The 109,562-nt window shown below is 40.1% G+C and overlaps 3 protein-coding genes across 3 annotated transcripts; all 3 read right to left on the reverse strand.

Annotated features, from left to right (window-relative positions):
- Window positions 1–22,337: 22,337 nt before the first annotated feature.
- On the reverse strand, window positions 22,338–79,572 carry egf (epidermal growth factor). Its single transcript, XM_007896994.2, has 24 exons — window positions 79,545–79,572; window positions 72,804–72,899; window positions 63,881–64,012; window positions 60,600–60,799; window positions 57,204–57,385; window positions 55,703–55,933; window positions 54,984–55,186; window positions 51,411–51,533; window positions 50,215–50,337; window positions 46,620–46,739; window positions 43,696–43,821; window positions 41,354–41,490; window positions 38,694–38,842; window positions 37,043–37,147; window positions 34,837–35,060; window positions 34,547–34,714; window positions 33,403–33,549; window positions 33,126–33,296; window positions 32,601–32,717; window positions 31,874–31,999; window positions 29,546–29,668; window positions 27,474–27,666; window positions 25,392–25,556; window positions 22,338–23,329 (listed from the first exon to the last, which is right to left on the reverse strand). The coding sequence occupies exons 1-24, from the start codon at window positions 79,570–79,572 to the stop codon at window positions 23,182–23,184; spliced, it is 3,537 nt and encodes a 1,178-aa protein (XP_007895185.2). The 3' UTR covers window positions 22,338–23,181.
- A 2,759-nt stretch (window positions 79,573–82,331) lies between these two features.
- lrit3b (leucine-rich repeat, immunoglobulin-like and transmembrane domains 3b) lies at window positions 82,332–95,092 on the reverse strand. The gene is given in 5 exon segments (XM_007897021.2): window positions 82,332–83,359; window positions 83,362–83,376; window positions 83,836–84,141; window positions 91,913–92,364; window positions 94,977–95,092. Coding segments are annotated over 5 exon segments (1,917 nt in total).
- Window positions 95,093–99,007: 3,915 nt separating this feature from the next.
- Window positions 99,008–106,557, reverse strand: rrh (retinal pigment epithelium-derived rhodopsin homolog). Its single transcript, XM_007897020.2, has 7 exons — window positions 106,229–106,557; window positions 105,252–105,442; window positions 102,451–102,550; window positions 101,392–101,545; window positions 100,276–100,444; window positions 99,293–99,471; window positions 99,008–99,207 (listed from the first exon to the last, which is right to left on the reverse strand). The coding sequence occupies exons 1-7, from the start codon at window positions 106,359–106,361 to the stop codon at window positions 99,102–99,104; spliced, it is 1,032 nt and encodes a 343-aa protein (XP_007895211.1). The 5' UTR covers window positions 106,362–106,557; the 3' UTR covers window positions 99,008–99,101.
- Between the last annotated feature and the right edge of the window lie 3,005 nt (window positions 106,558–109,562).

A 109,562-nucleotide genomic window follows, 5' to 3' on the forward strand; every position in this document is an offset into this window, starting at 1 on the left:
AGCGTGTTCAGCTCCCACAAGATCGCTCACTGGAACAAGTGTACATTTTGCGTGGCAACAGCTATTTTTAAATAAATTCATGTACAAAACTTTAACAAATATCGTTGTTGGTGTTTATTTTAACTCATAACTCAATATTGTTGCAGATCACCCATGACATTAAAAACAAAAGCCAGTCGAATGAATGATGCAGTAAAGCCAACACAAATAATTGGGTAATCATCTCTGCTTAATCTTTTCTCTGAACACTGCAAATAAATGTATTTTTGATTATGTTTCTCACTTGTTTGCAAGTGAGAGACCTGAGTTCAATTCCAGGCAGGGCGAAACCTTGGGCAAGTTTCCTTACTCCACACGCCTAATAATAATCCCTCCAAAAAAAAACCCAAAACAATAATTAAATTGGTCATTTTCAATCTACGACTGTTTGTGGGACATTGCTGTGCGCAATTGGCTGCCGCGTTCGCCCACAAATATACAGTCAATTCACTTTACAGTGTGTTCTGTGAAGCGCTTTGGGACGTCCTCCTGACGTGAAAAGCGCTATATCAAATGCAAGGATTATTATTATTATTATTATTATTGTTGGGGATGCACCATATTTTGATTCAAACTCATTTATTCAGCCTACTGAAAGCCAATCGTGGTCCCATTTGTACTCTGCATCATGTTCACTTTGAAAAAGGCCATTTCGCAAGTGCTCTTGTGACTGCAGCAAAAATATTTTAACAATATCTGCACAACCCAGTGAATTCCTACCCAGACCTGCCTATTTCTATTGCCCTTGTCATTGCAGTTATATAATTTTATAACCATTTTTGTGTCAAAAAGGCATTTGCACTTTATCAATATGCTAGGTTAGGAGTTATTACAAATAGTACTCTTTGTAAATACATTTCCTTCCCAAATAAATTGCAAAACATAAATAAAGATCAAATCCCCAGGAGGGTCTGCAGTAAATAACTATCAGCTGGATCTGGTTAGAAAAATAATCATGGCTTGATAGTATTTCTTCCAGGGAAAAGGGGACTTGCAAGTCATTTGTTAGAAAAATAAAAAAGCTGAACACTGCATAAAGGAACTAATATTATTTTGTATTCCGTCTCTTCAGTGTGACAGCATTGGAAAGTTTCCTGTTTCAATTTCAAGTTTTCTTTACTCAGAGGGTCATTTATGAATGAAACAGATTTCTAGGATGGGTGGTTCAGGCCAGGATTGCACTCATTTAAGAAGCAGCTTGATGCAGTGACGAGTGGACTGTAGGGTGGGTGTTCTGGATCAATCCAAGCCAATCTTGTGATCTATTGACATGGATCTGATGTTCCTTATAATGAATTTTAGTTCAAGTACGTTCAGTATGGTATGTTTCTAATGTATGTCCCCCTTTTTAAAGTTCTGTAATACTTATAAGCTCAAGCTTTGCAGAAATGCTTTAGAACCTGAGAAACATGGAAAATGAAAAAAGTCATTCAGTTCTTAAAGTCCAACATTTCCAGAGAACACATACAATCTACTCATCATATTATGAAGTGCCTAAGGACTATCTCCTGACATGAAAAGTGCTATTTCATGGAATCATAGAACTATACTGCACAGAGTGGAGTCCTGTAGCTCAGTGTTTCGAGCACTCGCCTTGCAAGCGAGAGACCTGGGTTCAATTCCCAGCAGGGTGAAACCTTGGACAAGTTTCCTTACTCCACACGCCTGATAATAATCCCTCAAGAAAAAAACAATAATAAAATTGGTCACTTTAATCCACAACTGTTTGTGGGACGCTGCTGTGCGCAATTGGCTGCCACGTTTCGCCCACAAATATACAATCAATTCACTTTACAGTATATTCTGTGAAGCGCTTTGAGACGTCTAGAAGACGTGAAAAGCGCTATATCAAATGCAAGGATTATTATTCGGCCCATCATGTCTGTGCTGGGTCTTTGAAAAGAGCTATCCAAATCAATCCCACTCCTCCGCTCTCTCCCTATAGCCTTCTAAGATTAATCTGGTTTATTTATTTTTCCTTCCTAATCCAAATTTACCGCTAAAATGTTCAAATGAGTTGGCTGCTCATTGTTGTATATGGGGCATTGTTGGTACAGATCAGCTATCCCATTGCCCATAGAGCAGCATTCACTTAAATTGTAATGTGTTATATTTTGTAAATTGCTTCAAGGTGTTTAATTTTGAATGAAAGGCGCTGTATAAATGCAAGTTATTTTTGATGCCCTCCACCATTGAGTGGCCAACAGACACAACCAAAGCTCACACAAGCACAATGGTCCACTTGAACAGGATGCCAGAGAGTAACCAACACCAGGGGAACCATCCCTAGCAAGAGGAGATCAGACTACGATCAGAAAGGTCTATGCCAGTGGGGAGAAGTAAGCGCAAAAGACACCCTATTTTATTTAAATCACTGCAGAATTGAGGAAAATTCTTCAATTCAGTTCTAATTTGAAAGCACTTTATTTAATAACAGCAGAAAAACTACATCCAAACTAAGACTGAATTTAGAATTTTGCATATAAATTGCTCTGGGAGTCTGCCCTGCCTGCGGGGCGCTATATAAATGCAAGTTGTTGTTACTTGCTGCTCAATCTTAAATTTTAAGACAAAATGGTATTCCAGCCTAAGTCTAGAATGTCAAACCAGTTATTATGTAGGCAAATGTAACTTTTCATGAGTAGAACATTATTTGCCTGTGACATTTATCTTTTTTTGTCCTACCGTTAAGGGAATAATAAAGGTTGTGTTTCAGAGGTTAACTGCAATCATTTTATTGTTCAACTCTTAGTCTGACAAGTTGAGATTTCCATTGATGGTGTTTTACAACAAAAGTTTGTTTCAAAGGTTGGAATGGATTTACTTTGGATTATATGCAAGTAGACAGGTGCATGAAAGAAAAAGGCTTGAAGGGGTATAAGGATAGGGTGGGAAAGTGAGATTGAATGAACAGCTTGCTATGAGAGCCAGAGCAGAAACGATGGGCTGAATGTTCTCTATATGCACTGTAAACTTCTAAGATTCTATGATACTGGTGTCTATTCTATGTCCTCCCGACGTGAAAAGCGCTATATCAAATGCAAGGATTATTATTATTATTATTATTATTATTATACTGAGCAGTGAGTTGCTGTGATTGCCAGTTTACCAAGCTGAGTAAAGCATTAAGCCAGTTGGTATTCATTGCACGCCATTTATAAAGGCACAGCCATGGCAGGTATTTTAGGCATTTATTTTAATTTCGCCTCTACACAAAAGTCCCAAGAAGGGACATTCATTTCTAGAATTCCTTTCTTTGCCTTATAGCAGACAGCGCCCATGTTTCAAATTTTGCAATGCTGCAGATTGAGTGTCTATAATGTACCCTGAGGGCTGTGGGTGATCATATAGCAAATTTTTTTTTGAAATCTTTGAATTCTTGAGGGTTAATTAAAGTAAAATAATAATAATAATTCTTGCATCTCATATAACGCCTTTCACATCGTGAGGATGACTCAAAGCGCTTCACGGGATTCACTGTGAAGTGTAGAGTCTGTATATTTGCAATCAGTAAATACTGTACTGTATGCTGCTTTATGTATCAGAATGAAAACTGAATACTGCACACATCAAATAGAATAGGACTGTATCAGATCCATTGTGAAACAGCAAACGGGCTGATGAATATGAAATTATATAGCATGAAGATAGTGCTGGGCAATATTTTTCTGCTTATTAAATTCTTACTGCTGCAAGTTGTGATGCATATATGGCACAGAATTATGGATCCGAACTGTCTCACATTTACAATAGGTAGAAACCACAGCAAAATACATTAATGGCAGCTGATAAGTAAACACACAGAGACCTTAATGCGCTTGTAGTAAGATTATAGGAAAACAGGAAAAGAAGGAGGTCAATATAGCCCATTAAGCCATCGCCTGCAACTTGTCACTTCTTATGACTGATTTTTTTTGCTTCAATATGGTATAAATCTAGATTTAGCCAAACAACATGCAATTAGTTCCCACTTGTCCCTGTAAGAATAATTATTGTGTGTCTATTTGTCAATAGATATGTTCAATTCACATTCATTTTAGACCTGTTTTGGTATCATTTTTTTTCTATATTGTCGCAGCCTTACTCTGTTTTTTTTATAAACATTTTAAAAATGTTGTGTGAATTCTGTGTTCCTGAAGGAGAGAAGTGTCATTAGTGTCGGGAATTAAACTCTTTCATTTCTCAGGCAACCTCCCATCCTCCATTCTCATCTCACCCACCTACCTCAACCCCCGTCTCCCCCACTCGTGTCCACTTCAACTCCACCAGGACAAAGTGCCCTCTGTTCTGCCCCAACCGTGTGTCTGAGCCCCAAGCCTCAGGAGAGGGAGTGCCTGGTACTGCAGAAATGTGACATTTTTTTTTATTTCTCACACCAGCCACCTTGTGGCCTCTGAACAGAATAGTGAAGTTAGGAACAGTTTTGTGCAATGGGATCCTGCTAGGAATGGTGGGATTGAGAACACCCTGACTCATTTCACCGACACTTACAAGTCAGCACTTGAGCTGATGGTAAAGACCATTGTACAATACATTCTTCTTTTCCCCCCTCCCATATATAGTTTGCCTAACCAGAGTTTCCTGCTACTCAGGATAAAGGAGCAACATTCTGGATCCCCAACCTTAGTGGTTCTCAAGCAGTGTGACCCATATGGTTACTTTCAACATTTTTCTCACGTTTAGGCATTTTAAACTTAGTACTTTTGACTAGAAAGATAGCCTTCACCCCCTCCCCCTTTTTAAAAGAAATCTAAACTGGACTCCTTCAAGCTCTTCATTTATTGCTTCATATCCAACCTATTCTTCTTCTCTAAAGTGGTGGAGTGTATCATTGCCTCTCAGCTTCGCTCCTTCCTCTCCCACCCCTCCCTCTGTTAGGCCTTGCAATCCACCACACGCCTGCCCTAATCCCGCTCTCTCTCCCCCTATAACCCCCCGCTCTCTCCCCTTCCTCTTTCCCGCTCTCCCCACTCTGTCTCCCCTTCCCCCACCCCAATCAATCTCTCTCTCCCGCATTCTGCAAGCACCTTAAAGCAACTTAGACTAATAGTAATAAATGTAGCTTCCCATTCTGATTTGCTGCACTGCTTGGAATGAAGCTGCTCATCAATGTAAAATAGAACAAAGATTCCCCCCCACCCCACCCCTTCCCCCTCCACAAACCACTGCACTCACATTGTATTTTGCACTAGATTTAACTGAAATAGATTAGAAAGGAAGTTTTGTGAGCAAATGCTACCATTTCCTGGAAGGAGTATTGTCTCCCAGGATTTGAGAGGAAATTTTGCAATGGATCCTAATACAGAATTCAGACCAAGCAGATGGCAGGACATATGTAGTGGTTTGCAATGAATTATCAATGCTCTGTTACACCTTATGGCTTGTAAAATGGAAAATGTCAAATAGATACTATTGACTGTGATTGATTGATTGATTAATCAATCAATTGATTGATCAACAGATCGATTGATTGAATATGACAATCCTCCTGGATGGACGCGAGTAAGGTGGGGTGGGGGTGTCTCCTTAGAGCTGATGTCACTCCAAGGTGACATACTTGGCAATGGAAATGTCAATCCACTGTGGCAGTCTTAGTCTGGTTCCTGAGCCAGGCTGGTCACACACCAGTGAGCTAATCAGGATTCACTCTATCTAAAACCATGGGGAATCGTGTACCATTAAGCATTTTATTTCATTTTTCCATACAATTATCTTTATGTACCCACAAAATACAGTGACTCCACTTAAAGTACTATATATCCTGTGAAGTGCTTTTGAGATTTCAATTTGTGGTGTGAAACAACTTGGTCATTGTCTTTGAGACAATATTCATGGCATATCTTAATCTTATATCCACAAATACTTTGGAAAGCAATACTCTTCGAGATATATCAATATCCTTTGCTGTTGCAGGTTGGGATTTGTTTTAACACACAATGGCCTGTCCATATTTTGATTTTAAAACACTATCACAGTGAGGTATTATAATAATAATCCTTGCATTTGATTATAAAATGCAAAGATTATTAAGGTAAACAGAAGTCTTCATGAAAATCCATGGCCTATGATTTGGATCCTGTTGATATTTTCTAAACACACATAAATTATCAGCTCAGCTCACTCCTGTGATATAAATCAATGCTGTTATCTACCCAACATTAATGCATTCTTTAAGAAAGAAACATCTCAGTTGTATCGCCTCTGGTGCAACACCTAAATATTTGTGTCAGCCTGGCTAGGTTGTTAAAAATTGCCTCTGAGTAAGAAGTTTGTGAATTTCGTCTCACAATGGGTCTTTGAACTCACAGTCCAGGCTGACACTCCAATGCAGTGATGGAAAGCATTGCATACTTGGAAGTGCTGCCCTGTGGATGAAACATTAAACTGAGGTCTGTCTGTTCAGGTGGATGTTAAAGGTCCCATGGCACTATTCAAAAAGAGAAAAAGAAAAGGGAGTTTCTCCCAATATCCAGATTAACAATCCCTCCCCTCCTCACCCTCAGATAAAACTGATATTTTACTTCATGGATATTGTTGAACAATTGGCTGCCACATTCTCAGGCAAAACATTTCATATCTTCATAACTGTTTTGTGAATAAATGCTTCTTGACCTTAGATCACATTCACTTACAAAATACAGTCACTACACTTCACAATAAATTCTGTGATGTATTTTGTGGAGTCCTGTAGCTCAGTGGTTAGAGCACTTGCTTTGCAAGCGAGAGACCTGAGTTCAATTCCAGGCAGGGTGAAACCTTGGGCAAGTTTCCTTACTCCACACGTCTAATAATAATCCCTCCAAAAACAAAAACAATAATAAATTGGTCATTTTCAATCTACGACTGTTTGTGGGACATTGCTGTGCGCAATTGGCTGCCGCATTCGCCCACAAATATACAGTCAATTCACTTTACAGTGTGTTCTGTGAAGCGCTTTGGGACATCCTCCCGACGTGAAAAGCGCTATATCAAATGCAAGATTATTTTTATTATTATATCTCAACATCATATCAAATGCAAGGATTATTAATTATTATCATATCTTCATAAAGAGGGTTATTGTGCAGACGTGGAAAGCTTTGACCCAGGCCACTGTAGAGGTAGAATCAATAGGAATATTTAAAAGAGAGAGAGAGACAGATGCAAAGATCTGGCAAGATCTAATAAACTGATGGCACAAGCTCAATGGCTGAATGGCCTTCATCTGTTCCTGTTTCCTATGTTCCTAAATTCCAAAACATTTTGGAGACTTGTCTTCCAGTGCATTTAGTCAATCTTCATAGTTCATTTCTCTTAACACTAGGGAGCAGCCTCATTGCTCTCCTCTGTACTGTTTCTAGCGCCTCATCAGCTTCTTTATATTGCAACCGGAACGGTGCCTAGTCCACCGGGTGTTGGCTGACCATAGCACAATAGCTACACCTAATGGCAGAAGCCTGATATTACAATGTCTGCGTTCCCTTGCCTCTGCCTTGTACTTTATTTAATAGAGGGGGAAGGTTAATCCACAGCCAAACTGGGTCAGAGCCAAACATTTGATACCAGCTTGACTTGTGGCTCGTACAGTTTTCAAGAAAGAAAATTTAGTCATTTGAAGCACCATTTACTTAAATAAAATTCATTCCTTTAGTGTTTAGCATGCTGACCTGCCCTTTGATGTTTTCAGTCATGTTTGCTCTATTTTCTTGTGGATCCAAGTAGAATAACATTTAAATTTGAATTTATATATTTGGGGAGTGTTTATTTCATTATTTAATGCACAGTGAACACCAGTCTGATTGACTTGACCTGAAGATGATCCATTTAATCTCTGTTTGACCAGCCATGACTTCTCTTTAACTCCCAACAGGCTTGCGTCCCAGGGCATCCTGCACATTCGAGCACCCAAACCACAGCAGTCATTTGCCCNTTTTTTAATATATTATTTTCCTAATCGTATAGCCAAGCAGCACAGAGAAGAGGTCAGCTGTGTGATTGCTAACTTAACCTTGCTGCAGAAGAGGAATTCAAGAAAAAGCAGAAACCTGTCTAGGTCATGAACTGCACAATATTATTTTAAACTTCTGTCATTGCTCACCATTGCTTTCTTTCTCAAAGATTGGAAAACGTAAATTTAGAAAAAAGCAATTCCAGCACCATATTGAAAACATTTTACTGGCCACTGTTATTTTTTATATGATATTTGTCTCACGTTATTTTTTTTCAGAAGTGGAACCTCCCACAGAAAACATTTTTTGCAATTGGTACATCTATTTAATTGCTTTTTCAGATTTTTTTTAGTGGGCGACGAATTATACTTTAAATATTCCACCACATTTCTGGCCAGTTAGTAGCACTCTCATCTCTAATTCAGAAGGTTGTGAGTTTAAGCCCCATGTTCAGGACTTTGAACTGACAGAGTTTAGGCTGAAAATCCAATCCATTGCTAGAAATGTGCTGCATTGCCGGAGATGCTGTCCTTCGGATGATTAAGCAGCCACCTACACAGTCACTGCATTTTGCAATAAACTCTGTGAAGCGCTTTGAGGCACTTCAATGTAATAAGGCTCTATCGGAATATAGGTTTGTTACTGTGTTGTAGGAACCATGTTGTACTTCTACACAGAAACGTCAAACCATCAAGTTTCATGCTCACTTCTTCACTTTGTCACCACATTGTAACGCTGGTTGTGATAGTGACTATTGGCAGTACAGAATTGCTCATTCCTAAGCTTCTCGTTCTAATTCTAATTCTCATTCCTGGTTTAGCTTGTGGTTAGAAAAGCAGGGCCAGGTACTGTTCACTGACAATGGAGTGACCACTCTTACCACACAGCACCTTTTTCTTCCTGCTCTAATGTGCGTTTGTGCAGACTTGGCACCATCATATATTACATGCGATTACAACATAGCATCCACACATACACACACATTCTCTCCTTCATCTTGCACAGTGCTTGCACGGAGCTTGAAGTGAAGTATTGACAGCAGAGTCCCAAAACTGCACCTAATTGTAAGGTGCCTTTAGTCTGGTGTTCTTTAGCCTCCACCATCTTTAATTTCACCAGCTTTGGGCCTGGTTCAGTCGAAGGATTCAGAAAAGATCACGTACATATGATTTCATTACGGCTTCCAGGCGATAATTTCTCTGCCATCAAGGAAGACATGTTATAATGTCAGAGCCATGAGTGTATGTGGAAGAGAATCTCATAGGGAACCAAAATCTCCACGAAGGAAATGGAGCAGGATCAAGAAGAGCATTTTTTGGGTGTTTGTCTACAAAATACACCAACACTACGCTTTACACTAAATCTGTGATGCACTTTGAGACATTCTCCCAAATTAAAAGGCGCTCGATCAACTGCAAGGTTTATTTATTATTTGCCTACAATCAGCATTTCTACTTGGGTGTTTCTCTTCTTACCATTGACTGCATGACAAGTGAGGTCTGATAGTCCTAAAGGCACGTATCAAAAGTGAGATGAGATCTGGAAATCTCAAACTAGTTCATAGTGAAGGGAGCTTGGAGAGAGCAGCAATCCTTACTCTGACATTAAGTTTGCAGTTGGCGTTATAAATTGTGAGTGTATATGAACTAAGTGCTGCAGTCTAATGGACATAAAGACAAGGGGACATATTATTCTAAGAGTGGTGCTTAAAAGATTTATTATGACAATGAAAAATGACGAAAGATTAATATTTTGACTGAACTATGCAATATTTCTGGAAGTGTTAAGCAGCAGCATCTGACATGTAATGCATTAATGGAATCCCTTAACTTAAAAAATGACGCAAACTGTTCTGTTATAAATGCTATTTTAAATGCTTATTTTAATGTGGTCCAGTGCCAGAAGATGGAGCAGGCAGCCACAGCCGTATGTGGAAAAACCTTTAGGACACGTTTGCTGTCATCGATGCTATCCGAATATGGTACCTCTAACAGAACGATCTCAAAGGTTGGTGCCAAGAAGTTCAGATCGTGACCTCAAGGATCAAAGCAAAGCCTTTGAGTGGCCAGTTAATGGCCTATTTAGTATATCATCTGAGGGGAGAAAAAGGAAATCGTCACTTAGACCAACTGCTGCTGTTTGAGAAATCAGTAATCATGGGAGCTTTTACAGCAAACCTAGCTATACTGTGGCCTATTCTCTTTAGGTGGATTAACCTTTATCCCTTAATTTAAGTCCAAACAGCTGAAGCAAAGCCAAGATGAAACCGCACCTACAAGTAAAAGCCTTGTAATGATCTACATTTGCTATTCAAGAGGCCATAAAGAGGAGGTGAATTTGAATTAATGTATCTAAGTTACTACAAGCAAACAGCTCATTCTGAAGACTGGATAAGCTAAAGTAACACTTTCCTAGATGCTCTACTGAGATTAGCAATCTTTTCCCTTTTCTCACAAGTGGTAATTTGTTTTTCAATTTGTTCTACGTTATTTATATGAAGGATTATTTTGTTGTTTATTTTATAGTTGATCAGGAGTTAAGGAATTTAATATGGAATAAATTCACTTTTGTTTAATTGACTGAAATGTTAATTTGTTTAAATTTAATTTTAACAGTAATTTTCGAGTTGGTTTGGAAGCAAGATCTCTATTTAAATTAAAGGACTTGTGAAAGGAAAATATTTACTAACAGTAATACTTATATATTATATAGTGGCTATGACATCAAGAATGACTCAAAACATTTCACAATATTTCTGTTAAATGTAGTGATTATGTACGTGTGAGTCTGTCACTGTGTGTCACTGTGGATGTCCATGTACACAAATCACTAAAAACAAGCTCAACGGTACAAAACGTTATCAAAAAGGCTAATAGGATATTTGCCTTTATCTCAAGGGGGCTGGAATATAAGGGTGAGGAATAGTAATAATAATAATAATCCTTACATTTGATATAGCATTTTTCACGTCTTCTAGACATTTCAAAGCGCTTCACAGAATATACTGTAACGTGAATTGACTGTATATTTGTGAGCGAAATGCCGCAGCCAATTGCGCACAGCAGTGTCCCACAAACAGTCATGGATTGAAAATGACCAATTTATTATTGTTTTGTTTTGGAGGGATTATTATTAAGCGTGTGGAGTAAGGAAACTTGCCCAAGGTTTCGCCCGGCCTGGAATTGAACCCAGGTGTCTCGCTTGCAAGGAAATTATGCATCATTATTATTATTGTTATCAACTATACAGAGCCTCACCCTAATCCCATCTGGAGTATTGCATTCAGTTTTGGGTACCGCACCTCGGGAAGGATATATTAGCTCTGGAGGGAGTGAAACGCAGATTCACCAGACTGATACAAGGGCTAAAAGGGTTCAATTATGAGGATAGGTTGCATAAACTTGGTCTCTATTCCTTTGAGTTTAGAAGGTTGAATGCTGATCTGATTGAAGTTTTTAAAATAATAAAGGGATTCGATAGGGTAGATACTGAGAAACAACTTCCTCTGGTGGGGAAATCCAGAACAAGGGGCATAAGCTAGGCCATTTAGGAGTTAAATTAGGAGACAGTTTTTCACCCAAAGGGAAATCTGGAACTCTCTCCCCCCAAAAGGCTATAGATGCTGGATCCAATTACATCTTCAAGATGGAGGTAGATAGATATTTGTTAGGTTAGCGTATTAAGGAATATGGGGCAAGGCAGATCAGCCATGATATTATAGAATGGCAGAACAGGCTCGAGTGGCTGAATAGTCTACTCCTGTTTCTATGAGTGGGTGAACATGGCAGTCATTTGAATAAACTCATGTCCTGCAAACATACAGGAATTGTTGGCTAGAACACCCAGAGGAACTCCCTTCTCTTTTACAAATAGTGCCTTGCGATCTTTGACCTCCATCTGAACAAGCATCGGTATAATTACTCATCCAACAATGCAGGACTTCCCCAGCACTGCATTGGAGTGTCAGACAAGGCTAAATTATAAGCTACATGGTTTCAACCTGACTTACTTAGTAGCATTCTCGTCTCTGAGTTAGAAAGTTGTGGGTTCAAGCCCCAAGTCAGGACTTTAAACTCTAGGCTAATGCTCCAAATACAATGCTGAAGGATACTGCGTTGTTACAGGTGCCATCTTTCATTTTGAGATGTTAAACCGAGGTTCCATTTGTCCATTCAGGTGGACATTAAAGATCCTGTAGCACTATCCAGGCAGAGGGCGAAACCTTGGGCAAGTTTCCTTACTCCACACGCCTACTAATAATCTCTCCAATAAAACAAAACAATAATAAATTGGTCATTTTCAATCCATGACTGTTTGTGGGACTTTGCTGTGCACAATTGGCTGCTGTTTTCGCCCACAAATATACAGTCAATTCACTTTACACTATATTCTGTGAAGCGCTTTGGGACGTCCAGAAGATGTGAAAAGTGCTATATCAAAAGCAAGGATTATTATTATTCAAAGAGAGAAGGGTGTCCATCAATCTCTCAAAAAATAGGTTATTCACTTCACTTATGGGACACTGTTATGCAAATTGACTGCTACGTTTGCTTAGAAAATACCTGGTAAATTATGTGAAGTTCTTTGAGATGGCCTCCTGTTGTGAAAGGCATGATGTCAAAATGCAAGATTTATTATTATTATTATTACTACTATTATATTTTAAATTCTAAGCTGTTCATATAAAGATTAACAAGATGGTTATGGTTAACAAAACATTATTATCACCGATACTCTGAAACTCAGATTGCACTCACTTTTATTCATTTCAGTCTAAAAAATTCCTTGTTATAAAATCATCGAATGCTTCACCACAGAAACAGTTCATGCAGCTCACCATCGAATCTGTGCTTGTTTGTTGCTGAACATGAGACACCTAATCTAATCCCCTCTCCTGCTTGCCCTCCAAGCTCTTTAATATTCCTCCTATTTAACCGTTTGTCTAATTCCCTTTTAAAATAATGTATTAGCTTTGCTTCAATCCTTTTTTAGCAGAGAACTCCACACTCCAATCACCCTCAGCCAAAAAATGAACAAAGAGAGATCGCATAGTCTGTGGTTGTGAAACCATTTTGTCTTATAATTTAAGATAACACAGAATTGCACAAATTTCTGAAATTTAGCCAGAATTTGATCTCTCTGCAATTGTTAAAAAATCCTGACTTCCAAATTGAGACCAAATTTAAGATTTTTTCACAATTCTCTGCAACCTTAAATTTAAGACAAAATGGTCATACTGGCGAACACATATTCTATTTACATGGCTTTTCAGAGAGCCCAGAATTTGGCAAGTTATTGACTTCAGTCATAGCTTCGAAGTTTGNTTTTTGTACCCCTTAAAAGAAATTTGCCACATTCTCGATGTTCTGAAATGCTACATAAATAGAGTAAATCCACACCCAGTGGGAATATCTCACAAATCAGGTACTTTTCGTCATTCCTGAAAATGTCTGTAAAAATAACAAGGTCAAAATTGCAATGGTTTACAGTTGACATAACAAGAGATGCTGGAGAAACCTTGAATTGTTTCATTGCTTCAGGCAATGCAGAGGCATGTTATGACCCAATTATTGCCATGAGTTTGCATGTTTGTAATTCTAAAAAAAAACATTTACCAGGCAAATTTTGTATAACCAGTGTTCCTTTCAATAGACTGTGTTGAACCCCTGCACCAAATGTGCTGGAGTGATTCAGGATATTGCTGTAGTTCTCAAGTAATTTAGAAAGTGTACAGCAAAACAGACATTCAGCTCATTGTGTCCATGTTGGTATCAGCTCTCCCTCTGGAGCTATCTACTGAAATCTCGTTTCCTTCCATTTTCCCCTTAACATTTAATATTATTCAAGCATTTAAATTATCCAACTAGTGTTATGAACCCGACTTTTGATAGGCATCGTGGTAAGGGATTCCATATTCTAATAGCCCTCTGTACAAAAAATAACCTTCCCCTATTTTTTCTTGTGATCACCCTATGTTTATGCTCTCTTGTGACTTACTCACTGATCAAGGAAAATAGTCTCTTTATTTACTCTGTCAAAATAATTCATAGTCTTGCAAAACCAAATGAGAGAACTTAGAGAAGGGTGAAAGGATGCTCTCCCTAGTTGAGTGAAACTGTCTTTTTTTGAAAAATCAGGACCTGGCAAAATGCAAGGGATGCACATAACCTTCAGTGTCCTTTGGTCATGTGGTGTTATCAACCAGGACTGCATGGCCCAGCATTGATTTATTGCTGAGCAGAGCAGACCACACATGTGGAACAGTAAGTGGTAATTCAGACCTTTTAAAAGTGAACCTATATTTAAGAATGAGTTGACATGTTAGGGGTTAAGAACAACTGAGGATGTTTTTTGTTGTTTGCTTCTAACATTAAACAAGATACTTCAATTGTTTGTGTTTCTTGGCAATATTAGTACAATAAGGCCATCCAGTGACTCAGTCTTGTATTTATAAAATCCCAGGTCCTTCCTGTATATAAAGATATATTTGCACAAGACAGGAAAGTGTCAAAGTTTCCATATTGGAATTGCGAGAAAGGAAGAAAGTAACATTTCAGCATGAAGCTCCACAGAGATCATTTGTTTTATCTGTGTTTTATGAAGCGACTGTTTGTGGCCCAAATATGAGAAATTCTGTGGGTTATTGTAGATTTGAGCCTCTCTCATTTGGTAGCGCTCTTTCCTCTGAATCAGAAAATTGTAAATCAAATTATTTAATTAGATTACCGATTCTAAATAACGAAAATAAAAGAACAAAATAATAAGAAAAGTGTTTGTAGGTTTCAGCCTTTCTCATTTGGTAGCACTCTTTTCTCTGAGTCAGACCATGTCCACTTTGTCTCTACAAACAGCTTCTCCTCGAGCCTCCGCACCGTCTTGTGTGGCATTCCTCAGGGCTCTGTCATTCGTCCCCCCCTCTTCAATATCTATATGCTCCCTCTTGGTGACATCATCCACAGAAATGAGCTCAACTTCCACATGTATGCGGATGACACCCAACTGTACCTCTCTGCCTTCCCCCTTGACTCCAGGACCACTGCTGTCCTGTCAGAATGTCTGTCAGACATCAAGTCCGGGATGAGAGCGAACTTTCTTCAGTTGAACGTCAACAAGATCGAGGCCCTCCTGATTGACTCCCGTCAGCGCCTCCTCACCTTAGGCGCTGACAGCATCACCATCCATGGTTGCACACTCCACCTTGCTAAGCCAGTCCAGAACCTTGGTGTCTTGTTTCGCCCTCAACTGTCCTTTCTAACCTATATTCGTGCCATGACCCATTCTGCCTTCCCCCACCTCTGCAGCATCGCCCGACTCCACCAGTGCCTCACCGCTCAGGCTGCCGAAACCCTCATCCACGTTCATCATATCCAGGCTCGACTTCACCGCCTCCCCAACTCTTCCCTCCACAAGCTGCAGATCATCTAGAACTCTGCAGATTGTGTCCTCTCCTGCCCAGGCTCTGTGAGCGCATCAACCCCACCCTCACCCGGCTCCACTGGGTCCCCATTCCCCAGAGAATAGAGTTCAAAATCCTCGTCATTGTCTTCAAAACCCTCTATGACCTTGTTCCATCCTACATCTGTGACCTGTTAACCCCATATCAACCTGTCCACGCTCTCTGCTCAGCAGACTCCAGGCCTGCTCCACATCCCCCGCCCAGCCCGCCCCATCATCGGTGGTTAGGCTTTCAACCTCTCTGCCCCCACCCTTTGGAACTCCATCCCACAATCCCTTTGCCTTGCTCTCTCCATTGCCTCCTTCAAGGCACATCTCAAGACCCTCCTCTTCGACCGCACTTTCGGCCACCTTCCCACCCCTACCCTCCCTACCCTCCACCCGTCCTGATCCCAACCCTCTGCTTGGGCCCCTGACAATCTAGCACCTTGGACCGTCCTCCCGATGTGAAAGGCGCTATACAAATGTAATTTGTTGTCGTTGTAAAAAATGCTAATCCTAATATTTATGCAGAATATCAAATACAGAAATAACGTCACATTTAGAGTTCCGTGACAGTGTACTGTATCTTATTTGACTTTTTTATTTGTTCAATTTTAAGTTGTAAATATTTGTAACTTACAATTTGCAATTGGGTTTTCAGAGAATGAGTTGTTACAATAAGAAAATGTGAGTAAAATGTTGCATTTCTCCTTCAATTAGCTGACTGGCTAAGTGTAAACACAGCTGGACAATTCAATAATAATAGTCCTTCCATTTGGTATCGCGCCTTTCACGTCAGGAGTGCATCCCTAAGTGCTTCATAAAATATATTATAAAGTGCAGTGACTATGTGTTTTGTGCGCAAATGCAGCAGCCAATTTGGGAGAAGGAATGTTTTACAAAGAAGTCATGAAATGAATGATCAATTTAATTTAGGGGTTTGTCGGCCAGACTGAGAGAAACATCCTTTTTTTGAATAGTGCCATGGAGGGGCCTCAATTTAACCTCTCATTCGAAGGCCAGCACACCCAAGCACTGCACTGAAGTGTCACCTTAATAATAATAATACTCCTTGCATTTGATATAGCGCCTTATCACTTCTTCGGGACATCTCAAAGCGCTTTACAGAATATACTGTCAAGTGATTAGACTTTATGAGTTCCAAGCCCCAACATGGGACTTGAACCCACAACCTTCTGACTCAGAAGCAAGAATGCAACCTCTGAGCCAGCCTGACACATGAGACGGAAGGATGTTCGGCTATTGTTAAAATAAAAATCATGTTTTTTAAAGCTTAAAGGATAGCTCTGAGACAACTTGTGGCATCTTGTGACATAAACTTTTTCGGAAAATAATTACAGGTATATCACAAGATCACAAGATTAATTTGGATGAAGAAGGCTCTTTCACACAAAATGTAAGTGAACGGAAAGGAGTTATAACAAAATCTTGAACACTGCCAATCCTTATCTTGGCAACAGTAACAGTTTTTAATTAACAACATGAATTTCCATTTATAGAGTACCTTTCACATGGATAGGGTCTGACTGCTTAGCAACAATTAGCAGCTTTTGAAGAGATGTAATGAAAAAAATCTGATAAGTCGTTCAATTCCTGTGATTTTAAAATAATTTATTTGTTTAAAACCGTTTTCTTTGAAATTGATTGGTAAAGGCCAATTTAAGTTCAATTCCCTCCCCAAATCCCTTTTATTTTGCACATTCTCCCTTTGCCTTCAAAAGTCTCTGCATACCTACATCAGTCACCTTTCCCCTACCCCCTCCTTCTTATCTTGCTCAGTGTTCCACATCACTCATATAAAGCCATTTGAGACATTCACCTCACAGCATTGTATAAGTACAAGTTGTGGCTGTTATATTACTTCATAAAAAAGACCAATTAGTAAGGTAGGGACAATGCATATATGATGATATTTATTGGACAAATTCCTGAATGATAAGGTTAGGCAATGTGCAATATTGTCTTTGTGAAGCATATTGTGCAATCATTGGAGTGCAGAACTAGTTCAATAACAGCTCCCCTTGAATGCTTCACATTATCCATTCAGTGCTTCTGTTCTCTGTGCTCACATTAAATTCTCCTGTTGGATTATTCCTTGGACCAATTCATTGGATCACGTTACGTGAATTGTCTTAGAGGTAGAAATCTTCATGATTTGTTTTAGAAACTGGGATTAGTCAGTTTCATCCAAATGTTCTGCTTTACTGGCAGTCTGTTATGTTCTCTATTGATATTATTCCACAGACATTGTCTGTTCCCAGAATAGCAGTTTGAGTTAAAGCAAGAGGAAAGTTCACTTAGGGTACATTATGTTGCTGGCAACCTGTCAGTATCAATAGACTTTAGCTAAAAGGTAAAAACAGAGAGAAAATTATTTCAGCACCAGACCCACAGTATGAAAGAAATAAAAGTGTTCAGCAGAATGAGTGGAGTAATAACAATAATAATCCTTGCATTTAATATAGCATCTTATCACGTCTTCTAGACAACTCAAAGCGCTCACAGAATGTACTGTGAAGTGAATTGACTATGTTTTTTGGGCGAAACATACAACAACAACATGATCAACAAAATTACATTTGTGAAGCGCATTTCATGTCAGGAGGACATCCCAAGGCGCTAGACAAACAGAGTTAAGGAACCGAGGACATGAGCTGCAGAGTTCTGGCTAATCTGCAGCCTATGGAAGGGGGAGTTGGGGAGGCCGACAAGCAAGGAGTTTACATAGTCGAGCCTCGATTTAATGAAAGCATATATGAGGGTTTTGGCGACCTGCAGTGTGAGACAATGGCGGAGCCGGGTGATGTTGCGGAGGTGGGGGAAGGCAGATCAGGTCATGGCGCAGATGTGGGGTAGAAAGGATAGTTGTGGGTCAAACAACATGCCAAGGTTCCAGACTGGCTTAGCAAGGTGGAGTGTGCAACCATGGATGGTGATGCTAGAGATGGGAGGTAGTTTGGGAGTAGAGAAGGGTTGAGGGAGGGTTTTTTAAGGATAGGAGTGATGATGGCGGTTTTTAGTGGGGTGGGAACTGTACCAGAGGACAGGGAGAGGTTTATGACGTCATAAACATAAGTGTAGTAAGTGCTTGTTGTAAGGATTGTTTAACATAACTGAATGCATTTCACAAGATTATCTATTGTCTCCCTGAAGACCCAATGGCATTATTGTTTAATCTTTACTCAAGTGAAAGCAACTGGTTTATTCTGCTGGAGAAAGAACACTGAGCATGATGATAATGTGGACACTCGTGTCAATACGGGCGAAGAGGAGGGTCTTGAGGTGGCTCTTGAAGAAGGCAAAGGAGGGGGCGAGATACAGGGAATGTGGGATGGAGTTCCAGAGGGTAGGGGCAGAGTGGCAGAAGGCCCGCCTGTCAATAGTGGGGCTTGTGAGGTGGGGGGACATGAAGCAGGCCGGAGCCCACTGAGCGGAGGGAGTGGGCAGGATGGTAGCGGATTAGGAAGTCACAGAGGTTGGCCAAGAAGATTGAAACAACAGTTTTCTGAATGGCAGCCTTATGTGAAAGAAATGTTTTAAGAATGGATAAAATTAAGAAAATAGTTGATATTGATCTGAATATGAATTAAGTCCTGCAGCTTGCAGTGTGTCGCTGGCCTTTCAGGTAAAACTGTTGCATATCTCTGAGTGGCCCATCTCCAGCCAGACATGTTTGGTGGTTGAAGAGGCATATGGTGTATTGGGGTTATGAAAGGCGCATGCAATGCACGATTGATTAAAATGAAATTAAAACAGCAAGAAAAAAAATTATATTATTTATTGAACGGAGATATTGATGGAGAATACTTCGCTTAAAATTTAAAGCATGTTTATAATGGTTTCCGGAAGTAAATGTGATTGTTCCACCTAACACAACAGATCTATTGATCCTGGCTGGCATTAATGGGTGCTGTAACAGTCAAGGAAGACTGAAGTACAAACCATTAGGGATCTGCAGCTAATTCAAAAAGCTCTTTTTGGTACGTTATAGGACACTAGCAGAGGGAAGATGGAAAAAAAAATTTGCTCAGATTATGTTAGCTGTGTGTCCATCTGGCCATGTATTTAAAAACTAATCATCCCTTGTCCCAAGGAGTCACAATACTCAGTTAGCTGCATGCAAATCTGCTAATCCGATCATGAATCAATTTCAGTGCTGGCTAATATTTGAGGCTGTGAAGGAGGAACCTAGTCTGAAGTATTTCTATAAACCAGTGGATCTTATTACAATGCCTGGGGAAATAATCGGTGCTCCAGAAATTTGCTTCAAATGGAAATTCACTATTAATAGGACTGTATTGTACTGTATTACATTGTATGTCATACCACATTACTTCATTGTGTGACTGAATGCCTGAAGCTCAAATGTTTCTGCTCTTTTACTGGATTCCAGCAGTAGAAATACTGTCTTGGATTATAAAAATTATATTTTGTAAATTAAAAGAGATGGGGAAATACAGGAGACAGAGATATTGACAGAATGCCCTCTGTGACATGAAAAAGTTGTCATCCCCCTGTAGCTATGACATTTCATGTTAAGAAATGCACCATATCAGCAAACCCCCCCCTCATTGCAGATTCATGAGGTTCAGGTTCAGGAGCTCTGATGGGGAAAGCGTAAATATCGGCTGGAGGTTGGAGCTTATAATGGAGCTTCAGCGGGTACCAGAAACAAAAGATTGTTTTAATCAGTGGTTTGTAATAGCAGGGTTTGTTTCATGAAGCATTGGCTGTAAAAGAAATCAGTAATTATAGGACTCTGGCAAACAAAAAAAAACTGAGGCTGAAGGTTAGATATTTAGCAGAATAAGTAAGGTTCATTGAAACAAATAAGGTTCCATTTGAAAACGCTGTTAGTTGAAAATATGACAACTATGTTCTTTTGCAAAGTCAAGCCATTCCTTTTGTCGTGTGGTTGATACCTTAAGAGTAGATGTATTTCACACCAATAAACTAGCCCTAAATGTTAAACTCTTACTTTTGGATATTAATCACACAGCATAAACTGGGACATGCAACCTGTGGTGATCATTGCTTTCAGGGTACAGTGCCGAGATGAGAAGTGGAGATCACTCCAGCAGCTGAAATTAAAGGCTATCGCGTTATGACTAAATGTGTTTTCTTTGCTTGCTCAATAGAACCCTGGTGTTTTCTTCAACAAGCCTCATCTGGTTCAGATTAAGATTTTCAGCAAACATATATGTCACATTTTCATTTAATAAATTAAAGGCTGAAAGTGCACAAAAATGTTTATTTTGTAACTAAAACAATTACTTTTGTAGATCCGGACCCAAGCAACCAGATCAAACATTTGTACTGGGTTGCACCACACCCATAATGGTTGACCTGGGAATAAAATAATTACTTGGTTTAAAATTGTATAATGTCAAGGTTTAAAAGCTGTCAGTCAGTCGTACGAACCATCAATTACACAGACCTAACATGACCCACGTTTTCCAATTCATGAAGGAAGTGAGCGGATGTATCAAGACAGCAATTACAATGAGGAACTAGGATATGATTATAAGACCAGGAAGCCACAAAATATTTCATGAAATAACATCTTCATAACTGGAGCGAGGAATGTAGAGTTGACTGTCACTGGTGCCTTGGATGATAAACTCAGTAACGCATTGATGTCTATTCTCATAGTTTTCCCAATTCAACAGGAAGCAATGATATAGCATAAGTCCTGGGCTATCTGAGTGGACTGCATAGTCTCATTTCTACCTTGACTTTCCAATTTTCTATTAAATGGCTGAACTGAACACTCGGCAGCCAGTTTGCACACAGCAATGTCCCACAAATAGTCACAAGCAGATGTCTTTCACATGAGAAAATCCATCTACATCCTTAAAAGGATCCAAACTAGGCAGAGTCCACATGTTTATGCCACCTACAGATGGGAATTTCCCCATCTCTGGAATGGAACTTGCACTCTCTGTCTGAATGGATGCACTCTGCTTACTTATTCTGGAGAGTATTAGGCGCAGGTTGGCAAGAGTCAAGACTCGGGGCCCAGATTGTGCATTGGGATAGTACTGGAGTTTAACTAACTGAAATCCATAGCTTGCCTCCTGCTCCTTCTCCTTATCCAGTTTTGACCACCATATACATTAGAGCTTTGGTTTGGAGGATTAACTGGTGCCGGGTGAGAAGAATCCCTGCTTTCAGGGACTAGTCTGCCCCTCCTGTTAATACCTGATCTGTCACTAGAGGTGCCCTGGAGTACTGCGGACCTGTCTGACTCAGGAACCAGACCACTGAGGCATCCACATCAGATTGACTTTCCATTGTCAAGCGTGCTACCCCTACTCTTCCCAAGGAATCAGCAGTTTTTATGGGAGCTCCACTGATTTCAAGGGCAAAAGCCTTATTACTAGAGTTGTCACTGTGTCAAGGGGAAGTTTTGTTTCCCTAGTCAAGTAATTAGACTTACCACTGAGACTTATAAAAGTAAAACATTGATGTCTGGAAGTGCTGCATACCAGCAGAGCTGTGATTGAATTACACAAACCTTGGTGAACCCCACAAGTTGATGATTCAGGTTATTATTGATGAAAAATGCAACAGTTAATTTGCAAAATTTCCCACCTGTGGGAAGCTTGACCCAGATGTTGTTTGCATCAAATTGTGGATCCCCCTGGTCAGCCTGAAATATTTCCACTTACAAGGAGTTCCCATTTGCACAACTCAGATTCCTTATCCAGGAATCCTGTCAAGAAATGCCAACATATTAGTCCCAATTGTTACAAAAAAACAGAATAAAAAAAACTTACATTTGTTAACATACTAAACAGTTCATCTTCCTTGCATATGGAGTAGATAATAACAACCACAGAATAATTGGTACATCTTTTTAATCGTTGCAAAAAAAGATATATATGACTGGAACAAAGTTACGTTAAATAATTCTTTAATTACAAAGAATCATCACAGTTTCTTGGACTTGGTCCTCTGTTATGGTACATGTATTCTCCTGATATTGGGGTTTAAAAAGCATCTATTTTTCTCATGGGATTTCTTAATAAGGCATTTGAGTTACAAATGAGGGCTTCTTCCATTTACTATCAATACATAAAGGGACCTGAGGCACCGTGCTCTGACGTGATTTATTCCAAGCGCAGGGCTCGGGAGTAAAAATCCCAATTAGAAATGAATGCATTTTAAACCCCCATCGTCAACTGGTTAAAACAATTTATGACATTTCCTAAAATAAAGTCACGTTTTTTCCTCTGTTGATCTATTTTATCACTCAAATACAAATTATTCTTTCAACACCAATATGCTCCTGGCATGGCTGAACTTTTCAGTTCTGTGTTTTCTAAATGCTTCTTTTTCCTAATATTTATAATTCTGAATGAGAAACTGTTACAGTTTAATACTGAAAATTGTGCAGACAAATGACAGCATGATACACAACTTATATCCTGTAGAACTAGAATGAAAGCATTCAGTTATGGTAATGGCATTATGTTTGGATCCCGAATAGCTGTACCGTTATAACTGCTGCAGGCTCCTTCACCCGTAAAATGTAACATTTTGTATACCACCAAACTCCAACATAGACATTTCATCCAAAGTGGGCTTTTGGTAATCCTTGGAATCCTGTCTTCCAATACTGTGAAGAGCAAGGAAATGGCGACAGTCTGGAATATTTCATCCAGAAGTCTGAGTCATAAAGAAGTGAGCTTGATGAGACAAATGGTCTTTCTGCACTGTTAAAATGTCTTGTTCCTTTTCCGTATTGCTTAACTCATCTTGTTTTACTCTGGTCTTCGTGTGGCAGTGAAATGACCTGCTGCTCACTGTTTGCACATGTTTCAGGCACAGTGTTGACACTACTGGTGCTGGTTTCACTCATTTCTTCTGAATACGGCTTGCTCTGTAAATATTTCTGTTGCCTGAAAATCAGAATTTGGGCGATAAAACCCATGTAGCGACACTTGATTAGTGTAGAAGAACAGAACAGTGTTTTTTTATACAATGCTAACTGTCCCCATGAAACACATATGATACTGATCCATGTATACCATTATTTAACCCTTAGAGTGCCATAGATCTTATCCACTCATCCGAGCGGTGCCAGATTTATGCCAAACAGAGGTCAGCCAACTCCCATGGAGAAGGACGGTAAGGGCATCACCTAGAGCTGCCCTTATATTCAATAGATCGGCCTTCCAGCTCACTCTCTCAATTAGAAATAATCTATTTTCTTTGGTGGCCTACATACGTGTAACTCTCAGTCTGGTTTAGATTCCCTTGAGCGTGGTGATGGGTCACTGCTTCTGGCAGTCACCCGGCTGACCAAAACATAACATTTTGAGTGATACTTGCTGCTGGTGCTGGTTTCAGTAAAATAATGAATTATGTGCATCTGATATCGCGTCTTGTGATGAGCATCTCAAAATGCTTCACACAAAGCAACTTTCATGCCAGAGGTCTTCTCAAAGCACTTCACAGGATATAGAGCAACGTGGAGTGGCTGTGTATTTTGTTGGTATGTTTCTTGCGGACGAGAATTTGGGATGAGAGAGGAATGTTGGACCGAGTAGACCCTGGGAGAACAACCCGCTGCCTTTAAAATAGGGCTGTAGAATTCGTAACATTCAGCTGAACCACAGAACAGACAGGGAGGACCTTAGTTAAAGTCTCCTCTAAAAGGGATGTCTAACAATTGGCTGCACTGTGGTCGCGGTCAGTCTAGATCATGAGATCAAGTCCTGGTGTGGATTCTGACCACACAACCTTCTGTCCCAGAGGCCAGCAAACTGGTCCAAACTCACACAAATGTTACATTTGCTCAACATTCTCGTTCTTGACAAGCATGAAACTGAATTGTAACAGTTTCCCAAACAACACTTCTTTAAGCTTTTAGGATTCGTTTTATGTATTTGAAGTTCACTTCAAGCATATTTTGTTTACTAACACCATAAGTGTGACAGAAACTGTTAAAAGAACCAGTCAATTCCTATCAAATACAATTTTGTAGTTGTACGTCTGATATACAAATACAATGTGAACAGCCATGTATGTCAAGGTTCATTGAACCCTGTCTCACTAGTAATGTGAGCGTTTCTCTACATGAACAGTTTATGTCTCTTAATGTGACATGTTGAAGGGGGACTGGGAAATATTTGTAGTTTAGAAATATACTTAAGCTATATATGTATAAAAAAATCTTTAAAATGTTTCTAGTTAAAGGGAAAGTGCCTGCTGCACTACAGTAAAACGGCTATTTTAGGGCCATTATGAATGAATTAAAAGCATGTGACAAAACAATTTTGAAAATCGCAGCAAACAGGCCACAGTTAACTAAAATTATAGACCAGCAACTTTATCTTTGGAGCTAAACTTAACTCCTTATTTTAGAAATAACTGTAGGACATGCTCACTCAAGTATCTCTTTGAAAGGAACTAAAGAAGCCTTTTTGATCATATTTCTTTTAAGTGAAAGATCATATCCAAGAAGCGTTTTGGAAACCAAGAAATAGCCTTGGATAATTCTCTATGCAAAAATGCATTGCCACTTTGTTATTTGGGGGAAAAAAATGACACATATTAGAAGCAAACTCTTAACACTTCCCAGGTTTTAGCTTCAGTTGTCCTTGGTATTATCCAGGCTCAGTTAATAGCACTCTTACCTTGAATCATAAGGTTGTTGGATGAAGCCTAAATTCAGGACTTTGAGCTCATAGTGTAGGCTGACATTCCAACACAGTGCTGGAGGAGCATTGCATTGTTAAAGTTGCCGTCCTTTGGATGAGATGTTAATTTGAGGTCCTGGTAGTCTATTCAGGTGCATGTTAAAGATCCCATGGCACTATTTGTTTCATAAGAGATTGGATAGTATATTCATAATTTCCATTCTGGTATGAAGCTCACATTATTTGGCGCAATAAATGGCCAGTAATGATTTTTGTTCTGAATTATATTTCTTGTTTTAGAGGAAATAAACTATATTACCTATAGCAGTATGTAGCACAGGCTCCCACAGAGACAAGGCAGATGAGAACCATCATGCATGCAGCAATGGCCACATTGCGTTTCTTCTCTTCCTCAACATGGTGTAGCTCCCACCACTCCAACTCACTGTACTCACACCGCTCTCCCAGGAAACCTGCCAGACAACTAGCAAAAGGACAGAAATGTTGAAACATATAAACAACTTGTAATAAATAGCACCCTGTAGGATAACCTCTTGGAGCACTGCACAATAGCCGGTTGGCTGCAGAGCTAGGAGGATGGAGAAGGGGGGCAGGCAAATGGAATTTATCTCAAGGAGCCTGGAATACAAAAGGGGAAGAATCGATGCTTCCGCTGTATAGAGGATTAGTCAGACCCCATCTGGAGTACTGCGTTCAGCTTTGTGCACCACACCTCAGGAAATATGTATTGGCCCTGGAGGGAGTGCGACACAAGTTCACCAGAATGTTACCAGGCCTAAAAGGGTTAAGTTACGAGGAAAGGCTGCATAAACTTGGACAGTATTCCCTTGAGTTTAGAAGGTTGAGGAGTGATTTGATTGAGGTATTTAAGATGATGAAGGGATTTGATAGGGTAGATACAGAGAAGCTATTTCCTCTGGTGGGGGAATCTGAAACAAGGGGGCATAGTCTTAAAATTAGAACCAAACCATTAAAGAGTGAAATCAGGAAAACAAAATTCACTCAAAGGTTGGAAAAAATCTGGAATTCTTTCCCCGAAAAGGCCGTGGATGTTGGATCCATCCACACCTTCAAGAGAGAGGTTGATCAATTTTTGGTAGGTCAGGGTATTACAGGATATGGGGAGAAAGCAGAAAATTAGAATTGAAAGGATTAGTTGAGGTACAGATCAGCCATGATCTAATTAAATGACAGAACAGGCTCGAAGGGCTGATCGGACTCTGTTTCTATGCTCCTATGACCAGAAGCACATTCAAGCAAGTAGATTTTAATGTGGCATTTGAAGATAGGAGGCGAGACAGAGGGATAGAGGCAGAAAATTCCAGAGGTTGGAAGCATAGTAACTGAAGGCTCGACCACCTTCATGATGCCTGTCTTAGTTGATCTTAGGGATAGGCAGAAGAGTGGGTTCATCGGAGAAAACGCTGTTGAAATAATACTGCCTCCAACTTATATTATCCCACTTCACTTCTTAAGACTGAGACCTTGGTGGTCAGCATAGGTTTCCGCAGTGAGAATGGATTGCTTCAGTGTAATGTAATGCTCATGACTTCAAAGATCCTCTGTGAAGCTGCACCTGTTCGATCATATACTATTGATGGATGTTCGTCACACATGGCCATCAATTATTTGGCAGATCAAATATCCAGGTTGCTGCAGTTTACTGTATTTAAACATTATGATATGTGCATTAGTCCTTCAAAAAGTGATTTATTAATCTTATATTTATTTCACTACCACATCATATGTTGTGATTCTGCACTCTAATATGATGAATAAATTATATTGTCTCTACAAAAACAACACCCCAGAATGTTTACCTATTCCCAAATCTCCATTATTTAGCTTTATCTGTCTTCTTTCCATTGATAACAACCACTAAAGGAGTACATATATCATTGTGCCCAAACAATATTTGTTCTTAAGGCTTCAATTATTCCTTAAATCCTCAATACTGTTTCACAAACTCTTTAGAAATGTCAGCTTCAAACCTGAGTCGAATCACTCCAATCATGCTATTTTTATAATGTACCCAGCAGTTACAGAAAGACATTTAATGAGGCAACACTGTCCTCTAGTGGATTTTTTTAAAAAAAACATCTATGTGACTGTCCATTTGGTGATAAAATGCATTATATGTAAGCTGAGTTTATTGAATTTATTGTGTTAATTGCAACTTCATTTTTTTGACACAAGAGAACAAATAACTATCAAGACTCTAAAGTTGGCAAAGAAGGAAAAAAAGGCTCTGCTCACCAGTTTTTTGTTAGACTTCTCTAGTCTTTTTCATAGACAAATCTGAACATATTTAATGAGGAACATTATGGTACACTGTATTTTCCTCTCCTGCATTTAATATCTAAATATGATTTCCACTTACTTGCATGCAAGGGCTCTTATTTCAGGTACATGGAAGCAAACACCGCCGTTCAGACAAAAGTCCTGGTGTGAAGATGGACAGTCCACTATTTGATCATTGGACCCATCAGTGCTGGCTTCAAATGTGGTGCTTGTGATACTTGTCCCCATCAAACCATTGGGTGCAGAGGTAGGAGAGGTGGAGACGGTCACACCTAAATTAGTTATAAGCATTTTGAGCTTCATGCAGTCTAGTATTGAGCTACGTATTACTGACAGACATACAAGACACAACTTTAGCTTTGGATTTTATGCTACAGGATTTTAAGGGACTGACAAAATCCATTTGTATCAATAATCTTACCTTCTGTTCATTCTTTTTAAGAATTTAAATCTGACATGCCTGTTATAATACTAATACTTGCATTTGATATAGCACCTTATCATGTTATTGAGATGTCTCAAAGCGCTTCACGGCGTATACAGTAAAGAGATTTTGACTGTCTATTTTGTGAGCAAAATGTGGTAGCCAGTTGCACACAACAATATCCCATAAACAACCATGGAGTCAGTGACCAATTACATTTGGAGGATTGTTGGCCAGGACACCGGGAGAAATTCCCTTCTATTGTCAAATAGTGCCATAGGATATTTAATGTCCACCTGAAAAGGCAGATGGGACCTCAGTTTAACATCTCATCCGAAGAACTGCAACTCCAACAATGCAACACGAACCCCAGCACTGCATTCGAATGTCAGCTTAGACTATGTGATTCTGAGTCCCGATATGAGGCTTGAATCCACAACATTTTGACTCAGAGGCGAGAATGCAACCACTGCATCAGACTGGCTCACGATGTACTGTAATATCCCTTCCATTGCAGCGCAGCAATTCGGAGTGAGGCACTAGATTTTATTTTCCATCTAGAATTGTTCTCACTAAGCACTGAGGAGAGCACTTTACACGCACAAAAGTGTATCAATAACCATTTTTTCTGCCATCAAAATCCTCTTACAAATATATCTCTTTGAGTATACCTTTGATCAATATCCTCAAACTCCTAAACGTTCCTCCCTCCATGGTAATTCACATCATCGGTGTGAAGCACTTCAAAACATTCAATTTATATGAAAAGCATAATATAAATGCAAGTTGTCATTAATGTTATTAAATTGAGAGTTGAGAGTACAAATTGCTGGGCAGTAATGAGATTGAAGCATGTGCTGTCCAAGAGCAGTATAACTCCTCAACCTCCCTGGGCTCTACCTCAGACTCACTGAAGTAATGCACAACTAAGGCGTCTGGTTCAACCCCCAGCTGTCCTTCCTCCACCACATCGGGTCCCTGACCAGGACCGCCTTGCTCCACCACATTGCCCGCCTCTGACTGTACCTTACCCCAAATGCAGCTGAAATCCTCGTGTATGCGTTTGTCATCTTCTGCTTGGATTACTCCAACGCACTCCTCGCCGGTCTCCCCAGCTCCACCATTCACAAGAATCAGCTCATTCAGAACTCTGCTGCACGCATACTGACCCGGACCAAACTCCGTACCCACATCTCACCATTTCTGGCCAGGCTCCACTGGCTCCCCATCACCAAATGGTTCAAGATCCTCACACTCATGTTCAAATCCACTCACTCCCTGGCACCTCTCTACCTCTCTGACCTCCTCACTCTCCAATCCACCACCCGGTGCCTCCGCTCAACTGCACCGGCTTCCTGCTCGTCCCTCACACCCTCTGCCCCACCATCGGAGGTCGTGCTTTCAGCCACTACGCTCCAAAACTCTGGAACACTCTCCCTCAATCCCTCCGCCTTGCCCTCTCTCCCCTCTTTCAAATCACACCTGAAAACTTTCCTCTTCAACTGTGTTTACTGCCACCTCCCTCCTCCCCCCAGCTTAGAGTCAGGCTCCACCACTCTTAAGTGCTCTGAGACTCTAGCCTGCATGGAGGGTGCTATATAAGTGAAAGTTGTTCTTGTATTTTAATGGTAATTAGTTGGATTCTGAAACTATTTCAGTGGAGGAGAATTCCATTCTTAAAATACACTATGACATATATGGCAGATTCATGAAACATTTGGACTTACCAACACAATTGGAACCCATCCTAGAAAATCCTTTCTTGCATTTGCAGGTGTAGTTACCGTCTGTATTTTCGCACATAACATCTTCATCACAATGGTGTAACTGAGCTTTGCATTCATCGATATCTGCAAGGCCAACAACAGATATCAAGTTCTGAAATGTATGTCAGTCTCTGCAAGTCTTCAAAGGTCTTGTTCCCCCCTATCACTCAGATCTCCTAACCCCCTACCACCCTTTTCGCTCCCTCCACTCAGCGGGCTCTGGCCTGCTTCACGTCCCCCACCTTGCTCGCCACACAATCGGTGGGCAGGCCTTCCGCCACTCTGCATTCAGCGTCTGGAATTCCATCACACTCCGTCTCGCCCCCTCCCTCGCCACCTTCAAGACCCACCTTAAGACCCTCCTCTTCAACCGTGCTTTCGATCTCTCTGCTTCCCTCCCTGCCCTTCCCCCGTCTATACCCTGACCCTCAGCTCGGGTCCGTGACTCTGTCGGTCCATTAACGCCTTGGGACGTCCTCCCGACGTGAAAGGTGCTATACAAATGTAATTTTGTTGTTGTTTTATGTTTTATTTAGATGGATTTTGGAAAAAAATACATGTCATATTGACGGATACATGGGTACTATTCAAGGATATCAGATCTGTGTGTTTGAGTGTTGAAAATACTGTCAGGGAAAGTTATATCAAATAAAAGTGCTAAATACAGTCAATTATCTTTATTGTTAAATGATTCATAAGAGCTTTTTCAACAGATCAACGATTTTATTTAGCGAGCCTCTCAGGCACATAGACTGGGACAGTCCTGGGTTCATTTGCTGTGCTACATTAACTAACTTAGCCAGCGTGACAGTTGTCAGGCTACAATTGATCTTATTTTAGATAACGGAAGTAAATCAGCCAGAGTTTCTGCTGCTAATCACCATCTAGCAAACCCTGTTGGATGTTCACAGGAGTGCACATTGGTTGGGAACAAGTTTTGGGGTTGGCACAGTTACAGCCTATGGGTCAAAGCCACTGACTACGTTGCTCCAGCTTTTGTCTTATGTATTATTGCATCTCCTAAAGTTTGACCATGTTATGCTAGTGGCACACCCCGGACATCATGTGTAGTTTCTTTTGCAATGTGCACTTTCAGCATTATAGGCTACATGATAAGAATGGATGTTCAACAGCTGAATGATCCAAATTAGCCTAATAAGAGAACATATATTTAAACACATATAAAAGATACTTTATGTTATTTTATTTCATATTTAAAATAACATGTTACATTAATATAGTCAGGTGAAATTTAGATGTCTATTAATAAATTAAGAAAATATTAGATATTATTAATAATATTCGGTAGAAATTCCACGTGGGTTTAGATTTACTCAATTAATGTAACATTTCAGAGCATCCAGAACATGTCAAATTCTTAGATTTGAAGCCAGTTTTCTGCAAGTCCTTTAAAGAACAGCAGGACATGGTTCAGAGTTAAAACCAAATTCATCATTTTGCCATATTCTGTACTCTCTGTTAATTAAGTTAATATAGACCCAGGTGGAATTTTACTCCATATCGCTGTAATATTTATCTTACAAATTTTTTGTTGAAAATGCTGTGCATTTTGAGTCAAATAAATGTTCATAAAGCTTCTTAGTGATGTAAATGTTCTGATAACCACTATTTTTTTCATAGGAAGGGCTTCTATAAAGGAAAATGAATTTCAAATATCCACTGTGCAACAACAACAACAACAAGATTCCATTTATAAAGCGCCTTTCACGTCAGGAGGACGTCCCAAGGCGCTGCACAGTTGGGTCATGACCCGAGCAGGGGGGAAATGGTCAGGGTGAGGGGAGGGAGGGAGGAAGCGAGGAGGGGGAGAGAGTCGAGAGGGGAGCTGAAGGCTCGGTCAAAGAGAAAGGTCTTGAGACCGGCCTTGGAGGAGGAAAGGGGGGAGGCGGCGAAGGCACTGGGGGATGGAGTTCCAGAGCCTGGGGCTGAGAGGCTGAAGGCCCGACCACCGATGGTAGGGCGGTTGGGCGGGGACGTGGAGCAGACCGGAGCCAGAGGAACGGAGGTACGGGCAGGTAGGTAGGGGGATAGTAGGTCGGAGAGGTAGGAGGGAGCAAGGCCGTGAATGGCCTTGTAGGTGAGGATGAGGATCTTGAAATCAATCCTCTGGGGGATGGGGAGCCAGTGGAGGCGAGCGAGGGTGGGAGTGATGTGGTCCCGAAGCCTGGTGCGGGACAGTACACGAGCTGCAGAGTTCTGAATGACACATGAGCTGCAGAGTTCTGAATGACAAAAGTAACAAAAGTAACCACAAATAGTATTCCATACCATAACAGACAATCCCATCCCCGCTATAGCCAGGATAGCATTTGCAAACGTAGCTGCCCTCTGTGTTGATGCAGTCAGCCAGATGTTCACTGCAAAGAGCAAAGCTTAGGACACATTCATTCACATCTGTGAAAAAAAATGTCACAGTCAGTCAGCTTCGAGAAGTTTTCCTCATAAATCTTACTTCAATAATCTTTGTTCAATGTGCAAAATCGGAGTGTTTAGAACTAATGAACAACAGGCATGAATTGTTTAATTACATCTTAATTTTAGCAGCTGAAGGATACAGTTTAGGCTGTATTAAGACTGGTTTGTTGCTTAGAATTCCAATGGAGACTAACCAGACGTGAAAAATCAATTGCAGTCCTGATACCTCCTTCAAACCCAAGGCAAGAGGATATGAGAAAGTAGAACGAAAAAATATTTTACAAATAACTAGAAAAACAAATCGACAGTAAAGGATAAGAAGTGAAGAACATTGGAGAGGAATAATGGTTTTGGTGCATTAGGAGACATAAGTTACAAATGCGAAAGTAAGAGACAGAAAAGAAGTGTTCTCTCCCATGAATGTACCCAGTGAATCCAATGGATTAAATGGATCAAAAGTTAATACTGTATGTTGTTCTCTTTATACCTACAAAATAAACTAGTATTTAGGCACATTCTATGTACCTTATCAGAAATTAAACAGAGTAAATTTAAAGGCACTGAAAATTAAATCAATCACCATCGCAAACTTTGCCATCTCCAGTAAATCCCACCAGACATTGGCATGTAGCAGTTCCTTCGGATGTGATGCATTGAGCGTTGACATCACATTCAAGTGCTCCGCAGTCATCTTGATCTAGAAAAATCAATAGAGTACAATCAAAATTCTGAATATAGGATTTTTTTAAAACAGAAACTCACAATTTTCTCTGATGGACAAATCCAACATCAGCTGGATTGCTCCACAATTAACAAGTACAAAAAACAACTTGTATGTATCGCCTGCTCTTCATGTAGGATAACGTCCTGGAGCAATTCACAATGATGGTGTCCGGTGGTTAATGGGGAGAGGACGGGGTATGGGACAGGTGACCATTGCCTTGTCCATAGAGGTAGGTTTTTAGGTGGGAATTAAAGATAGATGGAGAGGGAATGAGATGGAGGAATAAGGAGGTTAGTGGTGTAGGAACCGATACATGAGGAGCAGCATAAATTCAAGCACAAGTGATTGCTTTCCTATTAGTTTATCAGTATAAGCAGTTACCTGATACCATTATCTCTGCTACAAGTATGGCCTTTGGATGGTGTTCAGCAGTGATTTCATCCTCACTGTTACTGGTAGTGGAGATGCTGGGACGCGTAGGTAAAATATTCTCATTTTGTAATGTTGCAGTTAGAAACAAGTTTATCTTGTGTGACGATGTAACTCTGGATACTGTTATCAGAGAGAGAAGTATATTTTTCAGTTACTAACACATTAATGTGTACTTCAAGGCAGGTCATTATCAGTGGATAGGGGATTGGGCAGAAGTTCTCTTTACCTTGTGTTGGTGAATGCTTAACATCTTGACAAGACTTTCCATCTATTCTCTTTTGGAAACCATTATGGCACAAACAATAGGCAAGTCCAGACCTATTCTCACAGATCTGTTCACATCCACCGTTCTTATATAGGCATGGATCAGCACCTATAACATTCAAACCAAGAAAAATGTAAAAGGACGCAATTGAGTTGGCTTCATTTCCTGATATAATAATAATCCTTGCATTTGATATTTGCATTTGACTTTGTATTCACCTTTTAATTAATCAGCGATACACTTTTTGATACTAGGAAAAGTAAAATATTCACCCTCTAGTTATTTATTGCAGTTCCTGCTATTTCCTGTTAACGTAAATATACTTGTGAGGGGAGCTTATACTGCAACAACTAATTAATGGTAACAGAAAACATCAGCAAATGCAATGGCTGACGTGTGCCAGAAAATGGATCACAAATAGTATTGAAATGAATGAATAATTAATCTGTTCTGTGGATGTTGGATGGGGGAGGAATATTAGCTAGAATATCAGAAGATCTCAGCTCTTCTTGCACATCATGTCATGGTTGTATTGTCCTCTTGGACAAAAGAACTATATAAATCTACTACTTAGTAGGAGGCTAAGTGATTGCCATTGAAATTTTCTATCCTAATTCTAATTCACTGTTATTCTCCTACCATCTAAAACATTCTTCAGCATGTGCCTATCTCATTCCCTTTTAAATGCCTCAATTGAGTTCCCACCATCTGCCACCAGAATAGGTAGCCAGGAACTAGGTTTATTTTCTCAGCCATGAAACAATGTACTGTAATGGAGAAACAGCCTAGATTACAAAAATTAAATACAATACAAAATTACATTTGTATAGCTCCTTTCACGTCAGGAGGACGTCCCTAAATCTTTGTGTAGGGCTGAAACCCTTAATCTTCAGAGGCAGGAATGCTAACAATTGACACAGCTAGTCAATTATTTCTAAAATATTTGTGTGCAAATTCTGAATACTTTTCAATCAATAATCCTTGCATTTGATATAGCGCTTTTCACGTCGGGAGGACGTGAAATCACAATTAAATCACAATTCATTGTGATTTAACGTCATACTTATCAGTATCCTCCTGTTGTATTGATCCTGAGCCTATTTACCTGGTTTGGCCATTGGATGAACCACAACCACAGAGGAAGGTCGGAGCATACCACCCTGAAGTCGGACTCTGTTCTGACCTGTCCACTTATCCAGCCTCATGAGTGAAGGTTTACCCCAATCTGTAAACCAAACATGATCTTCAAATACCACAACATCAAATGGTCGACCTACAAACACGGAGAGCAGGATAAGAGATTTATTGATTTAATCATGAAGAATAATTCTTCACATTCTGTTCCCGATGATGAAAAATTGCATATGTATTTTTTTCAAAAGTTGAGAGCCTCACCTACTTCATTCTGCGCAAGTATCCGGCGATTGAAGCCATTCAGATCGGCTACTTCAATGACAGACAATTTTGCATCACACCAGTATAGCTTGTCTGATAGATAGTCTATGGTTATTCCTTTGGGCCACACGATATTGGTTTTGATGATAATCAAACGATCACCACCTTCTAGTGAAGAACTTTCTATTCGAGGCTTATTTCCATAATCTGTCCAGAACAGTTTCCTTTATTGAAATGAAAGAACAACGTACTCTACAAAGTTAAAACAATGATATTGTTGTTTGGTAAATACAACAATACCACAACAGTAAAATAAATCTTTATTCAGCAATTTCAGGCGTCAGTATTCTTATACAAGTATCTTTTCTTTTACCACAGTGTCGCCCACAGCATCAATGGAGACTTGACTCAATGTGCAGCAGGCAAACAAGAAGTGACACAAATTAAATTAATATTGCTAGTTGAGTATTGGGAAGATGAACAATCAGAGAGACATAATCGAAACTGCTGATTATGGGTGTTGTGCAGGACGGGAAGATGTTCAAGATTTCTCCTTGTGCTAATATCTGGGCTTAAAAGGAAGTTTGGCTACAATTTCTTAGAGTTCAAATTTATTGTGTGACACAGATCTCCGATGCTACTACTACTACTGCAGTGAACAACAAAAATATACATTTGTATAGCAGCTTTTACGTTGGGAGGACGGCCTAAAGTGCTAGACAGTCTAAGATGTGTACCCGAGCTGGTTGGGATCAGGAGGGGTGGAGGGCAGGGAGGGTGGGGGTAGGAGGGTAACTGAAGGCGTGGGCCCAGTAAACTACATTAAAACTTTGATTATGAATTACCACCAATTTCAATTATCCATCCAAATTACTCATTTTCAGTCTGGCAGATAAATGTACTAGGTCAGTGTACATCTGTTCTTCTGGTGGTTTTATAATTATAAATTATTAAAGACACTCTTGATTTTTAAGTTTTCTTTTTCTTTAAGATCTGTTAAATTCTCTACGCTCTTTCAAATGCTGGACTCTCTGAAATGCTGAGTAAATAGAGTAAATCTAGACGGAGGCACAATTTCTACCCCATAGTCTCCAGGAGATTATTAAGATTGTTATAAAAATATTAACAATCCTTGCATTTGATGAAGTTCCTTATCATATTATTGAAATGTCTCAAAGTGCTTCCCAGGATTGACTCTGAAGTGTGTTGACTGTATACTATAGGTGAAAATGACAGGGCAATTTGCACAGCAATGTCCTACAAACAGTCATGAAGTGAATAATCAGTTTTATCTGGAGGTGGCCATCGGATGAAACTCCCTTCTCTTTTAACCATATTACACTTTGTGTGGATGTTTGTAAAGATGCCATGCTTTCCTCTTCTCTGGATGATAAATAATCCTAATAATAATCCTTGCATTTGATATAGCTCTTTTCACGTCGGGAGGACGTCCCAAAGCGCTTCACAGAACACACTGTAAAGTGAATTGACTGTATATTTGTGGGCGAACCCGAGAGCCAATTGCGCACAGCAATGTCCCACAAACAGTCGTGGATTGAAAATGACCAATTTATTATTGTTTTTGGTTTTGGAGGGATTATTATTAGGCGTGTGGAGTAAGGAAACTTGCCCAAGGTTTCGCCCTCTGCCTGGAATTGAACTCAGGTCTCTAGCTTGCAAAGCGAGTGCTCAACCACTGAGCTACAGGACTCCATGATATTTGCCATCTCCCTTCCTGAAGCAGCAAATTCAATTGCTCAAAATGGAATTCAACAACAACAACAAATTGCATTTAGATAGTGTGTTTCACATTGGGAGGACATCCTATAGCGCTGGGCAGTTGAGGGTTTCACCCAAGCTAGGGTGAGTGGGGGAGTTGCACTTTCTTGTCCATCTTTGCTTCCTGCCTGTGGCAATGTTCTTGGCCTCTATTCAGCGCATTCCTACACTGGGTGGATTGAAATCAGGAACTTGACAAGACAGAGAATGACATGCAGATCCCACCTGACTGTTCCTCTCATGCTCCAATGCATTGTGCCACCAAACCCAATTTTTTTAAACAGCATTGATGCAGTCTGTAAATTTAGTAATATTTAAAACATACACAGTATGATATAAATATGCTGTATGTTGGCCAATGTTAAGGTTAGACAATGCACTGACTGTTTTTTCCCCCTTATATTTTCATGCTCTTTCACTCTCTTACTTAGCCATTGGATGGACAGCGATTCCCCTGGGCTTGTTAAGACCTTCACTGACGATCACTTCTCTGTGCACGCCATTGAGCTCACTCCTTTCAATGCGTAATAACCTGCAACAAACGAACATTGCTATTAAGATATCATTGTAATTTACCGTTTCATTCAAATCATTTGTTCTTTATGTTTACATTGCCCCCATGTCCATTCAAAGTCTTTATAGTATGAAATAATAATAATCCTTGCATTTCAAACAGCACCTTATTATGTCGTCAAGACTTCTCAAAGTGCTGCGCAGGATTTTACTATGAAGTGTAGTGACTGCGTATTTTTAGGCAAAGCGGCAGCCAATTAGCGCACAGCAATATCCCACAAATAGCTGTGACGTTATACTGTAGTAAAATCTTAATGAGTTGTTGGTTAAAATATACCTGTTTTGATATCATATTAGTAGTTTCCTATCACACAGCAGAAACAAGCATAAGATTTTCAATAGGAAGCACACAGTTTAGTATAACACTGGATATGTTTCACAGTCCAGGGGGACTTGTACTGTCCATAGTGCTTTGTCTCGTACGATTAAGATTTAACCTTCAAGTCTCATTGAAGCGCCAGACAAACTAGTCAACCATCAACAATACCCTGGATGGCTGTGCACCTTGCTAGCTGTGTCTCCTTGGAATCACTTCAATCCTGAGGAGAATATTATTAAATATTGTATTTATTTTAACAAACATGAAAGAGTGCAGAGCTATGTCAATTTAATTAAATTGATAGACTCTGGATCAGAAAGTTATAGGTTCATGCCTCATCAGAACCTGAGCTTGGAGGATACACCAGTATTGTACAACAACAACAAGATTCCATTTATAGAGCGCCTTTCACGTCAGGAGGACGTCCCAAGGCGCTGCACAGTTGGGTCATGACCCGAGCAGAGGGGAAGTGGTCAGGGTGAGGGGAGGGAAGGGAGGGAGAGAGGAGGGGGGAAATGGTCAGGGTGAGGGGAGGGAAGGGAGGGAGCGAGGAGGAGGAAGAGAGTCGAGAGGGGAGCTGAAGGCACGGTCAAAGAGAAAGGTTTTGAGACCGGCCTTGAAGGAGGAAAGGGAGGAAGCAAGGCGAAGGCACTGGGGGATGGAGTTCCAGAGCCTCGGGGCTGAGAGGCTGAAGGCCCGACCACCGATAGTAGGGCGGTTGGGGCGGGGGACGTGGAGCAGACCGGAGCCAGAGGAACGGAGGGTACAGGCAGGTAGGTAGGGGAGATCACTGTATTGTTGGAAGTGCCTTTCCTCACATGAAAAATTAAACCAGGGTCCTGGGTAGTTTAACTGGACCTTAAACATCTCATGTACTATTTTGAAGAAGAGGAGGTAGTTTTTCAGGTGTCCTGACCAATATTCCTCCTAAAACCAATTCACCAAATAGCAACAGGTAGAATGAATGAAAGGTCATTCATCAAAATGCCCTATTGTATATGAGCAGCACCATTTGTTTAAGAGATTAAACGAAACTAATGGCATTTCCAAAATCTATTTGCCACTAATCAGTTATTTTTAATGTATAATTTGGAGCACAAACAGGTGGTTACCTAAACATGTGATGACACTGAACGGTCAAAATTTAAATAAGCCTTAGGAATTAGTTCTTTAGCTCAGGACATACCCTCTGTCAGTCCAGTACAATTTGCGGTTAATCCAGTCCACAGCCAGCCCTTCAGGCAAGTCCGTACCATCGATAATAAGTTCCTCACGCTCAGAACCATCGAGATTAGATCTTTCTATCCACTTCAAACCCGTGTGAGCAAAATAAACCTACAAGCACAGAAACAATCAAAATAATCATTCAGAGCACTTATTCATCAGTTCCCTTACAGATCTTGGTATCTGAATGTATAAACAATAATCTTGTAAACCCATGATCAAGAGTAACCCTTTCACCAATACTCTAAAGCTCATGTGGAATAGTGTGTTTGCTTCATTGCCAGTAGATCACGTTGTAATGTATTATCTCCCATCCAAATAGACATAGGTTTTCCTCTTGAGCTCTTTCCGGGACTTAGGGATATTATCTAATGTAGGACATTAGACTTCTCCTAAATTGATGGGCCAAATGTCCTACATCTTTTCCTCAGTGACGTTTTAAGACCTTTTGCTTTTCCCTATTTGACTTTGTTTATTTTAACCTTAATATCTTAATAAATAGATCCTCACTATTGAGAAGGCTTCAGCTGCAGAAGCCAGCAAAGTCACCTGCTTCTTCAATCACTAGGTCACGGAGATAGCTATCAGGTTGGCAACTGAGTTGAGAATTGCCCTCTTAATATACAGGATATCTGGCCAGAAATCTGAGTTCTCCAGAAATATTTTACAAAGCATTTGGAAAGCAAAGGGCTCAGCAAATAATCATATTCGTGTGATAGACTGTTGTGGTGCAAGGAACACCATGTTGATGCAACAGAGAATAGTTGATATGTGGAAATCTCTGTCACAAACTAGTAGAAGATGAGTCCATTGATTATTTTAAAGAGAATTAGATAAATGCTTGAAAAAGTGTGGGGGAACAAGCAAGAGAGTGGGATAGCTCATATGAAGAAAAAGGCAATGCATTGTGAATGGGCTGAATGGCCTCTTTCTGTGCTGTAACATTCTTTGATTGTACAAAGTCACTGAGATTAAGAATGTCACAGCTGATGGCTGCTGTGATCTATACGAAACACTTCCCATTACAATACAAATCAAATGATTAAAACACATTTGTACTAGGAACCAAAACTGAGCAGTAGCTGGCATTTTATCTGAAACCTGAAGTTTCCTTTAAAGGATTCAACTTCAGGTGGGTCAAAAATGGTGCAAACATGATTGTACCGAAAACTAAAGCTTGCACATGATGACTTTTGAAAATAAGTAAGCTTCTTTACCTTTCAAAAGTAATTACCCAATCTTGCCCACAAACTTAATGCAGTGAGTCAGTTTGGCTTGGATAAGTGTGTAGATTGTAATGTCATTTGGTGTGAGTTGTGTTAAATAAGGCCAACTGATTGCACAAAGCCAAACTACACTGCACACTGTTAGGTAACTCTACATTCTCAAACAGAACAGCATTTCAAAGGCTTTTTAAAAGAAGATTACGTAAGGATAAACACTGTAAATATTTATCACTTATACCTAATACCTGCGTATTAATGTTAATGAGAATTTAACGAGGGCTACACGTTAGCCCCTTGTATTCCTCCATTTATGTGCTAAACATTGAAATGAACACTTCAATAAAATTTCTCAATGACATCTATTTTATAATGATAGTCACTAGGATTTAGTGTACACTTATCACTAAAAATACACGTTTTTCCCCCTAAGTCTTTTTAAAGGGATTTCTGGTGTTAAAGATTTAGCGAAAAGATTCCTATTTTTAGCGACCAGCCTGAGTTGGATCCCACTGTCCTCAGGATGCAATTCTAAAATATGCACACGTTACTGTAGCAAGTGTTACACTGTAAGGCAAGAGCAGTGCATTGAGTTACAGATTAACCATGACCTACAAAAATGGCGGAGCAAGCTTGGTGGCCGAATAGCCAATTCCTGTTTCTATGTTCTGAAGCGCTTTGATACACTTATTCAATGTGAAAGGTGCAAATTCTTGTTATTCAAAGGTTGGGATGAGAGCAAAGAACAAAGAGGAAACCTTCCATAGTACCTTACTCAATCTGAACCTGCCCTGGAAGTGTTTGATGCTGTCACTGGGTGGCTGGGCTGGGAAACGGTTCCATTTCTTAGCAATAATGTTTCTCATCTCGATAAAGACAAAACAATCACCACAACAAAAACAAGTATTTTATTATAATGGCAAGATGGGCTGAACATTTTTCCCCTTTTTTGGTGAAAAAAGCTGCTCAACAACAAAAATGGGGTTGAAAATACGATATTTACAAATTGGACACTGCTGTGTTATTAATCGCAAATATTGTTTTTTCGAATGTAAAAAAACTCGTAACAAATATTTGGAAAAAAAATTATGATCCTGAAGGTTTGCAATGGCTGTTGTGTGTCAATGTTTTGCTTTCTGACCAATAGTCACAGTTTTCTGTCCTACTCTCAACTGAGAATCCACCTGAAAGCAAAAAGCTGGTAATTGCAAACTGCAACTGGTGTCTGTTTGCTTTTGAAAGATTTCTGATTACTTAAAATCTATTTAATCAGTTAAAATCTATCTAATTCTACTTAAAATACAAATATATTTTAGGTCAGTTATAAAAACTGTTTTAAAATAACTATTAAGCCATCCCTTCAGAAGTCAATGACATGGTCATTTAAATTCTGACTTACCTTACTTTCCACAGGGTCATAGTCAAGTGCTAAGACTCTTCCCATCTGTCTGTCTAGCACAGTGTTGTAATCTGTCCCATCAAAGTTGATGCGTCGGATATCCTGAATATTTGCAAATAGCAAAAATGGACTGGGACCTGTTGAACATAAGTTGTTTTCATTTCTTAATTTCAAAAATGATATCTCCCATTGTAATAAAGGAACAGCATTTGTCATTTGCAAGGATTATTATTATTATAACTTCACCCCATCCACTCCTAAAAGAAAGTTCTGCAAAGACACGTCTTGAACCCCAAACATAAACTCTAGAATATTCATCCATTGCCACATACAACACATTACAATTTACTCCAGCCCCTGATCCTTTCACATTGGGATGATTACCCAAAGGATTTTACAGGATATACTGAAAACTGTGTGTTATGTGGGCAAACTGAGACTATGAAAAATTTAGGTTTAACATCTTTTAGGATTCAATAGCCAGAAGCTTGATTAAGAAACCCATTGGGCAGGCCTAACCCTCTGAAAACAGCATGAACAATTCTGGTTTTGTAACCTTAAAGACACATTTTTTTGAAAGTTTCCATTTCCTGCACAGGTAGCTGAGAAAATATGGGTTGATCTGCTGCAGGTTGTAGGATCAGTTTGCTGAACAGTATGTGTTGCTTGAAAATTTCAAAGTCTTATAAATGAATCATATTCAAAATTATAGAAAACACCTACAATTTTAAAATGAAATGAAACAAGTTAAAAATTAGTGCCTTTTAACTGTATATAATGAGTCATTACTTTGCAGCTTCGCCCCTTCCTCTCCCACCATTCCCTCTACGAACCCCTCCAACCGGGTTTCCATACTGCCCATAGCACACAAACAGCCTTAGTCAGAGTGACAAATTACATTTTGCCCATCTGTGACCAGGGCTCCCTCTTTACTCATCCTCCTCTACCTATCTGCTGCCTTTGACACTGTTGACCACTCTATCCTTTTTCACCGCCTGCTCTTGTCCTTAACTAGTTCCGATCTTACCTTTCACAGCATCTCCACTTTGTCTCCCCAAATGGCATCTCCTCCAGCCCCTGCACTATTTTGTGTGGTGTTTCTCAGGGCTCTGTCCTTGGATCCCTCCTTTTCAATATCTATATGCTCCCTCTTGGTGACATCATCTGCAGACATGGGGTCAACTTCCACATGTATGCGGATGACACGCAAGTCTATCTCTCTGCCTCCACCCTTGACTCCAGGACCACTGCTGTCCTGACAGAATGTCTGTCAGACATCAGGTCCTGGATCAGAGCTAACTTTCTCCAGTTGAACATCAAAAAGACCGAGGCCCTCCTGATTGGCTTCCGTCAGCGCCTCCTCACCTCAGGCATTGTCAGCTTCACCGGATACGCACTTCACCTCACTGAGCAAGTCGGGAATCTTGGCATCTTGTTTGACCCTCAACTGCTTTTCCACCCCACATCCGTGCCATGACCCATGCTGTTCTTCTCCCACCTCTGCAAAATAGTCCGGCTACGCCACTCCTCTGCCCTCAGACCGCCAAAACCCTCATCCACACATTTATTACATCCAGGCTCGACTACACCACTGCCTGTCGGCTTTCCCAACTCCTCACTTCACAAGCTGCATATCATCCAGAACTCTGCAGCTCGTGTCCTCTCCCACACCAGGCTCCGTGAGACCTATCACCCCCGCCCTCACCCGACTCCACTGGCTCCACAGCCCACAGAGGATAGAATTCAAAATTTTCCTCAGCTTCAAAACCCTCCACAGCTTTGCTGTTTCCTACCTCTGTGCATGCTGACCGCATATCAACCTGTCTCCGCTCCCTCCGCTCAGCAGGCTCCGGCCTGCTCCACATCCCTCGCTCGGCCACCCCACCATCGGCGGTTGGGCCTTCAGCCTCTCTATCCCCACCCTTTGGAACTCCATCCCACAGTCCCTTTACCTCGCTCCCTCCCTTTGCCTCCTTCAAAGCAGGTCTCTAGACCTTCCGCTTTGACCGCATCTTCGGCCACCCTCCTACTCCTATCCTCACTACCCTCCACTGCACCTGATCTCGGCCCCCTGCTTGGTTCCAAATCCCTGAATGTCCAGTGCCTTGCGATGTCCTTCTGACCTGAAAGCTGATATACAAATGTAATTTATTGTTGTATATTAAACAAAACTGCTAATTCTTTCTGCTACCTTTAACTTCAGGGTTCAATGAAATTCACATTCTTGTGCATTAGAACAAATGGGTGAATAATTGGATAATTCCATTGCAGATTTTGGTCAAAATCAATGAAAGTTTTTTTTCCATTTATTTAAAGAATCTATGTAGTAAGTGTGTACCTACCTGAGGCACTACAGTGCTTCCCATCTGGCTGCAGCTGGTAACCAGGCAGACACTCACAAACCCAAGACACTGGATCTTGTAGGACACAGATTTGGCTACAACCACCATTATCTAGCGAGGTGCAACCTGAAAAAGTTTAAGACAATTATACTAACACTTGTAGCCTATGATAACTTTGCATAGCATTAATGCATCAATCTTAATAGTGTTTTTATATAACTTTATAATGAGGGACAAGCAGGAGACCAATGCCAGTCGAGTGAGGGGGAGTGAGGAGGACAGAGAGGTAAGGAGACGCCAGGGAGTGAATTGATTTGAACACAAGTGTGAGGATCTTGAAGTCGATCCGTTCGGTGATGGGGAGCCAGTGGAGCCTGGCCATTTGCTGAGATGAAGTGGAGGCGGTTGGTTAAGTTGGACTCGAACCATGCAAGTGAAGTTCCATTAAGGTAGATGAGGGAGGAGGGGCGGTGGAGAAGGATGGTGCAGTGGACTGTGTCGAACAGGGCAGAGGGATCCAGGAGGATGAAGAGGCAGAGGGAGCCCTGGTCACAGATAGAGAGAATGTCGTTTGTGACTTTGACTCGTGTTGTCTCTGTGCTGTGGGCAGGGCGAAAACCAGACTGCAGGGGCTCGAGGAGGGAGTGGAGGGAGAGGTGTGACCGAAGTTGACCAGCAAAAATACATTCCAGGACTTTAGCAAGGAAGGGTAGGTTGGAAATGGGACGGTAGTGTGAGAGGTTAGAGGGATCGAGGATGGGTGTTTTGAAAAGGGGTGTGATGACAGCGTTTTTCAGAGGGAGTGGAACAGAGCCAGAAGAGAGAGACTGGTTGACTGTGTCGGCCAGCAGGGGGTAGAGGAGGGGGAGTTGAGTGACCAGTAGGTGGATGGGAAGGGGGTTGACGCAGCAGGTGGTGAAATTCCCCTGCAGTTGACTAGCACAAAGCACAAACATCTACAGTTGACTAGCACAAAGCTAGCACACTCCAGGCCTAAATTCCACTGAGCATGAGGCTGCAAGACCACTTTGACTTAAATTTTAAATTAGTTACATTACATCATATAAAACTTCACACTCATCAGCTTTATTAAATATAAATTACACATTAGAAGGGTACAATTCACAATTACTGGATAATCCATTCAGGTCTAAGTTAAGTAAACCATCAATATGTCAACCATCGTGTACTTCTATATAAAACAATCAGAAAAATATATGTTTATTGCTTGTAGTGATCCAGCTTTGAGAAAGGCATTTTCAATGGCAAAGCCAAATTTGTGGTGAAATTACTTCATCTGCTCAGATACAGGACAACCTTGTTATAACACAATGGTCTCGGTCCATAATATCAGACCCTGCATTAAAACAAAGCACAAAATAATGTCCGACTTCCAGGTTGCTGGATCACCGTTGACAACAACAGCAAATTGCATTTATATAGCACCTTTCACATCAGGAGGACATGTCAAAGCATTTCACAAAGCAAACTGAGAACCTGAGCTGTGGGTGTGAGGAGCTGAGGAGGATGGGGGGAAAGATAACCAAAAGCATGCTCATAAAGAAAGTTCTTAAGACAGGATAGGTCTTAAGGCACACTTCCTGTGCACTGTGTGTACAACCAGCACACAAGAAGTGACATCTGTGATGACCTGATGATCCCAGAAGTCAGCCATTATTTTGTGTGGGAAGCAGGCTGACTCTCGTCAGAAGCTGGATGTGTACCACACTTCTGGTAACTGTGTGGATCCACAGATCAGCCATGTTAAAAGCACAAGTTAGTGAAGAACAGGATTGCCCTTTATACTTTAGCAGGGATTTCAGTCAGTGAGACGTAAATAAGCTACACCTTTAATTTTCACTGTCCAGTTCACTTTTTATAGTTTTTCGGATATTCATAGTCAATATGTATAGAGTCAGGGAGATCTTAGTCACTTAAATCTCTCCTCAAATTAGGAGAAGCAAAGGAAGGAGGGGAAAATTGCGCCCTAACATTTTGTGAAACCAATTGGGGAAAATAGAGGAATACACTTTGAGCTCTGAGAGAGACTATATACTCTGAGCGGGGGGATAATTTCACATTCTTTCCAGGCACTAAACAAATGTATTGTATTGCATGTATAATGCTAAAGAATGAAACAAATATATCAAAAAACCTACAATCCTCTAATCTTTTAAAGGTCTGACAATGTTTTGTTTTTAAATTTGTTTAAATGTACCGTTCTTTCTGCAGGCAGCTATTTAAGTGCTGCTAGGACGATCTCCAGAATGATATTAAATGCTAGCCTCAATCTCACTGACCTTCAACTCTAATCACTCAGAACCTTGAACCCGATTAGCACAATTTAAATCATTATAGCCTATTCATTTCAATCTCTGGTGGTATTATCTGCAGACAACTCACTGCAGATAAGGTCTCATTCCAGCCTTGGTTCAAATATGATATTTTGTGATTCACGATTGAAAAACAAAATCCTAATTTTGAAGAATGTACCTAGAATTGTATGAGAAGCCACAACATGGAAGCAGGACATTCTGTCAAACTAATCATTTAGACTCATTTAAAAAGCAGTTTGATGCAGCGATGTGGGGTGAGGGTTCTGGAGGAATGAGATCAGATGGGACGAATCACCTTTTTATCTAAATCAATCTTGTGGTTTGTGGTTAACTCTGTCACAAGAGTTGAGCCCAAAGCCGCTGTATTTAACATTGAACCCAAGGAGTATGGTATTGGAGTACCAGTTTGCAGGATACACATTTAATTCTTCTTTGGGGTAAGTCTGGTCTATGAGCTCCAAATCTTCCAAATTGGGCTTGAACCCACAACTTTCAGAATCAGAGGCAAGAAAGGGTGAGTCAGGCCCCAAAATTGAAACAATGTGTACGGAAGTGGTGAGTATTTTGTGATGTCGAAAAGTAATATACCTGAACATATTTTTCCATCAGGTCCTAAAACAGATCCCTGTGGACAGAGGCAGGTTGGTCCTTCAGATGTCTGGGTGCAATCATGGCTGCAGTCAGCATTTTTCGAACAAGGAACAGGAACTGGTAGATAAAGAATGAAATGGAGTAACAATCAATTGTTTTTTTTTATGAAATACATGATATTCATAACATGGAGTCCTGTAGCTCAGTGGTTAGAGCACTCGCTTTGCAAACGAGAGACCTGGGTGCAATTCCCAGCAGGATGAAACCTTGGGCAAGTTTCCTTACTCCACACACCTGATAATAATCCCACAAAAAAACAATAATAAATTGATCATTTCAATCCACGATTGTTTATGGACACTGCTGTGCGCAATTGGCTGTGCATTTTGCCCACAAATATACAGTCAATTCACTTTACAGTCTATTATGTGAAGCACTTTGAGTACATCAAATGCAACGATTCTTATTATTATAACGGAAACGGGGTTGGGGTCCAGTGTATGTAAATCCAAAGTGTGGAAGTGGATCAAGTCAGAATGAACTTCCTGTTGTTAATAATAATGATAATAATCCTTGCATTTGATATAGCGCTTTTTACGTTGGGAGGACATCCCAAAGCACTTCACAGAACACACTGTAAGGTGAATTGACTGTACTTTTGTGGGCGAACGCGGCAGCCAATTGCGCACAGCAATGTCCCACAAACAGTCGTAGATTGAAAATGACCAATTTATTATTGTTTTTGTTTTTGGAGGGATTATTATTAGACGTGTGGAGTAAGGAAACTTGCCCAAGGTTTCGCCCTCTGCCTGGAATTGAACTCAGATCTCTCGCTTGCAAAGCGAGTGCTCTAACCACTGAGCTACAGGACTCCACATTATTCCACCATTATTGTTGGTGGGACACATAATTGTTATCTTACAAGAGTCATTATTTGGGACTTATTTGGAACTCAGAGTTGCCAGTTGTGACTCCTGCTACAAATATTACGGTTTGGTTCTCCATATATTTCCTGCCTTTTGGATATGACATTAAATTGGCATTCCATCTGCCTGTTAAAGGTTCCCCGGCACTATTTTTCTCAGTGCCCTGATCAACAAATCCCACTGCCGACCCTTCCCCCCAGCACCCCCACATCAAAAAAAAAGGCTACCGCTTTGTGACTGAAGACATTGCTGTGCACAAATTGGTTGCCACATTTGCCAACAAAATACACAGTCACCACACTGTGAATCTTGTAAAGCGCTTTGAGACGTCTTGACGGCAAATGTTAGGATTATTATTATTTACTGAATTAACCTCTTAGGCTGTTTCAGTGACATATTTGCTTGAATGGGAGCAAGCACTTTAGCATGGAAGGTGTTTCAGAGAAGGTTGACCCCGGAAAACACAGTGCAAGATGAGTACATACTTGTAAGCTGATCCAAAGAATTATTGCTGTATAGAGAACCGAGTCCAGCATGTAACTAGTGCAGCCTAGCAGAGCGGGAAATAACTCCTGGACATGCTTAATAACTTGAAGGTTTTGTCCAGGAGATGATAACACAAATTATATCTTTTTTTGCTACAAGTATTTGTTCCCCATACAATGGTATGTTCAGAATAATATGTATCTGGATGAGCGTTAGTATTATTCCAGAATGCCTAACAGTTCTCTTTATGATTGATTTTGTTCAGCATAATGCAAAAAACTATGTGTAATGCCCATCTGTGAGCTTTGTATCTGAGTAGTTTAACTACCATACCATAAGAAATTAGACATTAATTATCCAGTACAAAAATATTCCCACAAAGCAATCTCCATTATTTTGTGTTTTCACTCCACAAAATAATCAAAACTGCAAATAGTAATGATTTATTGACTTTCACTAAACCATGCTTAGTTCCATTGCACATTGAAGATATCAATACCATACTTAGTGAAATGTATTGCATATAATGATAAAATGAATAGTTAATTAAAACAATTGGGTGATGTGATATTTATATACAGACTATTATAGTGCCACATGGTAAGAAAGATTAGTCTAAGATCTTCCTTTATGTAACTTGGGGATTGTGTGTTCACTCAAGCAAAGGTTAATCATTTCATAGTCCACGTGCTAATTTAAAACTTTAAATAGCTCAGTCAATGCAAGAGAGACATCAGCATTCAAAATTTGAGCTTGAGCTTCATGCTAATTCATGTCACAATTACAGGCATCTCACATTTTATTCCGTTTATTATTAGGATAATTCATTATTACTTCTGATCATTTCAGATGCAAAAATAAATGCATCTTTTATGTGACTAGAGGGAGATCAAACCACTGACACATCTGGAACTTTGAAAATGTGTTTCTTTGCAAAAAAAAACACAATCTACTTTAGTATATGACATAAAGTACATTTCTAAAGCACTTTCTTAGGGTAGTTCTAAATTCTCAAATGTCAATCACCATTAATGTAGAGAACCCCAAGTTTTGGCACAAAGTCAGATTGATGCCCCCAAAATCTTAAATTGATGCTACAATTGTAATTTAAAGAAGCACTGTTTATTGTGCATTGTAATGAATCAGAAAATAACACAAGAGGGTTTGAACAGTGCAAAGTGTGTAATCAAGGGAGCATATGTATTGGCCATATTCAGCTGACATTATTGATTAATCACAATGTTAAATGTTCATGTTTCCCAGTTTCCCAGCTCAAGAAATATTCAGCGTGAAATCCACATATATTCAAATAATGTAAGGAAATTCCTGAAAATATTCTGCTATACCTAGATTCTTTCTAATTCCAAATTTGGCCCCATCTGCTGTCAATTACTACTGTTGTGTACTCAGTCTTGCGATGTGCAAACATGAGCAGATGTCTATCTAGACATAAGAGAGTGTTCCTCTAGAGGCTGGTACATAGCATCCCTTGGTAGATGAAAATCTGGGGGAATTGTTGGTTAAAAAGGGAAATCTAGAAGGATTTAACATTTAATAGCGCCTTATCACCTTGACATGCTTGAAAGCGCTTCAAAGATCAGTATTATTAGGTGCAGTAGCTGTTTTTGGACGCGAACATTATAGCTCATCATGTTTTGCATACAGCCATGAGGTGAATGATCCATTAATCTGGAGGATTGTTGGCCAGGACACTGGAAGAAACTCTTTGAATAGTAAAATGAGATTTTTAACATCCACGTCAAGAACAGGCAGACGGGACCTCGGTTCCTTAGGATTTCTCACTATAGCACAACCTGCTTCGTAGGAGGCTATTGGTTGAATTCATTGCTACTCACTCTTACAAACATCATTATAATGTATTTGGCAACTTCTTAAATATAGGGTAGTTCTAAATTCTGAATTCTTAATCCCCATTAATGTAGAGACCCAAGATTTTGGCATGACGCTTTTGTGAAATTCGCTAAAGTTCATATTGCAATAACCAGTGAAACAAATTTTCATATCACAGCAATATAAACAATTTCTACAACATCATTATCTTGTGACAGTCATAGTTTCAAAAAATATTTAGATATTTATACAACAAAAACATTTTTTGCTGATATTACTGAGTTATTCTTTTGCATCACTTGAAACAAAATGATTTTAGAACAACTTACTGTGGCAGGTTTTCCTATCAGGCAGGAGTACAAACCCTTCTGGACAGTTACAGTAATAAGAGCCTGGCGAGTTCTCACAGCCCAGTGTGCACCCATGGTTCCAGAATGAACATTCATTGACATCTGCATATAACAAGGATACACAATATTAATTATAATAATCATCCTCGTGTTTGCAAGAGCGCCTTGTTAAAACTGCCGTGGCTAGATGCGCTACATAAAACACAATTCAATGACAATTTCAACAATCTACCATTGTTAGCTTTATTGACCCACTGCAGTGAGCGAAGAGGTCCTTTCAGGTTACAATACCCGAGCAGGACAACTTCCAATTTTACGTGATTATACAGAGTGTATATATATTTTTAGAATACATGATACATGAATCTTATCCAACCAAAATAGTTTGTTCACGTGAATACTTTTTTTCAAATTTCCAAATTGGTAGTTTTTTACTCTTGCATGGCTTTGTATTGTCTGCCAATTAAATTTGTCAAACATAGTGATACTCCTTACCAATTAGTTTTAGTGAGGCAGGAAAGACCTTGAAGGAGATCTTTTAATTTGCTGCCAAGAATTAGTAGGCTTACCAATTTTTACTGATTCAGAGGACAGTATGCAGCCAGGAGGTGAAGGACTATTTACACTGTATTGCAAGATCTATTTAACCAGTTATGTGACAGTTCAAATTACATTTCCACAAAACAGCTCAAAGAACTTCACAGGATTTACTGTAAAGTTTAGTGAGTGCATATTTATAGGTGTACTTATATCAAGCTGAGGGTGTTTTCAGAATTAATATGTTTTTAGAGCTTAAACAAAAACTAGAAACCAAAAAGGGAGGGAACTTCTCAGATTAAAATAATGCACAGATTATGATTACTAAAACAGATTTTAATTTTTTCTTGTAAATTGTAGATTGTTTCAATCACAACTGGAATTCAAAACAAGTAGCAAATTAAATTATTTTATAACTTTAACATTTCAAATTTTAGTTTTATACCAGTGCAAGTTGTTGTTGCTGCTGTTCTATTTACTTCTTAATGTTTTGCAGCAATAAAGATCAATGTGCTTAGACAAGGATCCCATCCAAATAGCATTTGACCATGGAAGCATACATTATATTAACAGGAGGTGAAGGACTATTTACACTGTATTGCAAGATCTATTTAACCAGTTAGGTATAGCAAGTTTACCTTGACACACTTTCCCGTCTTGACTGAGGATATAACCGTCCTCACACTCACAACGGTTTTCCACTGGGTTTCTTTTGCAAATGTTGTTGCAGTCTTGTTTGGTAGGATTGCATTTATCTTTTTCTGCAGTTGTGTGAAATAGGGCATGAAAATATCAAAGCTTTAGTTTCTGCAACAACTGGCATGAACCCTTGCAGTAGAATGTGAATGTAATTATAGCATTACAGTACAGGGCTTTTTTTCAAACGCAAACATACCAGTGTTCATCCAACTTGAAATTGGATTTTTCATCTTCTTTTCAATTTCATAGCATCAACATTTAAGAGAATACCAGATTCTCTTCAGGTTGGTAAATTTACTGAACATGGCTGGGTGGGGGAGAGGAGTGGGTGTATGATTCATGGTATTAATTTCCCATTATACAAACATAGCAAAAAAATTGCTACTTTAAGATATCAGCATCAGTTGGCCTCTACTGTATGTATAGCCCAAAGCCCCAGAGATTTATGAGATCTCAATCCCATTGGTTTATCTTTTGATTAAAAGTCATGTGTCTGTGTGTTATTAAGAAAAACAGTAATAATAGTTTTGGTTAACATTTCTGGAAATTAGAACGGTTAATATCTGTCACTAGAAATGGGTAATGCTAAAAAAAATACAATAATATTTCATTATAACCTTCATGTTTTAAGATGGTAAATAATAATAATAATAATCCTTGCATTTGATATAGCACCTTATCACATCTTCAAGACGGTCAAAGTACTTTAATACTTGCATTTTATACAGTCTTATTGAGCTGTCGAAACATTTCAAAACTATTCACAGGATTTACTGTAAAGCGTAGTAATAATAATAATAATCTTGCATTTGTTATAGTACCTTATCATGTCTTAGAGACGTCTCAAAGCGCATCGCAGAATATACTAAGCGCTCTGAGACGCTGCCCAACGTGGAGGGCGCTATATAAATGCAAGTTGTTGTTGTATTGTAAAGTAAATTGACTCTATATTTTGTGGGCAAAATGCGGCACCCAATTGTGCTCAGCAGTGTCCCACAAACATCATGGATTGAAGTGACCAATTTTTTTTTTTTTTTTGAAGGAATTATTACCCCCGGAAAAGTGATCCGCCAATCGACTACCAACCGGTTACTGCTAGATAAACAAAGTTGTGTGGAGTAAGGAAACTTACTCTTTTACCCAACATTTCACCGTTCTTGGAATTGAAGCCAGGTCTCTTGCTTCCGAGACGAGTGCTCCAACCACTGAGGTACAGGACTCCACAACTGTGCATTTGAGTATTTGTACACAATAGTCAATTTGCACATAGCAGTATCCCAAAAATGGCAATTTAGTGATTAACAAATTTATCTGGGGATTGTTGGCCAAGATACTGGGGAAGGCACCCTTCTCATTGACCCCATTTTGTGCTTTTGAGGTGAGGGAGGTTTGTGGTAGGAATTGAACCACTTTTTCATGTCAGGCAACCAAGGTCAGCATCAAGCACCAGTTCATTGACAGTACTACCAAGTGGAAAATAATGATGTCTCTGCCTCTGGAGAAGTGACGCCCCCCACACCACACCACCACCCATTGCATCAGAGTGAATGTTTCCACACTAATCATATCAATAGCATCTCTGAATGAGATTGTCAATTTACAGGCTGTTTTATGCTTTCAGTTAGGCTAGTTAACCCAAGTTTATTTCACGTAACATCTTACAGTCAACAAAAATGATAAACTTTTCTGTTCTAGATTTAAACAGCATGAAAGATGATATGTAACTGTAAATATTGTATTGAGGTGAAATTATTAATCTGTTGCACAACACAGTCCCAACCCCCAACAGCATTCAACGTGTACAAAAATAATTAACCAATGGCTGGTTCCCTATGCAAATATTTCCTTTCTCCATGTCAGTGAAGGGAATCAGTAATTTTTTATGGGGAAGTCACGTTGTTATCACTTTGGGACTGAAATTCCAGTCAAAGTTAACTGGAGAGACTTTGACAATGTATATTTATAATGGGGAAATTTAATTCAAGCTAACTTAATTAATTATTAAGATTGCCTTTAGTGGCCAACATTGCACATGATGCTACCAATAAAATCAACAGGAATTTCAGCTCTTTTATGTGTCTTTTCTTTGTCTCTGTCTTTCTCTATCTCTCTCAGTCACGTGGAACAAACCGTCCTATCAAGAACTTACTATTTCATAGCAGTTGGGCTATTCCTTCATCTATCCATATCAAATGACACTCCTCAAGACTTGCCAGGAATGAAGATGTACAGAGAGATTCAACTCATATACTAGATTATATGACATGAAATCCACTATTCAATCAGAGACTAGGTTCTTCTGTGCATCAATAAATGGTCTATTTATCCTTGCTGTCATTTATCATCTGTACATAAGTGTTACAGGAATTGGATCTAATGGTCCATAATCTAATAAACATGGAACTAGGATTATCCAAAGTAAAATTGGTAACACTCAAATAATAGCTCTATTTGTAGACAATGCACTGAATAGCATCCAGCTATATACAGGAGCAACTGTGTGTTGCTGGTAACATTGTAAATGGACTAAGGTTAAATGTACTGTAGTTCTTTTTCTCCAAACAAATCTTACTCCCCCTTCAGTAATCTGCCCGAGAGAATAAGATTTGACAGCATTGCACTACGTCATAAGCCCTAAGAACAAAATAAGGTTTGTTGTAATTAAATCTTTTACTTCAATGCCCTGATTGGATTTTCAACAGTGGATTGCTCTTGCAAATCTAAATCTTGGCATTGTACCAGATACACATCCTCACACTGGGGGCCCAAAAGTTCATCTAGATTAACTACTCTTTCATGTCTAACAATAGTAAAAACATCTGGAATACTTTGCAGATGCTCACTGCAGCCAGTAATATTAGCTCTAAGTAATAATACTCTAAGGTGATGAGGGGGAGGGGAGGTTGATGCAATGTTATGATAAACTGTTATGCTTACTAGAACCAACATTTACACAGATGAATCGGACAAGAGTAATTTGTTTCCTATTACTGTCAAACTAATTATTAGGTTAATTATTCTCTCAGTTGGTAGCACTCTCACTTCTGAATCAGAAGGTTGTGAGTCCAAGCCCCACATTGGCACTTTAAATTCATATAGTCCAAGATGATACTCCAATGTTATCCTGGGGGTGTGCTGCATTGTTAGAGGTACTGTACTTCAGATGAGACATTTAATCAACATCAACAGTCTTCAGTTGGATGTTAAAGATTCCATTGCACTATTCAAAATGACCAACAACCCCCCAAATAAAATTGATCATCCACTTCATGGCTGTTAGTTGGACATTGCTGTGTGAAAATTGTCGGTTGCGTTCACTTACAAAATACAGTCACTAAAAGTTCTATACTTTTTATAGTAAATCCTGTGAAGTGCTTTGTGACTTTCTCCCAACATGAAAGATGCAAGAATTATTATTATTATATGATGTTCCAATATGAAAGCCACAAATTATCATAAGTATATGTTTTAAATAAAGCCACTGCTATAAGAAGCTTTTTTAATAATTCTACCTATTAATTGAGAGTCCGACGGCGCTGTTGGCTGAGAGAAATGATGCACAATTTTGATATCGGCTGGAGGCAAAAAGGAAGGTTTCAGGCTGATGGTAACCACATCTTTCCCAGTGTACTTGTTTGCTCGCCGAATAGTAGCAGTTTTCCATTCTGAATAATACACATGCTCAGCAAAGAGGGATATTCCAAAGGCCTGGTGACTGTTCAGACACAGGGAAACACAATAAACAATGAAGGGGAAAAAAATCCTAATTTCATTTTTCTAGTTGTGCATCACTTCACACACTGAAGTAATAGTCTATTGTTTACAGTGCAGCAGGTTGCAGCAAAGAAGAGTCTCTTTAGGCTTTGGCACAAGCTATATCACTTTGATGTATGGAAAATAACTGCTCGGCAAGTAGTGAGTAGTGAAGTTGAGAAAAATTAAAGAGTTATCTAAATTTAAAATATTCTTATAACTAAATAATTACCAAAATATGATATGCGTTGGATTGATTTGCTCTGTTCGGTGCAGAAGTGCTATAGCAAAGGTGGTATTGAAAGAGATGGGAATATTTAAAAGACAAACAGGCTATATCAAAAAAAATAAACAGATTATCAATAAAAGTGCAATAATACACTGGCAATAATGAAGAACTAAAAGTGAAATTTAAAAAAAATTAAGAATGAATTAATTTTCTTTTCCTAATAATTTCTGAAATGTTAACAAGACTTACTGCATTGATTGTTTCATGACTTGAACTGAATCTCCATTGTAATCACATGAGCCAATGCTACTGGAGGCAGTCTCGGGGCTGTTTTGAACCCAGAACAGCCTTCTGTCAATAAAATCCAATGTTAAAGCCTTCACATTTTCAGTAGTCTTTAAAATTGTAATGATCTCAGTCCCATCTAGAGTTGCACGATCAATGCTTGGAGCAGAACCTTCTGAAGCACAAAATATATACCTAGGAAAAAGATCACCCAGTTTGAATTAGTTCTCACAGTAATACAACATAATGAAACTTCCTACAATGGGTGGTGTGGGTTAGTACATTGGCCTTTCTTCCAGTATATGTGTTTGAATCAATCTAGACCAGATGGGATGAAAGTCTCATCTCTGCTTACTCTAATATTTGTGAATCCAATGTGTTTAATCTGTCTGTATACATAGTATACATGATCCACATGAATCCATAGCCAAAGTATGACTATACATGACCAAGGCATTCAAAGGGCAATCTTAAACAGAGTGACTGTTAAAATTTCCAATTTTAAGCAACATCATCAGTCATTGTAATAAAATCCACGTTAAACAATCTATCACACAATCTAAAATTTAAATCCAAGACTCACATTATTTATTTTGCCTTAAGCATTCTGAGGCCCATTCCACCTGAAGGCTGCTATATAAATGCAAGTTGTTGTTGTCAATAATAATTATCCTTGCATTTGATATAGTGCCTTATCACATTGTTGAGATGTCGCAAAGCGCTTCATAGAATATACTCTAAAGTGAATTGACTGTGTATTTTGTGGGAGAATCTCGGCAGCTAATTGCGCACAAACACTCGTGGATTTGAGTGAGCAAATTATTATTACTATTTTATTTTACTTATTGTGGAAGCGATTATTACCCCTTAAAAATGATCTGCCAATCGATTAACAACCAGGTTCTACTTATTGCTAAGTAAACAGAGGGATAGAGTAAAGAAACTTTTCTGAGGTTTTGACACCTGAACTTTTTTATTATAATTTTAGTAAATATACTTATTGATTTCACATTTTTAACAAAATTCATTGCCCTTTTGTGGCTTTGACTATTTTTCCCCTGGCCAGAACCATGTAACACAGCACGCAAAAGAAAAATTAGCCATAATTTTGTATCCCAGTGGTTTATCAGAAAGTGCAACAATTTGCCAGGGGTAGCTATAGGGTGAGGGCAGATTGGGACCGAGGAAAGGTTTTAAAGGATATAGAAAAGAGCAGAGAATTGAACAAAAAATACACGGCTTCATTACAGGAGCAATTAATACCATGAGTTGACTGACATCCTACTGTGTCAACCCAATCAAGCCAGCCTTTCCCTTTGCTTCATGTCTCCCCCTGTATCCGCCTCACCATTTGCGGACTGGCGTTCAGCCATTCTGCCTCCACTCTATGAAATTTCATCCCAGAGTCCCTCTAACTTGCTCTCTGAAAGGAAGAGCAGTGTCACTGAATAGAATAGAGTCCTACCCTTTCTTTGGATCCACTACTAGAACAGTGGGAAACGTTAATTCATTCAGCAAGATCCTGGAATTCTTTCCATTCATGTTGGATGCTTCAATAGTTCCTTTCTTTCGATTCGTCCAAATTAAGTTGTTGTGCAACCAGTCCACTGTAAATCCCAGAACACCTTTCCCTACAGGGCGTACATTCTGTGAGATAAATAAAGCAGCCTTGTTAGAAATTCCATGTTCTATAAAGCAAAGCACTAAAAAAATGTAATACCAAGTGGTTGTTCCTTGCAATTTAATCTGACTAGTGCATTATTAAGTCTGTCATTTCTTTATGTGAGTGATAAAATATCCTTTCATAAAATAAGGCTTGGCCATTATTCATAGTGTCTGTCAACCCAAGCATTCCAGCAATTATGAACCATATATTCAGCTGGATATTTGATGCCATTTATTCTTGTAAGCACTTGCCTATGTGGGTTTGTTTTGAATATGTTGGATGCATCAAATGTTGTTGCTTTGATCGAGTATGCTGATAGTATTCCTCTTTCTTTTCCCTCGGATTTATCGCCTTTTCTGCTCTGCTCCTGGTCTCAGAGGTGCTACTCTTGTTGGAGAACAGTTCATAAACTCCAGCCGCCAAGTACCCCAGCCAAGTGACCATTCCTCATGTGTGTGCCAGACAGTGAGTTTTGGCAGGTTCTTTTAACCGTGAGTTGGGACCTGACAGCCGATCCCAATTCCTTCCAATCACTTTCCAGCAGGAGTCATTGGTCCAGAGCGGGAACTCTGGCAGGTAATTTGCCCTTTCCTAGCCTGGAGGGTGCTGAAGCAATTAAAGCACAGAAAATATATCCCGGTCTGAAATCAGCTCATTCAGAACAGAACGGAATTGAAACTTAAATATTGCTATGTTTTAAGCGTCATCATTTGTTTCTTTTTGGCAGTGTTGAATGCTGCATCAACAAAAAGGCTGGTTTCGGTATCCATTTTTTTGAATCATTCGCAGGCTGTGGGTAATCTGGGAGGGCCAGTATTGATTTCCTATGTCTATTTGCCCTGAGCAAGGGGTGGCTGGCCTTCTGTTAAAACTGCTAACGTCCTGAGGTGAAGGTGCACCTACTTCTAACTGTATGGCTATATAAACAATTTCAAGCAGGAGCGAACATGTGGTCCACCTAGCCCACCCAATGCTGCCCAATGTTGTTCAGCACCTCTGGCTTCCTACTGTAGGATTCTGTAATTAATGTGTTAAATAATATCTCAAATTATATTTGCCATGTTTATATATATATATATTACCTATATGTAGGTCGTACCTCTCCCACCGTCTTCATTTTGTGTCCACAAACGGCTTTTCCTCCAGCTCCCGCACTGTCTCGTGCGGTGTCCCTCAGGGCTCTGTCCTCGGTCCCCTCCTTTTCACCCTCCATATGCTCCCCCTTGGTGACATCATCCGCAGACATGCGGTTAACTTCCACATGTATGCGGATGACACCCAACTCTACCTTTCCTCCTCTACCCTTAACTCCATGACCACCGATGTCCTGACAGCTGCCTGTCCGACATCGAGTCCTGGACGAGAGACAACTTTCTTCAGCTCAACGTGCGTAAAACTGAGGCCCTCCTGATTGGCTCACGTCAGCGCCTCCGCACCTCTGGCGCTGACAGCTTCAGCATCCAAGGCTGCACTCTCCACCTCTCAAAGCAGTCAGGAACCTCGGGGTTCTGTTCGACCCTGAGCTGTCTTTTCTCTCTCATATCCGCGCCACAACTGGCACCGCCTTCCATCACCTCCGGAACATCGCCAGACTACGGCACTACCTCACCCCTCACGATGCTGATACTCTGGTCCACACCTTTATCACCTCAAGGCTGGACTATGGGAACTCTCTCCTCGCTGGCCTTCCCGCCACCTCCCTCCACAAGCTGCAGGTCATTCAGAACTCTGCAGCTCGTGTACTGTCCCGCACCAGGCTTCGGGACCACATCACTCCCACCCTCGCTCCCCTCCACTGGCTCCCCATCCCCCAGAGGATCGAATTCAAGATCCTCATCCTCACCTACAAGGCCATTCATGGCCTTGCACCCTCCTACCTCTCCGACCTACTATCCCCCTACCTACCTGCCCATACCCTCCGTTCCTCCGGCTCCGGTCTGCTCCACATCCCCCGCCCCAACCGCCCTACCATCGGTGGCCGGGCCTTCAGCCTCTCAGCCCCCAGGCTCTGGAACTCCATCCCCCAGTGCCTTCGCCGCTTCCTCCCTTTCCTCCTTCAAGGCCGGTCTCAAGACCTTTCTCTTTGACCGTGCCTTCAGCTCCCCTCTCGACTCTCTACCCCCTCCTCGCTCCCTCCCTTCCCTCCCCATTTCCCCCCTGCTCGGGTCCTGACCCAACTGTACAGCGCCTTGGGACATCCTCCCGACGTGAAAGGCACTCTATAAATGGAATCTTGTTGTTGTTGTCTTGTTGAAAGATATAATCAATCTCATATGAGGAGAATTGGTTGTGACTAGCTTCGAAGAAGCTCCTTGCTCAAAGAGGCGATACAAAAGACTGTTTATAAACAACAAACTGTTTTCATTCCCTATCAGTCATTTTCTCATGGAAAAATGGTCTGCAGCTGGAGAGAGCTATGGTGCATTTGTTTTTCCAAAGGAACCATTTTGCAAAAGACAATAGGTGAAAGATAACCTAACGAGCTGTATAAACGGAGATCGATTCGGAAGAGAATCGGAAGAAAGAATTGAAGAAGGAGAGGGATCGAATTGATCATGCCATAATAGAATTGGACATGCTATGATACTTGGATACTTTCGGGTGATCGAATTGGACGTAATAGAATTGGATGTGCAATAATACCTGCATACTTCCGAGTGATTGAATTGAACAAACAAAAATACCTGGATACGTTTGGGCGATATCGAACTGGGAACCATACAATAATACCTGGATACTTTTGAGTGATATTATTTTGAGCTTAAAATGGATATTAAATTGGACGCTGTTACTCTATCTCTTCCGCAGCATTTGGTTAGGTCAACTTAAATCGTTGTGAAATATGCATCGATACTAAGCATTGTTGTGATGTTTTCTTTTAATTACTTATAACTTTACTAATCTGAATTAATAAATATCGATATTTTGTGCATTTGTGTCAGTCCTTACTTTAACGCAGAGTCACAAATTTAAATTAACCCTTACACTACACAATGCTGCTGGATTATTTCAATGTGCATCACATTGCTTAGCATTTTCAGTCATATGAAACCTGCATCAGCCTACTGACAAAGCACATATTTTTATTCAGAGAGAACTAATAGAGCTTAGCTTAATCTACATCACTCGTAGTTTGACTCGATTTGAATCAAAAGAAAAGGTTTGAAAGCCATATCTTCTGTGCCGGAAACTTACCTCCTTCTCTGTGCCATTTAGAAACGCTCTTTGTATCTCTCCTTTCTCTTGATCTATCCAATAGATTCTTCCATCCCTGTAGTGGAAATCCAAGAGGACTGACATCCCCGCATTGGCCACTAGCCGCTTGTGATTAATTCCCTCCCTGTCAATCCTGAATAGTGCATTGCCATGGCTGAAGATGAGGTATGGTGGAGGAGCTTAAAAAAATTGGAAGCATAAATGTATAAACTAAATCTGAACAAAGAGATACAATTTACATAAGGATTTGCTAGGTGAAAGAAGACCAAGGTCCATCCAGTTTGCCTTCCACTCTGGATCTCCCTGCCTTAATTCCTTCACCTTGCCACCTCTTTAGATTGCCCCCGAAGACCTTCCTCTTCGAGTGTGCTTATGTTCATCTACTCCTCACCCCAATTTGGTATCAAACTACATTGAAACACTCCCAGATGCTACCCCAGGTGAAGGGTGCTGTGTAAATGCAAGTTGTTGTTTTGTTGAAGATGTGGAATGCTCCATAATAATAACCCCTGCATTTGATATAGCCTTTCATGTTGGAAGGACATCCCGAAGCGCTTCACAGGATTTACTGTGAAGTGGTGTGACTGTATTTGTGGTTGAATAAATTTGTGCACCATTGATCCACAAACGACCACAAAGTGAATGACCAACATTTATTTGGGGGATCGTTGGCCAGGTCAGCGGGAGAAACTCCCTTTTCTTTTGAATAGTGCCACAGGATTTTTAACATCCACCTAAACAGACAAACAGTCTTCAATTTGACATCTCATTCGAAATAAGGCACCTCCAATAATGCAACACACTCACTGAAGTGTATTGAACTGTATTGAAATGTCAGCTTAGATTGTGAGTTTAAGTCCTGAAGTGGGTCTTGGACCCACAACAACAACTACAAATTGCATTTATATAGTGTCACCATTGAGCCAGGCTGACAAGGTGCAATCAATAGGAACATTTGAACAAGAGATAGGTAGATACATGATAGCAAAGGCATTAACCGTATGGTGAAAGGTTAAAGCAACAACACCACCAACAAAATTACATTTGTATTGCGTCGTTCATGTCAGGAGGATGTCCCAAGGCGCTGGACAGTCAGTGTTTTGGACCCGAGCTGTGGGTCCGGATTAGGAAGGGTGGAGGGCAGGGGGAAGCAGGGTGATCGAAAGTACGGTCAAAGAAGAGGGTCTTGAAAGGGGTCTTGAAGGAGGCAAGGGAGGGGGTGTGGCAAAGTGACTGCAGGATAATGTTCCAGAATGTAAGGGCAGAAGGCAGAAGGCCCGCCTGCCAATGGTGGGGCGGCTGAAGTTGGGGAGTGGGCAGGATGGTAGGGGATTAGGAGGTCACAGAGGTAGGGGGGGCTTGTATTGTATCCTCTATGTGATGGAAAGCCAGTGGAGTCGGGCGAGGATGGGGGTGATAGAGTCTCGGAATCTGGTGCGTGAGAGGACACGAGCTGGATGATCTGCAACCTATGGAGGAAGGAGTTGGGGAGGCTGACAAGCAGGGAGTTTGCATAGTCAAGCCTCGATGGTATAAATGCGTGTGAGGTTTTCGGCGGCCTGTGGTGTGAGACAGAGGCAGAACTGAGCGATGTTGCAGAGGTGGGGGAAGTCAGAGTGAGTCATGGCATGGATGTGGGGTAGAAAGAAGTTGAGGGCCAAACAAAATGCCAAGGTTCCGGACTGGCATAGAAAGGTGGAGTGTGCATCCATGGATGGTGCTGCTGTCAGCATTGGGATTGAAAAATATGCCAGATTGTAATAAACAAGTGGAACAGGTTTAGTGGTCAGAATTGCCTCCTTCTGATCCTTTTTGCCTGTATGCCTAAAATCATTGTATTATTATTAAAATAAGTAACTCTGGCCTGATATTCCATCCCTCCTAGTCGTAATTGCAGGAGAATGGTGCATGGTACAGAGGAAAAGGATAGACAAAGGGAATTAAATTTAAATGTAATAAATGTTAATCTTTCAATGACCCAAATTGTTTTTCTATTAATGATATGATATGTATAGTATGTTTTAATTAACTTAATGGTTCATTATCATACTAATCATAAAAACATGGTGCATTAGTCCTTGTGACCCATTGTCAAATCCTTTTCAAATGCAAATATCATACACATGTACTTGCTAATTACAGAAAACACTGATGTTTGGGGTCCCAGACAATGTGCTCACGCTGGAATGCTATTCTGGCGTTTCCATGACTGGAGAGCATATGGTGGTCAGTCTATTCTGGCACTCCCCACCAGAAGGTAAATGGATTTTCATGCCTTGTTATTTACACAGAGCAGATCAATGTTAACATATTCAGAGTACGTAGACTTCATTTACGTAAATGGCATTACAACGTTGACTGGAATGAGCTAGATTTTTCTCAAGAATTTAACAGCTGTCATCGATTTTTGCCAGCAGCTTTCTTCAGGCTGAATTTATAAATTCTTTGTCCATTGCAGTGGAATCTGTTCTCACAATGTAAAATCAACATTTTTAAAAATCTGATAAGCAGCATACAGCAGATAGCTCTCTCTGTTGGGTTATCTTTAATTTCTACTTTAATCACAATTCATATTCAAGTAAAGGATTTTTGCAAACCAATATATCCATTCACTCATGAAAATTTCAAATATATTTAATAATTTCAAATAATTTCTCAATGTTTCCCTGCTATTCTCATGATTTCTATTTCAACAGTAGTTATTCCCTGCTAGATGTAGCCTAGAAAGGCTGATCCAGTATACAAAAGTGCTTTAGGGATTGAGAAAACTTTACTCAGAAAAATTGAGTCTTTTGGTATGTGTCTTATTCCTACGATAGCAATAATAATAATCCTTGCATTTGATCCAGTGCCTTATCGCATAATCAAGACATCTCAAAGCACATCACAGGATATACCATAAAGCAGTGGGACTGTGTGTATTTTGTGAGTGAAAATACCATGCCTACCCCCAAAGGCAAGTGTACACCAGCCATGGTTCTGAACAAACTCTACAAGGTATAATGTCACATTGATGAAATGTTTCTTGTGAAGAGAGTGTTGCCCTCAAACTCAGGCCCACCACAATATCTGGAAATCATGGGGGATTTTTCTCCCATTGTTAGAATGGGAGAAAATGTTGGGCCATCCATTTATTTTTAAAGGTATTTTGCAGTTACATCTTTTGCTATTGATAACATCAATTAAGTAACTCATAGCTTTTTTTTTATCAAGGCAGGGGTTACAAGGAATTCAAAAAACTGAATAGTTCAGAGACTTACAGTCTGCACGACAAGTCCACTTATTGCCCTCCAACGTGTATCCCGGCAGACAGGAGCAGGTATATGACCCTGGGGTGTTGGTACAGATCTGGCCACAAGTTCCCAGTCCACCTTCAAAGCATTCATCAATGTCTGCAAGACAATATTTACAACAACGTGACAAGCCAGCATGCTATTTGCCATGGCTCTTCTCCCCCATCCTCCACACAATGCAGTAATTATTCATTTTCAACATGCAAATAGCATAGCAATTCTGGCAGCAGATACACTGAGATTGTTTTGTCTGGGGCAGAGCACAGTTCTGACATAGTTTATGACTGAATCATAGTTTACAATGTTATGTAAGTTTTAACAAACTTTACTTGATCATTATTCAGCCGCGAAACTTTTTGCCTTCAGCAACAAAATACAACTGTGGAGTAAGGGAACTTGCCCAACACTTTGCCTTGCCGGAAATCAAACCCAGGTCTCCCACTTGTGAGGTGAGTGCTCTAAGCACTGAGCTCCAGGACTTTACAAGGATAGGAAGAGTCAACACTGAAGGATCAAAAAGCCAAGTCACTATGAAAGCTTGGACACAACAAGCCAGTTATCTCTGTGGTAATTTTTCTGGCATCTTTTCAAGTTGGTGAGACCATAACAAGTCAACATAAATATAAGATAGCCACTAGAAGAATTTAGGAGGAACTTCTTTACACTGAAAGTGTTAAGAATGTCTAACTTATTGTCAGAAGCTGTGGCTGAAATGGAAAGGAATAATGCATTTAAAAGCAAACTCAATGAGTACCTGAGAGATAAGGGAATAGAGGACTTTGGGAGGAAAAATAGGGAGATGGGTGGGAGGATGGCGCTTCATGTGGAATATAAACATTGCATGGACTAGTTGAGCTGAAGGGCCATGTTTCGATGCTGTACAATCTTTTTAATGAACCTCATATTGGTTGTGATATGTGTAAAATCCCCTCCTGTATGAACATTTCAATGGAAATGTAATATCATGTAAATTATCTGAACGTAAATGAGCTAAATGCTACTAATGACTACACAAACACACTCATGTTTCAACAGAAAATGTCTTGATTCTTTAATTGGCAATTGTTAACTCTACTGTGGGCTGATTCCATGCTAAAAAATTCAATCTATATGTAATTGACAACTAAGATATGAATATGCATGCCATCATAAGTATTAATATCCTTCCATATAATAATAAAATAATCCTTGCATTTGATATAGTGTCTTATCACTATATATATCTTATATGCCTTATCATAGAATATACTGTAAATTGAATTGACTGTATATTTTGTGGGTGAAATGTGGCAGCCTATTGTGCACAGCAGTGCCCCACAAACAGTCATGGATTGAGTGATCTAATTATTATTATTTTTGTTTTTTGTTGTTGAATTATTAGGGTGCTGATAGTGTTAATTAACACTGGTGTTAGTACATCATTGAAGATTCCTTTGTGAACAAAAATTCCTAATTTCGTAAAACCTTTATCCTGTCATAATCCAAGTATTAACAGCACCAACACCTGCATGTTAAATTGTCTCCTTCACAGAAGGTGAAAATTAGCTCATACAAATTTCAACTCTGTTTGACAATCCAGTGAGTCAAGGAATTCAAGATCAATCCACCAATTTGATAACATATTATCTGACTTCATTATCTGAAATCCTATACAAGGCAGATCAGGTAACATTACCACGAAACTAGAAAGCTACAAAGACAAACACACTGAATCATCGCTAATCTTGCATATGAGTTGTCTATACCTGTATGCTTTACTCACGGTTATAAGCATTATCTATAGTCCACCTGAATCATTTTACTGTTGGCCATTCACATTCTGTGGTTTACTCTTTAATGTTGAAATAGCAAGCAAATTAGTTCATGGATATCAACAGTTTTCTTCTAAGTTGCTCACCTGTCAAGAATGTTTTATTGCTGTGACTCAGGAGTGCTGTTTGTTGCTTATCAAATACTTTAAACATGTAGAAATGTATATGCATTACTTTTAACACTACTGTATTTGCTGTAATATACCAATCTATATAAAAATGTAATTCTTTAGGTTTGCCTGGATCATTGGGTTTTATGCAATAATAAACAGAAGGGGTATCCATGTTAGTGGCAATGATCTGCCTCACTTAAATAACAGAACAACAACAACAATTAGCATTTATATAATGTCTTTAATGTAGGGTAGCAGCTCAGAGGGCTTAAACAATACTGGGTATGTTAAACACTAAAGCAATAAACTAAAAAACACTGAGTACTAAATAATGCTAATTAAAATCCCTGATAAAGTCACACCTTTTTATTTATAAAAATATACACAAGGATTGAAGGGGATAATAGTGACAATGTAGATAAGGTTCAAATCCGATTCTTCCATATGTCGAGATCTCAATTGGAGAATCACAAAAGGATCTGTAACAAACAAATCCTGGATGTTTGATGGCTGACCCTCTGAAACTCCGCTAGGATATTTCACTCAGTTCTGATGTCTAAGAAGTGGTTTCTAAGAGTGTCTGCAGAAGGTGAGCCATGATGTATTTGGGATTGCTATTTAAAAAATCTGCTTGCAACTCTTGCAATTTAGACCTCAATGTGTTCTATTTACTCTATCATGGCCTCAATGACAGCCAATCATGAGAGGTTAAGGAGGCTGAGACTCTGTTTCCATTAGCTATCACAAATCCTTTTGGAGACCAGCCTCATAAAGGTTTGTACATAAGACAGGATTTTGTGTTTTAGCCTCCTCACTTGTTGAAAGCAGGAAAATGGACTCTACCTCGTACTTAATCTCCTGAAGAAAAATATGATCTGAACCCCGAAGATAATCAAGGAAAAATATTTTGAATATCCATCCATCCTCATCATATACAATTTATACTTATATAGTGCCTATCACATTGGAAGGACATCCCAAAGCTCTTGACAAATCTGGCTGAGCACCGGAGATAAGAATGGGATTTAATTCCAAACAAGACATTACTAAACTCATGGAATGTATGATCTTGGCTGAAAATTGTTTCTGAATACAGTTTTATACCCCTCTCGCACATTCTACTATACATACTTTAAAAGATTATTTCTCTTTATTAGCCATTATTTCTTCTTTAATATTATATTTTCCAGGGTAAGCTCAAATCAACAAAATGTGAAAATCAACTCCTTTTCTGGGGGTAATAATACCTTAAAAAAAACTACTAATAATTTTGTCATTCAATCCACAACTGTTTGTGAGACACTGCTGTGTGCAATTGATTACCATGTTTTGCCCACAAAATACACAGTCAATCCACTTTACACTATAGTCCTGAAGATGTGATACAGCATTATATCAAATGCAAGGATTATTATTATTTTATATAAAAGACCAACTTTATAATATTTTAAATGAATGCTTTAACTTTTTTGAAGGAACAACATGAATATTGTAAGTTTATTTGTACTTTTTTAATCAATAAATCTTTTTCCTCTGTGAATGCCCCTGGATTTTTACAAAGTGTGGAAAACAGACAGTATTAATGCCAATCTCTGCATGACCTTTTTTATCAATTGGTTAAATCCAGAATAGAAAAATGTTCAGCATGACATTAAAAAGCAAGTGCGCACAGGTCCCTGCCTGTAAAAATTGAGAGATTATATGAAAAGATAATTGTAGAGGTTGAAAGAAGCATTCTTCTCCAGAGAAGCAGGATTCTGTACAACATTACGGATACTTCTGATACATTTCCAATTATAGCCATTTGGTGAAATGTTTGCAAAAGCTGCCAAGAATACTGGGAAGTTCAAATTCTTGTTTTATCATTCTTTAATTTATTAGATGCCTTTTCTTCCTTCTCAGAAACTTCTTTTTCTCTCCCACAATCATTTTCACCTATGAAGCTTGTGGGCAGAGCAATCACCCAACAGAACACATAATCACTACTTTACACGACATTCTGTGAAGCACTTTTGAGACATCCTCCCGATGTGAAAGCTGCTACACCCAAATGTAGGAATTATTATTATTATCTGGACTAAAGACTTCTCCATCAACACTGTCAATATTCCTCAGTGTTTCATCACAGGAGACATGCCTGCACGCGTGATTCTCAGGTTGGGAACTCTAAAATGTTACAGACCAAAAATCAGCCCATCAAGTCTCTGTTGGTGTTTTTCTGTGTGTGTCCCATCTCAAGACCGTCCTCTTCGACTGTGCCTTCGGGCTTCAGCCCACCGCCACCCGTGCCCCCCCCCCATCCCTCCTAATTGAAACCCCTAGCTCGGGTGCAAACCCTTCACTGTCAAATTTTGTACAAATTAAAAATTAAAAATTTGTATTAAAATTTTTAATACAAATCAAGCCGCTGGCCTTGGGACATCTCCCGACGTGAAAGGCACTCTATAAATGCAATTTGTTGTGGTTGTGTGAGGCTCTTAACCTAATATCAGTCTCTCCCATGTTCAATTAATAGATTTTTTTTCTTCCGAATTATCTTCCCTTTCCTCTTTCATACAAAAAGTGACTACACCAAGACATTCCATTCAGTGAATGCAGAGCAACTCCATTGCAACAAGAGATCAGCATCTCAGAGGCCATGTAATAATGAAGGAAGAAAACGCATATGGTAAATTGAAAAATAAATGACCAGCTTCCAGGTCATCAGATCACCCTAACATCACTTCCTGTACATTGTGCATATGCACAGGAAATGCTGCTGAACCCACTTTCTTTGCTAAGCTTTTTCTGACCCAGTCCACTTTCTTCTACAACATCGCTGATCTTCATCACTAGCTAATAAAGCCAAAACACTCATGCCTGTCTTCATCTCCCTTGACTGTTTAAAAATTCCACACCATCATTCATTTTAAGACAATGGCTAACTTTCAAATTCTTCAGTTCCTTCTACGATGTGTCTCACCCTACTTCTGTGACCCCATTGCCCTGGCTCCACTGCTTATTCAGCAAACACTGGCCTGATTCACATCCCCTGCTTGTTCCAGCTTACATTAGTGGGTGACTTGTCAGCCATTCTACCCCCAATTTCTGTCATGCCATCCTGGAGTTCCTCTGCCTTGCCCCCCACCTTCAAAACCTGCCTTAAAAACTCTTTTGATCATGTTTTCCCCCCTTTTCCATTGCTCCCCACCTTAGCTGGGGCTTGAGTCAACTGTCTAAAACACTGTGAGATGGCCTCCCAATGTGAAAGGCACTATATTAAGTGCTCCGAGATACTATCCTGCTGCATATGAATGCAAGTTGTTGAATATAAATATAAGTGTAGTATTAGGATCATGGGAAATTTTGGATCTCAACCAAGAAAGGATTAAATAACACTTCTCAATGTTTAGGAATCCCATTTATGGAATTAGATATAACTATAGTTTTGTTTGTGTAATAATTCTGAAGCGCTTTGAGACGCTACTCTGAATGAAGAGCGCTATATAAATGCAAGTGGTTGTTGAATACCACATTTTTCACATATGCTTTGCATTTAATGTTGTATTCAAGAACAGATATTTGTAGGACTACAGTTATTGACAACAATGTCTGCACAAATCAATCACTTCTCACGCTTATGAATTTTGATTCTAACCTATTCAGATTGATTTATTTATGTTTAAATCAATTGAAAATTCCTGGGCAAAATGTGTAAATGATGATTCTCTCTGTACAAAGTGAAAACTAAGAAAAAAATGCCGTGCTAACTCTAAAGGTGAGTTCTCTTCTGTTGTAAACTTTAGCAGCAGCATTAAGGTGAGCAATGTTGTGCTTAGGAATGAGTTGTCCAGACTTGCTATATCATGACGTATAGGTGTATTTATTCATGAAGCATGAACCTAGAAATAAAAGCAACAATGAAATCCTGTTATCGGGAGAGGAGTGTGATGAATCACCAATTTTTTGGGGACTCCAGCTTAGAATCCTAGCAACAGCCAGCTGTAATGAGAACTTGCATGCACTGTAAAGATAGCTCATGTGGTACAAAAGCCGTCTAAAACAACTTGACAAACAGTTTTGAATGGAAGAACAAAAATGTCCAAGGCAACTCAAAACCTTCTTTGGAGTACCCCTGGAGATCATTCTTTTAAAATCAGCCAAGAATATGCATCACTTCACAATGTAGACTCCCTGAATGCTGGTGTGAATTAATAACAGTTTCAAAGCCTGAGAAAAGGAAGCGAATGTAAGATGATGTTTCCTGATGGCTGGCAGGGCAGGGAGGATTCAAGCATCTGTACTTGGTTCATTTGTGCTCAGCACTGTAGGCAGCTAATAAAGACTCTCTGTTAGACAGCATTTGCATGTGAACAAAGCAGCATAAAAATGTTCCGATAAATTTTGGAAGGCATATTGTTTGAGCAATGCAACGCCAAAGCCAACCGTGGAAGTAAGGCATTAAAAGTGCACGTAGGACACTGTGACTAATACAACGATGCAGATTTATTTTATTTTAAAAACAATCCTAACAAAAGGAATTGAATGATTCTTTTTTAAGAAACAGGTTTGATTGATGCCTTAACATCATATTAGCCTGCAGTTATTTCACTTATTTAAAAATGGTTAAATGTCTGCAGAGACTAGATGACGTTTTACAAATTATATATCAGCATAAGTTCTGAAATGAAATTACATTTGTTTTGATTCTAGTATTTAACATGATTATAATAACAGAAAGCTTAATAGCTTGAACACAACGACCAATCTGTGAAGTGCAAAACTCTGTAGTCGGCTTTCAACAATGTCCTTCAGCCCAGGGTTAGATCAAAGGCCTCACATAATGCTAGCAATGATACACAGCTTTGCATAACAAACCTAACTGTTGAGAAGAGCAGTGAAGGGATGATTCACATACTTGTGCTGACTAACCAGCCAGAGGTCTCAATGCCTGGGACTGCTCACAGTTTACTGTTATCAGCAGAGAAGCTTGCCCTGTGGCTTGTTTTGGCGTCTGCTCTTTTTAACATTATTTCTTGGGAGTTAATAAGAATTCCAAACTCCCCTTGAGTGATCATTCACAGCAATACAAAATAAAAGTAACAACCAATTTGCATAAACTGTCACTTAACTTTATACAACACATAAAAATAGAGACAGACAGAAAGCTAACACAGTGCCCACACAACAGAATGGTTCTTGGGTATACAGGCATTAACAGAGGAAAAGGTTGGTGACTCTCTTTCAATGACACTCCTTTAGCCTTTACAGGTAAAATGCACTCTGTAATTGGCAATCATTTGTTTGTTGGTGCAAGTTGCAGTAGTGAAATACATCTGAGAAAAGCATAAAACATAACATCATATTCAACAGCTGCCAGCAACAGCTGGTAGCAGACTTCATTTTAATATAATAATCCTTGCATTTGATAAAGCACCTTACCAAATCGTCGAGACATCTCAAATCGCTTCACAGAATATACTGTAAAGTGAATTGACTATATTTTGTGGGTGAAAATGGCACCTCAGGCAATGAGGGGCTCCCCCAACGTCGCAGTTGAGTATCATTTTAAAACAGTCCAATCTTTTCTCATTGATAACCCGTTTATACTAAAATCCCCCTTTGTGGACATGTGTGTCATATTAGGAACCAAAAGTTTAGTAGGATAAGCCACTTTATGAGTAAGGCCTAATATCTAACAAGTCAACACTTGTCCTAGTAACGTAGCCAAATTAGTCAGATAATAAACACCTGCTCAGTAATTCTGAATCTCAATGAAATAAAATTAATTTGCAAAATTGTTTTGATTCTTTATTGTCGTCCTAGCTCAGTTGATAGAGTCTAGCCTCTAAGTCAGAAGGTTATGGGTTCAAACCCCACTCCGGGACTTCCTCACCTAGGCTGACACTCCAGTGCGATGATGGGGGAGCACTGAGGTGCTGTCCTTCATATGGTATGTCAAACTGAGGTTCAATCCGTCTGATCAGGTGGACATTAAATATTCTGTGGCACTATTCAAAAAAAGAAGGAAGTTTCTCCTGGTATCCTATCCAACAGCAGCAATCTTGACTTCTGTGTTTGCCTATTAATACTCAGTGACCATACTTTACAAAAAACTCTATGAGGCATTGAAATGAATGGTTAGACATGATATGGTGCTGCATCTAATGCAAGAATTATTATGTATCGCTTAAACAAATTATATAATTCAACAAATTGTACATCAAACAACATTTCTGGGGTTAATAAATGTATGCATTTACATATTACTCTGTAGGGATATCCCACTATAAATATAATAATATAATAATAATAATCCCTTCATTTGATATAGCGCTTTTTCACATCTTCTAGACTTCTCAAAGCGCTTCACAGAATATACTGTAAAGTGAATTGATTGTATATTTGTGGGCGAAACGCGGCGGCCAATTGCGCACAACAGTGTCCCACAAATAGTCGTGGATTGAGTGACCAAATTATTATTTTTTAAAAAAAATTCTTGAGGGATTATTATCAGGCATGTGGTGTAAGGAAACATGCCCAAGGTGTCACCCTGCTGGGAATCAAATTCAGGTCTCTCACTTGCAAGGCAAATGCTCTAACCACTGAGCTACTGGACTCCACAAATACACACTATGGCTGTTAGTAAATGCATGAACCAGTAGAAAATTAGCTCAGGAATCTAAATGGATCTGCTCACAATTTAAACAATTATCACCCTGACCCCACAAAGAGAAATAGTCATGCAATAGGTCACCTGTACAACTCAAATGTATTCCAAGTATTTTAAGAAGTCTGAAATATTACAAAAACAGTCATTTGTAATATGAAGGTTAAGTTATATATTAAAACAATATTTTACAAACAGATAACATTAAGTAAAAATCAACCTCAAAAGTAGCTTTTTACTACAATTAGGGTATAATAAAAACGTGATTTAATATGAATGTCCCAAAATGTCTAAATAAAAGTAAACAACGGACTTACCAAAGCACGTGAAGTTATCACTAGATAAGTGGTAACCGTCCAAGCACTTCCACTCCACAGACAGGGAAAGATTTACCAAAACAGCACTGAAGGTCACTGTCAAGACAGATAACAGTATCATAATCTCCAGCGTTCTGGTAATCTATAACAATTCACTAGTCTTTAAGCACAGCCAGAGCAATAGGACAATACGGTAAAGAAGAAAACAGTTGAGATCAACATGCTCTGTAGCATTTTCTCTCAGCTCCTCACACTCTTTTCTCACATGGCTGAGCTCAATAGTTTTACAAATTGCAGCCCTCTCTCTCTCTCACTCTCTCTTACTCTGTCTCTCTCTCTCTCTCTCTCTGAATACCTTGCAAGGTTTCGTAGCTTTTTGGAAGCAAAGTATGAAATGCCTGACACCCTTGTGGGAGATTTTACACACTTAAAAAATCCAGATCATAATACATAATATTCCCAAAGTTAAACTGAGATAAAGGCAATTAAAAGTACAGTAAATTAGTGGTGTCTCAGTGATCTTCCAGTGCAACATTATCTCTGCAGGATTAAGCATTCTGCCCTTCCAATCAACAAACTACTTGTTTGCATTCATTTAGAGGCCTTCTCCCCCTCTTCAACTAACACTCAGTGCTGCAAGAGTTTCACTCACCCCACCCCTTTCTTTTCACCCTCAGTTGACTTAGCCCTAAATACAGTAAATTCAAATATGCATACGGACTGACCAATATTGCAGAGAAGCCGGCCAAAGGGCAGATAGCCATAACTCATAATATTTTCGCTGTCTGTACAAGTTGCATGTCTGAAGGTTACTTGTTGAATGCGAATAATCATACTTTGGTTGTCTCGCACAGAAGCTACAGTAAATAGCAGGTCTCTAAATGGGCAGCAGATCCCACACTGACTTCACGGAGTCAATTGCAGTTCACTACACTCTCTGCCAGAGAGGCCTGAAGAAAATGATAATCTTCTGTGCTTTCCTTATGTTAAGGCCAGATAATAATTTATTTATTTTATGGAACATTAACAATAACAACAAAATTACGTTTGTATAGCTCCTTTCATGTTGGGAGGACGTCCCAAGGCATTGGACGCTGGACAGACAGCGTATTGGACCCGAGCTGGGGGTCGGGGTTGGGGAGGGTGGAGGGCAGTGGGGGAAGCAGGAAGATCAAAAGCACGGTCAAAGAGGAGGGTCTTAAGATGGGTCTTGAAGGAGGCAAGGGAGGGGGTGAGGTGGAGGGACTGGGGGATGAAGTTCCAGAAGGTGGGGGCAGAATTCGCCAATGGTGGGGCAGGCGAGGCGAGGGATGTGAAGCAGGCCGGAGCCCGCTGAGCGGAGGGAGCGGGCAGGTTGGTAGGAGTTTAGGAGATCGCAGAGGTAGGGGGGGAGCAAGGCCATGGAGGGCTTTGAAGGTGTGGACCAGGATCTTGAACTGTATTCTCTGTGTGATGGGAAGCCAGTGGAGTCGGGCGAGGACGGGGGTGACAGGGTCGCGGAGCCTGGTACGGGAGAGGACACGGGCTGGAGAGTTCTGGATGATCTGCAGCCTGTGAAGGGAGGAGTTGGGGAGGCCGACAAGCAAAGAGTTTGCTGAGTCCAGCGTCGATGTAATGAATGTGTGTATGAGGGTTTTGGCAGCCTACTGTGTGAAACAGTGGCGGAGCCGGGCGATGTTGCGGAGGTGGGGGAAGGCAGAGCGGGTTATGGCACGGATGTGGGGTTAGAAAGGATAGTTGAGAATCAAACAAGATGCAAAGGTTCTGGACTGGCTTAGTAAGGTGGAGTGTGCAACTCTGGATGTTGATGCTGTCAGCGCCTGAGGTGTAGAGGAGCTAACGGGAGCCAATCAAGAGAGCCTCGGTCTTGTTGACATTCAATTGTAGAGGTCAAGGAGGATGAGGAGGTAGAGGGAGCCCTGGTCGCAGATGGACAGAATGTTATTTGTCACTTTGACCAGGGCTGTGTCTGTGCTGTGGGCGGCATGGAAACCAGATTGGAGAGGTTCGTGAAGGGAGTGGTGGGAGAGGAAGGAGCGAAGCAACAACTCATTCCAGGACCTTGGAGAGGAAAGAGAGGTTGGAGATAGGTAGTTTGAGAGGTAGTTTGAGAGCAGTGATGGTCCAGGGAGAGTTTTTTAAGGATAGAAGTGATGACGGCCATTTTTAATGGGGTGGGAACAGTACCAGTGGACAGGGAGAGGTTTATGATGTCTGTGAGTAGAGGGGCAAAGAGGTGGAGCTGGGAGGTAAGGAGAGGGGTAGGGATGGGGTCGAGGGAGCAGGTGGTCGTATTCATGCGGGTTATAGTGGTGGTGAGAGAGGAGTGGGAGACAGGTTCGAAGGTGTGGAGGGAGGGATAGGTAGGGACCAGGGTGAGAAGGGGGAGAAAGGGAGGGGGTAGTAGACGGATGAGTAGAGGCTGCTGAATGGATTCCCTCAACTTTGGATTCAAAGAAGTCCATCATCGCCTCGCAGTTAGCATTGGAGGAGAGGATGGGCGAGGCATGAGAGGGTGGGTGAAGGAGCCGGTTGGTGATGGAGAAGAGGAGCCTGGGGTTGTCCTTGGCCTCCAAGATCATCTTGGAGTAGAATGACGATTTAGCGGAGACTAAAGTATGGAACATTTTTGGAGCATGTGGGTTAAGTAAGCCTAAATTAAACAAATGTTGCTGTAGGTATAGGGTATTCATACGTTTCACCCACAAATATACAGACAATTCACTTTACAATATATTCTGTGATGTGCTTTGAGACGTGGAGAAGACTTGAAAAGCATTACATCAAATGCAAGGATTATTATTATTTATAAGGTCATACACACAACAGTTTACTGAGCAGTTTTGATTATATTACAAGAACAACAACAACAAAATTACATTTGTATAGTGCCTTTCACGTCGGGATGATGTCCCAAGGCGCTGACAGACCATAAAGGTAAAAATCAGTTTAGAAACTTCACTACAGATCCTTTCCAGAAACTTTAAACCTAACAACACATATATTTGTTATTAAATATTTAAAAACACTAAATGCTGCCCTATTTCCTTGATCATTAATGTTTCCAAAGAGCTGTTCATATTTAAATTCTACCAATAAACTTTCAACTTTAAAAATATGGTTATTATTTTAAATTATTCTGCCTTTTATTTCTCTCCTGAAGATGATTGGTTATGGTAACATAGGAAATCAGTGTTTTTTCATAACTTATTCATTCACATGCTTATTTTTATTGTGTGAATGTAAACAGTGAGAGCCCATCCAATGGCCACATAAATGCACTTTCAAGTAGGAGTCACTGGTAAGGTTGAATAACGGGAGCATCATCAGAGTTTTTTCCTCTTCTTTCCAGCAGCACTAACGTCATTTATAGGACCTACCAACAGCCCAGCTGAGACCTTAGAATCAAAGGAAATATGAGAGTAAGAGGCCCTTTGGCTAATCAAGCCTCTGGGCACTGACTACTTAATTCCCAATTGTCTGCTCTTTTCCTGGACCTTATCACATTGTTCCTTGCCAAATGTTTATTCAATTCCCTGCGAAACATGTTACGATCTCAGACTGAATAGTCTTTTGTGTTGTGGTAGACAACAGAGTGAAACTGGGATTTGCTTCATCTGTGGTTCAGTTTCAAACTGGACATTGTTTTTGCTAAACTGAGTCATTAGAGAATCAGTTATATATAATGTGTTTAATAAATGACAAGAAGAATAACGGCATTGCTTCTCCACCAAGGTCAGAATTTCCAAAATGTGAACTGACATAACAGATGTTCCTAGACACAGAGAGCCTGACAAGGTTTCTGTGGCATTACATGGTGGAGTGTCAAGTTTATAGAATCATCATAGAATTGTCATTTATAGAATCAAATAAAGGTAAGATGGACTTGGTTATGTACCAAAAGAATAAAAGAATGTGGAAAGGCTATTTTGCTTTTTTTGGGTCAGCTGGGTGTCTGACACATGTGGAAACCCATCACCATGCTTCGATATGTTCAAACCAAACTGAGAGTTCCATGCATCTCACCTAGACATGGAAATTCCCCAGATTTTATTGGAGTGGAATGCGAACTCTCTCCCATGAGAGATGCAATCTGCTTACCTAATTCTGGAAAGTATCAGACACAGGTTGGCAAGAGCCAAACCTTGGGACCCAAGAGTTGGCATTGGGGTAATGCTGGAGTCTAACCAGTTAAAACCTCATAGCTGGCCATTGAAAGCATTGTCTGGTAAACTTACCCACTGCTTGTCCAGCTAGGACCATTCTACTCAATATGGCTTTGGCTTTCAGAGTTAACAGGAACTGAGTGGGAACAGTTACAGTGACTGTTCTACCTTTCATGTACTACCAGTGAGCTAGGCTGGCTGGGCTGTCACAAACAGCCTGCAGTGCTGCAGATCTGCTAGATCAAGAACTGGACTATCGAGACTGCCACAGAGGGTTAATTCAATTCTGACATTCCGTTCCCAAATATGTCGCCTTCAAGCTAGTTCAGCTCCAAGGACACCATGTTTACCTTCCTCCCGAGGAATAGTCACTATTTCTCACTTGACATCTGACAAGCGCAGGATTGAGCTCTCGCTAGGTGAATGGCAAATACCTGCCACTTTCCTGTTGGGCCCCACAGCTCAACACAAAATGCATGAGAACATTTCAAGCACATTCTTACACAACCCATATAAAGCCTTTATATAGAATAATTTTATACTTACTGTGGACTCCATCCACCTCCTGTATCTCCTTGGAACAAGTTTAGACCCACTTGTCCCTCATAGTCCACACATAGATGCTAGAGGTTATTCTTTCCTAGGACCTTAAGATTTTGGAATTTCCTCCCCCAACAATTTCTCTCCTTCACACAATGTAGACTCTCCAAATTTCCATGTAACTGGTTTGTCTCCTGGTTATACCAGGATTAAGGATTGGGTTCCTACTTACTGCTGGGTAAACAGAGGCATAAGGACACTTGCCCAACACTTGCCCAGGTGTAAAATAAATTTCTCCTGAACAAATTTTTTGATCTATTAATGGTTACCTTATTTTATGCCCCTTTGTTGTAGACTCACAAACAAGTCTATTTATGTTCACTTCATCAAACACCTTCATAATTTCAAACACCTCTTTCAAGCACCCTCTCAATTTTCTCATCTCTAGGAAAATATCTTAAGCTCATGCAGTCTTTTAAATTAGTTGTATCCTCTCATCCATTGTTACAACATCCTTATTGTAGTATGGTGACCAGAATTGTACACAGTCTTCCAATTCCAATTATAACCAAGATTTTATACAAAATTAACATTGAATTGCTAGAGATTATTTCAAGTTATTTTCTGTTGAGTAATTTATTTGCAGGCAGTCTGCAGTGTTGGGTACCAAACGTGAATCGTGAATCAAATTAGAAATATGAGCATCATCTGATGAACCAATTTTTCATCAAAGCTGAACATTCCTTCTGGTTGAGTTCCCAGATTAAAAAATGAAGTTAGAGGAAAACAATCATAGCCCTAAGGTATGGTAATTAGTTTAAACATATTAGAATAATATAGCAAATATATTAGGATAATTTTATTCCACACATCGTGTTCATGTGCACCCAGGTGTTTTGTCCTTTTAATGGAAGGTATTGCCAATCTTTGATTGCATATTCCATCTACATAGTGACGCAGAGAGAAAGTATGTAAACCCAAAGGCAAAAATAAGCCAAGAATAAACTATAAAAACACTTCAACACAACCACATAACTAGCTACTACAACCACAGATTGGATCACAACTGCAAAACATTTATCACTGTGGTTAGTGATCTGGGGAGAGAGGAAGGGGGAGGGAGAGAGGGAGAGGAGGGGGAAATGTGGGAGGGAAGGGGTCAGATGAGACCACTGCTGAAACCTCCACTTTCACCAAAAAATGTTTGCTCCCTTTCTCTTGAATTCAAAAATACTTTAGCACTTTAACTGTTGGTTTTACACATAAATACCCACAGAAAATAAGTGTTTACGCATAAATCAAGAGCAGAAATTTCAAGTTTTTGTTTTTCTAACACAGAAAGGTATACATCTCTATCTTTATAATAATAATAATCTTTGCATTTGATATAGTGCCTCATCACTCTTGGAAACATCTCAAAGCGCTTCACAGAATATACAAATAGTCATAGATTGAGTGACCACATTATTACTATTATTATTATTATTATTACCCTACAGCAAATTCCTGTAAAAAGCCTGGTGTTTGCTGTTTTCTGGGAGAGGGTTGCTCACTGCAGGGAGTTAGCTCCAGGATTCTCAGGTCCACTGACCCAGGAAATGTTTAAACATAAATGGGAAAGATAATAATTGTTATCCTCAATTTCTGCTGTTTCTCCCAAATTCAGAAATGATCAGTTCCCTGATTCTTAAGAAGCTAACCAAATTCCACAGTAGCTACATCGTAACTATACCATATATTTACATTTACTGTACATGCATTTTGTAATAAATGCTCTCTTTCTTTTGCTGTTAGCTCTGGTTGCATTGAGACATAATGCTGACCTTTTTGTTGACAAATGAGCCCAGGCACATGTAGCTCAGGGTGAAGGGCTGAGCTTATTAAACAGTGAACAGCCCCAGCTTTCACTCACCTGTCACCTGAGCACACAAAGCTTTTTGTTCTTTTATTTCTTCTTCGCTCCTCATTTCCCTCCAAAAACCCTCTCCATCACTATCTGCCGCAACCGCAATCAACATTTAAAGCTGCCACTTACCCAATGTTAAACGCTGTGAGAAGGCCATCTTTCACCAAGGATAGTATTCCCGTTTTCTGTTGTTCCTCCGTAATCTGAGTGAGCAATGATTTTTCCAAGCATCTTATCCAATCTGGAGATGCTATCACAGTGAGCCCCACCTCCACTGTCTTCCTGGCTGCTTTCCCAGATCTATTTTGTGAAATTCTCCTACAGGTGAGTCATATTTAACTCCTACAGGTGAGTCATAATAATTTGGTCATTCAATCCACAACTGTTTATGGGACACCTCTGTGCATCATTGGCTGCCATATTTTGCCCACAAAACTTTACAGTGTATTCTGTGAAGCGCTTTGAGACATCTAGAAGATGTGATAAGGCGCTATATCAAATGCAAGGATTATATCTGCTTATCATCAGGCAAATACAAAAAGTGAATGTATAAAACTGTTGTTTTATCAAATTATGCAAGTAAAAAACATCAGCCCTTGATTGGCATTCACATGAAGGATTTTTCTGTGATGGTCGCCAACACTTGTCAGTCATAGAGAAAAAACCTTAGCCATCCCTTAGGCTGGATGTTATGGGTGGAAACCTTAATGCCAGAGTACGTAAAATTATTACACCATGCACCCTGGGAAAAAATATTGCTGCCTTAGCAGCTGCTTTTTCTGCTGACTAGAATTGAACAATATCTATCACAGAACCCTTAGAACCATAGCATTAGTTGTTTAAGTTAGGCGTTTTAATATAAAATAAAGACACAGAGCTGCAAATTCACCAACAACAAAATAACCTGGAGGTATTCACTTTAAAGAACACAGTTTTAATCATACAAGAAATCCACATTTATCTGTGTAACATAGTAACAGTAGAAAACCTGAAACAAAGTTTACATTGGAGGCAATATTAGATATACGTATTTACATTTATCATGGCTTCTTCATGCATCTTCATAAAGAAAGGATGTCTTTGACAGTGACTGTGGAAATGAAAAACAGTGTGCCCATGGTGTTGCTGAATATGAAGCTCATTTTTCCATTGAAGGCAATATGAGCGATAGAGAAATGATTCAGAACTAGGGATTAATATAGGGTTCAATAATATTATATACAGTTTATTTCTATAATCTGGATGCCGGGCTTTTCTGCTGTCTAGTTTAACCGTGTAAAATAAGTGTGTTACGAGTGTAGTTTTAGTCCAGAGTTGTGAGGTTTATTGTTCGGAGCACAGCAGGGCATAATCTTACTTAGAAGTGCTTGTATATTCTGTGAAGTGCTTCGAGACATCTAGAAGATGTGATAAGGCGCTATATCAAATGCAAGGATTATATCTGCTTATCATCCATTTAAGGAGCATAATGGATGGGTCTGGATATACGTCCTCAATGGTCTTTTCTCATGCTTTGCATTCCTATGATGCTGGTTATTTGAACGGTTCGATCTATGTTAGGGTCCAAAAAACCCTGACTGTAAAGCGCCCAGGGACATCTTTCGGATGTGTAGAGCGCTATACAAATGTAATTTGGTGTTGCTGTTGTAGGGAAGGGGATTGCCTTCTATTTCAATAGGTTCTGTTGATATGTTTTGGGTATTTATATGTTAAATGGGTCAGCTCTGCAGAGCTAGTGAATACATTTTTATAGAGTTAATGCTCCAGAATTCATAAGGGTGCCACAGGAAAGGAGTTCGCTGATAGAGGAGATTGCCTTATTTCTGGGATGCCAGTAGTTTGTGTGAAAACAATGTCTGGTCAGCTTGTTATCTCAAGTAAACAGAAAAACAATATGTTTTCCTTGTGTGAGATAAGGAGCATGAGTCATATGCCATTTGAACCACTTATATTCTAATAATTATTCATGTTTTGGATCATGCTAGGGTGCTGAATACAACTTGATATGAGCAATTGATGTAATACAAAACTAAAGGGGTAATGGACTTTCCCAAGTTTGGCCAGGCATCCAATATTCACAGCCATGGTCCATGGGCTAGTTATAATTTTATTGCCCATTGGATCAATGTTTTAAGGAATATAAAAATCAAATATTGGTAAATCACACACCTAAAATAACATTTAACAGTCAGCAAACGTACTTAGAGTGGGGAGTCCATAGTTTTCTTTGAGTGCATAATAGTCACTGAAAAATCATCCCATCTTTTCCACATGACTTACACACCTTTCATAGACGTTAACAAGCTTTCAAAACTCACGATCTCCACCCAGAAAGCTTCTATTACACTAAGGATTCTGCACACAAAAATAAATGATGCAATAACTAAAGGGTATTAAATATTACAAAGAAAGATTGCCCTTTTTGTTTAAATACACAACTTGAAGGCAATTACGGTAAAAAATGTTCAGCAGTTTGTAGATTTTACCGATATTTGAAATTCTACCAGATTACCCTTCACAAGAAATATGTTTTCAAGAGACTACATTACCAGTGGTTGAAACAGGCAACCAAGAAGGTTGGTTGAGAAAACAATTGAACTAATTTAAGAAACAGTTTATGCTCTAACAGACTAATTGTACAGTTGGTCTTCTGAAAGTCTTTCTTTATCCTTACTTACTTCTCTTTTAATCTTGGGAAATACTGTAGTGCCCAAGCTCTTCACTTTGGAGTTACACTAGCAGATTTCTGAAAAAATATGAATACATACGTTTTGAAGGCTGTTGTGCTCAGAATTAAATCACTGATTTTTGATTTATAATGAATGTGGATTAAAAGCCTATAGCTGTTGTACAAAAGGAGGGAATCAACAAAATGTCATTTCATTATTCAATACGTTGGAGAGTGGCCAGCAGAAATTAGCAGAAGTACTCCGAACGACAGCTGTCACTTTTGCAGGTCATCTGTGAATCTATGCTGGACCTTGAGCACAGAAGCAGGTTTTGTGAATCACTGATGTCCCGCCGAGCCCACAGAGCATTTCCCGTCCCATCTGTGGGTGGTTTGAGGGACAGTGTTTCAAATTTTATGTAAGACTCTTTAATTAGCTCGTGTTCTCCTGTCCGTTTTCTCTTGCACTGTGCTTTCACAACTACATAGACAACCATGAAGAGAATTGGCAATGTGACAGCACATCCTATACAAATAACAACAATGTTCAAGAGGGTTTGGTAACTCTTAGTGTTGTTTTCTTGTTCAGTTGAGAAAACCACACATTGCTCCTTTTTAGGTTTCATTCCCTTTGGGCATATACATGCCATATATTTTGTGTTTGGTGTCAACCTGTCTATGGAGACTTTGCTTTCTCCAGAGTCGATATTAATTTTCTGCATCGTTTTCTCACCGTACTTCGAGTAAAGTAAATTTAAGGCAGGGCCACTTTTGTAGTTAGAAGTTTTCCAAGTTACAAGTACTTTCTGATCTGTCTCACTAATAACTCTCAGATTCTTAATAGAAACACTTTGTACAGATGTTGTGTTCAACAGTGGGCCTCTAACTTTCTTGCTCTCGTTCACGTGTGAAGTTTTTGGGCTTGAATTCGCCAATGTATGTTCCTTTGTACTTTTCGTTTCATTTCCAACAGGCTCAGCTTGGTCGTCTTGTTTTTTAGGTGCCACTGTAGTGGAGATGCTAAGTGGTGCACTGGCTGTCACAATTGTAGTGTGTTGTTCAAGTTTCACCTGTGTTAAATTGTTTTGTTCTGTAGTAAGCCTCCATAAAAAATCTTTTCTCTGGGGAGGAACTGTGGTTGTTACAGTTCCCACAACAGTGAGTGTGATGGCAGCTTCTGATGTTCCTGCTAAATTTTTAGCTTTACATCTGTATTCTCCAGCATCCTTGTATGAAACGCCTGTCAAACTTATTATGGACCATCGGATACCATCGCCGGTGATTCTTGGATGACTGTGAAGGTGTACAGAAAAATGTGTTAATGTAGTAATAATAATAATAATCCTTGCATTTGATGTAGCGCCTTATCACGTCTTCAAGATATCTCAAAGCACTTCACAGAAAATACTGTGAAGTGAATTGACTGTATATTTGTTGGGGAAACCTGCAGCCAATTGTGCACAGCAGTGTCCCACTGTAGTAGATTGATTACCAATTCATTATTATTATTTTTATTTTTTAAGAAGGATAATGGTCACAACAAATTATCACAATACCAAATTTATTTTTTCAAAAAACTACTGTACCAAATAGTAGTTTTAGAATCACCGTTTTATAAAATAGTTCAGACAAGTCAAAAAGATTTATTCCAAAGTCAAAGCTATTCACGTGCTAAAATGCCTCTATCTTTTTACCTTATTCATACTAAATGCAATTAAAATTAAAATTGAGGAAAATGCATTAATGAATTACCGGTATAATTTACTGGCAAGACATCTGTCCTGAACCATACAAGATTTGGGGTTGGAAATCCTGTTGAATCACAGCGCAGCAAAACATTACTTCCAAGTGGTGATGTGATTTTAGTTGCGGAGGTCATTATCGATGGCTTGAGGCACTGTTCAAGTTCAACTTTATGGAAGTAAACGCCTGCTATATTTTCCGGACCACTGCACGTAATCAATGGATCCAGAAGGACAACCCAAGTTTCTTCTAACTTAGAGAGTTCAATTATCTTGGAAATCCTGCAGTCACAGTACCAAGGGTTGTCTTGCAAAGCTAAAGAGAAGGAACAATCTTAAAGTTTTGTTTTAATTCCAGTACTATTATCATGTTTTCATTCATTGGGACACACAGGACCAAAAACAACAATGTGACTGTTCCAAAGTGGAAAAAAAAGAAAAATATCTAACTTTATTGGGATGTCCCCCAACGTGAAAGGCGCTATAAAAATCGAATTTGTTGCTGCTGTTGTTGTTTATTCATTAAGGTTTAATGTGCTGAACAAGAAATATGTAATTATTGAAATTCTAAAATACCGAATGTCTGAACAATGAGTTTTTCAGCAGTCGATGTTTTAGAAATTATTAGAATAATAATAATAAACCTTACATTTGATATAGCATCTTTCACATTTGGAGGACATCCTAAAGCGGTTCACTGGTTATAATGTAAACAACAACAACACCACCAAAATTACATTTGTAAAGTGCCTTTCACATCGGGAGGATGTCCCAACGTGCTGGACAGACAGAGTTACAGACCTGAGCTGGGGGTGGGGGTGGAGGAGGGTGGAGGGCAGGGGCGGGAGCAGGGAAATCGAAAGCACAGTTGAAAAGGAGGGTTTTGAGATGGGTCTTGAAGGTGGTAAGGGAGGGGGCGAGATGGAGGTACTGAGGGATGGAGTTCCAGAGAATGAGGATAGGGGCAGAGTGAAGGAAGGCCCACCCGCCGATAGTGGGGCCAGCGAGGTGGGGGATGTGAAGCAGGCCGGAGCCCGCTGAGCGGAGGGAGCGAACAGGATGGTAGGAGGTTAGGAGGTCACAGAAGTAGGGGGGAGCAAGACTGTGGAGGGCTTTGAAGGTGAGGACTAGGATTTTGAATTGTATCCTCTGTGTGATGGGAAGCCAGTGGAGTTGGGCGAGGATGGGGGTGATAGGGTCGCGAAGCCTGGTGTGGGAGAGGACATGGACTGCAGAGTTCTGGATGATCTGCAGCCTGTGGAAAGAGGAGTTGGGGAGGCCGACAAGCAGTGAGTTTGCATAGCCGAGCCTCGATGTAATGAAAGCGTGTATGACGGTTTCATAAAGTACAGTTACTGTGACTTTGGCAGCCAATTTGCGCCAAATATTCAATGATCATACATTACCTATTAAGAAATTTGCTAAGAAAATAGTTCTGAATGTTTCATACCCCAAACTGATTTCTTCACCAAATGCTATAGCTTTCAAAGTCCCTCTTGAATTTGTTTAAATAACCAGTTTCCACCGTTGTCTGGGGTATTCTATTTCACTTATTCACTTTGTAAAGTCATAAAAACTGAACTGTCTATTCACTTTTCCTCTTCTGAGCTTAAATCTGAATTACCTATTTCTAGAATTTTTTATGGCCCATCCCGAAGAATGTTTCCTCCTGTTAGTGTTAGTAATGAATAGAGATGGCAGGCAAGTCATAGTCTTGGAGAGAGGGAGAGTTTGCAAAAATATTGTACTTTTGAAATGAAAGTTCCATATTTACTCCTCGTGCTACAATAGGATATATGGTAGAACCCAATTATAATGTAATAGTTGGGGTTCATAAATTCTGAGCAAGTTATCAAGCAGGGTTCACTAGCTGGCTTCCCACATGAAAAAAATCCTGACTTCTGGGTCATCACCTCTGATAATACCATTGAAAGTGATCTTCAGACCCAGAAGTTGCCCATCTTTCCCATTTAGGAATCAGGAGCAGGAAACCTGGCTGATTTTCCATTCTGTAACCAACAACAACAACAACTTGGATTTATATAGCGCCCTCTACGTCGGACGGCATCTCAGAGCGCTTCACAGTAACGGATCCCGGGGCCGAGCCAAGGGGAGGGGGAGGAAGCTGACCAAAGGCGCGGTCGAAAAGAAAGGTCTTCAGCAGAGACCTGAAAATAGGAAGAGAGGGAGCGAGACGAAGGGAGTGAGGAAGGGAGTTCCAGAGCCTCGGGGCATAGTGGCTGAAGGCACGGCCACCAAGGGTGGAGCGGAGGACTCGGGGGACAAGGAGGAGACCAGACCCGGAGGAACGAAGCAACAGGCATTGTTTTGAGGAGAGAGGAGGTCAGAGAGGTAAGGGGGTGCAGAGGAGTGCAGGGATTTGAATACAAGGGTGAGGATCTTGAACTTGATCCTCTCTGGGACAGGCAGCCAGTGCAGTCTGGCAAGGACTGGGGTGATCGGGGAGGGGAGTTTGGTGCGGGTGAGAATGCGGGCGTCAGAGTTTTGAATAATCTGGATTTTATGGATGGTAGTGGATGGGAGACCAGCGAGGAGGGCATGAGAGTAGTCCAGCCGAGAGGTGACAAAGGCATGGACCAGGGTTTCAGCGGCTTTCAGAGAGAGGTATTGGTGGAGACAGGTGATGCGTTGGAGGTGGAAGAAAGCGGTGCTGATGAGGGACCGGATGTAGGAGAGGCAGGATAATTGGGGGTCAAACCTGATGCCTAGGTTGCATACGGGTTCGGAGAGTTTTAGGAGCAGGTCGGGTAGGTGGAGAAGGTGAGAACCGTGAGATTTTAGATGTTGACGAGAGCCAAAAAGTATGGCTTCTGTCTTGTCAACGTTCAGCTGAAGGAAATTTGCGCTCATCCAGCTCCTGATGTCTGACAGGCAGGCTGACAGAACATCAGGGGACTGGGGGTCGCAAAGAGAGGTGGAAAATAGAGTTGGTTGTCATCTGCAAACATGTGGAAAAGTATCCTATGTCTGCGGATGACATCCCCAAGTGGGAGCATGTAGATCAGAAAGAGGAATGGGCCAAGGATGGATCCTTGGGGTACCCCGCAGGTAATCGGGTGAGAGCGGGAGGAGAAGCCGTTTGTGCAGATGTGCTGCTGGCAGTTTGTGAGGTAGGACTCGAACCTGGGATGCCCTTCACAAGATAGATTCAATTAAAGAAGATGTTTCGGTTTGTTTAATCTGATCTTTCCAGACTGCCACCTTACCATCCTTCCATCATCGCATCAAGCATCATTTTAATAAATCCACCATCCTGGACTCAACCATCTTTTTTTCGTAAACTATTCCAATTTTTTTTATATATAGTGTCCAACAGCAACAACAAAATTACAGGCTCCACTGGCGCCCTATCGCCAAATAGATCGATTTCAATATCCTCACACTCGTTTTCAAATCCCTTCCTGCACTGGCATCTCCCTACCTCTCCAACCTGCTTCCCCACAACCCACCTCCTCTGCTCAGCTGGCTCAGGCCTTGTGCATGTCACTCGTGCCCTCCGTTCCACCATAGGTGGCCATGCTTTCAGCCATTACGCCCTGAAACTCTGGAACACTCTTCCTCTATCCCTCCACCTTGGCCCCTTCACCATCTTCAGGTCGCGCCTGAAGACCTTCCTCTTCGACCGTCCCTACGGTTACCTCTCCCTCACCCCGGCTCTGCCTCTGTCAAGCACTCTGGGACCCTACCCTGCTGAGGGACACACATAAATGCAAGTTGTTGTTGTATAGTGCCTATCACATCGCACTGGATGTTATTATTAGTGGAGTCCTGTAGCTCAGTGGTTAGAGCACTCGCTTTGCAAGCAAGAGACCTGAGTTCAATTCCAGGCAGGGCGAAACCTTGGGCAAGTTTCCTTACTCCACACGCCTAATAATAATCCCTCCAAAAAACCAAAAACAATAATTAAATTGGTCATTTTCAATCTACGACTGTTTGTGGGACATTGCTGTGCGCAATTGGCTGCCGCGTTCGCCCAAATATACAGTCAATTCACTTTACAGTGTGTTCTGTGAAGCGCTTTGGGACGTCCTCCTGACGTGAAAAGCGCTATATCAAATGCAAGGATTATTATTATTATTATTATTATTATTATTATTATTATTATGTCCGATTATGTCTCTAATATTCTCATTTGCCTCTCTGCTCCTGGTCTGGCCTCTTCTTGTTGGGGTGCAGTTCCAGAGGCACTGGTCTTCCTCTGGTACTCCACTGTAAAGGGGGTCACAGCTGAGCCTGACCTCTTCCCATTCAACTGCCCCCCCACACACGCACACACACACCAGTAGAGAGTGCTATAGAGGGACCAGAAGCTGGCTGGTTTTCCCCGCCCTCACTCTGGGATCAAATTAACCTCCCTATCGAACAACAACAACAACTTGCATTTATATAGCACCCCCTCAAGCAGGGTAGTGTCTCATGCAGTTTCAGGACACCAGGATTCAAACCAGTCCATGCTGCTCTACTCACAACACCATCAGGAATATCTCAGTCCTCATTTTAGCTGGTAATTACTCTTTCTGTAAATAAGTATTTCCTAGTGTCTGTCTTGAAATTGTTCCTTGTAAACTGAACTTGTACCCTCTTGTTCTGCTGTTTCAGCGCATGCAAAAGTGCTGTTGTAGCATTACTTTCCCAATCTCTTTTAAAATCTATTTAATAACAATCTTTGCATTTAATACATCACTTATCACTTTGTTGCCTCTAACGGTTTCTCCTCCAGCCCCCGCACTGTCACATCTGGCGGCCCCCAGGGCTCTGTCCTTGGCCCTCTCCTCTTTAATATCTACATGCTCCCCCTTGGTGACATCATCCGCAGACATGGGGTCAACTTCCATATATATGCGGATGACACCAACTCTATCTTTCTGCCTCCACCCTCAACTCCAGGACCACTGCTGTCCTGACAGACTGTCTGTCGGACATCAAGTCCTGAATGAGGGCAAATTTCCTACAGTTGAATATGAACAAGACTGAGGCCCTCCTGATTGGCTCACGCCAGCGCCTCAGCACCTCAGGCTCTGGCAACATTAACCTCCATGGTTGCACACTTCAACTCACCAGCCAGTCAGGAACCTGGGTGTCTTGTTCGACCCTCAACTATCTTTTCTTCCCCACATCCAAGCCATGACCCGCTCTGACTTCCCTCACCTCCGTAACATCGCCCGACTCCGCCACTACCTCACCCCTCAGGCCAGTGAAACTCTTGTTCATGCCGTCATCACCTCCAGGCTCGACTATGCAAACGCCCTGGTTGTCGGCCTTCCCAACTCCTCCCTCCACAGGCTGCAGATAATCCAGAACTCTGCAGCCCGTGTCCTCTCCCGCACCAAACTCCATGTCCCCATCTCCCCCACTCTCGCCCGACTCCATTGGCTCCCTATCCTTCAGAGGATACAGTTCAAGATCCTGGTCCTCACTTACAAAGCCCTCCATGGCCTCACCCCACTCTACCTCTGCGACCTCCTAACCCCTACCAACCCGCCTGTTCCCTCTACTCAGCCGGCTCTGGCCTGCTCCACATCCGCCGACCCACCCGCCCCACTATTGGCAGGAGAGCCTTCAGCCACTCTGCCCCCAACCTCTGGAATTCAATCCCCCTCTGCCTCGCCCCCTCCTTAGCCTCCTTCAAGTCCCGCCTCAAAACCCTCCTCTTCGACCATGCCATCGGTCAACCCCCTTCCCCTCCCCTCCCTTCTCCCTCCCTGACTCCAGCTCGGGTCTGAAATGCTGTACACTGTCCAGTGCCTTGGGACGTCCTCCCGATGTGAAAGGCGCTATACAAATGGAAATCTTGTTGTTGTTATCAAGTCATCCAAATGTCTCAAATTATTTCACAAGAATTATTGTAAAGGCTATGAGTGTCTATTTGTAGACAAACATAGCAATCGATTTGCACAAAGCAATGTTTCTCAAACAACCAGGAAGTTAATAATCATTTTATCTGTGGGATTGTCGACCAAGAAACCAGAGAAACTCCTTTCTCTCTTTGAATGTACCTCTATCAGGTCCCCTCTAAGAATAACTTTCAAGATTGAAGAGCTTTCAAGATTGCTCATAGCTCATGATCATCCTCATTGCTCTCCTCTGCACTGTTCTCGTACCTGGGCAGTCACTTTTACTACCGTGACCAGAACTATGTGCAGTACTCTAGGTGCAGCTTGACAAGATCACTCTTCAGCTTGTGTAGGACTTGTGGGCATCTGAACTGAACTACTATAGCAATATAGCCCAGCATCCCTTTCACCTGATTCATTGCCTCTTCACACTGTTTTGACATGGCTAGCGAGGCATCAATTAACACTCTTAGGTCTCTTTAAGCTTCCCATTTGGTCAAGATCTATTCCATCTATAGAGTATATGTTGTTCTTATTTCCTACATGCTTAATGGTTATCTACATGGTTGAGGTTAGCTTTCTCATTGCAGACTGAGGATCAAGCATGGATCTGTCTATGGCTCTCAAGTACTCATTAAATGAACTAACGCGCTGAGATATGATGAAATTTCCCTGAGTAGGTGTTCCTGCTTTGATCTGTTCACAGAGTGTTGTAGATTTGGCAGAATATGCCAAGAAGTCTCTATTAGGAAATGGCATTTGCTCCAATTATAGCCACCACTATATCCACACAGAAGGGGAAATAAAGAAATACAGGCCCTCATCTGCTCCATGACTCCCTGCATAAACCTATATTCTGGAGGAGAGAATGTATGAGCCAAGGTCATCCTATTTGAACCTCATTAAACCTGACATCTCTTGTAAGCCATGGTTTGTTTAATGCCCAGGCCACAAACTAATACAATATCTACCTCAAAGACTTAATGAGTGCAAGTTACAATCTTGGTCATGGTTTTCTGGTTTTCCATGTTGGCTAATCCTTGCATTCTGCAATATATCCAATTATCTGTCTGGTGGTCACAGTATCTATATCAATTAATATAGAATTGACCCACAATGCAATTAAGCGTTGGCTTGGCTCAATTGGTAGCACCGTCACCTCTGCATCAGGGGGTTGTAGGTTCAAGTCCTGTGTTGGGGACTTTGAGCTCATGATCTAGGCTGACACAACAGTTCACTGTTGGGTTAGTACTGCATTGCTGAAGTTGGTATCCTTTGAATGAGACAATAATGCCAAGGATTCGTCTGCCAGTTCAGATGGACATTAAGGATCCCATGATACAATTCAAAAAGAGAAACCAGTTTCTCCTGATGTCCTGGCCAATGATCCTCTAGTTAATTGGTCATTCACTTCATGGCTGTTTGTGGAACATTGCTGTGTTAAACTTAATAATAATAATCCTTGCATTTGATATAGCGCTTTTCACGTCAAGAGGACGTCCCAAAGCGCTTCACAGAACACACTGTAAAGTGAATTGACTGTATATTTGTGGGCGAACGCGGCAGCCAATTGCGCACAGCAATGTCCCACAAACAGTCATAGATTGAAAATGACCAATTTATTATTGGTTTTGGTTTTTTGGAGGGATTATTATTAGGCGTGTGGAGTAAGGAAACTTGCCCAAGGTTTCGCCCTGCCTGGAATTGAACTTAGGTCTCTCGCTTGCAAAGCGAGCGCTCTTACCACTGAGCTACAAGACTCCACATCAAATGATGATGATCAACTTGGTCATCAAATGCAACTACCAATGCAGTCACTACAATTTACACCATGCAGAAAAATCTGTAAAGTGCTTTGAGATAATTCAGCATGATAAGGTGCAATATCAAATGTAAGGATTGTTATTTATTTGAATGAATCATCAAACTCTTCAAGCATGCCAAGCATATTAAGGGTGTCAGGCTGGTCCAGTTGGAAGTACTCTCGCCTGAGTCAGAATTTTGTGGGTTGAGACTTGGAACTCATGGACCAAGCGTCATGACACTCCAATGCAATTCTGAAGGTGTGCTGCATTGTTGGAGTTTCTCCCAGTGTCCTGGCCAACGATCCACCAAATAAAAGTGGTCATTCACTTCATGGCTGTTTGTTGGACATTGCTATACACTCTCCCATTCAATCAATAAATATAGCTTGACTTTTGCTGGTGTCACAAGATCAAGATCTTGACTTACCTAGGATGACTCTGAACATTGTGTTCCTTGAGTAAGCAGGCCAGAGGTCCAGCAGGTCAGACGGCAGTGTGGTTAGTTTGTTGCTCGATATATCTAGGTGGGTGATGTTTTTGAGGTATCGAGCTGCCTCAGCAGGAATAGTTGCCAGCCTGTTATTGTGCAAGTAAAATGTTCGAAGATGTGGCATTTCCTGTAGCGAATCCCAAGGAAAGCTTGATAGCGTGTTTCCATCCAAACGCAATTCATGTACTTGTTTTAAATTGTAAAAGCTGCGAGGGTTTATGGTGCTGATGGCATTGTATGTTAGCCAGAGATACTTTAAATCCACAAGGTAATAAAATGCTTCACGTGGGAGCTGTCTAACAACAGTTTTTTCAACACAAAGTTTGACGGTGTCCACTGGAACATTGACAGGAATTTCAGACATATCCGGGTCATTGCACACTACAGACCTATGAAAACAAAAGACAAGCGTCCATTTTTCTTGAAGTTTCTCTTTCCTTATTTCCTGTACATTATTCAAATTTTTGGAGTCAGACGGAAATCGGATGCGTGCATAAATCCATCATCATGCTTAAGAGTATCCAAACCAGACGGAGAGTTTCATATATGCACCTAAACATGGGAATTCCCGTGACATTATTTAACTAGTGATAACATTTTGGCAAGAGGTAAACTGAAGTTGAGTTGGGATCCAAGGTGACATGCAGGTCAGCTTGGAGTCCAATGTGCACTCAGTGATCCTGAACATCAAGAGGTTCCATATTTTAAATGCCCATGTTTTGAAAGGAAATAGGTCTTTGATGTTTAGAGTGGAAATGACATATTTTATTATATTTTTATGCTTCTATATTGATCAGCTTTTGGAGTAGGTTTATTAAAAAATAGAGGCACTACACACCACAGTAATTCCTGTGAAGCGTTTTGAGATGCCCCTTTGAAATAAAAGGCGCAATATCAAATGTGAGGATTGCTATTATTATTATGTATTTGTGGCTTTGCCCATTTATATTCATTCAAGTGATTAATTAGGTTGACAATAATTTTCATCCATCATTCTTAGATGCTGAAAACAAGATTTTTAGTATGTAATATCACAGTGAAGATTATTTCTGCACATGCTGTGAGTTCAACCTGTCTCAGCTGCAATGTGTTTTCTCCTTTCATGCTTTTCCTTTTTCAGTTAATGCAGCATATTTTGAGTTGTAAATTGGTTTATTTTAATGTTTAATAAAAACAAATACCACGTTCAGTGGCAGAGCTTGTGGGAGCTCCTGGGTGCTGTGTTATGAAAAGACAGGACCTGTCTTTGCCCAGTGGTTCACAGCAACAAGGAATTAAAGTTAATGGTCTCGTCATGCAATCATCTGACAGTGTGGAACATAGGTCAGACACTTACTCAGTGGAAGGGAAGATTGGGTGAGGGGGAGGGAGAAGAAGAGATCAATCTAATCTCCACACCCACCCTCTCAGATTGATTATGAAGGATTGATTACGGGGCATCTTGGCTTGGAAAGATTTTGAAAGAGGAGAAAAGAGATGAGAAAAAAAAGTTTTAAAAATTCTGGATCAAAAGAAATTGAAGTAGAATTTAATTGAAGCCTTTCTCTTTGAACAGTAAAGCTCTCAATGTTTTACTTATTTTGGTAAACATGTTGAAAGCAAAGACTTAATAATAATAATAATCCTTGCATTTGATATAGTGCCTTATCATGTCGTTGAGACGTCTCAAAGTGCTTAACAGAATATACTGTAAAGTTAATTGACTGTATATTTTGTAGGTGAAACTTTTCCCAAGTTGCCCTGTCAATATATAAGTTTCCCAAGTTTCATTGGTGAGTTTGGTTAAGAGCACTTCATGTTTGAGTGGCTGAATTTCAACAGATTTGTTTTTAGTTTTTAAGGCCAAATCTTGAATAATGCTTTTAAGGATTTCAGTTTGCTGATGATGATGCTTGTGAGATGCTCCACGTTGAGCAAAGAACTTATAAAAGTTACTTATACACAGCATGGCACTCCTTCTTGATCTCCTCCATTCATTCAAAGAGGGGAAAGGAACACTGAGAGATAAGATGGTTATCAGGCTTCTGTTAAAACAATTCATGAATGTTAGACTGTTAGATAGATTGAATGATAGATTGAATGTTAGACAGATAGATGTTAAATTGTTAGATAGATTGTAGGAATCTGGTAGGAAGATGGGTCAATGCTCTATTCCTGCCTGAAATTGTTACTATGGTGTGTATAATGTTTAAGGAAGAGAGAAAGTCAATTCAGTGGGAAACAATGTCACAAGGCTACAAAATCATAAGTTACATGTATATTTAAGTTTATAATAAAAAAAATACAAAAATCTAGAAGGTGATATACACACTTGTAAAAATGCATCATTTTTATAAACTACAAGAAATGGGACATTTTAATGCAGATTTACAAGATTAATTAATATTCATAATTCATGATTTAAGAATCATCTAAAGATTGTTAGGAGATAATTGGTGTTGTCACTTCTGGATAACCATACTCTATGCTGAATGTAGGACACTGTAGAATTTTGTTATAAATCGCAGTGAGATGTAAATCTGGTTGACAATATAACACTCACAACAAGCAGACATTCTGAAAAAGATTTTCGGCATCCCTCATCCTGTATTCCAAGTCTAATTATCTGCCGCACATGTATGATACAGTAAAACAATACGGTCCTCACAATACATCTCGGATATCAGAATATATTGCTTCTACCTTGCTGGCATCAAGTGCTAATAACAGCTGAAACCCATTGAAATTTATGCATTTTGTAGCTGATTTTTTTTAACGTAAGTCACATTTGGCTTCTGAAGAAAATTTAAATACTGTATATACTCACTTTACTTAACAACACCAAGACTATACATTATGTAGCAACAGGAGGGAACATAAAAGAATGATTCTATTCACAACCTTATTCACAGAAATGGATTGAATATGCATTTTGGATCACAATTTGTGTTGCAGTGTGTTTTACTTATTCTTGTTGAGCCATAACAGTATTTCTTCACATGTTTCATTTTAATAGACTTACCTCGTGCCACTGCCATCACTTCTGCCGTGGTAAATACAGGTGCACTGGGAAGGGCAAAAAGAAGAAACATTTGCTAGAAAAGTGACCAACATGCAAAGAACAGCAAGCAGATACATGGTTCAACGTCAATAAAACTAAGCAAAAATAAGGCTTTTAGTCCTGAGTTTCCGTTTGCCTTCTACTGAGAACATGGCGGAATCAATTTAAGACTAGAAGATTATATGAGATTAGCTGAGATTTGTAGTTCATGTAACCTTCAGGCCTCCCTTGGAGATCTTAGATTTCAGTCAAATGGTACTTAGCGAGGTATTGTTTCATTGCTTTGCAACAAATATCTTAAGTTGGTTGAATGGTTAATGGTTACTATACTATTTATTTGTATTAATAATTTTGCAGTACGGTGGAATTGAAATCTCACCACTAAGTTATTCAAAATAAAGTTGCTGTTTATCTGTTCTAAAAGCTCTAATTTAAACCACGAGATAGTGTGTTCTGAGAAAAAATCCAACATACATGTTGGTTTGCATACATAGTCAGAATTATTTGGGAAAATTCAACATCTCTTACTTTCTAAATTCAATATTTCTGATTATCTGCAGAAAACAAAGGCAAAACAAGCCTCTTCCCTACAATATATGCAAATTGTTTTAAACCATACAGCTCATAAATACTGTACAATATGCAGTTAAAGAGACTCCACTCTAAACATAGGGACTGGACCGATTAAAATACAGTTTGAAGCACCTCTCTAACGCTCTTTCAAAGTGGTCTATTCAGCTGAGCATGATAGCATTAGTAGTTTATAAACAATATAAAGCTAACTGAAATATGGATATGAAATGCCAATATAAGAGCCTGTTTCCCATACAAAATAAATTAAAACCTTGGAGAGTAAAATTAAAACTATAAATATAGATGGTTTACAAATGATAAATATAGCTTTGTTCAGTTGGTAGCACTCTTGCTTGTGGGTCAGCTATTTGTGTACAAGTTCATGAAAGGATTTAAGATCATAAGCTGACACAGGGGAGTGCTGCATTGTCGAAGGTGCCATCCTTAAGAATGAGATGCTGTCTGCAGAGTTGGAAGTTAAAGATCCCATGACATAGTTCGACACTATTTGATAAGAACGAAACAGGTTTCCTGGCTAACAATCCTTCAGATTAATTGCCTAGTGGCACCTCACTGATAAAACTATTAATTGTTGCATTTTATATGGCACCCATCACTTCAGGTCATCTCAAAGCATTTTACAGGACTTACTGAAAAGCGTAATATTTTGTTTGCAAATGTGGCAGTCAATTTTGTGCACTCTTAACGTTCCACAAACAGCACAAAGTGAATGGACTAATTTTATCTGGTTCCAGATCGGTCAGGACACTGGGAGAAACTCCCTTCTCTTAATGAATAATGCCGTAGAATCTTTAACATGTACTTGAACAAACAAGGAACACCTCCAACAATGCGCTGCTTGTTGGAGTATCTGGATAACCACACTTACTTGTTCTTATTGAAGCAATTGCAAAAATTCTTCATTATTTTATAAACACAAAACCAAATTCAATTTATGTCACAGCTCTGCCCTCTGCTGGTAAGAGAGTTCAGTTAATTCTGACACTGTATCTGTAAATGGAAATGTCACACTAATATTTTGCTGTCTTCCAGAGTTTGGGGGCGTAGTGGCTGAAAGCGCGATCTCTGATGGTGGGGCGGAGGGTGCGAGAGATGAGCAGGAGCACCGAGTGATGGATTGGGGAGTGAGGAGGTTGGAGAGGTAGGGAGGTGCCAGGGAGTGAATGGATTTGAACACGAGTGTGAGGATCTTGAAGTAGATCCACTCAGTGATGGGGAGCCAGTGGAGCCTGGCCAGAACTGGTGAGGTGTGGGTACAGAGTTTGGCCCGGGTCAGTATGCGGGCGACAGAGCTCTGAATGAGCTGGATCTTGTAAATGGTGGAGCTGGGGAGACCGGTGAGAAGTGTATTGGAGTAATCCAAGTGACATGTAACAAATGTATGCACGAGAGTTTTGGCTGCATTTGGGGTAAGGTACGGTCAGAGGTGGGCAATGTGGCGAGTTGTAAAAGGGCGGTCCTGGTTAGGGACTGAATGTGGGGGAGAAAGGACAGCTGGAGGTCGAACCAGACGCCTAGTAATAATATTGTGCACTGGTAATAATATTTCACACTTTAATAATAAAATTTATAATATTCCTTACAATTGATACAGCTGCTAACATCGGGAGGACGTTTCTGAGCGCTCCGAGACGTTACCCTGCGTGAAGGGTGCAAGTTGTTGTTGTTGTCTCAAAGTACTTCATGGGATACACTGTGTATCTTGTAAGCAAGATTATTGATTGGTAATGTTGTAACAGATTCAATATGTTAATTGACATGTCAGTTTTTACCACCAGCCCAGCTAAAGTATTTCCACTGATAAACCTCATGGCACCTTTCGCAGTTTGTCCACCATTACCTTTAATAACAAAGATTGAAGTAACATTTTCTGGAGTGCAGAATAGGGTATGAAGCCAACATAATGAAGCGCTAACTTTCAAGTGAAGAGGCCAGAATTTCACATTTTATTTGTTTGACAACATGATTTTTGAAACACACAAAACAAAATGTATATGAAAAACATTGCTTGAACAATACTTATCAAGAGGTGCACTTTATAAAATGTTTAATTGAAATAGGAATAAAGCAGAGCTATCTACACTTGGACTAAAATATCAAGTTATATTGAACGATACAGCCATTCAGCCCAACTTCTCCATGTTGGATAAACATGTTGATCTTACGCTTGTATGTTGCACTGATTCAGATCACTAAGACTCCTTTATTATAACTTGACAGCTATTTTGTTTCCAATTAAGAAACATAATTGACTATTCAAGGCACAAGGAGCAAGCTCTGAGAGCCAATGCAGACTCGATGGGCCAAATGGCCTTCTTCTTCTGCGCTGTACATTTCTGTGATTTTATCATTCTATATTATCAAGGTTGAAAAGGGTAGAGAAGATGAAATAATTGTAGAAGAAGTGAAAACTTGAAACCTTCTGCATTTTAGTGTTTCACTGTGTTAAATCACCTAGTGTCAGAAGTGCTGCCCTTTTGATGAGACATTAAGCCAAGGTCCTATCTGCCTGTTCTTCAGGTTGGTTAAAGATCCCATGGCATTGTTTGGATGGACACATAAGAGACATGAGGAAACAGAAGCTACCAGACATTACAACAGTGGTTCATTGTAAAGCAGATAGGATTTTTTTTAGATAAATGTTCTAAAGTTACAGAACAGGAATGATAGAGAAATGCTTTTGCCAAAGTAAAATTATGGGCTTGGATTGCATACGTGGTTGTCTGCAACACACAATGCAATCAACAAAAGGGGTAGAGTACTGCACAATAACATCAACTTGCATTTATATAGCCCCCTTCATGCAGGGTAGTGTCTCAGAACACTTGGCAATGGCAGAGTACGACACCGATTCAGAAGATGGGAGGGACAGACCATAAGCGCAATCAAATAGGGAGGTCTCCAGGCATGACCTGAAGACAGGGAAGGGGAATGGGGGAAGGGAGGGGCGCACAAGGTGGAGGGATAGAGAAGAGACCTTTCTTTTCGACCGTGCCTTCGGTCACCTTCTTCCCTCTCCCCCTGGCTCGACTCTGGGATCTGTTATTGTGAAGTGCTCTGAGACACCGTCTGGCATGGAGGGCGCTATATAAATCCAAGTTGTTGTTCCAGTTTCAGGGCGCAGTGGTTGCGGTGACTAGTTTGGTGAGTATGAGGTATAGACCAGGGAGGTTGAGGAGGTCAGAGCCACAGGAGAGAAGACATTGAGAAGAGCCAAGGAGTATGGCTTCCATCTTATCAACATTCATCAGTAGGAAGTTGTTCGCTCATCCAGAGCCTGATGTCCACCAAACAAGCTGACAGAACATCAGATGCCCTGAAATCGCAGCTGGAGGAAGAGAAATAGTTTTGTGTGTCATCAGCATACATGTGGAAGTTAACTCTGTATCTGCGGATGACATTGCCGAGAGAGAGGGTGTAGATGGGGAAGAGGAGGGGGCTAAGAATGAGTCCTGAGGTACGATTTGAATGCAGATTTCAATAAAAACAGTTTTATTCTGTTAGGGGGACCCGTGAGATGGTCATTGGCAGAGTGTGGTTGATGGTTATCTCCTGACGATTCTGGCAGCATATCATAGCCATGATAGCTTTCCGAAACCTGAAAGGCAAAACAAACACATTCAGATACATTCAGGTAAACAACTAATGAAAATGCTTCATCTTGTAAAGCAATAGACACTTACTTCTTATTTGCAATAACATATATACAGGGATTATAGAAAGTGGAAGACTTGGCAAAAAGGGGAGCTATAATTGCCATCGCAGGTGGAATGAGTTTTGGGTTCCCAAAGGATGCCCACAGACACACAATAGAATATGGGGACCAAGCCAGAAGGAACATCACAATCATCACCACAGACATCTGTTAGAAACACAAGAAAAATAGAAGAGTTGTATTAATTTCGTTTGAATGAATTACTTCTGTTTCTCTCCCCCACAGTTCAGCATCACAAGTAGGTCATTCACCTCATTAAGCATGTTCTGTAGTTTGATTAGATTGTGGCAGATATTAGAATATCATTTCTCTGTCTTCTCCATATCTATTATTTCCCAAATGTCCATCTATTTCCCTTTTAAAGGGAGTCTCCAGTTAAAAATTGAGTCAAGGATTTAAACCAGAGATTTCCTTGCTTGGTACAGCTCAGCACTTCACCATATACTGGAATTACCCATCAAACAATCTGGTGAATATAGTTTGAATTTATTTAATCGGTAAATGAACCTTCTCCCCAAACTTCAGCAGTTCCCGCCTCTCTCCCCCCATCCCCCACTAAGTCCTATTTGATAGAGCAATAAAAAGCATTTTGACACCTAACTATTCCACTTGCACTCAAAATGATAATTTCAGGCCGGAGGTGAAAGAAATGCAGAGCTATAGCTTATCCATATTGACCCTGTCAGGCTCAGTAGGTCAGATTCAAACTGGAGATTTCCACGCTGCATTTAGTCATTAAACGATGCTACTTTCATTTTTTTTTAAAAAAAGAAAATTGCATACAATTTTAAGTTGCAAATTTCAGTCTGTAGAATTATGGTATTCTCACAATGTTAAAAAGAAACTGTAAAGTTCCTGTAAAAAAAATCATAATTCTATAACAAAATATTTTAAAAATGCCACGATTCAGTTTGAATATCAGAAAGAATGATTTCCTGTTACAGCACTTACCTTTGTTACATCCAGCTGATCTGACCAATCCAGGTTTATATTTTCCGGGCTGGGGCTGCTTATAAACCTACTCATCGTTTTTGACACATTGTAATAGCAGAAGAACATGACTGATAGTGGCACCACAAAGTTAACAGCAATCACTGTCATGGTGTAGGAAACAAACAGTCTGAGAACAAAAACAAATAGGGCTTCAATGAATCAACACAACCATAACTTTCTTCTGACTCCTCCTCTGACAAGCCGGTGATGTTTATTTTTATAAATAAACAATCTAAACTCCAAATTGACCCAGATCCAGCAGAGCCAACACAAAGATGCGAAAGCAAAGTGAGAGCAGGAACATGACCAGGGAATTCCAAATGCTAAAAAAAATGCAAAAAAAAAGGGTTACTATTCGTTCTTTTTTATAGTCAGCTGGGCGTCTGCGGAAACCCATCATCATGCTTAAGAGGATCCAAGCCAAACTGAGAGTTCCATCATCCCACCTACACATGGAAATTTCCGAGATATTTATTGGAGTGGAATGCTATTCCCAGTGACTGGTTTGCCCTTCCAAGTCCTTGTGACGAGCCAGGTTGGCTGAGCTGTCATCAGCAATACCCTAAATTACTGTTAACCTGCCTGGCTCAGGAACTGAGCACTGCCACGAAGGGTGGACGCTATTAGCATTCCTTTCCCAGGTTCGTTATTCTCACAATGACAAGAGAACTCCATTAAACTCAGACCTTACACTACAATGAGGAACTCCCAGGTCACTGCTAACATTACTGCATGCACAGAAAGCCAAATGCCCACCTTAGAAAATAGCACAGGTCCACTGTACATTCACATTATAAGCAGAAACCTTACCCCACCCCCCCTCCCCACCCCTATTGTGCTGTGTGTTATAACTTTATTTGTAAAGTTAACACCCTCCACCCCCACCATAAACACAAGCAAACACACATATAGCAATATTCCCTTGAAGAGTTGTTATTTGTGTTCATTATATTTTCAGAGACTCTGAAATATAGTTTTCATTTCTTAAGCATTAACCGATTATACCGATCTGGAAAACCAGTGCCATGAACAAGCAGGAAAGTAAAGAGAAAAGTACATAAAGGGTCAACTTACGAGTTGTTGTTCCTCCAGTTAATAGTGCACGTGGCTCCTGTTGGATCTGGGGCATAACTAGCCCAGCCCACTACAGGCATCAGAGCCCAGAACAGACCATTGACCCAAGCCACTGTGATCAGGGCTGTGTATGTGGAACTGGTCATTCTTCTTCCTGTGGAGAGGAATTCTTGAGTAATCAACCACATGAAATTTTCGCACAGCTATAATCAAAGTCAGCGTAAATCAATTACAAAATATTTAGTGTGGAATAATCATTGAATTGGAGTTTGTTACAAAAGAATAATGGGATCAGTCAGTGTTATCTGAAGGAGCTGGTAACCAACTCCAATCCGATTGATATTTCACATAATGCATACTTTGTACTGACAAGGAATCAAAGGTCTGTAAATTCCACTACTATAATAAAGCCATGGAGAAAATAATAGAGTCCAAAATTATAACTAGATATGTTATGTCAAATGCGACTCTTAAATCATACGCCACCTTTGCACACATCGTCTCTCATGTCATTTTTAGTTATCTTTCAATTGCAGTTCTCATACAGAGACTTAAAACAACCTTGGGAAATATAAGGCAATATGTAGCATCCGTCAGTGACAGTTTAACTCAGAACGTGACATTTTCACCTCTGATTGTGGGTTCAATCTCCATATTGGAACCTGAGATCATCACCTGGATTGACACTCCAGTGCACTACTAGAAGAGGTGCCATTATATAAAATGAAATATTCAGCAGATTCAGTCTGCCTGTTATTCACATGGGTTAAAGATCTCATTGACACTATTCGAAAAGAGAATTACATTTTTCCTTGGCCAACAATTCTCTGAGTTAATTTCCCATTCACAAAATGGATGTTTGTGGGGTTTTGATGAGTATGGGGTCTTACTGTGTGCAAAGGGCTGCTGCATTTGCCTCTGGAACAAACAGTCACGACACTCGGCAATAATTACTTAAAAACATTGGGACGTTTCGAAGTAACAACATTCCATAAAAGTACAATTTAAAAAAAACAAGTTCTATTGGGCCACGTGACTGAAGTATGATTAAAGTATTACCTATTTCAGGTTTGCTAATGGTCAGGTAACGGTCAATGGCGACCACAGTAAGTAACCCAATGCTTGTCATTCCAAAAAATATATTTAGAGCTGCATAAGTCTGAAAGAAAGCAAATAAAGTGCAAGCACATTACCCACTACAAGAGTGTCAACACGTGTGCAATTCAGCTTTCAATCATTTTAACTCTGCGATGTGCTATACATGAAAAGCCAACAGGGTTTAATTGGTAGTTTTACTTAATAGGATTCCACAATGAGGAATTTAGTCAGGATTCCTATCAGAAAGAGATTGTGTCAGGTTGGCATTAGACAGAAAATGCCCAGCACCCAATTTTTCTAAAACAGTTGTGACTTCAGTTACATTGACATTAATAATAATAATGTCACTCGATCCATGACTGTTTGTGGAACACTACTTTGCGCAATTGGCTGCTGTGTTTCGCTGACAAAATATACAGTCAATTCACTTTAGAGTATATTCTGTGAGTGCTTTAGAAGTTTTAACAACATGATAAGGTGCTGTATCAAATGCAAGGATTATTATTATTCCTGTAGGTCGTCCTGATGTAGTTCTGTTTACCAGGAATCCTATTTTGTGTGACTCAGATTCTTCATAGAAAAATTTCACAAACCAGATACCAATGTCTGGAGGGATGTTGGTGGTTCAAAGTTATGTTTTGATTGGCATAACATTCCTAACTGCTTGTAGTGCTTGAAATTAAGGTAAAACTGTGTACTTAAAAATAAAGCATGGATTACATATTATGACAATTGATTTAATCTTAGGTGTCCTATAACAATCTTAAATGACTATAGGTGTTAACCTGGCTCAGTTGGTAGCACAGCCCCCCCACCCCCACCATCCTATGGCAATATTCAAAAAGAGAAGGCAATTTCTCCCAGTGTTCTGCCCACAAATCCCGAGATAAAATTGGTCATTCTCTTCATTGCTGAGTGCAGATTGGGTGCCGCATTTACCTTTAAATATAGTTACTCAGTTTCAGCGTTCCACCCAGCGTGAAAGGCACCACATAAATGCAATTTGTTGTTTACCAACAAAATGCTTTGAGACATTTTGGCATGATAGGCACGATATAAAATGCAAGGCTTATTATTAATAAGAGAGGGGAGAAAATATGATATTTCAATTGGTAAAACAACTACCGATTTTTATTTTTAAACCAATTTCTTTTGGTGAACTCCCAGCTCCCAACTTATGATCAAGGGGCCTCACTAACAAGCATATTGACGTAAATCAGCCATGATCTAATGCAATGGCAGAGGGGCTTAATTGCCTACTTCTGTTCCTATGATATATTTTATTCCAACCGACTCAACATTGAAACAAACTTCAGAAGTGAGCTGTATTATAAAACTAATATCTTGACCGTGCTCACACATTGTGCTAAACATGGATTTGGACACCCTCGCTTAAAAATCAATAATGAATTTAAGAAAATACCCTGACAGGTCACAATAGTAATTTTTATTCAAGAAACATAAAATATCCTGTTCCTTTAAGTTTATTTGGAAACAACCTAGCAACATAGCCGTAGTACCCTGAAGGATTACACTATACAAGAGAGTATTTGTTTATTCTAATCTTCACCACTGCTGGTGGTTACGTAAGATCTCTGGCTCATTGAAAATGTTCCTGAATTATACAATATCATGATTCAATCACTTGTTCTGGCCAAGCCTTTGCTAAGGTGACATATGCTATTGCTACCCTGAGTGAAGGGTACTATATAACTGCAAGTTGTTGTTGTTTTTCCCATCTACCTGTTCAGGTGGATGTTAAGTTAGATCACTTTGGATGAGACTTGAATTCAGCCTGGATCTAAACAACTGATAGAGCAATATCATCTATCATTAATTTGCTGTACTTGTCTCATGGCTTGCTGTAGGATATATCTGGAGGGCATTCTTACAAGAGTATAAATAACAGTTTTGTTCACAGTGTACTGGGTAGGATAAGTAAAGTATATTTTTTATACTCTTGTGACAAGAGGGATGTACCTGATAATCCTTAATTGCAGATTGGGCGTATGAAATGTTGCTGCATGCTAAGCAGGACCTGTTATTTTGGAGTAAGTTGCTGGAAGAGTTTGTTTAGCTCAGTCAGCACGCTTGCCTCAGGAATCGAGAGTGTGATTTTGATCCTCGCTCCTGTATTTAACTGATGATCTAGGCTGATTATTTGGGACATGTGAGATGAGAGATGCTAAACTTGTTCTGACAGTTGAGATAGGGTTTAAAGATGCCATGGTAGTATTTCAAAGCGCAGGGAACTGAAGTGCTTTGAGACATCCTAGAGGGAAATTGTTGTTGTTGTAGAGGGAAATGAAAGGCATCTATATAAATGCAGATTGTTATTCTTACACTGTCCTAACTAATATGAGCCCCCTCCCCATCAAACTTCACCAACATAATAAAGATTCATTACCATTTGTGGGATGTTGCAGTTGCAGATTTTCTTTCTTTTTGTCAATATTTAAAAGTGAACTATCTTTTCGGGACTTACTTAATTTATCAACTGATTTAAATCGCCCCCCACCCCATTCCATCCACACATCACAATTGCCAGGTGAGGTGCTGCCTGTGAACTTGTGATTGGAATATTTTACAATGTGATAATTATCACCAGTGAAAATATCACAGAAGATAAACGTTATCTCATCATGTGAAATGGTTTAGACACCATAGTAATAAGGAAGAATATTTAATAAAAATCACAATGATATTAAGAAAAGTTTTGATTTTTTTTTAAAAAAAAGTGCATTTCCCATTTGCAGACTGACCTGACACCCCGCATGTCCAAATTTCCAACTACCGTGCAGGTCTGAGGCAGCTGACATTGGATAGCCAATGCCACTCACTCCAATGTCGGTAAAAGCCAAGTTCACGATAATAGCGTTTGTCGCTGTGCGGAGCTCCTTGAACTTAACGAACATAATTAACACAATTATGTTGCTGAGTAGACTTATTACTCCTGCAATGAACCACAGTGACAAATTTCTCATTCTTGATCTCCCTGAGGACCAAAGCGAAAGGTTAACAATTTTAACAGAGTTGTCATGGCCTGGAATGCACTGCCTGAAAAGGAGATGGAAGCAGACTCGATAATAGCTTTCAAAAGGGAATTGGATGGGTACTTAAAAAGGAAAAATTTGCGGTCTATGGGGTGAGAGCGGAGGAGTGGGACAAATTGGTAACTATTTCAAAGACCTGGCACAGGCACGAAGGGCTGAATAGTCTCCTTCTGTGCTATAAAATTCAGTGCTTCTATGGTTTGTGCAGCTACAGCAACTTGTGATATAACACATTGCACCCTACTACAACCACTATCTGCAACTGAAGTATGAAAGATGCATATTTTTTATATCAAAATTCATCTCAAAATTGATTGTTCAATATTTTTGAACCTATTATATTTGAAACCATAGGTGTAGTCCTGGCCAGCAAATCACCCTAATAAAATTGGTCACTCACTCCGTGGCTGTTTGTAAGGCGTTGCTGTGCACAAACTGACTGCCTTGTTTCACTCACAAAAAAGTCAATCCACTTTACAATATATCCTATGGAGTGCTTTGAGACAACTCAATAATGTGAGAAAGCATTACATCAATGCAAGGATTATTAAAAGAAGTACTAATTCCACTGACAATCAGAGCACCTAAATGAGCTGCATATTTCAATCCTTCTTAATAAACATGAACTACTTCCTAAACTTCAGATCCTGCACGTTTATATTTCGTATAGAAAATTAAGCGAGTACCTGCAGTTATCAGATAAGTTGCAACAATGATGTGTTCTGTCTGGGAAAACACAGATTTGTGATCCCTTTCTGTAGGATCCGTGGAGAGATTGAAGGTAACAGTTCCAGAGAAGTGATTCAAAGCATCTTCCATTTCAGGCGAAAGTTTACGATACCAAATATAATCTGTAAGGGTTTCAATTTTATCTGTTCGGTGTGGAGATTGCTGTAGAAATTCAGCCACCACACTACAAGTCGTCCTGTCGCTGTAGTTGTCTAAGGTTAATTGGACTAGCCAGTGAAAAGGATTTAAATCTGCAGCTCAAAGCCCTTGTTACTTGAACAATGCCCACCACAGATCTGGTATTTTCATCCAACTACTTTACTGTGCAAAGTATTATTGAAACGGGATTTGGCAGTCACATGCTGTTTTTCTCTGGTTAAAATAAACCGCATTTTTAGCACCCATCATGAGCAACAGTTATTTTATTCTTCACACAGCAGAGACTTCATTCTGTAGAATGTTGCATTGAAAAATAGAGAAACAGAAGGCAGCATTCTGTATTTTTGAAAGAGCACAGGATAATAGTTCATTCAGCACACTTTGAAACTACTTTCTGACTGCATCATCACAGTAATCCTTCCCACACTATTCCCTGATCCATGCTAGCAACAGCACATCCTGCAAGTTAAATCTGCTTTCCCCTTTTTCTGCAAGGTTGCTGTTAAGTATCAGCCCCAGCTGTGTTGTGGAAGCCAGTTGTGAGAATGGGATTACTCGATATACCAACTAACTGGGAAAGAGCAACTGACCCCACTCGATTTACATTTTAGTGTCTTACTCCAAGTCTCCACCCTTACTTTTGCTCCCTGCCCGTATTCCTTCTTGCCTTTAGATCAATTCTTGCTACCCGATTCCTACAATTATTCCAAATAATTTGTGTCTTTATCAAATCTTGATTTCTATGTTTCTAAAAGCAGTTTGTCTGTATGTGCCCGGTCCCTCCTGCTCCAACTGACTCCATCTGTGTCTCAATAACATTACTTACATTGTAAAGTAAATCAGCTAGGTAATATTACAAATTGAAAAAGGCCACTATAGTCATGATATTTTCCACTGCACAATCACCGTGGGATTTTAAATGGCCAATCCAAAAATATTCTAAAGTAGTTCACATTAAAGCACTCAATTCCAGTTATCTTGTGGTTGGCAATCTGTAAGTAATGCACAGAGTACGCCTGCTATCCTCTGTGCTACAGTACTGCTGCAAGATATTATACCATGCTTAATAACCTGCTTTATTAAACAAATTAGATACCTAGGTTAACAGAAGTTACAACAGTAGCACAAGAAAAGAGGCAAACCCAAAGGTTACAAATACTAGTTCAATGGAAAATGTAAACTCATTTAAACAATTCTGGCTAACAAACCAGTCACCATATACCGAGGGCTCACATACAACAATGCAGAACCCTCTCTTCCTTTACATTATGTAATGAGGGAACCTCGAACAATTCTTGAGCAATTTCCACGTGCTTTACTGCCCACAAACTGCTACCACTCCTGACAGTGGCTTCTCTTCAACTCTTCATCTTACCTGGCTGGTAAGATCAGGATGCCTACTGCAAGAAGCAGAGTCATTTAAATTCAATCAATCAAATCGTTAAAACTAATTGGTGCTTATAGCAAAGTGCTCTCAAGATATATCCAAGCACTTCATTACCCTGGTAGATAAAGTAGCTTCACACTGGATTGCCATCAGTTAATGGTCAAACTTAAATAACCAGTCGAGTTTCTTGTGAGAGTCAAAAGTGCAACAAGACTTTCTAAAATCTTGTTGATGTAACAGTATACCAGGAAAATAAATCTGATCCCTTTAGCTCTCAAAAGTCAAAATAGCAATTGAACTACCAATTTATCATTGCACATATCATGGAAGTTTATAATGATATACAGAAATAAAAATCTAAATGGCAATCCAAACGCACTTACCTGGGGATCAGTCAAATAGATTGACAATTATAAACAACCAACTTGATGCTGTATTCTGGAAAGACGAGATCCTATTCATCTAAATCTCTCTTGCAATGCTTTTTGACAATAGTGTTACACTATTACACTGATCTGATAGATTATATCAATGACATCACCACCATGACAGACAGGGCACTTTGGCAGATAGAGAACTTTGTATTGTAACCACTATAATAATCTTTGCATTTAATATAGCACTTTTCACATCAGGAGGACATCCCAAAGAGCTTCACAGGATTTATATTCTAAAGTGCAGTAAGTTTATTTGAAGGTGAACGCGGCAGTGAATTTCTCACAACAAATATCCCACAAATAGCAGCAGAGCACTCGATAAAATTGAGCCACTTCATTTCTTGCATCCTGTTAAAAACAAATAAACTTCAAAGATTACAAATCAAAACCAGGAAACTGAAATTCAAAATGATCAATGGACAAATTTGTTTATCAGAGAAATTTTAAACTTAGAAAAATAGCAGTTAAGTGTCCGACATCCGATGCTGCTGAAAGTTGTTTGGCGAACTATTACATTCTATTACTTCCATGTAAATGCATTTGAATTTGCATTTAAATGTACTCGAGACAAAGATTACATTTGCAATTGTATCTAAATGTCCGAGTGAAACATCTGAAGTTGACCAAATACCTTTGTAAGATTTTCAAATGCTTCCAATAAATACCTGATACTTCGGTTGACAGGTGGCCTTTAGTCACATTAGAGACACAGATCAGGTATTGTTGCTTTGCCCTTTGAGGCTGATCCATTGAACTAGTGGCAAGACAACCAGCTGAGGTTCCCTCTTTTAGCCCTGCAAGCAAAATATTATTTGTGTACTCGCTTCATCTGACAAGGCAAAGGGGATGTGGGATGGAGTTCCAGAGGGTGGGGGCAGAGAGGCTGAAGGTCCGGCCGCCGATGGCGAGGCATGGAGCAGGCCTGCAGAGCGGAATGGGCGAATTGGTTGACGTGGGTTAGCATGTCGGAGGTAGGAGGGGGCAAGGCCTTGGATGGCCTTGAAGGTGAGGATGACAATTTTGAACTCGATCCTGAGGGATGGGGAGCCAGTGGTGCCAGGCGAGGGTGGGTGCGATGGGGTCACGGAGCCTGGTGTGGGAGAGGACATGAGCTGCAGAGTTCTGGATGATCTGCAGCTTGTGGAGGGAAGAGTTGGGAAGGCCGACAAGCAGGGAGTTGGCATAATCGAGCCTGGTTGTACTGAAGGCATGTATGAGGATTTCGGGGCCTGAGGGGTAAGGCAGTGGCGGAACTGGGCAATGTTGCAGAGGTGGAAGAGGCAGAACAGTTCAAAGCACGGATGTGGA

This window comes from Callorhinchus milii, unplaced genomic scaffold (assembly GCF_018977255.1).
Source record: "Callorhinchus milii isolate IMCB2004 unplaced genomic scaffold, IMCB_Cmil_1.0 Scaffold1, whole genome shotgun sequence".
In the NCBI taxonomy this organism is placed as follows: domain Eukaryota; kingdom Metazoa; phylum Chordata; class Chondrichthyes; order Chimaeriformes; family Callorhinchidae; genus Callorhinchus; species Callorhinchus milii.

Coding starts and splice junctions, on each gene's coding strand:
- egf (XM_007896994.2), bottom strand. CDS start 79,572: ATGGCCTTCTCACAGCGTTTAACATTGG. Junction 33,550..34,546: donor TCATCCAATGGCCAAACCAG/GTAAATAGGCTC, acceptor TGAATGTTATAG/GTGCTGATCCATGCCTATAT. Junction 29,669..31,873: donor GGATGGGATTGTCTGTTATG/GTATGGAATACT, acceptor TTGGCCTTGCAG/ATATCGATGAATGCAAAGCT.
- rrh (XM_007897020.2), bottom strand. CDS start 106,361: ATGGAAGATGCTTTGAATCACTTCTCTGGAACTGTTACCTTCAATCTC. Junction 105,443..106,228: donor AACTTATCTGATAACTGCAG/GTACTCGCTTAA, acceptor GGTTCATTGCAG/GAGTAATAAGTCTACTCAGC. Junction 100,445..101,391: donor AACTGGAGGAACAACAACTC/GTAAGTTGACCC, acceptor TTTTGTTCTCAG/ACTGTTTGTTTCCTACACCA.